We start from the raw sequence: 143123 nt of genomic DNA on the forward strand, positions 1-143123 counted from the left end.
AGAACCGGGTTTGATTCCCCACTCCTCCTCCACATGCAGCCAGCTAGGTGACCTTGGGCCAGACACTTCTTTCAGCCCCACCTGTCATGCATGGTAAAAGCTTAATGGTGATCTATGGTTTTAGGGCCCTCCATAAAGCTGGTCTGTGAAACATCATGGAGGGCCGGTGTAGTTTGGCTCTGTTATTCTTCCCCCCCCCATCCTGCTTTATTGCTTTGTGTAGTAGAATAGTGAGAAACAAAACTAGTAACGGGAGAAGAAGACTGAACACCTTCCCATGCATTCCTGCATGGGAGTGTAAGCCATCTGGGAAAGCAAGGACAAGACACTGATAACATTGTGGGAACGTAGACATTTATGATAGTTTATGTGTTAGCTTGCATTCCTTACCCCCTCCTTGGAGGATCCTTTGAAGTATGTCTTAAAAGAATTGTATCAATATATTTCTAGTATCACTCTCAAGGTCCTGAACCAAGAGAGCATCTCGATTTAGCAATAAACGCAGTTTTGTATCTACCTGACTCGTTCTTTTGAAAATCGCATGCTTGACACCACCTACCTCATAGGATGTCTGTTGCGGGGAGAGGAAAGGGAAGGAAACTCTAAGTGAAAGGCAGGGTATAAATCCAACTCTTCTTCTTTTTAAAATATTTTTGTATTTATGTGCGCATGTGTGTGCCTGCACCTGGAAGTCACGGCAACCTGTGGTGACTGACCCCTACTGCGGGAATCATGGAAGATACTCAGGGAGGTGGCTGAATAGAGTCTGCCCCTGCCCTCCCGACTGCTGGTATTCCAAGGACGTCTCTCATCTATGTACTTGCCAGAGAAGAACCTGGAAGTCATGACAACCTCTGGTGATTGTCCCCTACTTCTCATGCAAGCTATACTTTGCAATCACATGAACAGAGAAGAGAAGGCACACAATCACACACTTGAACACACACATCCACTAAACAGATTCAGGCGGGCAGCTGTGTTGGTTTGAAGCAGCAGAACAAAGTTGGAGTCCGATACCACCTTTAAGACCAACAAAGTTTTATTTCGTGCACGCGAAAGCTTACCCCCACAATAAAACTTTGTTGGTCTTAAAGGTGTCGCTGGCCCCAAACTTTGTTCTTTATCCACCAAATGACAACAGCCATGGCTTGTATTCCTGGTTTGGAGGAGAAGTCACAGTTTGGCAAATTCATCCTAATTCCCAAACAGTTTGCCCTACAGAAAAGAAGCATTAACTGACTGAAGATTATAGAATCATAGAGTTGGAAGGGGGCTCCGGGTTCATCTAGTCTAACCCCCTGTCCAACTCCAGGTGCCATCAGGAAACCCTCCCATTGTTGCCCCCCCCCGGCACCAAGAATACAAAGCATCAGAGCTCCAGACAGAGAATTCCATCTATACTCTGTGGCTAACAATCAATGCACCAACCCCAGAGCCCGACAAAACCCATTTAGCACCCCTCTGGACTTGAAGACTTGATAAAGGAGGGCAAACAATTCGATGAACCTGAGTGCAAGGCAAAAGTATCCTTTAGCACTCCTGCAGAAACAAGCAATTGTGTCAACAGAGAAGATATATATTGGTTGTTGTAGATTTTCCGGGCTGTGTGGCCGTGGTCTTGGCATTGTGAGACCTGACAATTCGCCAGCAACTATGACTGGTAGCCTCAGAAGTAAAACCCAGAAAACCAGGACTCAGATTCAGTGGGAGCTCACAGGAACTCAGCTCCTGAACTTTTCTGATGGTTCCCCCTCCTCCTCCCCACTGACCTGGTCCATTGAATAGTAAGTGCAGCTGCATAACAATCCCTGGATTAGGAGAGCAGGCAGCCTGCCAGCCACCAGGGGCTTTGCCACACTCCCAGCAGACCTCATTAACCCCTAGAGAAGCCCATGCCACCCTTTCTCCACTTCTTATATGATTTTGGGCAGTGGGTGACTTGATGGCCTTTTGACTGGGGGCGGGGCCCAGGAAAGCTCCAGGTGAGCGAGGCCTGCTTGGACTGGCTGGATCTCTAGCAAGCCCAAGCAGGCCTCGCTTGCCCAGGGCTCTCCTTCCTTGCATCAGGTTGCTTTTGGCTGGGGGGGGAGCAGCATATGCTAATGAGCTCCACCACCTATTTTACTACAAAATGACCCCTGCAGAAAGCTGAAGTTCTTTGACCCAAAAAGAACTCCAGTTTTCAGGGTTACACCTCTGAGGATTCCAGTCACAGTTGCTGGCGAAACGTCAGGTCTCATAATACCTAGGCCATGGCCACACAGCTCGGAAAATCTACAGCAACCAACGGACTCTGACTGTGAAAGCCTTCGACAACATATAGAGAAGATAATAGTCCAGGAGATAGGATTCCTTATTGCAAAGCAAACATTGAAAAAATAAATAAACACAACAGCCCTTGGCATGGAAACCTCCTTGATGATGATATTGGATTTATATCCCACCCTCCACTCGGAAGAGTCTCAGAGCAGCTCACAATCTCCTTTACCTTCCTCCCCCACAACAAACACCCTGTGAGGTGGGTGAGGCTGAGAGGGCTCTCACAGCAGCTGCCCTTTCAAGGACAGAGTCTCAGAGGGGCTCACAATCTCCTTTCCCTTCCTCCCCCACAACAGACACCCTGTGAGGTGGGTGGGGCTGAGAGGGCTCTCACAGCAGCTGCCCTTTCAAGGACAGAGTCTCAGAGCGGCCTACAATCTCCTTTCCCTTCCTCCCCCACAACAGGCACCCTGTGAGGTGGGTGGGGCTGAGACGGCTCTCACAGCAGCTGCGCATTCAAGGACAGTCTCAGAGCAGCTCACAATCTCCTTTACCTTCCTCCCCCCACAACAGACACCCTGTGAGGTGGGTGGAGATGAGAGGGCTCTCACAGCAGCTGCCCTTTCAAGGACAGAGCCTCATAATGGCTCACAATCTCCTTTACCTTCCTCCCCCACAACAGGCACCCTGTGAGGTGGGTAGGGCTGAAGAGGGCTCTCACAGCAGCTGCGCTTTCAAGGACAGTCTCAGAGCAGCTCACAATTTCCTTTACCTTCCTCCCCCCACAACAGACACCCTGTGAAGTGGGTGGGGCTGAGAGGGCTCTCACAGCAGCTGCCCTTTCAAGGACAGGTGCCCTTTCAAGGACAGCTGGGTGGGGCTGGAGAGGGCTCTCATAGCAACTGCCCTTTCAAGGACAGAGTCTCATAGCGTCTCACAATCTCCTTTACCTTCCTCCCCCACAACAGTCATCCTGTGAAGTGGGTGGGGCTGAGAGGGCTCTCACAGCAGCTCCCCATTCAAGGACAGTGTCTCAGAGAGGCTCACAATCTCATTTACCTTCCTCCTCCACAACAGACACCCTGTGAGGAGGGTGGGGCTGGAGAGGGTTGTCACAGCAGCTGCTCTTTCAAGGACAGAGTCTCAGAGCGGCTCACAATTTCCTTTACCTTCCTCCCCCACAACAGACACCCTGTAAGGTGGGCGGGGCTGGAGAGGGCTCTCACAGCAGCTGCCCTTTCAAGGACAGAGTCTCAGAATGGCCTACAATCTCCTTTCCCTTCCACCCCCCACAACAGACACCCTGTGAGGTGGGTGGGGCTGGAGAGGGCTCTCACAGCAGCTGCCTTTTCAAGGACAACCTCTGTGAGAGCTATGGCTGACCCAAGGCCATTCCAGCAGGTGCAAGTGGAGGAGGGGGGAATTGAACCCGATTCTCCCAGATAAGAGTCCGCACATTTTACCACTACACCAAACTGGCGCATTTAAATACCTCAAGCATGTTGGTAGCACTTACCACCACTAGCACTCTTTGGGAAAACTGGAGATAGGTCTGTGTCTTGATCCGATCTGATGAGAATGGAAACGGGAGAAGACGCCGTGATCTCCCGGAGGAGGCTGCTAACCCCTTGGGTAGATCCTTTCAACAGCGAGGTCATGTTTTGTGTGGATTCCTTGAGAAGGTGGGAGACCGCAGAAGTGCCTTTGCTTTGCCCATTTAAATCCTTGTTATCAATGTTGATAGCGAAAAGAATCGGGTTCAGACCTTCGGATAAAAGCAAGGGAGGTCCCTGATGCAGCGAAACTCCATACAGAGAACACGGCGGATTATGCCCAAGGATGTCATTTATTTTTATTTATTTAATTAGATTTTCTCCAACCACCCTCCCCTGGAGAACAGGGCTCAGGGTGGTGTAAAGCAAAATCATAAAAGCATCAAGAGAACAGGTTAAAAACCAATAAAATACAGTAATTTAACTGCGGTTTCAGTGTCTCAATAAACAACTCTTGATTCATCACGGAGTATGTTGTTAACTGGAAGTCTGGGGACTTGACAGAAGGAAGGAAAATAGATGGGAGGAGGGGGGAGAGGTGGAAAGAAAGCAGCTTTAACTTTAAATAAATTCTCTAAGCCACCTCCTGGCTTGGATTGAAGAAGGGATTTAAAGAGAGAAATGCCTTTTCGAGGTTAGCTGACGTGGTGGGGGTGGGGAGCTTCAAGAGCTACACAATATGTGTGAAAGAGCCACATGTGGCTTCCGAGCTGCAGTTTGGCCAACTCTGCTCTGGTTGAGGAAAGTGAGATGTCTCTTGGGCTGGGGGACCACCACTAGATTCCAATCCACAGAGCCCAATGCTCTTCTGGGGGTATACTGAACGTAACTACCACAGCACACACTCTACTTCACCCTTACTGGCCAAGAAAGCAGAAAACAGTCTTCCAAACAGCCATGTCATTTGCATCAATACTGCTGGGCAATGCTTACCAGCTGCCATGGTGGGGATCATACTGGAGCGTTCTTCATCCATCATGAATGACCAGTCTTCATAGAAGACACTGTGTGTTTAAAAAAAGAAGTAGTAGTAGTGAAACAACGAAGAAAGCTAAATCAAATTGCATCCAGCAATCTGTCAGCAAAGAGGCTGGCAGCTGCAGATCTTCTCTGCTTTCTCTCCCTCTTCCCCAGCAGCTTTTTTCTGACCCTGCAGGCTGAGAGGCTTTGGTTGGGAAGGGGATGAAACCTTTTCTGCCATCAAAGCCAACAGAAGCTTGACTTCTGGAGCAGCTGCCCAGCCAGTTTTGAAAAAAATAAACTCACAATACAACTCCACTCCAAATTATAAGTGCCCACCCATAGCAGGCCCCAGAGGTATAAGCCTGAATCCCAGACTAAAAAAAAAATCCATAGATGGGAACTTTCCTGCTGCCACCTTCAGGACTGGCACAGGGACAGATCAAGGCTATACAGCAGGCAGGAGGAATTGGCAGGAATTCCACCTCCCCTTCCATTTGTGGAAAATTTTGTCTAGATCCAACGCGGCAGTTCTGACTCCCATCTAGCCATACTTGGTCTTGAGCAATTTTTTTTTTTTGAACATCAAGGCACACTCAACTTATGGTGACTCCAGGGGATTTTCAAGCCTTATTCCAGAAATCTAACCATTGTAGACACCCAATCACTCTAAAGCACTATGCAGCAAGGAACCAGGAAAGTGGAGGTTTGTGGGTTCTCATGAACCAGTTTGCGAACCTCCATGAACTTTTCCATCACATGAACTGGTTCAGATTCATAGGGTTCATGAAGGGGGGGGCATTGTTAAACGCCTCCCCTTCCTTCTCCTAGTTGTACCACAGTGGTGGCACGCCTCCAGAAGTGAAGGGAATGCAATCTGCATTGCAGAGATGCAAACTGAAAGAATCACCGCAAAAACCATGGCGGTTCATGTATCACGAACCAGGCAGGCTCACATACCACAAACTGACTTAGTTCGGAATGAAACCTGGTTCATAATTCGATTCATGCCCATCCCTAGTAGTCATAGGGACTAGGAGCTGGAAAACTCTGGTCTTCCAACTCTACAGTCTGATTGTCATTTAAGGTGCCTAGAATCTTAAAAGCTTTTTTTTAAAAAGCTAAGCTCTTTACTACTGTATCTTGAACAAAAGATCTGCACGATTCCTCATTCACTTGTGCTACAAATGTTATTAGCTGAAAAGGAGTAATTTTAGTCTGTTGCTGCCCGTTCTATTGCCTCAATGGGCTCCTTCCTGCCAACGCTACCGCACCTATCAGGAAAAATATTAATGCAGGAACTACCTAAGCCGATCCTTATCCGCCAGTAGCATATGGAAGTATCTTTCCAAGGAATGCTCATTCAGAGCGCAACGCAGCCAGGCACGGCCTCTGCCAACATCTGTTGTAATGCTCTTCAGAGAGTAGAAGCGTTGAAGTTCGTGCCTGTTCAGAATTTCTTTCACGTAATACCAGAACACAGGATCTGGGAGAGAGGAAAAAAGAACATATATATTCACTTCCAGGCCTTGAATTCAGGAGGACCTCACAGGAGCACAGCTCCTGAAACTTTCTGGGGATTCCCCCTCTTCCTCCCCACCTACCTCGTCCATTGAATAGTAGGTGCAGCTGCATAACAATCCCTGGGTTAGGAGAGCAGGCAGCCAGCCAGCCACCAGGGGCTTTGCCACACCCCCCAGCAGCTCTCACTAACCCCTGGAGAAGACCACAACACCCTTCCTCCACCTCTTATGTGATTTTGGGTGGTGGTCGGCTTGCTGGCCTTTTGACTGGGTGTGTGTGTGGCCAGGGAGAGCCCCAGGTGAGCGAGGCCTGTTTGGGCTGGCTGGATCTCTAGCCAGCCCAAGCAGGCCTCACTCGCCCAGGGCTCTCCTTTTTTGTGTCGGGTTGCTTTTGGCTGATGAGGGGGTGGCATATGCTAATGAGTTATGCTTATGAGCCCCACCACCTATTTATCTACAAAACAACCCCTGTTCACTTCTAAAATTATCTAGAGTTTTTTTTTAAAGGAATAACAATGTCAAAGAACTGCCTTCATCAGATCTCTTCTCCTGCTCCCAGGCTCTACGACCATGCGCGCCACCCCCACCCTCCAGTTCTCTCGAGCTGGCCATTCAAGCAGCTACCTATGACAGTTTTATTTCAGAAAACTGTATAGCTGGCTTAAGCCCCTTAAAGCAAAATTATGTTACAGCTGGCTGAACTGCTAACCTGCCACTGGACCTCCTTGCACAGAACGGCTTTTAAACTGTTCACTATCATCCCTGAGAATCCACCTTTTATGGCCAAACCTAATGTCCTGTGTCTAAAGGTCATTTAGCTCCACATTTAATTGCCGTAGGTAGCCAAAGCTAAGAGAATAATGTTTCGGCCTGCTGCTTAGGGGATTATTATTTTTTAATTAACAGAGAGGCTTTAGGGGAAGAACTACCTCTTTGACCGAGCATTAAAAAACAGATGCCAAAAAACCCTCAAGAGCTTCAAAATGGGTTATAAAATTACAGAACTGTTTCACCTTCCAAGTCATGCACCCAGCAACCCCATGCGGCTCTTTCACACACACTGTGGCTCTTGAAGCCTCTAACGCCCCATCAGCCAGCTTGGAGAAGGAATCTTGCTCTCTTTAAATCACTTCTCTGAGCCAAGCCAGCCAGGAGCTTGGAAAATGCATTTAAAGTTAACGTTGCTTTCTTTCCACCTCTCCCTCCCCCACCTATTTGCCTCCCTCCCTTCTTTCATGTCTTGCTGCTCTCAAACGGCTGACGTTTGCATATTGCAGCACTGAAACATCTGACGTTCATGTCTTGTGGCTTTCAAACATCTGACATTTATCCTATGTAGCTCTTATGTTAAGCAAGTTTGGCCACCCCTGTTCCAGAGGAACCAGCCATGTCAGCTGGGGCAGAGCGAATGCAGAAAGAAAGGCCCCCAAATGTCCATATTGCCTAAAAGGAAATGCAAAATTGTACAAAGATGTTAACAAGCAATAGCAAAGTATTGAGAGCTAGAACGTATGTGTGAGACAAGCAAGGACTTACAAAGAGGGGGAGTTTCTTCCCGTGCCCTCTTCGAGCCCTCTGTGTACCCCTCCAGATCTTCCCCATCACCCTTTCCAGCTCCCACTTTTCCCCATTATTGTAAGTCTGTTCTCCTGCCACACTCAGTCTCTCTTTATATATTCTTTCTACACTCTTGCTTCCCCCTACTTCCAGTTTTGTGTTGCTTGTGTCCCATATGTTCCCCAGAGAGTCCTGCGATCTGGCTCCCAAAATCTGCTCGTAATCCCTGGGCCAAAGGAGGCCTGGTTGAAGTCAACCAGGGACAGGGCCTTCTCAATAACAGCCCCTTGCTGGTGGAACCAGTTACCGGAAGAGGTCAGGGCCCTGCAGGACATTGGACAATTCCGCAGGGCCTGTAAGACAGTCCTCTTCCGGTTGGCCTATAACTGACCGGCACCAAACCACCAAACTACCAAATACTGAAGGAAGTGTATAAATTGTACGTTGTTGGACTGATGCACTGTTTTTAATGTTTTTTAATGTTTTAATTTCTTAACTATGTAAATTGCTATTATATTTAAAATTTGAATTCTATGTTAGAATCTCTGTATTGTAAGCCTCCCTGAGCCCGCTTCGGTGGGGTAGGGCGGGCTATAAATCAAATAAATAAATATGAAAATCCCAAATGCCATTTGACTTTTTTTTTTCTCACATCATCTGGGCATATGCAGAGTGACATCAGCATCACGATAGTAGGAGGGGCATTAGCCCCCAAATTCTAAGCTTCTTATGCATTGTATATTTTTGTTATCTGCAGGGCTTTTTTTTTTGCAGCAGGAACTCCCTTGCATATTAGGCCAAATACCCCAATGGAGCCAATCCTCCAAGAGTTTACAGTAATCTTAGTACAGGGCCTACTGTAAGCTCTAGGAGGATTGGCTACATCAGGGGTATGTGGCTTAATATGCAAAGGAGATCCTGCTACAAAACAAGCCCTAGTTGTCTGCATGGGTGAGAAAGGATGCACACCACAGCTCACCAAAGCTTCAGGCTCGGTGGCGGGGGGAGGGGCATCGCAAAAAGGCAATTTCCTGCCCTGGATAGCCCATGCAAGCCCAATCTTGGAAGCTAAGCAGGGTCAACTCTGGCAAGTACTTGGATGGGAGACCTCCTTGGAATACCAGAGCTAGGAGGCAGGAGCAGGAGTCAGCAGGAGTCAGTCACCAAAGGTCAACATGACTTCCAGGCATGTGCATACACAAAAAACAAACAAACAAACCCCCCAAAAAGGCATTTCCCTGAAAGGTCCTCTGAAATCTATAAAAAAAAAATCACTGTGGCTGGTAACTCTAGGGACCTATATGACAGCTATACCTTTCTGACAGTAACTTCTTTTTTAGAACTTTCACTAGGGAAAAATTAACTCAAGAGTCACCCATCCTACCTTGCAACCAATACTGCTACACAAGCTAATGCAGGGTGTAGCCCAGAAAGAGGAAGGGAAGCTAGGAATGGGTGGGGCAGGAGCAGGGTTCCCCCCAGCCACACACATTTTGTGTAGGGTTGCTAAGTCCAATTCAAGAAATGTCTGGGGACTTTGGGGGTGGAGCCAGAAGCAAGGTTGTGACAAACATAATTGAACTCTAGAGGGAGTTCTGGCCATCACATTTAAAGGGACCACACACCTTTTAAATGCCTTCCCTCCACTGGAAATAATGAAGGATAGGCATCCTCTTTTGGAGCTCATAGAATTGGACCCCCCGGTCCAATACTTTTGAAATGTGGAGGGTGTTTTCAGGAGAGGCAGTGGATGCTAGCTGAAAATTTGGTGCCTCTACCTCAAAAACCAGGGGGGCCCAGAGCCCCAGATACCCACAGATCAATTCTCCATTATACTCCAAGGGAATTGTTCTCCATAGGGAATAACGGAGTGTCCAGCAGATTTTCCCTCCCCCCACCCTTGCTTTCTGATGACCCTGAAGCAGGGAGAAGGCCTCCAAACCAGGGAATCCTCTGCCTCCACCTGGGGATTGGCAACCCTAATTTTGTGCATCCCACAAAGAAAGAAAGCTTGCTGGAAGACACGGGCTTGGCCTTTCTACTGCTTGCTCATCCCTGCAAAGCAGAACTGGTTCAAACCAGTGTGCAAAAAATCATCTCCCTTCCACGTTGTACTTAGAAGAGTTCTGCAGAGGCAAAAAGCTCACCAGACAAGACTCGCTATAACATTAGTAATGGGAGGACAAGTTGAACCCAGCAGTCTTCATTTTAATGCACACCTTCAAAGCAGGGCAGTTCTCTTTCAGGTCCCGGCCACGTCCCTTTGGCACCTGCTTTGGCTTCCAAACCTCCCTTTGCTGGCAAGGTAGCCGGATCCTTACAAAATGGGGTAGGAAAGGTAGAAAGACAAGCTATACTAGGAGTGGCCAGCTTGCTTAATAAATAGAACAAACGTCAGATGTTTGAGAGCTGCAAGACATGAATGACAGTTGTGGGAGGGAGGGAGGGAGGGAGGGAGGGAGGAAGGAAGGAAGGAAGGAAGGAAGGAAGGAAGGAAGGAAGGAAGGAAGGAAGGAAGGAAGGAAGGAAGGAAGGAAGGAAGGAAGGAAGGAAGGAAGGAAGGAAGGAAGGAAGGAAGGAAGGAAGGAAGGAAATAGATGGGGAGATAGAGGTGGGAAGCAAGCAACTTTAACATCAAATGCATTCTCCAAGCGGCCGGCTGGCTTGGCTTGGATAAATGATTTAAAGAGAGAAATATATTTTCCAGTTCAGCTGACGGGGTAGTGGGGGCTTCAAGAGCCACACAATATGTTTGGCCACTCCTGAGATATACTATTTGTTATTGCCATGGCTGAAATTAGATCTATCACCAAGCATTCACATACAAGCAAAAAATATAGCATTTTAAAAATAAGCAGAGCACTTTGGAAACCCAAGTTACCCATTTCCGTTTTACTGGAGAAACCTGCCGCCTGTTTAATCGCTGCTGCAGTTAAGGCTAATCCCCGGGTCCGCTTCAAACCATGCTGGAGGACAGATTCGAACTGAGCACATAGGCAGGTAACTCTGCAAAAAAATGAACCAACACAATGAGAAATGCTGTGAGACATGGAAGCAAGACCAGGAACTACAGTTAGATGCTAAATTCCCCATTTACCTGGGGAATCATTTACATGGAACACTGCAGTCAAACAACAAACGGTAGTCCACCCACAAGTGATATAAGTATTTTGCCCACCCACAAGTGATATAAGTATTTTTGGCCAAGTCCAGAAAGGGCCAGCGTGCAACCATCACTCCACAAGAGGAAGCTAAAATGTCTGCAGGTGACTCCTCACCTTCTACCATCTTCCAGAAAAACCAAGGAAGGATGAGTTTCTCTGTATTGTTTTACCTACTTCATTTATACCCCAACCTTTTCTCTCCACTGCTTGCTGGTCCAAGGTTTATTTTATTATTTCAATTTAGATTCTACCCCTCTCCCACAAAGCAAGGCTCAGAGTGGTTCCCAGTAGTGTAGCTTTCCATCGTTTATCGGGCATATTGGAACATCATTGGTTCCAGCTCTGTTTGCACTATGGCCTGATTAGTTGTCTTCCACCTGAAATGGAGTGATTTTATTGTTTTAATTGTTTAATTGCTTTAATTGTTGATTTATTTCTAATTTAATTGTCTATTGCTAATATTTATTCTATAGCAATTTCCTTTATTGGCATTATAAAACTGTTAGTATAGAAAGGAAAGGTCCCCTGTGCAAGCACCAGCCGTTTCCGACTCTGGGGTGACATTGCTCTCACGTTTTCACAGCAGACTTTTTCCAGGGTGGTTTGCCATTGCCTTCCCCAGTCATCTACACTTCCCCCCTCCCCAGCAAGCTGGGTACTCATTTTACCGACCTCGGAAGGATAGAAGGCTGAGTCAACCTCGAGCCGGCTACCTGAAAACCCAGCTTCCGCCAGGGATCGAACTCAGGTCATGAGCAGAGCTTAGGACTGCAGTACTGCAGCTTTAACGCTCTGCGCCATGGGGCTCTATAGTATAGAAAAGGGTAGGATAAAAGAAAATGCAGAAATAAAACATACACATACACAAAAAGACATATTCCATTTTTCAGTTCCATTCTTAAAAAGTTATGAATTAAATCATTATAAAATAGCTCAGTTTACCATAGTACTAGGTATAAGTAGAGCTGCCTGGAGGAACTTTGTCACAGTTTCAGTAACATCATCATCAGTATTGTTTAGCAAAAAAAGCAACGGATCACAACAGACTTCAATTTTTTTCCTTAAAAAAAATATTTAAGTCTTTTGTGATCCGTCCTGAGACCGCTCGCGGGATAGGGCAGACTAGAAATTAACACAAATAAATGCATACATACATACAGAGAAAACAGATATAGTAAAACATTACAAAATATAGAGTATAAAAATGGGGACCAGTCAAGAAGCTGCACAGGCTGACCTGTGAGTTCCCTCAGGGTGTGAATATATAAGTAACCAAACCAAAGGTTTTTATTAAAAAAAATTGATGTAATTTATTCAATGATTAAACAAGTAAATAAGACTGTAGCCAACAGATTATATAAAGTCACACAGAAGACAAAACAGTAAAGCTAGCTGTTACTATCTAAGACAGGAGTGTCAAACATGCAGTTCAGGGACAGAATCAGGCCCCCAGAGGGCTCCTATCAGGCCCCTGAGCAACTGGCTGTCATTTGCTTCCTTCTCCCTCTTTCTTGCTTCCTTCTGCATAACACTTTGCTTTGCAAGGTTTGCTCAACTGCACAGGAGCTAGAGCAAAATCTCTATTTTCTCCATTGGCTGAGGCTCCTCCCTTGGGGAGGAAGTGGGGGGAGGCAGAGCTAGTTTTCCCAGGCTTTCTCAATCCACAGCAGAGCTACTGAACCAAGTCTCTCTTCCTTCTATTGGCTGAGGCTCCTCCCGCCCCTTGGGGAAGGAAATAAAGAGTCAGAGCTTCCTTTGCCCAGTTCCCTGGATCCCATGGAAGATACAAAGAAAGCACATTTAAGACCAACGAGTGGAAACGTTTTAAGCATGTTTTAAGGTGTTTTTTTAAAAAAAATCTTTAATTGTTTTTGTCTGTATCCTTTATATAGTTTATATCTCTGATGCCTAATCTTAAATAGGCACACACATGGCGCGGCCTGACATGGCCCAGCCCAACAAGGTCTCATTAATGTCAGATCCGACCCTCATAACAAATGAGTTCGACACCCCGATCTTTTTCCCCCCATATTTTTATTATTTCTTAATTAAAATATACAATTTTTCATTATCTTGTTGTTCCAATATACATTTTTTATCCCCATCCCTCCCCCCTCAGTCTAATCTTCTGTCATCCAGGGGCATAAGGCTTGAAGCTTCCACTGAACGTCTTCCTTCTGTTCCTCTTTCATCCAGTCCAGGTAGAGCGACCACTTTTCTTTGATCCTTGATGTTTTATCTTCCCATGGCAAATCTCGGTTTATTATGGCCATTATCTCTGATTGAACAAATTCAAACAAATAATCATACCAAGTTCTTTCTGTCCATTTGTTTTTATCTTTCCACCCTATTGCCATTACTGCTTTACTGGCTAGTATCATTGCTTTTAATAGATCTTGATTTTTTTTTCTACTATTGCATTGCCCAAAGTGCTCATCAACATCAACTCAAAATCTATATTTAGCTTTACATGAAAAAGCTTATTTATTGTTCTTACTATATTTTCCCAAACTTTTTTAACTTCATGGCACTCCCACCACATATGGGAGTACCATCATTTTGCTATTCTACAATGCCAGCAGTTTGGACTTAATCCTGGAAACAGACTGGCTAAGGTGGCAGGAGTTCTGTACCATTTGGTATAGAATTTTAGCTCCATTTCCCTAAATTTGTGTATTTTTATTCCCTTAATTCCTTCCCTTAATTTTTTAGCTTTTTGCTCTGTTATTTTAAATTCTGTACTCCATTTTCTTTGAAGGTGGGCTATTATTCCTTCTTTATCTGAGGTCATTTTCTTATAAATTACACCTACCAATCCTTTTTTAGTTTTTTCCATTAATTTATAAATCTCTTCTATTGGTTCTTCTGTATTTATGTTTATTTATTTATTTATTTATTTATTTAAGATTTATACCCCGCCCTTTATACAAGATTTATACCCCCGCCCTTCCCACAAGTGTCACTATTTTCAATTATTTTTTCAATTTTTGTGTATAAGCCTACAGCTTTTAACCAGTATTTTGGACCTACTGCTTCCCCAAGAACTTGAAATGGTTTTAAAATATTTGCAGATAGCAAGTCCTGTATTCTACTATATCCTTTTTGTTTAAGTAGTTCCCCCCATCTATAGTCTATGCCTTCCTCTTCCAAGGTTTCCAAAGGCGACCATCTGGATATTCGTTTTAACCATTTTGGCTGCCACTTTTTCCAGATCATTATTGTACTTTTCCTTGGTCCTGTATCCAATTTAAGACCTCTAGCCCATATATTTGTAAAAATACGAAATTTCCCTACCCCTTTGTTAGCTTCACTTTCAAACCTAACCCATTTCTGATTCCCCTCTTTCTATTTCTAATAATGCTTTAAGTTGAAAAGCTTCATAATAATTTATTATATCTGGTACTCCCCATCCTAGTTCAGAGTTATGATTATATACTACCTTTTTTGCAATTCTAAATTTCTGGTACCAAAAATCCATTCTCGTATTTTTGTGTTCCAGATGCTCATTTTGTATTGTTTGAAATAAATATAATAATGGTATTGTTTGAAATAAATATAATAATGTTGGTATCCAAAACATTTTAACACTATTTACTTTAGCAGTTATACTCATAGTCTTCCTCCTCCATCCCTTCATATCTCTTGTTATCTTTTCCCATACCTTTTTATAATTTTTTCCCACTATCTTATTAACATTTTTATAAATTTATATTCCCAAATATTTAAATTTCTTGACTCCCAATCCTATTTTGGTTAACCTATTAATTTCTTTCCTTTTCTTTGAGTTCACATTGTAATACATTATTTCTGATTTCCCCATATTAATTCTTAATCCTGATATCGCTTCAAAATCATCTAGTATAATTTTCGTTTCCTTAATTCCTCTTGGGGATTTGTTATAATCATTATTATATCATTTGCAAATAAATTAATTTTCATCTCCTCCTTGCCCATCCTGCATCCTTTTATCCTACCTGAATTCCTAATTCTTTCAGCCAGTTGTTCCATCGCCATTATAAATAAGGCTGGTGAAAGTGGACAACCTTGCCTTACTCCCCTTAAAATTGGAAATTGTTCCGTATGTTCGTTGTTCACTCTTACAACTGCTGTACCTTCTCTGTAAATTTCCTGAATTGTATTTATAAATGGCTGGCCTATTCCATATTTTGACATTATGGACCACAAAAATTCATTGGGCCGGTGTATCAAATGCTTTGTATACATCTAATTTAAGTAATCCTAGTTTCTTCCCCTGGTTATGGCATATTACATTTAATATATTCCTTATGGGGTGAGCTATACTTCTACCTTTCACAAACCCATACTGATCTTCTTTTATTATATGGGGTATTACGTTTCGCAATCTGTTTGCCATTATTTTAGCAAAAATTTTATAATCTTGATTTAATAAACTTATTGGTCTGTATGAACCCACTTCTTGAGGGTCCTTCTGAGGTTTCACTATTAAGGTTATTTCCGCTCTCCTTCAAGTATTAGGAGCCCTTCCTCCCTTTAGAATAGTGTTTTATGAATACTTCCCTTTTCTTATGAGGATGTCCTTTGCCGTTTGTCCTGATGTGTAGAGGATTCTCCTTCCTCTTGTTCTAATAATGGAGTCTCATCCATGGGCTGAGAACCTATGTCTACTGGGTCGATTCCAAACTTCTCAAGTAGTTTCACTGCTTCAGCTGGATTTCTTGCCATCAGTCTTTTCCCTTCACTGAAAATTACTATAGAAGCTGGATAAGTCCATGTAAACTGTATTTTATTCTGGAAGAGCCTCTCAGCATAAGGTTTCATTAAGCTCTCTCGTTGCAATGTTTCTTGACAAAAATCTTGCCTTACAAATGCCTTTTTACCTTTATATTCCAACTGTTGTTGTTTTTTTAGAGCTAGAAATACTTGCTGTTGTAATTTCTGCCTTGCAAATTTAATTATCACGGGGCGTGGTTCCCTCCTCTTCTCCTACTCCGCAATCTGTGAACTCATTCTATCTGCTGTTCATTTATTTTTATTCCTTGCTCTGAAATCCACTCCACCATACTTTTCTCTAAATGTTTGGCATCCACTTCTTCTGAAATTCCCTGTATAATTAGATTAGCCCTTCTATTTCTGTCTGAAAGCTCAGTAATTTGATTCTTCAACTGATTAATCGATTCCTTGTTTTCTTTTGTGGCTTTTTCAGCTCTTAATGCTGTTGCTTTAACTTCTTTTAGTTCTATATTTAATTGGGAGATTTCTTTTCTCACTCCTTCAATCTCTGCCCTTAACTTCTCATTAGACTCTTACCTTTGTATCTGATCTTTGTATCATTACCTTTGTATCTGATAAGCCCTATTAAAAGAACTTTAATAGGAGGGACGGTGGCTCAGTGGTAGAGCATCTGCTTGGTAAGCAGAAGGTCCCAGGTTCAATCCCTGGCATCTCCAAAAAGGGTCCAGGCAAGTAGGCATGAAAATCCTCAGCTTGAGACCCTGGAGAGCCGCTGCCAGTCTGAGAAGGCAATACTGACTTTGATGGACCAAGGGTCTGATAAGGCAGCTTCATATGTTCATATATGTTCATATGTAGACTCTAACATTAAGTTCTGAAATTGCATCATTTGCTCTGATAGCCCTTTCACAGTCGTCGCCATTTTAAACCATCAAACGCTATCAGTGCCGACTCCTTATCTTGAAAGTTAAATAAAAATTTCCTTACGGCTGGTAGAAGCTGAGTTTTCAGGTCAGACTGTTCTCTGTTTCTTAATCACACTCCTCTTTTATCTTTCACGCTGTAAAAGAGATGTTTACATTCCTTTAGGTCATAAATCTTTTTTCACTCTTGGAGGGGGAGGCTTCGGCTTCTACTCCTTAGAGCATGCGCGCACCTCTCCTCGACACCCCGATCTAAGACTTCCAAAGAACTGTCAGGTAGCACGTGTAAGAATAAGCACCAGTGTTTATGATAGCAGTGGTTCTGTACACCATAGATTCAGGCCTACCCATGAAAAATCTACAAAAGGAACCTTGTCTCTAAGGCAATACCATAATTAAAGTTTCTAACTCTGGTGATGGTAACCTCTAATCCAAACAGTCCTTCAGAAGAATATTCCAGACGCTTACATCACCACTCCAGGTTGTCCCCCGCCCAACTCTAGAAGATGTTCTCATTAGAAACTAACAATTTTGACCTTGGGCTGATAAGGGGCAGGCTAGGCCAGAGCCCTTAATTAAAGACACTTGAAAGAAAGAACCGGGCCCATTACTTTACACACGAACCTTTGAGGGAGGGCAAAGATGGTGGTTCGCCTCACAGGTTTACACCATTCACCTCTTCTCCATTTTATCTTCACAACAACCCTCTGAGGTAGGTTAAGTTGAGAGTTGTGTGACTGGACCAAGGTCACCCAGTGAACTTCTGAGGCAGAACAGGGATTCAAACATGGATCTCCCAGATCCTAGTCCGATACTAAGCATCACCACACACTAGCTCTGGTTCTTCTGCTGATAGACAACAAGCAGGAGCCTGTCTATCTAAATTACGTATTGGATGGTACGGATCCATTCCACTACCAATGGCTGAAAGGAGACGCTCTTCTGCCATGAAAGCTCCTTGTGCCAGTGGAATGGAGTCACACCTTTGTCTTTTTTTAAATTAAGCTTTGTAAGCTGCTTTACCACCATCATCCCTAAAAACTGGCACAACATTTAACAGCAACTGAGATGGCAGTGTAGGGGGTTGGTAGAAAAAAACCAATAGGAACTCATTTGCATATTGGGCCACACCCCCTGATGCCAAACCGGCCGGAACTGTGTTCCTGTGCATTCCTGCTCAAAAAAAGCCGTGGTTCTTATCAACCCAATGTTATCTAAACGCAAGACCTGACACTGACAAAGTCTGATGTCCACATTGGTTTAAGAGACATTGCCCCAGAATATTTCTATTAAAGAAAGCACACAAATCAGCTGTCTTTACAATGCCCGCTTTAGCCATTAGAACAAGCAAGGACAAAAACAACTGGACTATTGTAAACCCCGCTTGTCATTCAGAAAAACATCCTTTCTGTCTGAGAGTTACACAGAAACATTTAGCATAAAGTTGAACCAAAGCATCTATCAGGATGCTGAATCCATGACTAGAGCAGGGGTGCCCATGACTTGGGAGCCACATGTGGCTCTTTCACACAGAGTGTGTGGCTCTCAAAGCCCCCACTGTGTCTTTGGCCAGCTTAGAGAAGGCATTTCTCTCTTTAAATCGCTTCTCCAAACCAAGGAAACCAGCAGCTTGTAGGAGCAAAAGCTGCTTCCATTCCACCTCCCAGTCCCTCACACCCATCCATCTATTTTCCTTTCTTCCAACATCTGATGTTCATATCTGACAGCTCTCAAACATCTGAAGTCCATATTTTGCAGCTCTCAAGCATTTGATGTTTATTCTGTGTGGCAAGTTTGGCCACCCCTCAACTAGAACATAAGTCACTACTCCCTTACTAATGAATAGGAGTTACAATATTCTGATTCCAACCCTGAAGAACAAAGCCAGTGGTGTTTATTTAACACAAAGGAACTTGTTTATTGCTAGCACCTACCACATCAGTTTGTGTTAAACAGTTCCCCAGGAATATCTGAAGCCCATTAAGACTATAAATCACAGGTGCTGGTCAGAAATGCAGAAACCCCCTTTATTTATTTAATTCTATTTATATCCCGCCCTCCCTGCCGAAGTGGGCTTTACAAAAACCATCAGCCCAAATAAAAGAAGAGAAACTGCAAAATGCAGAAGTTTTGCAGTTTCTTCTTCCCTAAAATAAGCTTGAGAATTAACCATAGAACACGTTCTAAGAAAACAACCATAAATACTTCCTTGAGAAGCAAATGCACCCTGACCACAGCAACATCCAGAAAAGCCCAACCTACACACAAGAATCCCATTGGGAGTAAGTGGTACCCAGGTTTTGCGGGGGGGGGAGGGTTGGGGGGGAATAATGTAGATTCCCCATAATTTTATTCTGTCATGGTTGATGTTACGTTGATGTGTTGCTGTTCTGTTAATTTTTTAAACTTTTTTTTTAAAGAGTCCCACTTGGCACACACTAGACCCTATCTGCAACAAAGAACACCCAATTATGATTTAACATAAGTGACCAGAATTTAGGCATCAGCAGAGGAAAAACAAAAGGTCCCCTGTGCAAGCACCAGTCGTTTCCGACTCTGGGGTGACATTGCTCTCACGGCAGACTTTTTACAGGGTGGTTTGCCATTGCCTTCCCCAGTCATCTACACTTTCCCCCCAGCAAGTTGGGTACTCATTTTACCGACCTTGGAAGGATGGAAGGCTGAGTCAACCTCGAGCCAGCTACCTGAAAACCCAGCTTCCGCCGAGGATCGAACTCAGGTCGTGAGCAGAACTTAGAATTGCAGTACTGCAGCTTTAACACTCTGCACCACGGGGCTCTTTATCACTGGCAAACAACCAGAGTCCAAATGCCTTGGTCACCCAATCTAATAAAAGGCCTAGCTAAACAAAAGTGCCTCCACTTGCCACCAGGTCATGAGATTCAGTGCCAGCCAATTCTCTGGGGAGGAGGAAATTCCAAAGTTGGGGGAGCCACAACAGAAAAGGCTCATCTTCTCATCTACCTTTATTTATTTTGTAAATTTATAGTCTGCCCTTTCCCATAAAACAATTAACGCCAGCAATAAAACAATTAAACAGTTAAAACAATTACACCATTAGATCAAAGTTAATTTAGGGCAGCATGGATTGTGTGAGCCCATAAATTAAGACATGATTGTCGACTTGGATGTCCAAGGAATGTCAACAGTATCAGCCCGATTTTTAGCAATCAAGATGGCAATTAGTGCTGGGAGGCCAGTTGGATGGTGTACTGAAATGAGGACACGGGCTTGCCTCAACCACAGGCCTCTTGCACCTCATGGGAAATAAAGCAGCATGTGATGCAGCTGCTAATTGCTGGGAAGGAATATATGGGAGGAGGTGATCTTTCAGATATCCTGGTTTCCAGCTGTTGATTGTATTTGTGCGACAGGATTTCTCCTTTCATTTCAAAAAAGGCTGAGGGGGTGGGATCGCACTGAAGTCTTACATCCAATATTCCCAGCCAGTCCAAATTGAATTAAGGGTGCAAGGACACAAGCGTAGGGCTTTTCTCGATTTCCATTTTGGAGCACAACTCCCCGCACTGTGTCAAAGGCCACATTCAAGGACATGAAGTCAGAAACCAGGACCCCAACAACTCAGTTTCACCCTCAAAATCCTATGCATGCGCATTTTATTTCTGACATTCACATCCTACCTTTCTGCCCAGTCAGGGCCACTGAGGCAGCTAACAACTAAAACAGCATAATGCAGGGGTGTCAAACTCATTTGTTATGAGGGCCAAATCTGACATAAATGAAACCTTGTGGGGCTGGGCCATGTTGTGCCATAAAATGTAATGCCAGGTAGCATTCTTTATAAAGAAGACGACGACGACATTGGATTTATATCCCGCCCTGCACTCCAAATCTCAGAGTCTCAGAGCGGCTCACAATCTCTGAAGGAGAGACCCCTGAATAATTAATGAATAACCCTATAAAATAATAAATAAAAATATGCTCTTGTCTTTAGAAGCAAAAAGGGTGTCTGATGTAATGTTGAAGAAGCTGCGATATGATAAAACCAGACAGGCCTCCAATGGGTGTGAGTCACCAATGGGTATAGATAACAGGCAGGCTTCTTTAAGGAAACTCCTTGCTGAATCAGTTAGTAAAAACAATGATCCAGTGTTAGATGCCAATCCTGAAGACCCCTTGGCTAGTCCCCCGCCATATGTTTCAGTATACCCTCTTCTCCCAGTGCAGCCAGCAGGAGGTACTGGTGGCAAGGAGCAAGCACAGCTAGCTAAGGGCACTTTAAAATCCTTTGATGAAGAGAGCCAGGAAATAGAGATGAATGAAGGAGCTAGAGCTGGGAAAGGTCAAATGACACCCCTGCAAACTTTAAATTCGGTTCAGCAGTTGTTTTCAGAGCAACCTTTTTTGCAGCAGCTCCTTGTTATTCCACACCTGTGTTTAATAATCAGAGGTTGGCTGCAAGTTTTAATTCAGCTCGGGAGTCTCCCTTGCAGACAGAACTCTCATCAAGTACTGAGAAAACCTCCAGTTCTTCTCTGGCTTCACCTCCAACTTATCCAGGTTTTACATCTAGCACAGAAGGCTCACTGCTAGCTCCCCTTCGGGAAGTTCATATCCCTCAACAGCCTGGCCCAGGTATTGAGACCCGATACATGTATGTGCCTTTCACTTCAAGTGATCTAGTAAACTGGAAAACTCATACTGTTGCATTTTCTGATAATCCTGCCCCAATGACAAATCTGCTAACCAGTATTATGGCTACGCATCAGCCTACGTATGCAGATTGTCAGCAGCTTTTACTGGCCCTCTTCACAACTGAGGAGAGAAGCCATATCATGCATTATGCTCAAAAGCATGTGGAAGAAAAAGTTCCTCAGGGAACTGCAGACAAGGAGGAGTGGATAAAGGCCCATTTTCCTAAAACAGACCCAAACTGGGACCCCAAGTCTCAGATTTCCAAAGAGCGTCTACCAGAATACAGGCAGGCCATCTTAGAAGGGATGAAAAAAGCAGGCAAGAAGCCCATTAACGTCAAAAGTCAGTGAAGTACTCCAGAGAATAGATGAAAGCCCTGGAGCTTTTGCTGAACATTTAATGCAGTCTTTCAAAATGCTTACCCCATTCGAACCTAAGGCTGCAGAGAACTTGCGCATGGTAAATACAGCTTTTGTTGCCCAATCCCATGCTGACATTCGCAAGAAGCTACAGAAGCAAGATGGTTTTGCCGGCATGAACTTATCCCAACTGTTAAGAGATTGCCCAGGGTTTATGCTAATCAGGATGTAGACCAGAAGCAGGAGGAAGAAAGAAAGATGAGAAAAAAAGGCTGATTTATTGGCAGCAGCTTTGATTGGGCAGTCACCTAAAAGAGATAGAGGGGCTGCTCGAGGGCAAAGAATGAATGGCAGAAACCAAAGAACGGTGATGACCAATTTAGATCCAAACCAGTGTGCCTTTTGTTTGGATTTCAGGCACTGGAAAAATTCATGCCCTAATTGACCCCCTCTTCGCACACAAGAAATTCAAAACGCTCCTAGACAGACGACAGGACTGGAGTTTAAAGGCCGGGGGAACGGAGGAGCCAGTGTGAGGGGAAGAGGAAGAGGCCAAATCCAGAATGGCAGATATAGGAGAAACGAAGAAGAGCCCGTCCAGGGCTTGGTTGGGATGACTAGGACAGACCGGGCACCGACACTCCTGACCCTGCGGAGCCTATGGTCACAGTTGATGTTGAGGGTCAGGAGATCGCATTCCTTGTGGATACTGGGGCTGCGCGATCTGTTGGGCCTGATAAGATTGCCCCTTCAATTTGCAAGTATATTAATATAATTGGAGCTACAGGGCATAGACAATTCAGACCACTTCTAGCCAAACGAACTTGTACAGTAGGAGGCCATGTGGTCCATCACAATTTTGTCCATTTGCCTGAATGCCCAGTGCCACTAATGGGAAGAGATTGGCCTTCCAAGTTAAGAGCCCGATTGACTTTTGAATCAGGAAGTCAAATGAACTTTGAGCTGCCTTATATAACCTCAGAAGGCAAATTACATTATCAAGGTGTGTATGTTATAGAATGCCCCAGAGAAGAGGAGTGGAGGCTTCACCAATCAGCTCCTGCAATGGCCATGTCAGAAGCCTGGGTTCAACAATTTCCAGACGTATGGGCAGAAGAGAATCCGCCTGTGCTAGCAGTAAATCATGCGCCTATTAAAGTAGAATTAACCCCAGGGGCCGTTCCAGTCTGAGAACGCCAGTACCTGATTCCTAAGAAGGCAGTAACTGACATCCAGAAACACCTTGACAGGCTTCTTGAATATGGAATTCTTGTAGAATGTCAGTCTCCATGGAACAGTCCCCTTTTGCCAGTCCAGAAGCAGGGCACCAACGATTACAGACCAGTACAAGACCTCAGATCGCTAAATTCTTGCACACAAACCTTGCATTCTGTCGTTCCCAACCCATATGTCTTGCTGGGACTTATACCTGCCTCAGCCACTTACTTCTCAGTGGTAGATCTCAAGGATGCGTTCTTTTGTTTAAGACTGGCACCTGAAAGTCAGCCACTGTTTGCCTTCCAGTGGGAAGAAAAAAAGACGGGTAGAAAGCTACAATACAGATGCACCTGTTTACCTCAGGGGTTCAAAAATTCTCCCACCCTTTTTGGTAATGCTCTCAGTAAGGACTTGAGCCGGTTCCCAACTGTGCCAGGAGAAGTTGCGTGCCTTCAATATGTTGATGATATTCTGCTAGGGGCCAGAGACTTGCAGACATGCCAAAGTGCCACTGCTGCCCTGCTAACACTTCTGACTGGGGCTGGCTATAAAGTGTCTCAGAAGAAGGCTCAGCTATGCCAAGAGACAGTGAAATTTTTAGGCTTCCATATATCCCAGGGCAGATGGCAGCTAGGCAGGGAGCGAAAAGAGACTGTGTGTGCCATTCCTGTGCCCACTACCAGATGCAAGCTGAGAGAATTATTATTATTATTATTATTATTATTATTATTATTATTAAATTTTATTTGTATCCCGCCCTCCCCGCCTGGGCAGGCTCAGGGCGGCTAACAACATTCAATAAGACATGATATAAATACAGTAATTAAAACATATTAACATTATAAAACAGCATTAAAATTATACATAGTTAATAATATACTTAGTTAATACAATTTAAGAACTAATCCAACATATATAATCTATAACATATAATCTATAGCTTAACAGCAGCAGAGGTGTTCCAGGCGCTATTACATATTTAAATGGTGGCAAGAATCATTAAAGAATCACTTTGTTGGATCCTCCGTTCAGCCATCCTCTGTCAGCATTCTGAGAAAGCCTGCCTAAAGAGGATGGTCTTGCAGGCCCTGCGGAATTGATCTAAGTTCCGCAGGGCCCGCACCTCCTCCGGGAGTTGATTCCACAGGCACGGGGCTGCCACGGAGAAAGCCCGTGCCCGTGTGGTCTGTAATTTTGCCTCCCTTGGCCCAGGGACAGTCAGCTTGTTCTTCCCTGCTGACCTCAGTGCTCTTTGGGGCTCATATGGGGAGAGACGGTCCTTCAGGTAGGCAGGTCCTCGGCCATATAGGGCTTTAAAGGTAATGACCAGCACTTTGTAGCGAACACGGTATGTAACTGGCAGCCAGTGCAGTTCGTGCAGCCTCGGCTGTATGTGCTCCCATTTCGGGAGTCCTAGTAACAGCCTGGCCGCTGCGTTCTGCACTAGCTGTAGCTTCCGGGTTCGACACAAAGGCAGCCCCATGTAGAGGGCATTACAGTAGTCCAATCTTGAGGTGACCGTCACATGGATCACTGTTGCTAGGTCCCGGCGCTCTAGGAAAGGAGCCAACTGCCTTGCCCACTTCAGATGAAAAAATGCCGACTTGGCAGTGGCAGCTACCTGGGCCTCCATCGATAGTGAAGGCTCCAGTAGAACTCCCAGGCTCCCAGGCGCGCCATCAAAAACCGGGAGAGGTATTTCCCCTCCCAGAATTCTTAGGGTTCTGCAGAATTTGCCCCCCCCAATTTTGCCATAACAGTTAAGCCCTTATACAAAGCCACTAAGGGGGGAGAAAAAGCACCTTTTGAATGGACAGAGCAATGTCAAAATGCCTTTGAAAATTTAAAACATCAGCTCATGCAAGCCTCAACTCTGGAACTACCTGATTCTGACAAGCTTTTTACTCTATATGTGCATGAGCGAGAAGGAATAGCTGCAGGCGTTTTAACTCAATTGCTGGGATCCTGGTCCAGACCAGTGGCATATTTGTCTAAGCAATTAGACACTGTAGCAAAAGGGTGGCCCCCCTGTTTGCGTTCAGTAGCGGCTGTTGCGGAACTTGTAAAGGAGGCAGGCAAGTTTACCTTTGGAAGTCAACTTGAAGTAAGAGTTCCCCACTATGTGCAAGTTCTTCTGGAGCACAAAGGAAACTACTGGTTCACCAATGCCCATATGGTCAGATATCAGGCACTTATGTGTGAAAATCCAAGAGGAAAAATAGTGACTGTGTCAGCTCTGAACCCAGCCTCTTTGCTGCCAATTTCTGATGATGCATTGGAGCACGATTGCTTAGAGGTTATAGAATAAGTATTTTCCAGCCGGCCAGATCTGAAAGATGTCCCATTTTCAGATCCTGCTATTGAATATTTTACCGATGGGAGTAGCTTTATCCAGGATGGGAAGTGCAGAGCAGGATATTCCGTAGTTACTCTAGAAACCATTATAGAGGCAGAACCTCTGCCTGTTTCAACCTCTGCACAGAAAGCTGAGCTAACTGCCCTCATCAGAGCACTCTGGCTAGCAGAGGGACTTAAAGTAAATATTTACACAGACTCTAAATATGCTTTTATGACACTGCATGCTCATGGAGCCCTATATAAAGAGAGAGGCTTAATTACTGCAAATGGCAAAGGGATCAAAAACAGTAAAGAAATGTTGGAACTATTAAAAGCTGTCTGGGTACCCCGGCACATAGCTGTCATCCATTGTCAAGGCCATCAGAAGGCCCTAAGTCCGGTAGCAAGAGGAAATCGGAAGGCAGATTTAACAGCTAAGGAGGCAGCACTAAAGCCTTATCAGGGAAGCACAGAAATTCTGCCTGTTTTTCAAGTTTCCTTAGCCAAATGGAGCCCTCAGCATTCACAAACTGAGGAACAGTGGGTTCAAACTCAAGGGGCAGTAACTAAAAGAAGAGATGGCTGGTATGTTTTCCCCGATGGCAGAATTTATATTCCAGAAGCTGTCGCATGGCCATTAATTCAGAAACTGCATGAGGGAACACATTATGGGAAGACTGCACTAGAACACTCTGTGAGTCAGTGGGCATATATTAATCGTGTGAGTTCACTGACAGCTCAAGCTTCAGCACAATGTGTTATATGTGCAAAGAATAATCCAAGGTCGGGTCCCACTCAACTCCCTGGGAGTCAGCCAGTGGGAGCAACACCTTTCTCCTCCTTAGTTGTGGATTTCACCAAGATGCCCAAAGCTGGACATTACCGTTACGATGTACGATGTCTGGATGGATTGAAGCTTACCCCACACGTACTGAGAAAGCCAATAAGGTTGTAAAAGCCTTATTGAAAGACATTATGCCTAAATTTGGTTTACCTGTAATTATCGGGAGCGATAATGGACCATCGTTTATAGAGAAAACTGTACAGGGTGTGTCTACGTTGCTTGGTATTACCTGGAAATTGCATGCAGCCTACCGCCCACAGAGTTCAGCAAAAGTTGAAAGGGCTACTAGAACTTTGAAGAATGCCTTGTCTAAACTCTGTCAGGAAACCCATTTGCCATGGACTACAATGTTGCCAATTGCATTGTTTCGGTTGCACTGTTTGCCACACAAATGACTTCGTCTGTCGCCTTTCGAGATTGTTTATGAAAGACGCCCCCCCCCCCATAGTCCAAGGAGTTCAAGGTGACCTTTCACAGTTGGGGAGCCTTATAACTTCTGAGGAATTGCAAGCCTTGGGCAAAGCTGTGAAGGAGGTAAATAAGTATGTGTTTGAAACCTTGCCATATCAAATTTATTCTCCTGTACATTCTTACCAGCCGGGGGATAATGTGTGGGTAAAAAGTCTAGGTGGAAGGGCCCATTCACTGTCCCTTTAAGTTCCCCTACAGCCATCAAGGGGCAAGGCATAGCAGCGTGGATCCATTGGTCACATTTAAAGCGAGCTGCAGATTACTGGAAAGCTCAGCCAGTTCCAGGGAAACCATTAACTTTGAAACTTTATAAAGACCCTACCTGGCCTTATGCCATGCAGTGAGGACTGTTAAGTCAATAGCCCTGCTCCAGCCACACCTGGAAGCTGGCTGGTCTACGCACGGCCGAAGCTAAGGAGTCAGTAGCCCTGCCCCAGCCACACCTGGAAGCTGCAGGGTATGCACGGCTGAAGCCTGAAGAAGTCTTCTGGAGTCATACAGGGCTAGATATTCCTTTGTATTAGTTTGCTGAATTTCTTGAATTGTTTATTTTTCTGTATTGAATATATTACAATAGTGCTATTTCGCTATAAGCATTTGCTGTAGGACTTAAAGAATCATGCATGCTTCAAAGGCTTTTACTGCTGTGCTTTCTTGCTATATTTTTGCCAGTATGCTAATGTGCTGTACTCAAGCAGTGAGATGTACTAGATGCTGGGAAGGAAAGGATTCTAAACGTATGTTGCGTGTTCAATCTAGGGGAGTGCATGGAGTCTGCATAAAGTCTAACACTCAGATAGTTTGTGTAGAACGTGGAGTGTCTTATTATCAAGCAAAAATAGAATATCCTGGATCAAGCAGAACAATAACTTTTAGAGGAAGTTTCCGCTGCCCGACGTTACAGAGGGTATGCTGGCCAGTTAATTTAAAGTCTAACCAGGTTAAAAAGTCCAACCCTAAGCCTAAGCTACTTGTCCAGGAAAATAAGAAAATTTTGTATAAGACCGTGTTTAATGATGCTCAGGATGAAAAATTTGTCATTACAGAACCTAGGAGTAATCTTTTTATAGCCTTAGATGATCAAATAGCCTCCTCCCTAAATATTTCAAACTGTTGGGTGTGCGGAGGTCCACTAATGAGTGAAAGATGGCCTTGGGTTGGCATTGAGGTCTTGCCCTCTGACCTAGTCCAATGGAATAAACCTAGATCAGAGTCAATGCCAGAAGAGAGAAAGATCTGGGAATTGCAGACAGTGGTGAATGGAGAATTACGTATTTTTCGGGCTGTTCTGTGGACAAATAGAAAGCATGTTGGCACACTTTGTGCCACCGAACTTTGTTAGTTAACTCTACTAAGGAAAAACCAAAATGGGTAGAGGCAAAGGGCACTATTATAGAGGATTTCCAGCCATGGGAAAATATTAGCAGTATAAATAAATATTTCAATGCTGCTTCAGATTCCTCTGAGCAATGGGTGGCTCCTGAAGGGTTATATTGGATTTGTGGTAAAAGGGCTTATACACTCCTGCCCAGGAGATGGCATGGGACTTGCATTATTGGAACAATACATCCCAGTGTCACGGGCTGGGGCCAGGCCAGGCGAAGTCCAGGGGCAGTCCAAGGTCTGTAGCTGGGTAGCAAGGAGGGTTAAAGCGCCAAAACCGAATCACAGTCCAGGTATCGTAGGTCAGAGGTTCAGAAGCCGAAGTCAGGGGGTCCAGAAGTCAATGCCAGAGTCAGGGGGTCCAGAAGCCGAAGTCAGAAGCCGAAGTGGATGCTAGAACATCAGGTAAGTGACTAGTTGCTTCCACAAAGCCTTCTCTCAAAGACCACAGCTATATAGCCCTCTGCTGTCTGTTGCCCATTTGGGCTAATTGCTGACTCAGAGGGCAGCCAGGATCCTGCTGAGTCTCCAGCACCCTCACTCCTAGAAGGGCCAGAATCCTTTCAAAACTCAGGGCTCAGGGAGCGTCTTGCTCGTGAGCGTGCCGCCCTCCTCCAATCCCTGAGGTCCTGACGAAGGCAGTCACGCACACGAGCCACCCGGGAGGGCGAGGCAGTGGGGCTTGGATCTTCTCCAGCAGGAGGCAGGGGCACTGGTGCAGGTGGCAGGGGCACAGTTTCTTCTGCAGGCTTGGCTTCTTCTGCAGGGCCCCCAGCACCCATGACACCCAGCTTCTTTCTTTTGCCATTAAATGATGGTTCAGCTTTGGGGACTCCAGTGTTTGATGATTATGTTAGATCAAAACGTTTCTTAGACATCGGAGGTACACATTGGGGAGATGAATGGCCCCCACAGCGGATCATTGAATACTATGGCCCAGCTACGTGGGCACAAGATGGGTCTTGGGGATACAGAACACCTGTGTATATGCTTAACCGTATTATTAGATTGCAAGCTGTAGTAGAAATTATTACAAATCAAACAGCCATGGCTTTAGAACTGTTGGCTAGACAGCAGACCCAGATGCGTGCAGCCATATATCAGAACCGTTTGGCTCTGGATTATCTGCTGACTGAAGAAGGTGGTGTCTGTGGGAAATTTAACCTTTCAAATTGCTGTCTTAATATAGATAATAATGGAGAGGCTGAAATTCATAAAATTGCTCATGTACCAGTTCAAACATGGAAAAATTTGGATGCATCATGGTTTGGACAAATTCTGGGAGATTGGAAGCGGATTTTATTCTTAATTGGCATTTCCTTAGGAGGTTTAGGGTTATTGCCATGTTTAATTCCTGTTATAACGTACAGTATTAAGAATGCTGTAAAGGCACTCATTACCTTTGAAAAAAATGCCAGCATCTTGTACATGTCTCCAGAGAAAAGGAAACAATATTTCATTAATTTGTGTAATAATAGTCATACTCTTTCAGACTTAAATAAGCTGTCAGAGTTTGAAAGAGGGAAATGAAGGAGAGACCCCTGAATAATTAATGAATAACCCTATAAAATAATAAATAAAAATATGCTCTTGTCTTTAGAAGCAAAAAGGGTGTCTGATGTAATGTTGAAGAAGCTGCGATATGATAAAACTAGACAGGCCTTCAATGGGTGTGAGTCACCAATGTGTATAGATAACAGGCAGGCTTCTTTAAGGAAACTCCTTGCTGAATTGATAAGCAGACTCAGCGGAAAACTACTAGAAGAAAGAGGGTGGGGGGAGTTGAATCTGATAATTTTGTAAGGGCCTGCTTGCTGAGCTGGCTTTGTGCTTAAAAGGGATGGTCTGTGGACTGGAAAGGGAGGTTTCGATATTTTTGGGAGCCTTGCTGCTCAATTGGACCCTGCTATTGGTGCCAATAGTAAACCTCGTTTCAATCAGTCAGTGCGCGGCCTCATTATTCCACTGCTACATCTCCTTTATCTTCCTCCACCGGGGATGAGAGAGGTCTCACAGCAGCTACCCTTTCAAGGACAACCTCTGCCAGAGCTATGGCTGACCCAATGCCATTCCAGCAGCTGCAAGTGGAAGAGTGGAGAATCAAACCTGGTTCTTCCAGATAAGAGTTCGCACACTTAACCACTACACCAAATTGACCAATTGGTCTCAGACCAATTTCGTACTAGAGTTTTAATCCTGGTTTAACTCTGTCCCCAAACAGACTTTCTACACTAAAACCATAGAATCATAGTGTCGTAAAATTGTTTCTCTGATTCTAGTGTAGAAAGTCAGTTTGGGGACAGAGTTAAGCCAAGATTAAAGCTCCAGTGCGAAATTAGTCTGACTCTCACACCAAACTGACTCCAGGCACAAACACAATTAAAGATTTTTTAAAACTTAAACTAAAATATCCTTAAAGCATTAGCACTCTTGCAACATTTTGCTTATTTAACAATTTCTGATAACTGACACGACTTGCTCAGAATAATTGCATCAAAATCTGGAGGCAATGTCTATGCTGTAGCACTCTTGAGTATGCTGTTCAGGTGTCATTCTGGTGTGTGTCCGTAAGTTGCAAACCTACTTTTGATTCATTGACACTCATTAAAGAAATCTCATGGTCAGTGCTTTGAAACATGAAATGGTTGGGCACTGCGAGCTTTTGTATGTAAGTTGCTTCATGTGCCAGTCAGCCAATCTAGAAAATAGAGGTTTTGCTCTGTAGCTCCTGAGCAATTGAGCAAGCCTGGCAAAGCAGAAGGAAGCAAGAGAGAGGGAGAAGGAAGCAGATGACAGTGAGTAGCTCGTGGGCCTGATACGAGCCCTCTGGAGGCCTGATCCAGCCCCCGAACTGCACATTCGACACCCTGGTGTAATGCATACATCATAAAACCAAAGTTAAAAATACATCTATAAACAAAACACAACAAATGAAAACTTAAGGCAGAGATCACTGAGGGAATGCCAGACCAAAGAAATCTTTACTCACTGGAAGACAATGACAGAAAGGGTCACATGAATATCACTGGGAATGGAGTTCAATGATTTTGGTGCCATGTGACATACAGCTCACCCCCTCCCATCCCCCAGACTGGAACAAATGTGACCACCAAGTAACCAGCTGACTGTACAGATAAAGATGTATTCTGTGGCTGACACCTGATGGACAAATGTCCCCTAAGACTTACCTGCTATCTGAGTCCGAAGCAATCTCTTTCCTTCCTCCGAATCTGATCTGGCACTGTAAGAAGCACAACCACATCCATTAAATAAATCAGGGGAATCTATTTTTTAACAGAAAACACTACTCAAGAGTCAGATCTATTTTATTAAAACTTGTAAAGTAGCCCAAAGGCGCAAGGAGTTTCAGTTTCAAACAAGATCTGGCTGTATAGGGCCAAATGCCACACCGATTTCTCAAGAATCCACACATTTTGGCTCAGCTTACTAGCCAAGTAGTCAAAAGGTTGAGCATAGCTCAACTTTTGCCTCACAAAAAAGTTTCCAGCTCAACATTAGGAAGAACTTCCCAACAGTTAGAGTGGTTCCTCAGTGGAACAGGCTTCCTCAAGAGGTGGTGGGCTCTCCTTCCTTGGAGGTTTTTAAACAGAGGCTAGATGGCCATCTGGCAGCAATGAGGATCCTGTGAATTTAGGGGGAGGTATTTGTGAGTTTCTTGCATTGTGCAGGTGGTTGGACTAGATGGCCCTGGAGGTTCCTTCCAACTCTATGATTTTATGATTCTATTATCTACACAATTAGATGATGAAAACTCAGCCTGAGACAGATTAAATGATGAAAGAGATCATCTTTTTCAAGGGCTGATTCAGGCCTGTTTTTTATTTGCAGCCTCTCCTTATAGTGAATAATTTCAAACCTGCCTACCAACACCCTGACGCTCTATAAGCCCTGAAATTTTCACAAAGGGCAGAGGGAGGAGCACCAAAGGGAGAAGAAGACGATAATGCCACCGCCACTGGGTGATGTGGCAAAGTTCTGCTGCTGAATTACTTGCTGTAACGAAACATATTCCCACTCAAACAAAAAATCAATCAACAGAAAATGGTTTGCTAAAAAGATCTACAGAGTTAAAAGGGGGAATCAACTTACTACAGTCCAGCAGGGCCTGTAAAACAGAGTTGTTCCGCCAGGCCTTTGGTTAAGGCAGCAGAAGTCCAATTCATTTTGGCCTCCCCTCCCCTCACTGCCTGCATAGTCTATACCAGGGGTGTCAAACATTCAACCCAAGGGCCGAATCAGGCCTCCGGAGGGTTCCCATCAGTTCCCCGAGCAACTGGTTGTTGTCTGCTTCCTTCTCCCTCTCTCTTGCTTCCTTTTGCATCACAGCTTGCTTTGCAAGGCTTGCTCAATCGCACAGGAGCTACAGAGCAAAACCTCTATTTTCTCCATTGGCTGAGGCTCCTCCCCCTCCTGGTCCCCTGGGGGGGAGGGAAAGAGCCAGAGCTTCCTTTGCTAGTTCCCTGGATCCCATGGGAGAAATATAAGGAAAGCTCCTTTAAGACCAACAAGTGCTAATGTCTTAAGTATGCTTTATTTTAAGGTTGTTTAAAAAAAAAACAACCTTTAGTCATGTCTGTGTTCTTTAAAAAGTTTATATTTCTGCTACCTAATCTTAAATAAGTACACACATGGCCTGGCCCAACACGGCCCAGCTTGGCCAGGTCTCATGTCAGATCTGGCCCTCATAACAAATGAGTTCAACACCCCTGGTCTATAGTACTGCAGTGCTATAGCAGCCATGAAGGCCATCCCTGCTTATGAGATCTGCAAAGCATTATCAGGCAATAGGACAGCCTCCTCAGGAGGCACTAAAGGCCCAGAATAGCTGCCATGACTGGTCATTTATAGTTAGTTGTTAATCTGTCTCACTGTTGTTTTTAATGTCTTAATTCTATGTATTTTCTGTATTCTATTGACGTGTTGTGACCCACCCTGAGCCCGTTTGCAGGGGAGGGCCAGTTATAAATAAAATAATTGTTACTGCTTATGGGCAGGGGGTGGAAATAAATATGGCTAAAGATCAAGAATATTTAATTTGAGGGGGGGGAATGAATAGATGCTGTTGTGTATGTGGACTCTTTGTTTAACATTGGGTGGTAGTTCCTGCCTGGCTCATTGGAGCCTTTAGGACTGAGCTTGGGGACTGGGAACAACAGATAAAAAGGTTAAAAGGCAGAAAACGACATTGAAGAAGAAAACATCAGATTTATATTCCTCCCTCCACTCAGAGTCTCAGAGCAGCTCACAATCTCCTTTCTCTTCCTCCCCCACAACAGACACCCTGTGAGGTGGGTGGGGCTGAGAGGGCTCTCACAGAAGCTGCCCTTTCAAGGACAGAGTCTCACAGCGGCCTACAATCTCCTTTACCATCCTCCCCCACAACAGACACCCTGTGAGGTGGGTGGGGCTGAGAGGGCTCTCACAAAAGCTGCCCTTTCAAGGACAGAGTCTCAGAGCGGCCTACAATCTCCTTTCCCTTCCTCCCCCACAACAGACACCCTGTGAGGTGGGTGGGGCTGGAGAGGGCTCTCACAGCAGCTGCCCTTTCAAGGACAGAGTCTCAGAGCGGCTCACAATCTCCTTTACCTTCCTCCCCCACAACAGACACCCTGTGAGGTGGGTGGGGCTGAGAGGGCTCTCACAGCAGCTGCTCTTTCAAGGACAGTCTTAGAGCGGCTCACAATCTCCTTTACCTTCCTCCCCCACAACAGACACCCTGTGAGGTGGGTGGGGCTGAGAGGGCTCTCACAAAAGCTGCCCTTTCAAGGACAGAGTCTCAGAGCAGCCTACAATCTCCTTTCCCTTCCTCCCCCACAACAGACACCCTGTGAGGTGGGTGGGGCTGGAGAGGGCTCTCACAGCAGCTGCCCTTTCAAGGACAGAGTTTCAGAATGGCCTACAATCTCCTTTCCCTTCCTCCCCCACAACAGACACCCTGTGAGGTGGGTGGGGCTGGAGAGGGCTCTCACAGCAGCTGCCCTTTCAAGGACAGAGTCTCAGAGCGGCTCACAATCTCCTTTCCCTTCCTCCCCCACAACAGACACCCTGTGAGGTGGGTGGGGCTGGAGAGGGCTCTCACAGCAGCTGCCCTTTCAAGGACAGAGTCTCAGAGCGGCTCACAATCTCCTTTACCTTCCTCCCCCACAACAGACACCCTGTGAGGTGGGTGGGGCTGAGAGGGCTCTCACAGCAGCTGCTCTTTCAAGGACAGTCTTAGAGCGGCTCACAATCTCCTTTACCTTCCTCCCCCACAACAGACAACCTGTGAGGTGGGTGGGGCTGAGAGGGCTCTCACAGCAGCTGCCCTTTCAAGGACAACCTCTGCCAGAGCTATTGCTGACCAAAGGCCATTCCAGCAGGTGCAAGTGAAGGAGTGGGGAATCAAACCCAGTTCTCCCAGATAAGAGTCCACACACTTAACTACTTAAAGGTAGGCCCCTGTGCAAGCACCAGCCGTTTCCGACTCTGGGGTGACATCACATCACAACGTTTTCACGGCGGACTTTTTTACGGGGTGGTTTGCCATTGCCTTCCCCAGTCATCTACACTCCCCCCCCCAGCAATTTTATCGACCTCAGAAGGATGGAAGGCTGAGTCAACCTCGAGCCGGCTACCTGAACCCAGCTTCCGCCGGGATCGAACTCGGGTCATGAGCAGAGAGCTTAGACTGCAGTACTGCAGCTTTACCATTCTGCGCCATGGGGCTTCCTAACAATAGGTAGCAGGATCCAAATCTCTGCTTCCCTGGACCAATCGCCAGCCCCCTGCTGGTTCTAATGACCCAATGATGTTCTAGCGCGGAAACTTTGAAGGGTATATAGTTGGCCCCGTTGGTCCAGTGCAGTAGTCTTCGTTTAACCATTGCCTTGCTGTAACCTGAATAAAGAGCTTTGATCAAGCACAACCCAGCCCCCTCATGTATCAAACCTGCTATTTAACAGATGCACATATAAAACCAGCAAATAATGATTGCCCCTAATTACTCTCTGGCATAGGAGCACCAATTATTATTAGGAAGGTTTCCAAGACGTAAGGACTCTCACCCAGTCGGAGCTCCAGGTTCTTACCTGTTTCACCGCATCCAATAACCTCTCCAGAAGAAACTGTCTTCTGTCAACATTGTTCTGCGGCCCTAGAATTCAAGAAACCATAAATGATATTCTACATTAAGCAGGAAGCCCATGAGAAATCACAAAAACCAAGTTACAAAACCTCTGTTCCAACCTCTGTTGTGCCTGTCTCCTCAACCCTTAACAGCCCCCAACAGCATAAAGATAACAAGCATGCTCAGGGGTTTTTTTGAGCATGAACACACACGAACACAGTTCCAGCTGGCTTGGCATCGGGGTGTGTGGCCTAATATGCAAATGAGTTCCTGCTGGGCTTTTTCTACGAAAAAAGCCCTGAGCATCCTGCGTCTTTAGACTGCTGGGAGGGAGTGTCTTTCCCTCCTCATGCTATAGGAGCCCTCCGGGGGCCTAATTTGGCCCCCAGGCTACATGTTTGACACCCCTGGCTTAAGGCATCGTGTTATGTGCATGGGCGGGCATGATTAGTTAAGATCAGAAGTGACATTTTTCTTCCCCTTCTTAGTAACACCACCTGCCATTTAGCTTCAATGTGGTAATACAGCACTTGGCCTGATGGGGGTGAACAGCAATAAGGCATCTTATGTCATACATGCCCCAACCTTAATCTCTCACTCTAGAACATCTTAACTTCAGTCCATGGTTCAGTCCATGGTTCAAGGAGGGCAATAAGCATTGTCAGTTCTCATCAGGCAAATGGGAAGGCATCTTTATCAATTACTTATTGCATGCATACGGGCTTTACTTCCACCATGGAACTTAAAGAAGCATACAGAGGGGTTTGCAGTCTACCATCCAAGAACTAACCTGGCCCACACATGCTAAGCTTCATTTTGTTAGTCACTGATTGCCAATAGAAGGAGTGATCAGTGTTCCCTCTTCTCAGCTGAGTTAGTGTCAGCTAGCAGCTCACAGATTTTTAGCCTCCGGTTCACACATCTTTGTCTTAGCTCAGGAAAAATAGCCCCAAAGCACACTAATTTATGCAGGAGCTCACAACTTTAATGCCAGTAGCTCACAAGATATAAGTTTTGCTCACAAGACTCTGCAGCTTAAAGGGAACATTGGGAGTTGTTATTATTTTTCTCCCCAGTTGTGAAAATCTTTCCTTCCTCACCGAAGCACACAATTTACGCCACAGGAAGGGAGGGGAGGAGGGTACACCGAATGAGACAATAATAGGAATGCAATAGTGGGTTGGATTCAGACTACATTTCCCAGTGGCAGAGTTGAACTTCCCTGCCTGCCCCGCCCCAATAGCCCACAAATCTCCATTAAATGCTGATCCTGGAGTATGGGGGGAGGGGGGAGAGATCTGAACCAGAAAGAGAGATTTGGTGGAAATCGTCAGTCTAGTCTGGATTCAACCCACTATCCTAATGGGCCAATACAACTAACTGGGGTGTTTTGTTTTCTTTTGCCTATATAAAGTCACCAGAAGTTGAGATGTTCTCCTTGACATTTTGACAGACACATCTACAGGGAAATTGATAAGTTATAAAAGATACCACAGCGGCATCTGCGTAGGAGAGAGACCACTTGGTAGATGTTAACCAGCAAAGCCTATGTCAAAAATTTTAATGAAACTACATTTTTAAAAGCTACAATTCACAACATTTCCTCAGCCAGCTATGACCGCATCTCAGATTCACATATCCAACTTCTCACTCTCTGCATGTATACCTATGCAGGGCTTTTCTTGTAGCAGAAACTCCTTTGCATATTAGGGCCACACACCCCTGATACAGCCAATCCTTCAAGAGAAGAAGAAGAAGATACTGGATTTATATCCCGCCCTCCACTCCGAAGAGTCTCAGAGCGGCTCACAATCTCCTTTACCTTCCTCCCCCACAACAGACACCCTGTGAGGTGGGTGGGGCTGGAGAGGGCTCTCACAGAGCCTACTGTAAGCTCCAGAAGGATTGGCTACATCAGGGGGCATGGCCTAATAGGCAAAGGAGTTCCAGCTACAAAAAAAGCCCTGAGAGCCAGAGCACTGTGGTGGTTAATGTTGGACCAGGACATGCAAGACTGAACTTCAGACTGTGCCACCAAGTTCGCTGGGTGAACTCTCTCAGCCTGAGGTATGTTTTGCAGGATTGCTACGAGGATAAAACGGAGCAGTGGAAGGGGAAACTATCTCCATTGTCAAGGAGGAAGGATGGGATAAAAATGCTATACTAAATGAACAAGCTTTGGAGAGCCAGTCTGGTGTAGTGGTTAAGTGTGCGAACTCTTATCTGGAAGAACCTGGTTTGAAACACCACTCCTCCACTTGCACCTGCTAGCATGACCTTGGGTCAGCCATAGCTCTAGCAGAGGTTGTCCTTGAAAGGGCAGCTGCTGTGAGAGCCCTCTCAGCCCCACCCACCTCACAGGGTGTCTGTTGTGGGAGAGGAAGGGAAAGGAGATTGTGAGTCACTCTGAGACTCTTCGGAGTGGAGGGTGGGATATAAATCCAATATCATCTTCTTCTTCTAAGCAGAGTCAGCAAAGATGAAAATGCTTGCACAACAGCTGTTGCAGGGACCGTGTTCCCTAACATTGCAGACTCCAGACCTGAACTAAAAAAATCAAACCAATCTTCACACAGCTTACAAAGCAGCAAGATACCACCATGCTCTGCTAGAAAAATTCAGAAACAGCCATAGTGTAATCCATTTTATTAGGACCCAAGTAACGAGTAATTCTGTTACTACCGCATGTTAAGTTTGTTTTAATTGCTTTATTTTTTAATTTATTAGATTGTCTCAATTTTCGCACACCAGGCACCTTGGGGGCCATTCATGGAAAAGCTAAGTAATAAAACCTTAATAAAAATAGATAGATTAAAAAGAGGGCAGGAAGAAGTGAGAGAACACTTGCAGTTAAGGGGGGGAAACTACCTGTACCTCACTAAACCCAGCACTTCCCACCTATCCTTGCCAAACTATCCCCAGAAGATTCTGGTTTCTGGCTCTAAGGCAGCTTCTTCTCATTCAGCAAGAACAGAAAATAATAGTGCCACATTCCATAAAGGGAAGCCTGAAGGTGGATTCTCTCTTGCTGTGATCCAAAAGGCAAATGTTCCCTGGGGTACATTGTCTCCATATTCCTCCCATCTGCAGGCTCTTCGAGATTCTCAGAAGCCATGGGCCGAATGTTGATGTCTAACTGTGTCCTGTATCAATGTTATTTGGGATTTGGTGACAAAAAAAGCCTGATATGCCACTAAGGTTTTCAAAAGACGCTTGCATTTGACATGGAAACTCAAGAGTGGTGGTGGAAAGTACCATATAGTCACTGTCAACTTGTGACCCTGTCAGGTTTTTCAAGGCAAGAGACACACAGAAGTGGTTTGCTGTTGCCGGGGCTTTTTTGTAGCAGTAACTCCTTTGCATATTAGGCCACACACCCCCTGATGTAGCCAATCCTCCAAGAGCTTACAGTAGGCCCTGTAAGAAGAGTTCTATGAGCTCTTGAAGGATTGGGGGGGCACTACATGGGGGGGGCACTATTATACAAAGGAATTCCTGCTACAAAAAAAGCCTTGGCCGTTGCCTGCCTCTGCATGGCACCCATGGATTTCCTTAGTGGTCTCCCATCCAAGCACCAACCAAGGCCAACTTTGCTTAGCTAGCCTGGGCCATTCCAATTAAGTCAGCAATACATTTAAGACTTTATCTTTTGAAACCTGAAAGAGTCCCCATAATGTTATTGGATTCATTTGTAAAATACAGAACCCCTTCTTCAAGCAAGATCATCTCCTTTGCCGTGGGCTGTAAACCTCAAGTCAGTAGGAATGGGGGGAGGGAATCAGCAGCCCTGCATATCAGGAATCTGAGGCTACTCAGTAAATCTTTTGTTCTGGTATTCTCCGGGCTGATGGCTCTACATCCCCAACTAAGCTATCAACCAGACTGTTGACAGTTTGTCCAGGGTTGTGGGGGGATGGAGGGAAGGAGAAGGAGACTGCGGATTTATACCCCTTCTGAATCAGAGAGTCAGAGCAGCTGACAATCTCCTTTATCTTCTCCCCCCACAACAGACACCCTGTGAAGCGGGTGGGGCTGAGAGAGCTCTCACAGCAGCTGCCCTTTCAAGGACAACTCCTGCGATAGCTATGGCTAACCCAAGGCCATTCTAGAAGTTGTAAGCAGAGGAGCGGGGAATCAAACACAGTTCTCCCAGATAACAGCAGTTAATGGGACATTATCTTGATTAATTTTTCAGGCCAAAGAAGACCACTAAAGCAGAATCTTCCACACTTTCAAATCCAATCGATGGAGTGTCAGGCAAACCCAGTTAACAAAACACACAGATCCTGAGGTGATGTTTTTACTGACACATCCAGGTGGGCAGCCATGTTGGTCTGAAGTAGCAGAACAAAGTTTGAGTCCAAGGGCACTTTTAAGACCAACCAAGTTTTATTTCAGGTACCCTAAATAAAACTTTGTTGGTCTTAAAGGCACCACTGGACTCCAACTTTGTTTCACTGACACGTTCGTAGAAGAAAAAGGATCTGATATTTTCAAATACTGAAACACTGTGCTGTGTTTTAATATGGCCCCTGCTTGTGAGAGACCAAGACAGTTGCCCCCACTTTCCCTTTGGAAATTGGGGCTGCTCTATCCAACTCCGCCAATCTAAAACCAAATCACTGTACCATTATCATTAACTGCAGCAGAATAATTAACTCGTAAAGGTTAAAACCTTAGGACACAGCCTGGAGAAGATTAACTGTAGCTGACTTCACTGGGGCACAGACAAGCTAGCTCTCCTTAGGTCACAATCTTGCAGAGAAAGTCTTACTTAGGAATTAATTCCACTGAAACCCATGGGGCTTTTTCCTTCCAAAGCAAATATAAGGAGAAACAAGGTGTTAAAAGTAACCAGTCTCATCTAAATCTAAGTAAAAGCTCCTTCGTTTACCCCTTGACTAATAGCTTTCAGCGAAGAACTGGAAGGGAGGAGGGATATTTGAATTAGGTTGATGCTATAAACTAAATGGGAAAAATATGCATCAAGCACTCCACTAAAACAAATGTCAAAGTTACATTCAATTACTATTATATATGTCCTGGCAGCTTAAGCTATCGCAGATAGTATTATCAACTGATGGGAGTTATATATAGCACATGAAAAGAGATTACACCCATCCATCCAACTTATATTATATTTAGAACTGAAATGCTAAACAGCACTGGCCGTTACAGAACCTGGTGGGAAAGGTCGCATAAATGGAGTTAATAAAGCATCAGAAACGCAGCAGGAATACAAACTGTGAATCTGGACATTGCAACAATGATCGCTACAAAACATAGCTACCAACTTCGCTGCCCTAGACATAGCAACAAACCACTTTCTTGTGACACATACAAATGCCACCTCCAGCCACAATTATTATGAACTAATGGCTATAAAAGCTATCAAACGCATATTATTACAGTCATGCTGCTTGCAGTCCAGTCTTAAAAATGTGGCAAAAGTGTGTGTTCTAAAATTCACTTCACGAAACGCTTAAAGGGTATCCTTGGATACATACGGATTATCAACTGTGGGGTCCAAAGGGCATGTATTCAACATTCAGTGCTAAGCTCAAATGTATATAAGACACACACAGTGTCAACTTCCAACAACAATAACTGCAGTAAATAACATCCGAAGTGGGAGGGAAATTCCTGGTCTCCCCACCAACCATTTTCAATTAATTCCTATTATGTATTTTATCACAAGTGTCTTGAACCTTCTCCTAAATCAATGCCTATACTAAAACACTGCATAAGGGCTGTGATCACACACACTAAATAATTCACTTTCAATCCACATCCAATGCACTTTCCAGCGGGATTTTGCCAACTCAGACAGTAAAATCCAGTTAGACAGTGGATTGAAAGTGCATCATTTAATGTGTGTGATTGCAGCCAAGATGTAACTTTGTGTATAAGCAGGGGTCGTTTTGTAGGAAAAACAGGTGGTGGAGCTCATCCAGGGATTGTTATGCAGCCGCACCTACTATTCAATGGACAAGGAGGTGGAACTCTCAGAGGAGGAGGAACTCCCAGAAAGGTTCAGGAGCTGCACTCCTGTGAGCTCCTGCTGAATCCGAGGCCTGTGTATAAGCAGTGAGAAACTTAAAATCTATTTATTTTATATTCATATTCATAAAGAATTATTTCAACTATTTAACAACCAGGGTGCCAGAGCCAAGATTGTCAGATCCAGGCTGGGAAACTCCTGGAGATTTGGGGACGGAGCCTGGGAAGGAAAGGGACCTCAGTGGGGGACACGACCAAAGAGTCCCCCCTCCACTTTCTCCAGGGGAACTAATCTCTGCAGTTTGGAGACGAGCTGTAATTCCAGGGGAACCCCAGGTCCCACTTGGAGAATGGCAGCCCTAAGTTTGGTCCTGTTTGGCACTTTCCTGGCTGGTGGGGGAGAGACACTTCATACATGCATTACAGTTAGGGTTGCCAACTCCAGGTTGGAGGACACATGGAGATTTCAGAATGGAGCTTGGGGAGGACAGAGACCTTAGTGGGATACAATGCCATAGACTCCACCCTCCAAAACCTCCGTTTCTTCAGGGGAGCTGACCTCTGTATTCTGGAGACAAACTGTGATTCCAGAGGATCCCCCGGTTCCACTTGGAGGCTGGCATCCCTTGCATGTACCATCTGTTTCAAAGAACATACAAGCAGCCTTTTGAGATAACACAGGTGGGGCTGAGATGGGTGTCCATGCACTCACACAGAGAGGACACTTTCCCTTCGGAACCTGCACAAGTCACCTTCTCTACGGCAACAGAGCAGTTCTTCAGCAGAACTCGGGAGGTGGTCTGTCTTTCCTTGGGAGGTTTTTAAGCAGAGGCTAGATGGCCTTCTAACAGCAATGCTGATTCTGTGAACTTAGGCAGATCATGAAAAAGAGGGCAGGAAGGGTTGCATCAATGCTTAGTTCCTGCAGCCCCTTCTTACACGCCCAGAGAAATGCCAGTTGACACTTTGAGATCAGGAAATAATTTTCCTCCAGGCCAGTTTGGCCAGGGATCCTGAAGGGGTTTTACCATCTTCTGGGCATGGAAAAAGGGGTCACTGGAGGTGAGGAGAAAGTACTGGAGAATTTGGGGAGGGGCTGTGGCTCAGTGGTAGAGCATCTGCTTGGTAAGCAGGAGGTCCCAGGTTCAATCCCCGGCATCTCCAAGAAAGGGTCCAGGCAACCAGGCTGTGAAAAGCCTCAGCTTGAGACCCTGGAGAGCCGCTGCCAGTCTGAGTAGGCAATACTGACTTTGATGGACCGAGGGTCTGATTCAGTAGAAGGCAGCGTCATATGTTCAATTTCCTAAATTGGGCAGGGGGTTGAACTAGATAACCCTGGAGGTCCCTTCCAGCTCTAGGATTCTATTATTCTAACAGACTGAGAAGTGGGATCCTGAGCATGTGCAGAGTGTCTTTTCCCCCTCTACCTCGGTCGCTGCACGCAGGACCCACAAAGCAGCCTCCTGAGATGACAGGCGGGGCTGACTAAGGAAAAAGGGCTTCCACGACAGCTTGAGCCCCGACACCTCTCAGTCTGGGGAAGGGGCAGCCCCGGAACGCAACCCACTTACCGCTCATGGCGCCCCCCAGCAGCCCTGCTCAGCAGCAGCCCGGCGAAGCCTCCGGGAGCGACTCCCGCCCCGCTTTCCAAGAAACAGCCGCTGCACAGCCCAGCATCCCGGCCCCGGATGTGACCTCCCTCGGCCCGGAAGCAAAATATGCCAAACCCGGAAGTTCTCTTGGAGGAGCCTAGAAGACACGTGTACTTAAGCGGCCCCACCAGATAGTCTGAAGGCAATGTCTGGGAGAGGCTGTCTTCTCCCATCGTCCGCTGCCTGTGCAGTAAGGCGGAGGGAGGGTATTGCAGACTTGTCTGCATTCAGGCCTGTGGAAATCAATGAGGCTTACTTCAGAGTAGTCAAGGGCTGCAAGCTCTGGGTTGGGAGCTACCTGGAGATTTTTTGGGGGGGAGGGGTTTGAAGCCTTAGGGATGCCAGCCTCCAGGTGGGGCCTGGGGGTCCCCCATAATTACAGCTCATCTTTGGGTTGCCAAGTATGGGTTCGAAAATCCCTGGAGACTTTAGGGGTGGATCCAGGAGATGGTGGGGTTCAGGGAGGAGAAGGTCCTCCGCATAGGACAATGCCCTAGACTCCACCCTTCAGCGCAGCCATTTTCTTCAGGAGAGCTGGTCTCTGCCAGCTGGAGATCCGGTGTAAAAGTGGGAGATCTCCAGGGCCCACCTAGAGGCTGGCAACTCTGGCTCATCTAGTCCAGACTACAAAGTTCCCATGCAGAAAATGGAGGCTTTGGAGGGTGGACTGAAGGACATTATGTTCTACTGGAAGGAGGGGTGGCAGCCTTCAGGTGGAACCTGGGAACCCCCTGGAATTACAGCTCATCTCCAGACTACAAGGATCAGTTCCCCTGCAGAAAATTGAGGCTTTGAAGGGTGGATTCTGTGGCCTGTCACTAAATTCAGCAGCTGTATCAGAAGAGTGGAGAGTAACAAATGTTAAACCCATTTTTAAAAAGGGATCCAGAGGGGAAACAGGAAATTATAGGCCAGTCAGCCTGTCTCAGACAAATTAGTAGAAACTGTAATCAAAGAGAGGCATATAGAGGGCCAAAGCCTGCTGAGGGAAAATCAGTGTGACTTCTGCAATGGGAAGTCCTGCCTCACCAACCCTTTGGAATTCTCTGAGAAAGCAAACAGACATCAGTGATCTAGTAGACATTATTTACTTGGACTTTCAAAAGGCTTTTGAGAAGGTACCTCACCAAAGGCTCTTGAGTGAACTTAGCAGTTCTGGGATAAGAGGAGGAGTTCTATGTATTAAAAATTGGTAAAATTGACAGGAAGCAAAGAGTAGAAATCATGGACAGGTCTCACAATGGAGGGAAGTTAGCAGTAGGGTCCCACAAGGAACAGTATTGGATCCAGTACTACTTAATGCATAACTTACTTGGAACTAGGAGTGTGTGGTGTAGTAGCCAGGTTTGCAGATGACACAACATTATTCAGGATGGTGTAAACACTCATAGAAGCTCTCCACAAAGTGGGTGAGTGAGTGACAGTATAACGAAGTTCAGTGTTGGCAAAGTTTAAGGTGATGCACATTGAGACAAAAAATCCCAACTTCAAGTATAGCATGGGGTTTGAATTTGCTGAAACGGAGAGAGAAAAAGATCTTGAAGGTATAGTGGATATAGCTCAATGAAAGTGTCAACTCAGCGTGCTGCAGTGGTGAGAAAGGTAAACTCTATGTTCGGGATTATTAGGAAAGGGATTGAGAATAAAGTGACCAATATTATAACGCCCCTGTATAAATCTATGGTGTGGGTTCATTTGGAATACTGTGTACTGTCAAGAAGAGCACAGCAGAGCTGGAAAAGGAACAGAGGGCAACCAAGATTTGGGGGTTGAAGCATCTTTCCCATGAGGAAAGGCTGAAGAGTCTGGGAGTTTTCACTTTAGAAAAGAGACAACTAAGGAAGGACATGATAAAAGGTAAAGGTGCAAGCACCAGTTGTTTCCGACTCTGGGGTGACATTGCTTTCACAACATTTTCACGGCAGACTTTTTACGGGGTGGTTTGCCGTTACTTTCCCCCCAGCAAGCTGGGTACTCATTTTACCGACCTCGGAAGGATGGAAGACTGAGTCAGCCTGGAGCTGGCTACCTGAACCAGCTTTTGCTGGGATAGAACTCTGGTCATGAGCAGAGCGCTCTGACTGCAGTACTGCAGCTTTACCACTCTGCGCCATGGAGGTCTTCAAGGACATGATAGAGGTTTATAAAATTGTGCATAATTTGGAGAGAGTTGACAAAGATTTGTTCTTAAGGAAGTCATGCTGGCTTTTAGTAATGAGCCATCTTTTCTAAATACTCAAAGACTGACTTTTGATTCGTTCTAAAATTTTACCACATATGGACATAGAATCATAGAGCTGGAAGGGACTTCCAGGGTCACCTAGTCCAACCCCCTGCACAATGCAGGAAACTCACAAATACCTCCCGCTGAATTCACAGGATCCTCATTGCTGTCAGATGGCCATCTAGCCTCTGTTTAAAAATCTCCAATGAAGGAGAACCCACCACCTTCCGAGGAAGCCTGTTCCACTGAGGAACTTCTCTGACGGTCAGGAAGTTCTTCCTAATGTTGAGCCAGAAACTCTTGATTTAATTTCAGCCCCTTGGTTCTCAAGCTAACAGGTCTGTCATTACCTGGATCCTCCTTTTTCCCCTTTGGGAAAAGATGGGGAAAACATTTGCCTGCCTCCAATCTTCTGGAACCTCACCTGTTCTTCAAGAATTTTTTTTAATGATGAAGAGAGGCTCTGAAATTACATCAGCAAGTTCCCTTACTACCCTTGGATGCAGTTCATCTGGCCCTGAGCACTTGGTTTCATTTAAAGAAGCTAGATGTTTATGCACCATCCCTAAGCTTACCTTAGGCTGCAACTCCCTTCCTTCATCATGTGTTTTCTTTTTGCCAGATTGAGCACTATTTTCTTTGCAAGAGAAGACAGAGACAGCAGGAAGTGAGCAGTTCTGCCCTCTCTTCATCACCTATTAAAATTCCATCTCTGAGTGGGCCACTCAGTGGACCTACCACTTCCTTGTTCTATTTCTTGCTCCGAACAGAACTAAAGAACTCTTTTTTTTTGTTGTGTTTAGCCCAGGGGTGGCCAAACTGTTGCTCGGGAGCCACTTGGCTCTTTCACATATATTGAGTGGCTCTTGAAGCCTCCACTGCCTTGTCGGTTGGCTTGGACAAGGCATTTCTCTCTTTAAATCACTTTGCCAAGCCAGCCAGCAGATTGGAGAATGCATTTAAAGTTGCTTTCTTTCCACCTTTCCTTCCCTCCTCTCTCCCCCATTTATTTGCCTTCCTTCCTTCCTGTTCTCAAACATCCGATGTTCACTTCTTGCGGTTCTCAAACATCTGATGTTTATTTTATGTGGCTCTTAGCCAATCTTGCAAGCCTAAGTTCATACTGAGCTAGGGTTGCCAATCCCCAGGTGGGGGCAGGGGATCCCCCGGTTTGGAGACCCCACCCCCACTTCAGGGACGTCAGAAAGCGGGGGGGGGGGGAAATGTCTGCTGGGAACTCTATTATTCCCTATGGAGATTTATTCCCATAGAAAGCATGGAGAATTGATCCACGGGTATCTGGGGCTCTGGGGGGGCTGTTTTTTGGGGTAGAGGCACCAAATTTTCAGTATAGCATCTAGTGCCTCTCCCCAAAGTACCCCCCCAAGCTTCAAAACGATTGGACCAGAGGGCCCAATTCTATGAGCCCCAAAAGAAGGTGCCCCTATCCTTCATTATTTCCTATGGAAGAAAGGAATTGAAAAGGTGTGCCGTCCCTTTAAATGTGATGGCCAGAACTCCCTTGGAGTTCATTTATGCTTGTCACACCCTTGCTCCTGGCTCCGCCCCTAATGTTTCCTTGCTCCACCCCCAAAGTCTCCTTGCTCCACCCCCAAAGTCCCCAGATATTTCTTGAATTGGACTTGGCAACCCTATACTGAGCTTTAGCTTTTCCAACACTCCCTAAAGGCACTGTCTGCTTATATTCATCCTTGCTGCATGCAAATCTTAATAGGCACTCCCAATGCCTCTGATGCTTGGTTGAGTTTGTGACCCACCCAGTTTGGCGTTGCGGCTGGGACTTACCTCTCCCTAGACAAGATACAGTGGCTGCTGCTAAAAGCCGCAACCTGGAGACTGAGAAATTCTTTTCCTGTCTTTGAAAAGCAGTAAAGGCTTTTTCTGGTTTTGGTTGGTCTAAGAGATTTTCCCCTACGAAAGAACGTTTCATCTGGCTGTTTTGTTAGGTGCAATATTGTTTTGTTTGCTTTCATTTTTTTTTTTACATTTGTTTTTATGTTTGTGTCAGAACTTTTTGGGTAGAAAAAGCCCAGCAGGAACTCATTTGCATATTAGGCCACACACTCCTGGCACCAAGCTGCGTTCCTGTGCATTCCTGCTAAAAAAAAAGCTCTGTGTTTGTTGCTTTTGTTTTTCTGGTCTTGGCACATGAGCTCCAGTGATGGAAACAGCTGTTTCAAACACATAAGCAGGTGTCATTTTTTATAAGGCTTGAACATGCGTGTGGGCAAACTTGGGAGAAAACTTAGAAGCCAAGAAATGGAGATGAATGGCAATTTCCAGTATCCAGTGGAATTAATATTCAGCAACCTGTTGTTCAACTTATTAAAGAGAACTAATAAAAACAGACACCAGTATGTCTTAATTGTATTTAGACTTGTGGGGTTTGGTTTTTCTCAGCAATAAAGTTTTGTTTCCTTTTGGAATGTGCCCAGTTCATCCCAGTCTTTGAGCTTTACCTGCTGCAAGGCAAGCTTGTGCTTGTATTGCAAGATTCAGAAGAGAAGTTCTACATGAAAGAACAAGCTATTCCATACATTCTCATTCTGTATAACACTGTTTGATCTCCAGGAGTGTCATCGTTTCATTACTTCCTAATTTTGAGATTATGGATTTAATACGAGTTAAAAGTTACAGCTTCTAAATCCATCATCAGGGTAGCAAATCCTGGGGCAGTGGCTCTTAAGCTGGGGATCAGGACCCCAAAGATCATCGGGGCTCTCGCAGGTGGGTCACAGGTTCAGGAGGTAGTAGGAACAAGGCAAGCTGGGGGGGGGGGGAGACTCTAGGGCTGAGTATAGACAGACAGCTTCATGCACACTGGAGGCGTCCCAAACTGTGCTACCCCAAACTGGAATGGCCAAATCCTGATCAGACGCTCCCACGCGATATGCTCATATATCACACAGGGCACTATGGTGTGTTCACACGGTTGTTGCATGCCATCCCCTTAGGGCAGTTTGGGTTTCTTTTTGTGCCTTACATTTTTAGTAGCCATGCGCTCATGTGTACATACACTCATGCGCTCTGGGCAATTTAAAAAAAGAGAATACCGGTGAGCGCTTAAAGTAGATTTATGGGTTCACACCGCCAATCTGCCTTGCTTGCGCGCTCCCATATTCAGACTGCCATAAATACAGATGGAGTGTGGCAGAAAAATTTGCTACCACTTCCCTAGTGGTATTTGATTCATCTTGGAGATGTCAGAGGACAGGGTGAGTGCAGGAGCAGAATGGGTGGCAGCTGTGTCTGTCTGACTTTGCTTTTCTAATCCGCCTGGGCTGCTTGGTGTAGTGGTTAAGTGTGCAGACTCTTATCTGGGAGAACCGGGTTTGATTCCCCACTCCTCCACTTGCACCTGCTGGAATGGCCTTGGGTCAGCCATAGCTCTCGCAGAGGTTGTCCTTGAAAGGGCAGCTGCTGTGAGAGCCCTCTCAGCCCCGCCCACTTCACAGGGTGTCTACTGTGGGGGGAGAAGATATAGGAGATTGTAAGCTGCTCTGAATCTCTGATTCAAAGAGAAGAGCGGGGTATAAATATGCGGACTTCTGTGCCTATGTTAGCTCAAATTGGCCATCTGAATTCAGCCTAGAGTCAAGATGGCAGATTCAGGTTTGCCTCTGCGTAAGGCACAAAATGGCAATGAAATACAACCCATTGCTCAGTCATGCTATCTGTTTGTAGGCACTAAACATGGGGGAATGTAAACTTGACCAGTGTTAACCTACATCATATTCCAATCTGATGTAGGAAGGGGAAAGTAACATGGAGTTTCTTCTTAAGTGGACCTTGAACAGTGAAACCAATTTAGAAGAGGGGTTCACTCCGCTTTGCCCAGCAACTGAATCATGATAGTACCAGTTATGTTCCTGTTTTGAGTGGTAAGTGCATGGGCTCTTATCTGGGAGAACTGGGTTTGATTCCCCATTCCTCCACTTGCAGCTAATCAAATGGCCTTGGGTCAGCCATAGCTCTCATAGGAGTTGTCCTTGAAAGGGCAGCTGCTGAAAGATCTCTCTCAGCCCCATCCACCTCACAAGGTGTCTGTTGTGGGTGGGGGGCGGGGAGAGAAGGTAAAGGAGATTGTGACCGCTCTGAGACTCTTTAAGATTCAGAGTGTAGGGTGGGATATAAATTCAGTATTTTCTTCAATATCTTCTGTGCAACATTTAATACTGTCTGAGAACCACAACCACCATCCAGCCTTTTTCCTAACTAGCATCTTAACAAAGTAAGAAGCTTGTGGAACAAGTTTATATACCTTAGAATTCCGATTCAAGCCAAGTTTGCGAAAAGAATTATCCTATAGCTGTGTCATGCTTAGAGAACACAGGATCCAAACTCTGATTAAAACTTTCCACTGTTACCTAATAGAAGTTATAGTCAGAGCCCACACCCACACATCTCATAAAACAATTTACAGTGTGATGCTGTATTTCTAATTCCCAAATTCATACTATACTACTACTCAGGTTTAATAGAGTATGCCTGTGTCACTGAGTTCTTGAACTATCAGTATGCTTTCTGATTGTAATTATTCAGATGGCACAAAATGTCATTGTGAGACAGAGAATAGTGGTATCCATCTTGAAACCTTTAAATAAATTAGAAATGCTACACAAAATATTTTCAGTTAAGTAGCTCAGGTGTTGAGCTTTAATAACAAAAAAGCTTTCTTAAGGTTGCGTAATTGCGTAAAGTGGGACTTCTGAGTAAATAAGCACAGGGATCAAGATGGTTGCAAACTGTCCATGTGGCAACACCTCAGTAGTCTTCCATGTCCTGCTTATGGCACCGCCATCCCAATGGAAGACTTGTTGCATTAATAAATAAGCAAGCTTGTATTAATATCACCCATAAACCAATAGTGCACATATTACTTGTTTTGTCCCAAATCAGCATTGCTCATTTTGCCTCTCCCAAACTTCTCCTTTGCAGAAATAAGATGAAATCAGAGAGCACATCATGTAACGTCCTAAGTGCAAAGAACCAACCGAAGAATTCGGCCCTTGGTTCCGTTTAAAAGTGCAAATACTTTTATTTCCCACCTCCCTAGCAAAAGAGCAGTTGCCTCCCTGCACCTTAAGCAGCGACCTCCGCCCGCAATGGCCGCTGGGAGTTGTCGTTCGCGTCTCAGCCAAGGCGGGGAGGAGGAAGCCGCGTCTTCCCATCTTCCCCTGCCGCGTAGGCGCTTCGCTTTCTGGGAAACGTAGTTCCGCCTTGGGTTCCCTCCCATGCTTCCGAAGGGCCGCCGAGGAGGCTTCCGAACTACCAAGATGGCCGCCTGGACTTCGGGGCAGAGGTGGGGGGGAGAGGCGTACGGCAGCTGAAGGAGGCCATCCTGCGCAGCGGTGTCGGGGCGGCGGGGCGCACGCGGAGCGAGTGCTGAGTCGGCGCCGGTGCCGTCCCTTCGCAGGGAGGAAGGAAGTGCAGCCAGAGCCTTGCCGGGGGCCGGGCCTAAAATGGAGGCCAACGGCAGCGGGAGCAGCAGCGACTCGGCGCCCGACTGCTGGGACCAGGCGGACGTCGAGCCGGGCAGCGGCCCTGCTGCCGCCTCCTCCTCCTCCTCAGCCCCCGCCGAGGAAGAAGCCAGGCCGGCCTCGCTGGAGGCGGCCGAGGAGGAGCAGCAGGAGCTGCTGGGCGCGGCCTTCAGCCGGCACCTCAACGTCAACGCCAAGCCCTTCGTGCCCAACGTCCACGCCGCCGAGTTCGTGCCGGCCTTCCTCAGGGGCGGCCCCCCGGCGCCTGCCGCCCCCGCCCCGCCGCCCTCCTCCTCCTCGCCCCCGCCGCCCGCCCAGCCCCACGGTGAGACCCGCGTCCCCGGCCAGGAACCATGGCGTTGCCAACCCCCGGGTGCGGGCGGGGGATCCCCGGGTTGGAGGCCTTCCCCCCGCTCCAGGGTCATCAGAAAGCGGGAGGGAAGGGTCTGCTGGCGCTCCGTTCTTCCCTGTGGAGACCCATTCCCATAGGGCAGGGGTGGAAAACTTGCCCAATGTAAGAGCCGCATAGAATAAGTAGCAGATGTTTGAGAGCCACGGGACAGGAGGGAGGGCGGTGGGGGGAGAGGTGGAAAGAAAGCAACTTTAATTTTAAATTCATTCTCCAAGCTGCTGGCCAGGCAAGAAAAAGGAAATCGTTTTACAGGATTGTTTCATAAGATTGTACATGTCTTTGTAGTACTGGTTAATTTATCCTTAATAAGATATTTATTTATTTATTTATCTATGGATTGATTGGCAAACTGGACGTTATCTTAAATGTGAAATAAGATGTTCTACAATGTTACATATACCATAGTACAGTAGTGGCCAAACTTGCCTAATGTAAGAGCCGCATAGAATAAACAGCAGATGTTTGAGAGCCACGGGACAGGAGGGAGGGAGGAAAATAGACGGCGGCGGGGAGGTGGAAAGAAAGCAACTTTAATTTTAAATCCATTCTCCAAGCTGCTGGCCAGGCAAGAAAGGAAAAAGGAAATAGTTTCACAGGATTGTTTCATAGGATTGTGTGTGTATTTCTAGTACCAGTTAATCTATCCTTAATAAGATAGTTATTTATTTATTTATCTATTGATTGATTGATTGATTGGCGAACTGGACATTGTCTTAAATGTGAAATAAGATGTTCTACAATGTTATATATACCATAGTACAGGGGTGGCCAAACTTGCTTAACGTAAGAGCTACGTAAAATAAGCATCAGATGTTTGAGAGCTGAAAGTCATGAACATCAAACGTTTGAGAGTCGCAAGAAGGAAGGAAGGAATAATGGGAGAGGTGGAAAGAAAGCAACTTTAAATGCATTCTCCACGTTGCCTGCTGGCTCAACTTGGAGATGTGATTTCAAGAGGAAATGCCTTCTTCCAAGCTGGCCAATGTAGTGGCAGGGGCTTCAAGAGCCAAACAATATGTATAAAAAAGCCACATGTGGCTCCTGAGCCACAGTTTGGCCACCTCTGCCATAGTTCTTATATGCATAGTAGAATTTATTATAGATGGAATTAATCTGCCTGATACTACACCAAAGTTCTGTATAATTTGGAATTTTTAAGTAAACTTATCACATGCTTTTTTAAAAAAATGACAGTCCTCTCCATGTAAATGTGGTTTCAGTGGGACTGACTCTCCAATTAATTGGCAAGCTTAGGCTGAAAAGGTCCTGATAAAGAGATTCTGCTACTTTCCCTAAAATTGGAGCAGTGGGACATTAGCATAAGACAGCTGTGAGGACCACAGAAAGTCAGGGCCTTGGTGAGGTGGGAGTCATCTGCTGGTGGGAGGAGCCCACCCTAGGGTGGGAATGGGAGATGGGAGTTGCTGGTAACGTTGGAATGCGGGCACTTGTGTCTGGCATGTGCTAGTAGAAGGTGGTGTTGCGTTGGTTGGTTCCCTTTTTCTCATTTATGGGAATTCTCTGGGGTATTGGTGCTGGGGGGGGCAACAGGGTGAGGGCTTCTGGTGACCTGGCCCCACTGATGGACCTCCTGATGGCACCTGGGGGTTTTGGCCACTGTGTGACACAGAGTGTTGGACTGGATGGGCCATTGGCCTGATCCAACATGGCTTCTCTTATGCCTGGGGTAGTGTTGTTCTATATTCTTGATATTTGGGAGGGGCAACAGTGTGAGGACTTCTAGTGTCCTGGCCCCACTGATGGATCTCCTGATATCAGCTGTTTGTTTTTTTCCACTGTGTGAGACAGAATGTTGGACTGGATGGGCCACCAGCCTGATCCAACATGGCTTTTCTTATGTCTCTTTTGGAATAAAGTGGAGAAACATGCTGGCTGTGAATGTTCTGGCTTGGCTTGCGTGTCATCCTTGTTCAAATATTGTGTTTGTGTGTTTTAAAAAGAAAATAAGCCTTACTCCGTCTGAATGTTTGGTCTTGCCCAGGGGTGGCCAACCTTGCTTAAAGGAAGGGCCACATAGAATAAATGTCAGATGTTTGAGAGCCACAAAACTTAAACGTCAGATATGTGAGAGAAGGCAGGCAGGAAGGCAAATAAATGGGGGATAGGAGGAGGAAAGAAAGCAACTTTAACTTTAAATGCAATCTCCAAGCTGCCTGATGGAGCGGCGGGGGCTTCGAGAGCCACACAATGTGTGTGAAAGAGCCACATGTGGCCCTTGAGCCACAGTTTGGCCACCCCTAGTCTTGCCTCTGTCCAATCTTAATAGAGTGTAGATGTGTTTATTACACACTAGCTAGTAAAGAGTCCAGTATCACTTTTAAGACCAACAAATTTTGTTGTTGCATAAGAATTCGAGAAGCACAGCTCTCTTCTTCAATGCTTGTAGGCTATGTAGAAACTGACCAGTTTCTACATACCCTCCATGCATCTGACAAAGAGAGCTGTGCTTCTCTAAAGCTTATGCCACAACAAAATTTGTTAGTCTTAAAGGTGCTACTGGACTCTCTACTGTTTTTCAGCAAGAGTCACACAGCTCACTCCTCGTGGATCTACACACTAAATAATGCACTTTCAGCACTGCTCAACTGGATTTTGCCAGTTCACACAGTGAAATCTAGTGTGTGTGATCGCAGCCTATTAAAAGGAAATCCTCATGGTTGCTTTTGTTTAGACATTTACTGATGCTTTTTAAAAAGTAGCTCACTCTGTCTGGGCTTAAATCTAGCACGTGTCTTGCTCATGTTCTGATGTAAAGGGGAAGGCTTGCTCATTTATAATATTTGCATTATAGTGTTCAGAGTTTCAGAAGTATGACTGGACTTCCGTGCTGGTAAAGTTTCTCTTGGCTGTCAGCCTTGTCTGTCTCTCTTGATAATCCTCTGTTTAAATTCAAACACATATGAAGAGCCCTGCTGGGCCAGACCAGTGGTCCATCTAGGTTCGTGTTCTGCTTTATACGTTGACCGACAACAAACTGGGTATAAAGAATAAGGCCTCCCAGCTGATACTGCTGGGGGCTGGCTTCTGAATAAATCTGTTTAGTATTGGGGCGCTTGACTGAAAAAGAAATCACAATTCCGCCCCCGCCCCCCCAACTGCCCTTGAGAAATTTTTTGGGAGCTTATGTTTCTCCTGGCTAGAGTTTGAATTACATTTCTTATAGTACAGTCCTATCCATGTAAATGCGGTATCAATGGGACTGTCTCTCCCAATTCATTTGCAATTTTAGGCTGAAAAGGTCCTGATAAAGAGAGGCTGCTACTTTTCCTAAACTTGGGAGAAGTGGGAAATTAGCATAAGGCAGCTGGGAGGGCTACAGAAAATGGGGAAACAAGGTGAGAGAAATGTTAACAACCCCCTCCCCCCCAAACACACAGGGTCCATAAATTTTGCAAGTATAGGAGTAGCCGCCCTGGCATAGCATGGATAAGGGTGTTTGATAAGGGTGAGGATATGGGAGTTGTAAAGGGCAGGGGCGTGGTAAAGATAGCTGAAACCAGAAAACAGCCATTTTGGATGTGCTCCTAGGATGTTAAAGAGCCCCGTGGTGCAGAGTGGTAAAGCTGCAGCACTGCAATTGGAAGAAGAAGATGATATTGGATTTATATCCCGCCCTCCACTCCGAAGAGTCTCAGAGCGGCTCACAATCTCCTTTACCTTCCTCCCCCACGACAGTCATCCTGTGGGGTGGGTGGGGCTGGAGAGGGCTCTCACAGCAGCTGCCATTTCAAGGACAACTTCTGCCAGAGCTATGGCTGACCCAAGGCCATGCTAGCAGGTGCAAGTGGAGGAGTGGGGAATCAAAGCCGGTTCTCCCAGATAAGAGTCCGCACACTTAACCACTACACCAAACCGGAGCCCTCTGTTCATGCCTGAGTTAGATTCCAGAGGAAGCTGGGTTTTCAGGTAGCCGGCTCGAGGTTGACTCAGCCTTCCCTCCTTCCGAGGTCAGTAAAATGAGTACCCAGCTTGCTGGGGGGAAAGTGTAATGACCGGGGAAGGCAGTGGCAAACCACCCCGTAAAAAGGTCTGCCATGAAAACGTTGTGAAAGCAGCATCACCCCAGAGTCGAAAACGACTGATGCTTGCACAGGGGACCTTTCCTTTTCCTAGGATGTTAGATTTATATCCTGCCCTCCACTCCGAATCTGGCTCACAATCTCCTTTATCTTCCTCCCCCACAACAAACACCCTGTGAGGTGGGTGAGGCTGAGAAAGCTCCCCCAGAAAGCTGCCCTTTCAAGGACAACTCTGTGAGACCTATGGCTGTTCCCAGGCCATTCCAGCAGCTGCAAGTGGAGGAGTGGGGAATCAAACCCAGTTCTCCCAGATAAGAGTCCATGGACTTAACTGCTACGCCAAAGTGGCGATAGGTGCCTTGGGAAATGGAGGGTGTAAATATTTTTTGTTCTGGATAGCATAACAGAGGCATGCCCGCCGTGGGCTGAGGTGGTTGGACCCGATGGACATGGAGTGACTCAGAGGACATTAATAGTTGTGAAGCATGACTGAGAGGTGGCCATTTGGCTAAACTGGCAGCAGATGAAAAGTAAAGTTCCCAGTAGAGCAAGTTGCAGTGAAAAAGGATCATTAATAGGTGCCCTAAGCCATTGGTCCCCAACCTTTTTGGTACCAGGAACCGGTTTTGTGGAAGACAATTTGTCCATGGACCAGGGGGCGGGACAATGGTTTTGGGATGATACAATTGTGTACTTTATTTCTAAAGTGTTTGGTGTGGTGGTTAAGTGCGTGGACTTTTATCTGGGAGAGCCGGGTTTGATTCCCCACTCCTCCATTTGCAGCGGCTGGAATGGCCTTGGGTCAGCCATAACTCTCACAGAGTTGTCCTTGAAAGGGCAGCTTTCTGGGAGAGCTCTCTCAGCCCCACCCACCTCACAGGGTGTCTGCTGTGGGGGAGGAAAGTAAAGGAGATTGTGAGCTGCTCTGAGACTCTGAAATTCAAAGTGGAGGGCAGGATATAAATCCAAAGTCATCTTATTACTACTACATTGTAATATATAATGAAATAATTATACAACTCATGGCCTGGTTACAAACAGGCCACAGACCAGGGGTTGGGGACCCCTGCCCTAAGCCACCTATTAAGTCATGTTTTTAACGAAATTGTTGCATTTTCTTGTGCTCTTCATCCACGGAACTTGGGGTAGAATATGTGGTTTTTGCCACTTCTGTTTCATCCTTGCGGTGAGGGAAGCACAGAGAAATAAGGACAGGTCCACATCTTCCATTGAGCTTCTCAACTGAGTGGCTATTCAAATTCTGGACTCGCTGGTCTAAGCCTTGGCATTCTGTTGATTACATCAAACTGTGTTTCTTCCTCTTCACCTAGAAATCTTTTTGTGCAGGAGCTGTATTGAGAAAGTAACAGGATGTTATACATTCGAGAAGCAAGAGAAATTATGTACCTGAGGCACAGGCCATCTTGTTTCTTTACCTGTGTGCGTTCATTAATTTTAAACAGTTAGCTACATTTCTAAGGTGTCCAAGTAGGGCAGAAGGTCAGGCTAGCGGAGGTTTGATTAACATGCAGAATTCTAAACAGGTCTACTCAGACACCAAATGGTTCTGCAGGCTCTGCAAATGGTTCATATGTGCAGCTAATCCATATGTATTACCCAGTGGACAGTAAAAGCCCTGGTAGAGTTACTGGACTTCTGAAATTACTCATAGGACACCCTCCTAGCTACCGCTTGGCATTTGATTTAACTTAAGCTAACAGGTACCATGAACACACAAAGCTGCCTTATACCGAATCAGACCCTTGGTCCATCAAAGTCAGTGTTGTCTACTCAGATGTCAGCAGCTCTCCAGGGACTCAGACAGAGGTCTTCTGCTCATCTACTGCCAGATCTTTTATTCTGATGAAGCAAAGACTTTATTGATATTGAGATTCAAGAATCGAAAAGCCTTGCCTCTGGGCATTGTTCCCCAGTGCATTGGGAGCACTACCCTTCCTGTATACTTATCTTGTCTGACCAATCCTCACCTTCGCAGGGCATTTGCGTTAGCTCATTTTTAACGTTCTCCCTTCTATGGTGTTACATGGGAGATTTAAGAAAATTCCATAACTCAGGTAGGCTGTGCCCATGTGGGATGAATGAGACAGAGCAGGGGTGTCAAACTCATTTGTTATGAGGGCCGGATCTGACATAAATGAGACCTTGCCAGGCCGGGCTATATCGGCTTGGGCCATGTGTGTACCTGTTTAAGATTAGGTAGCAGAGATAAACTTTTAAAGGACACAGACAAACACGAGTAAAGGTTTTTAAAAAAAAAATATTACACGCTTAAAACATTAGCACTTGTTGGTCTTAAAGATGCTTTCTTTGTATTTCTCTGTCCAGGCTCAGCAGTTGGATTGTGTGCAGCTGGTCTAGCATTTGCCTCCTCTGTGGTACTTTAGCCCTTCTGCCACTGCTGTTCCAGTCATGCATAGTGGAAGTTTGATGGCTTCCCTGGGGGGCAAGTGGCAAGGTTTCTCTCGCAGGCCCTGACAGGGTGGTCTCTGGTTTTGGTGGTTCATTGTCAGCAAAACCTCTGCAGTGGTTGAGCCCTCTTCAGCTACTGGCCTCGGCTCCTCAGACTCTTCCCTTGAGGAGTCTAAATTGAAATCACTGTTTTGGTCGGAGGGAGACATGACGACGCTGGCCGAATAGCGGCTGCTGAATGTTGTGGTCATTCTTTCTTCATCTGTAAAAGTGGCTTGGTTCCATTTGCTAGCCCCAAATTTCTGTTAGCCAAAACTTGGCACACCTATAGCCACAGGTATCTTATCTAGGGGTGGCCAAACTTGCTTAATGTAAGAACCACACAGAAAAAATGTCAGATGTTTGAGAGTCACAAGACACGTACATCAGATGTTTGAGGAGAGGGATGGATGGAAGGGAGGAGAGAGAGGTAGAAAGAAAGCAACTTTAACTTTAAATGCGCTCTTCAAGCTGGCTTGCGGGGCAGTGGGGGATTTGAGAGCCACACAATATGTATGAAAGAGCCACATGTGGCTCCTGAGCTGAAGTTTGGCCACCCCTAATCTATGCCCCCCTCCAAAAAAAGAGCCTGGCATAAAATGATGTTCTTGTTATCATCCAGCAGACAGGCTGCTAAGCCGCACCTCTGATAGAACACTCACCCACTGGAAGGTTTCTCGGATTGGGAAATGCATTCGTAGTGGTAGAGGGACGGCACTGCACATGACAGAATGCAGAGTTATAGGAATTTCCCCTTCAGATCAACCTTTCCAGACTTGTGACCCATTTTTTAATTTAATTGTGTCTTTCATCATCTCTGCCTGCCTGTTTGTTTGTTTTTTTGATGCTGTCGCATTCTTCTTCCCCATGCCGTCTTGTTTCCCGCTCCTTCAAAAAATCCTGAACAAATGGTTCAGGATTTTTGTGACCTTCTTGCAGGTGATACTTTAAAGAATCCATGAGTTGTAGGTGCGGACTTCCGTCAGCAGATAAAGATGTCTTTGCGCACACTGAACGCAGGTTGTATTTAGTAGTATTTTACTGCGTGCCTGGTCATTGAATCAGATTTTAAGATATTTAACCTTGAAGTATTCAATATCAATACATGTTGCTGAAATGTTGTTGCAGGTTACAGGGCATGTTGTGTAGAAATAATGACGGATTTATTGCATTTAATATCTTTGTGGCTGAAAGCTAAAGACCTCAATTCAAGCATGGTTGGACCAATTTACAAACAATTCCTTAGCCGCAGTGTTACCTACAGCTGCCTCAGGTTGATTAATTCAACAAAAATCTGTACCGCAGTTATAGCAGTTCTTAACCAAGAAGAAAATCCCAATGTCCATAAAACCAGAAGGAACTGCTCAAAAATGGACATGTAGATAGATCCAAGTGGGCAGCCATGTTGGTCTGAAGCAATAGAACAAAGTTTGAGGCTATTAGCCCCCTTTAAGACCAACAGTGTTGTATTCAGAATGAATACTAAAATGCTTACAAAAGCTTACATTCTGAATAAAACTTTGTTGCTCTTAAAGGTGCTACTGGTCTCCTACTTTGTTCAAAAATAAACAGTTTTAACATTTTGTCTTATTAAACAAACTGAGTAAAGATCGGAGCTCAGTAAAAGAGGTCTTTATCTTCCCCAGGAAGTTGAAAAGATAGACTTAATCATTACAACATAGTTAAGATGACTTGCAGACTGATACTTGTATGGGTCACTGAATTAAATAGGCTTTGGTCACACACACTAAATAATGCACTTTCAACCCACTTTCAAACTGGATTTTGCCAGTTCACAAAGTAAAATCCAGTTGAAAAGTGCACTGAAAGTTGGTTGAAAGTGCATTATTTAGTCTGCGCGATCACAGCCTCAATTAAGTATATATAAGGAAAGGTCCGCCGTGCAAGCACCAGTCGTTTCCAACTCTGGGGTGATGTTGCTTTCACAACGTTTTCACGGCAGACTTTTTGCAGGGTGGTTTGCCATTGCCTTCCCCAGTCATCTACACTTTCTTCCCAGCAAGCTGGGTCCTCATTTCACTGACCTCGGAAGGATGGAAGGCTGAGTCAACCTCGAACCAGCTACCTGAAAACCCAGCTTCCACCAGGGATCAAATTCAGGTCGTGAGCAGAGCTTAGGACTGCAGTACTGCAGCTTTAACACTCTGCGCCACGGGTATCTTATTCAGTATATATAAGACTGTGGTCTTAATTTCTTGTCTCTGCTTGTTTCTCCTGAATGTTGCTTCATCTTAGAGCTGAAGATGTTACAGGTTGTCTTTCCCAATACAGGACAGGCGGTGCTAGTTGACATTGGTAACATCAAGCATTTATAGATTTATTCTTTTTTTCCCCCTCCAGTGTTGGACAAGTGGCATTTCGCCCCTCCCCAAGTAACCCAGATAATCAAAGGTCTGTTTCTGTTACATTCCAAGGGTTGTACCAGCCAGGCTGAGGAGGAGTTTGTCTTTTGCAAACTGCTTTAGAGCAATGGCTCTAAAGAGAACTGGGTATGCCTAATAGAGAACTGGGTATGCTGGGTAGAGAAGGCAAATTTCTAGGAGTGGCCATGATTGCTCCCCACACCCTTGGCTGTGACTAAGGGCTGGGCAGAAGCATTCAGCCTGCTCCCAGCCAGTAAAGTACTAGATGTGAGTAATGCTGCAGCTCGGGAGTTTCTCAGTTTATGTGCTGATGTGGGGGGGGGGGGGAGGCTTGTGTTTTGGGGCAGGTTTTCACATCCTCCCTCAGGGAACTGCAAGCTGAGGGCCTAGTCTCTTCTTTCCTACCCTTTCTCTAAGCAACACAAGCAATGCATTCTGGACTGAACCTTCTTGACTTTAGAGTCAGGAGTTGCATCAGCTGCCCTCTCTGTGTCCAGGTGACTTTGCTCTAGTACCTCTCTGTGTGACTGGTCTCCTCTCCCCACACCCACTGTGTGCAGTCTCTTCGGTTTTTCTTTCCAGTAAAGATTAGTTTTAGCTGCCTTTTGGGTCGGCCCCAGGGGTGGCCAGACTGCGGCTCAGGAGCCACATGTGGCTCTCAAAGCCCCCCCCCCCCAAGTCAGCCGGCTTGGAGAAGGCATTTCTCTCTTTAAATCACTTCGCCAAGCCAGCTGGCAGCTTCAAGAAGGCATTTAAACTTACAGGGGGACGCTTTTTTAGTGTTCCAACCATTTAAAAGGTGTTACATAGGATTGTGATACTTGTTAATTTAATTCTATCCAATACCACTTTCCAAAAATCCTTCCAACAATGGAGGTATGTCCCTTGTTTACAACCTTTCCAACAAATTGGATTGCCAGAAAGTAAGATATGGGCTAGTCTTTGTGGTGTGAGATACCAAAAAGATAGCGTTCTAAAGGCCTGTAGTTTTACATCTGCAATATCTGAATTAAAAGGCGGTGAGTTCCAAATTTAAGTTCCTTTCTTCGTCTGATAATACTCTTCCACAGAGTTTATGCCAGCGCAGTTGGTACATTAAAGCCTAAGACAATAGGAATGCAGCTCCACTAGTCAAAGTTTTAAGATTTTAAAAGATTTTCTACTCATAGCTATATGGAGACAGATCTGGCGGGAAAGGATTGCTCTTCCACACACCATGGAAATTACACCCTCATTGATTACATTTTAATTTCTTCTTTACTTAATAAGGTGTGTTCACCCCAAATAGGTTCAAAATACTGCCCTTACAAAATCAATTGCAAAATGACCACCTGAAAGAGGACAGCTCTATATTTCTTATGGAAGGAGAATAGCGTAGAGCAGCGGTCCCCAACCTTTTTGGCACCAGGGACCACTTTTGTGGAAGACAATTTTTCCATGGACCTGGGGCAGGGGGGAGATAGTTTCGGATGATGCAATTGTGCACTTTATTTCTGTTTGTTTGGTGTGGTGGTTAAGTGTGCATATTCTTATCTGGGAGAACGATGTTGCATTCCCCACTCCTCCACTTGCAGCTGCTGGGATGGCCTTGGGTCAGCCATAGCTCTCGCAGGAGTTGTCCTGGAAAGGGTAGCTTCTGGGAAGAGCTCTGTCAGCCCAACCCACCTCACAGGGTGTCTTTTGTGGGGGAGGAAGGTAAAGGAGATTGTGAGCCAGTCTGAGACTCTGAAATTCAGAGTGGAGGGCTGGATATAAATCCAATGTCTTATTATAATAATAATAATAATAATAATAATAATAATAATAATAATAATAATAATAATAATAATATTTTATTTTTATATCCCGCCCTCCCCGCTAGGCGGGCTCAGGGCGGCTAACAGACACGGGAGTCTCATGATTCACATTAAACAATAATAGACATGGGAGTCCCGTGATTCATAAAACATAACACTTAAACATTAATTACAATAAATTATTTAAAATACATAAAAACATATAAACATATAAGATATAAAAATAGGTGCTAAAATGATGTATTTAAGATGGCTAAGATGGTCTATTCATTCATTAATCAGGTTCTGTCTTAGTTGCCACATGGTGACTCAAATGCTAACTGAAAAAGAAATGTTTTGCAAGCCCTGCGGAATTGGTTCAGGTCCCGCAGGGCTCGCACCATCTCTGGGAGGTCATTCCACCAGCGAGGGGCTATCACCGAGAAGGCCTGCTCCCTAGTGGCCTTCAACCTAACTTCTCTTGGCCCAGGGATTGTTAATAAGTTCTGAGAACCAGACCTCAGTGCTCTCCGGGGTACATATGGGGAGAGGCGGTCCTTTAGGTAGGCAGGTCCTCGGCCATATAGGGCTTTAAAGGTAATAACCAGCACCTTATAGCGAACACGGTAGACAACCGGCAGCCAGTGCAGATTGCGCAGCCCAGGCCGTGCAGGCTCCCACCGTGGTAGTCCCTCCAGCAGCCTGGCCGCCGCGTTCTGGACTACCTGGAGTCTCCGTGTTCGGTACAAGGGCAGCCCCATGTAGAGGGCATTGCAGTAGTCTAACCTCGAAGTGACCGTTGCGTGGATCACAGTTGCCAGGTCGGTGCGTTCCAGGAAGGGGGCCAACTGCCTCGCCCTCTTGAGATAGAAGAAGGCGGATCTAGCAGTGGCAGCTACTTGGGCCTCCATTGATAGGGAGGACTCCAGTAGCACCCCCAGGCTCTTGACTTTGCGCACCGGTACCAGTGGCACACCGTCAAAGGCCGGTAAAGTAGTCTCCCCTCCCGGTCCGCCACGGCCCACGCAAAGGACCTCAGTCTTCGCCGGATTCAACTTCAGCCCGCTCAGCCTGAGCCAGTCAGCCACGGCTTGTAGTGCCCGGTCCAAATTTGCTGGGACATCACCAGCCCGGCCGTCCATCAATAGATAGAGCTGGGTGTCATCTGCATATTGATGGCAACCCAGCCCATACCTCCGTGCAATCTGGGCAAGGGGGCGCATAAAGATGTTAAACAGCATCGGGGAGAGGACTGCCCCCTGAGGCACTCCGCAATGGAGTGGATACCTCTGAGACAGTTCCCCCCCGATCGCCACCCTTTGTCCCCGACCCTCAAGAAAGGAGGAGAGCCACTGTAAGGCTAGCCCCCGAATTCCTGCGTCGGCGAGGCGGCGGGTCAGCAGCCGATGGTCAACCATATCGAACGCCGCCGATAGGTCTAACAACAGCAATACTGCCGAGCCGCCTCGATCCAGTTGCCGTCGGAGGTCATCCATGAGGGCGACCAGGACTGTTTCTGTCCCATGGCCCGGGCGAAAGCCGGACTGGCATGGGTCTAGGACGGAAGCGTCCTCCAGGAATTCCTGTAACTGCACCGCCACGGCCCTCTCGATTATTTTGCCTAAAAAGGGCAAGTTTGAGACCGGCCGGTAATGTGCCAATTCGGCCGGATCTGATGACGGTTTTTTCAGGAGAGGGCGGACCAGTGCCTCTTTCAGAGGTGTTGGAAAAACACCTTCTGAAAGGGATCGATTTATAATATCCCGTATAGGATATCTTAGTTCCTCCTGGCAGGCCTTAATTAGCCAGGAGGGGCAGGGGTCCAGATCGCAAGTCGTGGAACGTGCAGTGGCAAGAATTCTGTCGACTTCCTCCAAGCTGAGCGGGTCGAAGCAATCCAGAGTTGAATCAGAAGACACGCATTGGGCTTCGAGTCCACTTACTGCCTCCAAATTGGCGGGGCAGTCCTGGCGGAGCGATTGGACCTTATCCGCAAAGAATTTCGCGAAGGCCTCGCAGCCAATTTCCAATTCCTTAGCTTTAGAATTGCCCTGAGGCAATGTAGTCAGATTCCGAATTATTCTAAATAATTGGGCTGGGCGCGAATTTGCGGATGCAATCCTAGCCGCAAAGTATGTTTTCTTTGCGGCCTTGATTGCCATCTCATAGGACTTCATAGACTTCCTATAAGATGTTCTAGTCGCCTCGTCACGAGTGCGTCGCCATTGCCTCTCTAGCCGTCTAAGGCCTTGTTTCAGCTGGCGTAATTCCGGGGTATACCACGGGGCCAGCTTAATCCGAGGTCGCAGAGGGCGCCGAGGTGCGATCTCCTCGATGGCCCTAGAGAGCCGGCTATTCCAGGTCTCAATCAGGCCATCAAGGGAGCCGCCAGAGGGCCAGGAGTCCCGCAGAGTCATCTGGAACCGTTCCGGGTCCATTTGACTCCGTGGGCGAGCCATAATCGGCTCCTCGCCTAAACAGGTTCGGGGGGGCATATTCACACGGGCCTTGAGGGCGAAGTGATCCGACCATGGCACAACCTCTGTGGTTATATCGCTCACTACAATCCCGGCCGCAAAGATCAGGTCTAACATGTGTCCGGCCTGGTGGGTGGGGGTCACAACGAATTGAGAGAGTCCCAGTGTCGCCATGGAAGACACTAGGTCCGTCGCCTGACTGGAGGACGGGTCATCGGCATGGACGTTGAAGTCACCCAGGATTATCAGCCTTGGGTGCTCCAGCGCCCAGCCTGTCGCCGCCTCAAGCAGGGACGGTAAGGCGTTGGCCGGTGCGTTAGGCGTACGGTACACCAGCCAAATCGCCACTACTACTACAGTATTATTACTACTACTACACTGTAATATATAAAGAAATAATTATACAACTCATGGCCTGGTTGCTAACAGACCACGGACCAGTACTGGTCCACGGCCGCAGAGGTTGGGGACCCCTGGCATAGAGAACGCTGGAGCCCTTGCTGTGGCTGAACAGTCAACTTAAAGGGAGGGTTCATCCAGAAGGTGGTCCTAGGAGTAGTTGAGGTGCTGGGCAAGCTTATGACAAGTGAGCAATCTTCCAGAAAGCATAAAACATCACTCCAGGCAGGCAGCTTCTGTTTGCATCCGTACATTTATGATATGCAGATTTGGGGCATAGATTCAGCTAGGCCCTTGAGCATTATGGCCATCAGCCAACTCCTTAGTGCTGGGCTTGATTCCCCCCCCCCTCCCGCATGCTAGTTGGGTTATTTTTTTAAGTCCTGGGAGAGAAACCTGGGGTTTTTATTTTCAAAGCAGGGTGAGCAGTAGGAAACAATTCTTCCCCTCGTTGTTACAAATGAAGAAAAGGAGCTATCTAAAGAGCTGTGTGCCCCCTCAAGATTAGATCAACTTATTCATCATTGGTTTGCACAGCGATGTTGGTGAATGAGGGATTCAGAAGTTCTTTAATTTCAGCAAAGAGAAACTAGCGCCTGCCGTGAAGGCCTTCCATGACGTAGGTGCAAGGAGGAGCCAAATCAAGCATGAAATGACATGAGTGTTTTGACTGACACTTGGAGCAGGGTTTTGAGAGAATTACATAGAAATGGGGTGGGAAGAAAAAATTTTAAAAGTGCTCAGGGCCTTTTTTGTAGTAGGAACTCCTTTGCATGTTAGGCCTCCTTTGTGTATCAGGCTACCTGATGTAGCCAATCCTCCTGGAGCTTACAGAAGGCCCTGTACTAAGAGCCCTGTGAGCTCTTGGAGGATTGGCTACATCACGGGGGTGTGGCCTAATATACAAAGTGGTTCCTGCTACAAAAAAGGCCCTGCAAGTGCTGGTTTTTGCTTTGTAGCTCTCCAAGTAATGGTAAGTCTGGTGGGGGTGGAGAGCGATGGTTGAATAAGGGTGCCTTCCATTTTGGTTGTGGAGAACTGGCTGGTGTGGCCAACAAAAGTGGTTAGGGGTGAAGATGAACTGGGTGCCTTTATGAGTAGTTCACGTGGGTAGGCCAGCTGAGGTCTTCTTCCAAGATGTGGGGAGAGGGGGGTGTTGTTACCGTGCAGTTCTAGTTATTCCCAAACGTGCCTATTTCAAGATGCTTGCCCAGGCTGCCTTTGCAGTCTGAGCTATTCTGGCACTGAACGCACAAAGCTGCCTTTTATATTGAGTCAGACAGATGGCTGGATGGTCGGTCTCCCTCAGTATTTTGTACTCTGATTTGGCAGCAGCTCTCTGAAGTCTCAGGTAGCAATTTATCTGGGGTTTGAGCACAGATTCTTCTCCATGCAAAACAAGAGCATTCTGCTTATAGTCCGCCCTTTCCCATAAAGCCAGTTTGGTGTTGTGATTAAGTGCGTGGACTCTTACCTGGGAGAACCAGGTTTGATTCCCCACTCCTCCACTTGCACCTGCTGGAATGGCCTTGGGTCAGCCATAGCTCTCGTAGGAGTTGTCCTTGAAAGGGCACTGCTGTAAGAGCTCTCTCAGCCCCACCTACCTCACAGGATGTCTGTTGTGGGCGGGGGGGGGGAGGTAAAGGAGATTGTGACCACTCTGAGATTAAGAATATAAAGTGGGATATAAATCCAATATCATAATTTTCTTCTGAATGGGCTCAGGGTGGATCACAACGTAAACTGACAACAATAAAAACCTGCCATTCAGAGCTAAAACAATGCATTAAAATTGAACAGAACAATAAAGTGCATCACAGACAGGAAATGCACATTTTACAGAGTAAACAGTTATCGGCCCAAAAATGAAAGTATTGCTGAACTACTGATTATTTCTAAAAGGGCATGCTCTTCTCTTCCCCATCCTAAACTCATCCACGTCTTTGGCTTCAGAGAAGCTTCTCTTTGAAATCCCACTATCCTAGTCCTTTCTCCTTCAGTTCTCTTGGCCTGCAAGGTGCTGCTAAAATTCCTGTTCTACCACCGCTAGCATACCAAAATAATGCTTTTGGGCAAAAGCAGAGTTTTGTCTGTGTGTGTGTTCTCAGCTCATTTGCCTTGAGGGTAATTACATGTTTGGAGTTCTGTCCTTGTCTTCCCCTGAATCTGTGTGAGGTTTAATTATTGCTAATTATTTACTTGGCAAAGCGGTGCTTAGAGAGAAGAAGAAAGGGTTATGCCAGTCCACTGTAAGCAGCTGAATTCATTTAGGTGCTGGTGAAACACTTTTAGGGGATGTTGTTATAAACGAGGTTCCAGGGTACCATCGAAGAAGCACAAGCAGGATTTGGTGAGCCCTCCTGCCGTACAATACCCACAATCTCATCATGGCTATCCTCCGTTTAATTCTACAGGAGTCTCTTATTTTTGCTAAATGCTTTGCTTTCCCACCCAACGCGCTATCGGAATTCTTCAAGGACTTTCCACACTTCTGCTATCCAGTAAGCAGAGTTTCATTTGAATTAGGATCGTGCATGAGAGCCCCTGAGCTTCGTGGTTGCCTGAGCTTAGCTAGTTACCTGGGGTAAGTCTTTCTCAGAGCATGTGTAGAATGCACTCCCCAGAACTAGCCCCACGCTTCTGAGTGCATGGGAAGATCTTGGAGAGTTGCAAGGTCTGTGCTACATGCTAATCATGGATGCTGAAGGTTTAACAGTGTACAGGAAGGTCAGCGTGTGAGTCAGAATAGTAGGTAACTTGAAATGTCTGTACGCTTCCCAGGCTTGCTTTTCTGGTTTTCCTATCACTGTGATCTTAAAAGAGTTGGAAAATTTTTAGGCACACTTGGAAAAAAAAGTCTCAGGCTGGTGCTTTGGCATTTGAATTTTGTTTAACCCCTGAGGCAGAATTAGTTCCAAGGGACTGGGGGGTGGATTCTCTCAGTGCTCTTCAAAAAGGGATTTGTGTTGCACCTGAGATACAGGGTGAGTTTATGCTCTTTTTTAAAAGTCTGTTTCCAGTTTGAAGCTTGACTTCCATCAAGTTCACCACCTCTTTGACTTGGCTTTTAATCCCAGCAGTGTGACGTTCTTTAGAGCCAGTCTGGAATGATGTGTTCCCAGCAATCGCCATTCTACATTATTCTCTGTAAATGTGAGTTCAGCGCAGCATTGCAGGAGCCACTACAGAATGACATTAAAGTCGTATGCTTCACTAATTAGAATTATAAATTAAATGTTTCATGTTTTGGAATGTAGGTTCCAGAGTGCAGGTATAAGCCAACAGATCTTTTCAATCCCATTGCCATAAACATGCGAATTAGCTTTTTTAGATGCATTTTGGTTACATAATACTTGGGATTATGTAGAGCAGGGAGGCCAAACTTGCTTAATGTATGAGCCTCAAGACATGAATGTCAGATGTTTGAGAGCTGGAAGAAAGGAAGGAAGGCAAATAGATGGGGGAGGGGTGAAAAGAAAGCAACTTTAGCTTTGTGTTCTCCAAGCTGCCGGCTGGCTTGGCTTGGAGAAGTGATTTAAAGAAACAAGTGTCTTCTCCAAGCCAGCCAATGGGGCGGTGGGGGCTTTGAGAGCCACACAATATGTGTGAAAGAGCCACATTGGCTCTGAGGCACAGTTTGGCCACCCCGATGTCGAGTGGGTTTTTCCCCCTTTAATATCCTTGCTGAAGATGGGAGTGTGTATGTGTAGTATTGTTGCCACCAAATGCACAGAACAAAACTGGAGAGAAAGATGACTTTCTCTCATCCAGGACCTTGGATGTCACTACTGGAACAGCAACATTGCAGTCAAGAAAAGAAGCACTAGATTTCCTTGTTTTTTCCAGGTGCGTCTGTTGGAAATGGTGTTTCTTAATTTATTATTCAAATTGCACAGTAATTTCCTGTTGCGCAGTAACCATTTGTGTCTTAGTTTGCCCAGAGAGCTTTACGGTATTTGGTCACTTGCAGATCAACATGGAAATGATTTCATGTTTTTGTTTATGAGAAGACAGCCTCGGAAAAGGGTTCACGGCTAGTAAAGGTAGTCTCCTGTGCAAGCACCTGAGTCGTTACTGACCCATGGGGTCGTCCGCAATTGTGTCACTCGTTGGTCCACATTAGTCTGTTGCTTACTTGAGATACCCCAGCATACTGGAAGAGAAGAGAACCAGTTCTCTTCCACCTTTACTGAGAGCCGCATTCCTGTGCGCTCTTGCTCCTGCTGCCCACAGTGGGATAGGCTTCTGAGTAAATATGTATCAGCTTGCACTCAGCGGTTTCCTCACCATGAAGGAGTGTTTGCTTGCCACAGGCGACCAAGCTCAGATTTACAGGCTACTCACGTGCCAGTGCATGTGCCAGAGTTTTCCTCTCTCAGACAGAAGAGTGGAAAACTCTTGCACGTTGTTGTTTCTCTCGCAGGCATTAGAACTCATGGAGGTTGTGTGGTAGTCACAGATTTTGCACAACAGAATACTTTGGGTTGCTAATGGGTTTGTCCCCCCCCCCCAATCCGATTCAGCAAAGCTATAGTAACAGTTTGAAAATGAGGGACGATTCTGTTAAGCCTTTTGAGTGTGTACCAGTTCTGGGCTTGCGGTGCTTGTATTTTCAATGGCGTGTGTCATCTCTAGCTTATTACGATGAATGATGTATGGTGTATCCTTGTATCAGAATTGAGTTGCTTGTGCATTCTTATAAGGCAGGACATTTAAAGCTCATCGAGGTGGATACAATTCTGACAAAGGGCAGTGAACTCCCCCCCCCCCCCCAAAAAAATTTTTTTCTCTTGGTGCAGCTCAAGAAAACCAGAGTTAATCTCTGCTGGGTGCAAATCTGCTTGGAACTAGGAAGCGGTTATAGGAAGAGAAGCCCAGTGGGGAAGGGATCAGGTCCCCCTGCTCATGCTGCCTGTTACATGCTCTTTGGGAAGAAGCAGTGGCTCAGGGGTAAAGTGTTTTGCTTGTTGCACAGAAGGTCCCAGGTTCAGTCCCCAGCATGTACAGTTGAAAGGTTCAGGTAGTAGGTTATGTGAAGGAGAAGACCCTGAAGAGCTGCCGCCAGTGGGAACAGATCATCTTGACTTCAAATTTAGTATAAGGCAATTTCATGTCTTTCCCTCCCCCTACACACACACTCCATGTAAAATTGACATCGTTCGTACTTGAAGGGCTGTCATCTAGAGGATGGTGTGGAATAGGACCAGAACCAATGGGTTGAAATTAAATCATAAGAACATAAGAGAAGCCATGTTAGATCAGGCCAATGGCCCATCCAGTCCAACACTCTGTGTCACACAGTGGCCAAAAAAAAATTATATATATATATATATATATATATATATACACACATACACACACACATATACACACTGTGCCTAATAGCCACTGATGGACCTCTGCTCCATATTTTTATTTAACCCCTTCTTGAAGGTGGCTATGCTTGTGGCCGCCACCACCTCCTGTGGCAGTGAATTTCACATGTTAATCACCCTTTGGGTGAAGAAGTACCTCCTTTTATCCATTCTAACCTGACTGCTCAGCAATTTCATCGAATGCCCACGGGTTCTTGTATTGTGAGAAAGGGAGAAAAGTACTTCTTTCTCTACTTTCTCCATACCATGCATTATCTTGTAAACCTCTATCATGTCACCCCGCAGTCGACGTTTCTCCAAGCTGAAGAGCCCCAAGCGTTTCAACCTTTCTTCATAGGGAAAGTGTTCCAGCCCTTTAATCATTCTAGTTGCCCTTTTCTGGACTTTCTCCAATGCTATAATATCCTTTTAGAGGTGCTGCAACCAGAACTGCACACAGTACTCCAAATGAGACCGCACTATCGATTTATACTGGGGCATTATGATACTGGCTGATTTGTTTTTAATTCCCTTTCTAATAATTCCCAGCATGGCGTTGGCCTTTTTTATTGCAAACGCACACTGTCTTGACATTTTCAGTGAGTTATCTGCCACGACCCCAAGATCTCTCTCTTGGTCAGTCTCTGCCAGTTCACACCCCATCAACTTGTATTTGTAGCTGGGATTCTTGGCCCCAATGTGCATTACTTTGCACTTGGCCACATTGAACTGCATCTGCCACATTGACGCCCACTCACCCAGCCTCAACAGATCCCTTTGGAGTTCCTCACAATCCTCTCTGGTTCTCACCACCCTGAACAATTTAGTGTCATCCGCAAACTTGGCCACTTCACTGCTCACTCCCAACTCTAAATCATTTATGAACAAATTAAAGAGCATGGGACCCAGTACCGAGCCCTGCGGCACCCCACTGCTTACCGTCCTCCACTGCGAAGACTGCCCATTTATACTGACTCTCTGCTTCCTATTACTCAGCCAGTTTTTGATCCACAAGAGGACCTGTCCTCCATGACTCTCAAGCTTCCTAAGGAGCCTTTGATGAGGAACTTTATCAAAAGCTTTCAGGAAGTCAAGGTAAACAACATCTATCGGGTCTCCTTTGTCCACATGTTTGTTCACCCCCTGAAAGAAATGTAATCCAAAAAGTTTATGGCTCAACATTAGGAAGAACTTCCTGACCGTTGGAGCAGTTCCTCAGTGGAATAGCGTTCCTTGGGAGGGCTCTCCTTCTTTGGAGGTTTTTAAACAGAGGCTAGAGAGCCATCTGACAGCGATGAAGATCCTGTGAATGTAGGGGGGTGTTTGTGAGTTTCCTGCATTGTGCGAGGGGGTTGGAGTAGATGACCCTGGAGATCCCATCCAACTCTATGATTTTATGACATGACCCACATTGGGTTGGGTGGCTGTCAGGTCTGTTCTGGACAACACTGTAGTACTTCCAAATCTCAAAATGCAACAGCCTCGTACTGAGTGAGACCATTTGTCCCCTCTTGGTGAACAGGATCTATTTTGGACTGGCAGGGACTCTCCAAGAACCCAGCCCTGCTTCCTCTTAATTGAAGATACCAGGGGTTTAAATTGGGCTTTTCTGCTTGCAGATCACATGCTCTAATGCTGAGTGATGATTGTGTCCACAGTGTGCAGAATTTATTTCAGGGATAGCAGCTGGGCTGTCGTCTTCAGTCTCAGTACCTTCTTCTTAAACTTTTTACAAAAAAACCACGCTATAGCTACTGTAAATATTCCCCCTCTATGCTGCTTGTTTGCATTGTTAGCAGACTAACATAGCACATATAATGTTATGCTTGCATATTGTATACATCAGGGGTGGCCAAACTGGCTCGGAAGCCACATGTGGCACTCTCACACACATTGTGTGGCTTTTGAAACCCTCACCACCCCATTGGCCTGCTTGGAGAAGGCATTTGTCTTTTTTTTTTTACAATTTAAATTTTTATTGAATTTTTTATCATCTTTTCACACATTAGAATTGTGCAAAAAATATAGCCATTTCCTCTTTACAAACATAAAAGAAACATAAACAACATGCAAACAACCAACTTGACAAAGATCAGTGTCTTACAGGATACATACTGCAGTTATCCCATAGCAAGTGAGAGAAAAACTTTTACTATACAAAGAATTATCCCTTCCTTAGCTCCTAGGCTAAGTATTACATGAAATTCCATTGTAGAGTTAATAAATCATAATATTCAAATATTTAGAAGGTATTTTTCCAACATTCGTCTCATTATTTATATATTCAAGGAAAAGGAACCACTTTTCAAGGAACCAATCCTCAGCTTTAGCATTTTCTTGCAACAGTGTATTAGTAGCTAGCTTATAATGAATTAATATATCCCAAACTTTGTTGAAACAACAATTTAACTTAGGCACATTCAGTTTTTTCCAGCAACTGGCAATAACTATTTTTCCTGCTAACAATAACAGAGATAGTAGCTCTTTTTTCAACACAGACAAATCAGCATTTGGCCAAAAATTTAATAAAACAGTCAGGTGTAGATGGAATTGTAATCCCTGTTATTTCTGTTATTTTCTCCAGAACTTCTTTCCAGAAAACTTTGATCTCTGGGCACTCCCACCAACAATGAATAAATGTGCCCGATTGACCACAACCTTTCCAGCAATTTGGGGTTTCTTTCGCTTTTCCTTTAAAGAGCCTATAGGGAGTCATATACCATCTTGCGAAGATTTTGTAGTTTTGTAACTAAAAATAATAAGATTTGGATTTAAATAAAGGTGATACCCAAATTTGTTCCCATTAGTCCTCATTTATTGTGGTGTGACAATCTTTTTGCCAGGCATTTTGCTGGGTTGACGTACTTGACCACACTGATTGATTTAAAAGGGTATAGATAATGGAGATTACACCCCTAACCGAAGTACTGCTTTTGTTGAATAATTTTTCCAGAGGATTGAGAGCTCTATTGGCCATGTCTATTGGAATAATTTGATGCAAAGCATGGTGAACTTGGGTATATTGGTACCAAGGGATAGAAATTTTGAATTTGTCCTCCAACGGACTGTGGGTACTCAGTTTGCCATTAGTAGTGACATCTATCAGTTTGAAAATATTGTTATCCCTCCACACTTTAAAGTGATTTATATTCTGACCTGGGGGAAACCACGATTGTCCCAAGAATGCTATCAGTGGTGAGGAGGCAGGAGAGAGAGTATTTCTCCATTGATTCCATAGTTGCAGTGTGTGTTTAAGAAACGGATTAGACAAAACATACTCCCTTCTGTCAGATTTAGAGTTCCAAATAAATTCCTGTAATAATACATTAGGTAGATCATTTTTTTCAATTTGTACCCAAACTGGAGTTTCATAAGGGGAAGCGTATAGCACAATATGTCTTAGTTGTGCTGCTATAAAATATTTATCTATCATGGGGATGGCCAGTCCACCCATTTTTCAAGGTTTCACTAAAAATGAAAAGGCAATTCTTGGTCTCCGATTGTTCCATAAAAAGGAAGTCCAGAGTGATTGCCAATTTGCTAGATCTTTTTGTGGGACAGGTATAGGGAGATTTTGAAATAAAAAAGAAGACGAGGAAGAAGAAAGGATTTAATAAGATCTATTTTTTTCTAAGATATAGAAGTTCAATTTAGACCACTCCCCTAGTGTCTGAGTCATAGCTTTACTTACCGGTCCGTAATTAACCTTATACAAATCCAATAAATTCAGCGGAAATAATATACCTAGATGTCTCCACGTTTTTGCAACCCATTTAAAGGGTAATGCAGACTTAATAGTCTCTTGCATCTTCTGAGGAATATTGATCGGGTATATTTCTGATTTATTAAAGTTGATTGAAAAGCCTGAGTATTTACTAAATTCGTTTATTTTATCTTTAAGAGACATTAATGAATTAAAAGGGTTACTAAGATAAAACACCATATAATCTGCAAATAGACTGGCTTTATAAACAACATTATTAATTGAGATACCCGAGACTTCTGAAGTATTCCGGATTGCATAGGCGAAGGGTTCAATTGTTAGGGCAAATAATAGTGGGGATAGTGGACAGCCCTGACGGGTACCTCTACCAAGATGTAATTCATCTGATCTATAAAAATTAGTATTGATTTGTGTGGAAGGGGAACTATAAATGGCAAAAATAGACTTCAAAAAACGTTATCCAAAATTCATAAAACTGAGTAATTTTTTTTAAGTAATTTACTTCCACCTTGTCAAATGCCTTTTCCACGTCTAAAGACATAATTAATGATGGTACTTCTGAAGATTTTGCTAGGTGAATCAGATTCAGTGATTTTCAAATATTGTCTGTAATAGTACGACCTGGCATGAAGCCGGCCTGGTCTGGGTGTATATAATGGGTGATAATCTGTTTCAGTCGCTTTTCAAGTAAAGAAGAAAAAAATTTAAAATCATAATTCAAAATCGAAATAGGGCGGTAGGAGGCAGGATTAAGTTTGTCTTTTCCTTGTTTATGAATTACTATCATGATTCCAACCAGCTTGGGGGAAGGCACCCCTCTTCCATGACTGAATTACAGGTGTCCAATAGCGGTGTTAACAAAGAGGATTTAAAGTGTCTATAAAATTCTATCAGGAACCCATCCCTTTTCATAGCCTTATTCTTAATTTTTGAAATCACTGAGGTTAACTCAGTCAAAATAAAAGGTCTGTCCAAAAAAGATGCATTCTCTTCTGAAAGGATAACTTTAAAATCAATGGAATTTAAATAATTTTCAATTTGGTGTGGGTCTGGATTATTAGATTCATAAAGTTTTGTATAGAAATTAAAAAAGGTTTCAGAGATCTTTTTAGAAGATGAATGCACTACTCCCTGGGGTGTTCTAATTGTATGTACCATATTTTGGAGTCTTTTCTGGGTTGCACAATATTTCAAAAGTCTAATTGATTTAGAGGTTTTAGTTACATATCTTTGTTTGAGATATAAAAGGTTTTTTTGAATAGCAGAAGATTCTAACAATTCTAGTTGTTTTCTGACCTGATTTAATTTTCTCAGTTTTTTTACCACCGTACTTAGAATGTTTGGCCTGTAAGACGGCAATACGGTTATTTAGATCCTCTGTGGATTTCCTTTTGGCTTTATTACTGGCCGAGGCAACAGAGATGAGATTGCCTCGCATCACCGCTTTAAAGGCATCCCATACATAAGCCTGAGACACCCCACATTGAGCATTTAAAGAAAAGTATGATTGAATTTGTTCTTCTAACTTTTTGCTTATTGCCTCACTTGAAAATAGTAGTTTGTTGAGGGACCAATTCAGGCCTTTTCCATCTGGCTGTTGAGCAAGCAGGTCACATTGCACCAAGGAGTGATCTGAAATACTACGTACCTCAATTGTAGCATTTTCAATCAAATTGATCAATGATGGAGAAACTAGTAAATAATTGATTCTAGAATAAGAATTATGAACATTAGAAAAAAAGGTATAATCTTTGCTTTTAGGATTCAAAGTTCGCCTCACGTCAATCAGATTACAAGAGTTGAAAACTGAATTTAGTTCTGTAAGAGACGATGAGATTCCTTTTGGTATATTTTGATTTATCTAAAGTCAGATCTGCCACAAAATTTAGGTCTCCTCCCACAAGAACATTGCCCTGTTGGAAAGATTGCAATTCCATGAATGTTTCCCTAAGAAAATTTAGTTCTCCACTATTAGGTGCATAAATTGAGGCAATTGTGGTACTGACTCCATCAAGCTCTCCTTTTACAAATTAAAAATCTGCCCTTCAGGTCTTTTTTAGTTTGCTGACAGACAAAGGGAGTATGTTTTGAGATCAAAATGGCTACCCCCTAGCTTTGGAGGAGCCAGAGGCTTGGTACGATTGAGAGAACCAACGAGATTTAAGTATGTTTGGAACTGTAGCCTTTAGATGCTGTGGAGAAACGCCATCTTGGTTAATGTTGGTGCTTGGTTGGAGGGGAACATGAAACTACTAGGCGGGCTGTGTGGCCTAGCCTTCCCTTCACTCCCCCCCTCCCTTCCGGAGTTAAACCATCAACTCTAGGGGGGAAAGCCTCCTAGAGGGGCAGGAAGTTCTTTAGCCTTCCCCTCATTCCCTCCTCCCTTCTGGAGATAAACCAGCAACTCTACGGGGAAAGCCTCCTAGAGGGGCAGGAAGGTCTTTTGGGTTTTTTATTTGAATTAGGCAGGAAAAGGCCAGTTTGCAGCTGGCCCTCAAAGAGAGAGGTTGTGAGTCTGTGGGCTCCTGACTGTGGGAGAGGCCTACTCAAGAGGAGGAGGACCCCAGGCAGTCAGACCGAGTAAGTAATTCACAAGGTAGACCAAGTTTACACCAGGGACAAGAGGATGCGTTTAAATCCACCTTTTATTTGCCCTTCTTGTTGCTGATCAGGTGCTGTGCTAAACTGTTACATGTAACTGTTTTTGTTTTTATTTTTCTTTCTCTTCTTATTAAACATTTTTTTACTGTTTTGAATGCTGGTAGTCAAACTCTGTACCACATAGATCCCCAACCGCGTTAGACCATGTTGCTTTATGAAGGGGGCCCCGGGGAGGGGGGAAGGCATGCAGTTGGATAAGGTGCCAGTCCTCCAGGGGTTCCCCGAAGAAGTGCTGTGGTCTCTGTGATACCCAAGTACAGGGTGGCAGAGGACCTTGAGGCCTGGCCTCAGAGCCGGAGAGGGGGATTGGGAGTCCTGTTCCTCTCAATCTGAACCCCTAGACTGAGCAGGTGGTGGCAGCAAGCCCAAGTGGCCGGAGGAGAAATAGCTCCCTCCAGGAGTTGGTGACTCAATAGGGAGTTGGCGGGACCGGGTCTGAAGGCAGAATCGGGCCGGTTCCGTCACAGATGCGTTTCCTGAAGACACACTATATTGAGTTTACCTTTTTCAAGATAGTTGGCAATCCTTCTACGTTTGGGGTTTTTAAAACCTCTACAATTCCACGAGGCAAACTTTAGATTGCGTGACATAGTGTTATTGATGTTACTTTAAAGGTTTAGAAAGAGCTACGAAACTGGACAAACAAGTTGATTTACAATTTGTATCCCACTTCACTCTTCAGTTACCAGCACTTAAAACTAGTGGTGGTCTTAAAACCAAAACTAAGTAGAATACCTAACACAAACACCCCAATTGGGGAACCAGTATTACCAGTCCTCCTATCTCTAAGAGGAAAAGGGAGAAATATACTTGGTACTCCCTTGCAGTGAAACTTAACACACCTTTAGGGGAGCTATGTTGTTGCAAAACACAGTTAATAATTGAACAACCCAAACATTCCCCCCATAATTAAAGATAGAAAATATACCAGGCTCTTAGCAGAAAGACTTAATCCTGCTCAACTAGGAGATATAAAGTATTAACATGTTTAGTAGTTAAACGCATATCAAGCGTATTCTAGTAACCCCTATAATATATCTTAACAATATCCAATGTAATTAAAAACATATATAAAGAGATGTATACTATACTAACTGGGTTATTTCTTATAAGAATTCTTATTAACATTTGATTTCCCCATAGGCGATTAAAGCTCAAAAACTTAATCCATTCATTGTAATTAATATATTTACATGCACACTTAATTATTACATTTCATTACTAATAAGTCTAGCTATATTTAAAAATATAAGCATTCATACCAACAGTACTCTCTCTAATTTTCACTCATACATCCCTACCATTCATACCCCATTCACCATCACTATACAATCATTCAAAAACATTCATCAGCACTTACATTCCCCCTGTCAGACATATCTCATCAATTTTATTACTCTCATTCTTCTTCTAGATTAAAGTTACTTAGACCTTTCATTTATCACCTCAGTTATTTAAAATCACTCACTTACTAGACTTCAGTCATGCCTAATAACGAATCACATTCATTCAGTCACTCCTCTTCAGTTTCATATCAGTCACATCGTCACCCCCGCCCATACTTCCCGATTTAAAAGACAATTTAATATCAAGCATTTTCTATTCAACAGTTATGCTATCTAGTGATCAGTAATTCTACTAAACAGTTATACTAAACCATCTCTCTCTATCAGAGGCTGAGAAAAAACGAAGCTCCAGAACAAACAAGAAGCTTAAGAAATTTTGAATCACAGAAGCCCGCCAAAAGTTTTTCCAGTTGAAGCAACGGCTTGGGACTGGAAAAAAGTTTCAAAAGGACATCTAACAATGTTAATAGAACAACTTATTTAAACTCCTTTTTATTAGGCTGTAGAGTCTTCAGATGGTGGGTTAGCTTTAAGTATTTTTTCTTCTTCCGTGGGTGTTAATTCTAGCGATAGTGCCTTGAGTAAAGCTCTGCCTGAGTCAATGTCAGCCGCGTTATGCAGGTAGCCATTTTTATACACCAAGATGTCCAACGTAGGGCTCCATCTAAATCTAATGTTTGCAGCATGCAGTTTGGAAACAAAAGATCGTAGCTTCCTGCGCTTTTCTAGTATTTCAGGAGGTAGGTCTAAAAGAGCCAGAATTATTTTCCCTTTGTAGATCAGGGCCCCATTCATTCTCACTTCTTTTAAAATGAAATCCCGTGCTTTGGGGAGGACAAAATGAACTAGCACGTCTCTAGGTCTCCCTCTCCTTGCCGACCCCATTGCTCCCAGTCTTTGCGCCTTGGCTATAGACAACGTGCTTCCCGCTTCCTTCAGTGCTGATTTCAGCCAGTTTGATATAAAAGTGGCCAAATCAGTAGACTCCTCACCCTCTTCCAGGCCCCGAAATTTTAAGTTTGAGGTTCTAAAACGATTTTTTAGTATTAGAATTATATTTTCTAGAATAGCCTCCTTTCTTTTAAGAGATTTCACCTCGTCTTGCAGCACAATGGCCACTTCAGCCATTTGCTCCGCCACTTTTGTAGTAACAGTGAGCTCTTCTGACATCTCCTGTACTTTGGACTGGATGGGCTTAAGGAAAGAGTCTAAAGATTCATTAAAGAAGCGATGGAAGCAGAAGCAGACACTTTCAGGAGATTTAGATCTCTCTTAGTTAACGGAGCGTCCTCATCCTCTGCACTGGGGCTTGGAGGGTTAGTATTATTTGCCGCCGTATTTAGTACCGATCTGGTTATAGGCCTACTAACTTCTTCCAAAACATCCGCTTTGAAGAAGTCTAGAACAGACTTTTTTCCTTTCTGAGTAGTCTTCTTTTTAGTTCTGTTATGCTGTCCTATCGAAAGCAGAGTTTTCTAAGATGCCTGGTGACGTTATATTAGACGAAATAGGGGGAATTTTCAGGAGCTCGATCAGAATGCATCCCCCATGCTCAAGCGACGCTCCGCCCCCCGCATTTGTCTCTTTAAATCGCTTCACCCAGCCAGCTGGTGACGGGGAATGCATTTAAAGTTAAACTTGCTTTCTTTCCACCTCTCCCTCCCTCCCTCCTCCCTTCATCTATTTTCCTTCCTTCCTTCCTGTATTGTGGATCTCAAACATCTGACATCCATGCCTTGCGGCTCTCAAACATCTGATTTTATTCTGTGTGGCTCTTACATTAAGCAAGTTTGGCCACCCCGGTATACATAGAAAATCTCCAAAGTCTTGGTTCGAAAGTGGGAGTGTTTAATACAGAATAATTCCAACTCCTTTCAAATCTAGGTCAGACAGTGTAGGGGTTACTGAGTCAAAGGAGGAGATGGCGGGCAGGAAGGGTTGCATCAGTGCCTAGTTCTCCTGGCCCTTTCTTACACGCCCAGGGAAATGCTGATTGCTACTTTGAGGGCGGGAAGGGATTTCCTCCAGGTGAGTTTGGGCAGGGATCCTGGAGGGTTTTTTGCCATCTTCTGGGCATGGAGGAGGAGGAGGGAGTCACTGGGAGTGTGGGGAGGGGAAGGTATTTGTGAATTTCTGTGCAGGGGGTAGGATTCGATGACCCTGGAGGTCCCTTTCCAACTCTGTAATTCTAAGTAAATGATGATAGCAAAGTATGTCTGAAGTTACATAAGCAGTGAGAACAAGCGGGGCCAGTAAGAGCAAGACATAACTGGAGGGCTCGAGGAAGTTGAGCATGTGGCACTTTTGGAAGTATTCGGTTAGGTAAGGATGAGATTGGCTCTGTTGTGATTCATGCTGAAAGAATGACTGATGCAAATGGAAATGAGCACTTCAGAAACTGGAGTGAAGCTTAAAGTGCTTCTTGAATATCCAGGAAGCTAGATCATTTTTATTCGAGAACATGGAAGAAGTTAATGTGCAGAACTGCCAATCAAATAGGCCTCTCAGTTAACACACTTTGCTTGGAAGGTCAGCTGACAGTTATGTATCAAGGTATTTAAAAAACTTCTCAGGTCATTGCTGTATTTCATTACAATATGCAGTATGTGCTAGAACAGAAGGTGTAGGGGCCATGGGGGAATCTAAAGACTATACAGAATCAGAATTACTTTTATCCAGTAGGTGGTCAAACTTGCTTAATGTAAGAGCTACACAGAATAAACATTGAGAGCCACAAGGCATGAATGTCAGATGTTTGAAGGAAGGCTGGCAGGCAGGCAGATAGATGGGGTGGGGAAGAGATGGAAAGAAAGCAACTTTAACTTTAAATGCATTCTCCAAGCCAGGTGGAGTGGGGAGGGGGCTTTGAGAGCCACACAATATGTGTGAAAGAGCCACAGTTTGGCCACCCCTGACTTAGAGCATGTACAAACCTACAAAGCAAGCCTTTCCCCTCTCACTTCTCCAGCTTATTCCATCTCAGCAGTGGTCAGAGGGGCAGTTCTTTCCACCAAAGGGATAGCTCTGTGCATTTCCACCCTGTTCTCTTATGGTCATGCAGGCCATATTTTTACAATCTGTCAACTAATCTCAATGCTTGGGAGGGTTTGGCCTGTACATCAACGCCTTCCTGTTTGGTCCAGGTAGACACTGATGTGTTTGACCTGATTTGCTCTGCTGTCACCTGACATGTCTTATTACCACGCTGAAGCGGATGTTGTCTCCTCTCCGTGTCCAGCTCTGCCTGACCTGTATTCACCCTGCCTTACTTGCTTAGGATATTGGTGTCCTGCCAGTGTTGCTTGCAGGACTTTGTTTGAGCCCAAAATGCTAGCACAACTGGGGCAAACGACTGAGAGCCCAGTTCCTGAGGTACTTAAGGGCCAGCTGGAAGTTTATTTTACAAATATGCTGTATTGTCATCCAGTTAACTGGATGAGCAGGATACGCAGCCAAACATCTGTTGCCTCCAGCACCAAACCCAAACTAATATTTTTTTTCAATATAAGAAGCCAGCTTAAGAGCATTTGTATCAAAAGTATTTGCCATACAGAAACGGTTTTCTGGCATATGGAATTAGCTTTCCAGCTCAGGAGCCGAAGTCTACTATTAATTGTGCAGGGTTGTTTTCTGAGACTGTTTCTCAAAAGTGAAGGTTCTGAACCGAATAAATAAATGGAGAGTAAGATGTTGATCTTCTTTAATTAGTACATTGCAAGTATTCAGGTTGGAATGCAGAGGTTGGATAAAAGGTTTCAAATTCCTAGTTGCTGGGATGAATTTGCAGAGCCTCAGAAACCGTGTCTGCTAGAAGATTACCTTTTTGCTACTTGTGCACTAATATTTGTTAGTGACACTTGTGCACTAACACCTTTCATTGTACTTGACTGTCTTTAATTTGCATATTGATATAAATGTAGGGAATTTTGCATTGGACACTGCATACAAGGTTACTTTTTCACAGGTGATAAATAGGGCTACCTCTGCCTCCCCCCCTCAAAAACCCGCCTCAGTTGGTAAGGATTCCAGATACTGTAAAAGGTAAAGGTAGTCCCCTGTGTGCTTAAGCACCAGTCGTTTCCAACTCTGGGGTGACGTTGCTTTCACACGTTTTCACGGCAGACTTTTTACGGGGTGGTTTGCCATTGCCTTCCCCAGTCATCTACACTTTCCCCCCAGCAAGCTGGGTCCTCATTTTACCGACCTCAGAAGGATGGAAGACTGAGTCAACCTGGAGCCAGCTACCTGAACCCAGCTTCCGCTGGGATCAAACTCAGGTCATGAGCAGAGCGCTCCGACTGCAGTGCTGCAGCTTTACCACTCTGCACCACGGTGCTCTATTCTAGATACTGGCCCCACACCTAAACAGATGTTTTCAGAGTTTTTTTACAAATGGGATTTTGATATCTACAGTCTTCAAAAATTCAAGGAACAGAACAAGGAGGGTTCAGTCAAACCAAAGCTCTGAAACTCTTCCCCCCCCCCCCCCCCCCGTTCTGTTACAATCCTCAAACAATTCAAGACTTTTTTGTTTTGTTTGCGATTGACCAATTTCACACTCAGCACTTGCCTCTTTTCTGCACAGGGCCCCTCACGGTGGCTCTTTCCCTGGATCCTGCACCGGCATCTCTGGAGCTGGGCTGCTTGTTCCCTGCCCAGCACAAACTCGAGAGCCGAGAACAAGACCGGGACAAAGTTTAACGCAGTGATCCTTTCTTCGTGCCCATGTGTTTTAGCTCTGGTTTATGGGTGCTCTAAAAAGTACGGGAAATAAAATATTTTATCAAATGAGGAAAAAGCAAATAGCGTTGGCATGAGAAAAGTAATATAAAAATAGATGAGAGAGGAGTTAAAACAGAGAAAGGAATAGAGAAAGATTGATAAAGCTCTGGTTTTCATGGTGTGTTCCCCCCCCCCCTTGGTTTTAATACTTTTAAGATGTGGTTTTATTTATGTTTTTATTTGTTAGCTGCCCTGGTGGCTCTTATCAGGACAGAAAATCTTATTAAATAAAAATAAGTAAGCGATAAGGGGAGAACACCCCTAGAAACCTTTGCTCGTTTTTTACCTTCTGTATATGGATATTTCAGTTCTTGAATTTGCATCTCGGTCGTAAACGGTATTTGTTTCATTGTTGACTCTCTTAATTTGTTTTAAGGGGCAACTGCGGAATCTTCGCAAGAGGAACAGCCCTCATCTTGTGACGGTAATATATTTTGTTGGGGAAATCTGATGTTGTGCTAATTGTGTGAAACATGGCATTAGTAAAAGGGTGCTAAATGGGAGAGCCAGTTTGGTGTCATGGTGAAGCGTGCAGACTCTTATCTGGGAGAACCGGGTTTGATTCCCCACTCTTCCACTTGCAGCTGCTGGCATGGCCTTGGGTCAGCCATAGCTCTGGCAGAGGTTGTCCTTGAAAGGGCAGCTGCTGTGAGAGCTCTCTCAGCCCCACCCACCTCACAGGGTTTCTGTTGTGGGGGAGGAAGGTAAAGGAGATTGTGAGTCATTCTGAGATTAGGATTGGAGGGCAGGATATAAATCCAATATCATCTTCTCATCTTCTTCTAAACGTATCATCTGCTGTGAAGGACTGTTTAACTGGGACAACTGAATTCCTGTTAAATGTGTGATGTGTATACTGGCTATGCTTGATTTTATGTCTAACCTAAGTTCAATTCTGACTTACCTTGTCTATCCAGATCTTTTTCTGTGTTTTGTTCTACGCCATTGAAGGTTTGGAATTGAAATGCAATGTGCTTCTGTTTCTTTAGGACTGAACACTGCCGTCAGTATGGAAATCTCTGAACCAGTCGGTAAGAGAAATTAGGCAATGTGGCAAGAAATTTGTTTGGCTAGCCACTGGACATGTCCTAATATATGTGTAATCAAAAAGCTTCCTAATTGGGAGCTCCGCAGTTTTGTTTCGACAGAAGGACAAGCAGCTGTTTTGTACACAAGTAAAACACTTATTGACTGGACACTGAAGAATGTTTGCATGAAATTCTGTAACCCATTTCAGAATTCTCAGGAATGTTGTTGTTTTTAAATTGTAAGCAGCTCACCTCCTATCTAGAGAGGCTGGTTTCCACAGGCCATTGGAATCTGAATAACTAAATATTTGTCCTTCAAAAGAACAGCTGTTCAGTAGCTGTCAGAAAACAACTTGAGCTTTTTCTTGCATTTCTCCCTTTTCTGAAAGTCTACAATGTTGAGGGGGCTTTCCACACGTCTTTCCTTCCAACAACAGCAAAAATGCTGCTGGGCCGAAATAGCCTGCTAATACCCTTGAATCATAGTTGGATTGCTGCTTTGCAAACAGTACCCAAGTTAGAACACAACTTTAAATAGCAAAGTGCCTGAAGTCGAACAAAATCAGAAAAACTGGGAATTGCAGCATTTAAGTGTTGTAGAAGTAAAAACACCCCCAGTTTTCAGGTCCTGATGTATTTTTCAGGGGAGGGAACATAAAAGCTTTGCCTTTTCTTTAAACAAGTGCTTTTTAATATTGACTTCCAGTAGAAAATGGAGAGACCGAAATGTCCCCAGAAGATTCATGGGACCACAAAGAAGAAGCCCTTGAGCCTGAACTAGGAGGGGGACCTTCTGGAGATGCAGGACCTATTGAGGAGGGTACCCAGGAGATGATGGAAGAGGAGGAGGAGATACCGAAGCCCAAATCCATGGTAGCACCACCAGGTGCTCCCAAAAAAGAACATGTAAATGTAGTATTCATTGGACATGTAGGTAAGTCGGAGGTAGCTACAGGGAACGGAGTGGACATTCTGATCATGAAAGGAGGCTTCTTCAGCGCTTCCTTGGTGTCGTTATTACGAAACTAAAGGCACAACTCCATGAGAGAGTGAGTGTTGCACATGCAGAGTATTGGGAGCATCTTGACAGAGAGAGCAGGCACCTACCTCTTCCCCACCACCACTGCCATCATACAGACTGACTTATTTATTCAGCTTATATCCCGCCTTCCCCACCGAAGCTGGCTCAGGGCAGCTTACATTCAGAGTAATAAAGACCAGTATCGATATAAACTGTAGACATGAAAATATAAAAATACATAATGAATAAAAACATAAAACTATTATCAGGTGCTATTGCAATCTTAAAATACAATATATTAATGTGTTGGCAATGGTGACTGGCTGCCAATTCAGTCCATGTTAAGTGTTGTTATTTGGCTGTTACTACTGGATGTCCTATTGAGAGAAAGGTCCTAAGTTCACGATTGTGCGTTTGAGGTGGGCCAGATAGTATGAGGGGAGGAGAAGTTTAATCCTCCTCCAGACACTTATTTGCTGATCCCAAATAGCCCCGGGGAGCCATTATGTACCTCAGTGGCAAGCAAGCATGTGCCAACAGGCCAGACCACAGCTCCCCAGAGTCATTTTGTGTCAGGCGAGTGGCACATGAGAGAATACTCTTATGCCTTGTTCCTGACCCAAATTTGGTACCTCGTGTGGCCAGTTTTGAGATTACAGAAAACCTTCAGAGCTCCTGTTTTCGGAATTCCCATTGTCTCATGTAGTTGAGCCCAGATTAACCTGAGTCGCAAATGTTCTTTACCTACCGATTGGCAGAGGTTTGGGGAATCCAGTAAGCTCCTTAACCTCACTGGTTGCAGTGGATGTGCCTGCTTTGTAAGAGTGTGTGAATGAGATGGACTTTTTGCCGCTCAGCCGAAGGCTGCTGAGCCTGCCAGAAGCTTTCTCAGAAGCCCTTTGCTGTGAAGTTTTCTATCTTGGATGGCAATAAATCCCTGTAAACTATTTTTCTTTAAAAGGGTTTTTTACATGCTTTTAAGCAGTGTGTCTTGTGAGCCGCTTTGAAGCAAAGTAGGAAAAGTCGGGGTTTACTACTTTTACGCTGCTGAGCAATACCATCTGTAGGACCACAAACAGATAAACAGAAGAACGGAGACATCAATATAATCTGGTCTGCCTGTGTTAAAAAAAAAAATTCCATAGCACCAAATATCTAGCTTTAAATTGTTTGTATATGTTTTTATTGTTTTGAAACTGTAATCCAAATTGTTTTTACCATGACTGTTAGCCGCCCAGAGTCTGCTTGCGGAGTGGGTGGCAAATAAATCCAGAGTAAATAAATAAATATGCAAAGTAAGGAGGTTGGGGTGATAAGATGGGGCCTTCTTCTCTCTTCCAAGAGGCATACAGTTGTGCCGTTTGTGATCCTTGAGAGGCGAAGTGGGGTGGGCCATGGCTTTAGAGTAGTTCTGGCTGCCCAAGTTTGATTTTGTGTACTTGACATTTCATATTATTTAAGGTGATTTTTTAAAAAAATCTGGTTGCTGGTCACCTAGAGAGACAGAATATAGAATGTTTAAATAAATGCATATTGAGCTTTTGGATGTTTAAAACTTGAGCTCTTCCATTTGATGGTTTCCATGATATCATTATTGGCTGTGCCTGAAATTTGAAGACTGAAGATAACATAAGAGAAGCCATGATGGATCAGGCCAACGGCCCATCCAGTCCAACACTTTGTGTCACAGTGGCCAATATATATATATACACACACACACACACACTGTGGCTAATAGCCACTGATGGACCTCTGCTCCATATTTTTATCCAATCCCCTCTTGAAGCTGGCTATGCTTGTAGCCACCACCACCTCCTGTGGCAGTGAATTCCACATGTTAATCACCCTTTGGGTGAAGAAGTACTTCCTTTTAAGATGACCAAGTCTGCTATTTTACTTTCTGCTTCGAATTATAGGCCCCCATGCCATGCCTTGCAAAAGCTGTTTTCTTTCCAAAATTGTTTTTGCTACTCAACAGTACAGAGAGAAGCGGGGGGGGGGGGCAAAACTTTTGTGGGCATGCAGGACAAGAGGTGCATTCCTTTGGATCTCGTGCTTTGTCCTGGAACAAAATAACCACTGTGGTCTTATTAAAAGTGGACTGAACAAAAGAGCATTCTGGGCCCTCTTGATGGCAACAAAAAAAAATTAAGTTTAGGCGAGTCAGAATGCTCACATCCATCTGCATTTCCTTACCTGATCTATCTTTGTCCAATTGTTTTTATTTAGATGCTGGCAAATCAACAATTGGAGGACAAATAATGTAAGCAGCCCTCTTTTAAAAATTATTAAAATTGCTTATAGTTATGAATATAAAGAGATCCTTACATCTCCGCAAGTTCTTGATTGCAGTAGTGGATAAGTGTGCGTACGGCTTAGCTCCCAAGGCTCGCTGCTGCTGCTTCTCTTTTTTGTAGGTAACCTCTTTATTACAAATTAATGTAACATATCTCTCTTTTCTAGGTACTTGACAGGCATGGTTGATAAGAGGACACTTGAAAAATACGAAAGAGAAGCAAAAGAGAAAAACAGGGAAACCTGGTATGAAGCTTGCTGTGTTTACTCTGGGATTTAGAGGGGTTTTCACTGGACTATGTGATTTCCTGCTCTCTCGCCGGTTTCCCATCTGAGGATCTCTGGCATAACACACACGGCTCAAATTCAGAGACCTATGACTGACTGCGGCTCACTTTCCTCTCCGATTACACATTTGGTGCTGCGGGTTCTTGCAGATGTACCACTGGGGGGATTGGAAATACATAGCTTGGATTAAAATGGAGGTGCTGATGCTCCACGGGCACGTCACCCCCTGTGTGGGAATAGATCTCCAAACAGGAGCCACAATTTCATGTGCCCAACCAGGGCTACTAAAGGCTTTTGAACATGCTAGGGGGGTGGTGTTTTCTTTCCTTCCAGGTCTTCTGCCATTGTAGTGATTGAAGATCTCAAGTTGGGAGATGGGGGCGTGCATGAAGTTCTGTCAAGTCTCTTCTGATTAGGGATGGGCACCGTCCTGAACACTGAGCCAAAGTCTGGCCTGGACTTTGCCCAGTTTGGGGCTTGCAAACCTTGCACCTTCCCTGAGCACTAACCCCAAGCTTTTCAGGCAGGCACAGGATCAAGCTGGGCATGACATCGACCTGCCCCTTCCGGGTGGCAGTGGGCCCCGCCCCTGGTGTGCCTGCATTTTTAGGAAGTTACACACTTCATGAAAATGCTGGCACGCCAGAGGTAGGGCCCGATGCCACACGGAAGCAGCAGGTGCATGTTGCTTTGGGGTAACACAGGAACACCAGGGGCTGGGCCTCATACTGCCTAAACTGGTTCTGTTCGGTCTGGGGTTCAAGTCCAGGGCTTGCTTGGCTCACAACCCCTGGACCAAACCAGGATTGTCCATCCCTACTTCTGACTTACAGTGATCCTGTAAATTAATAACCTCCCAAATGAAGAAGACGACCGCAGATTTATGCTCCACCCTTCTCTCTGAATCTCAGAGCGGTTTACAATCTCCTTTATCTTCTCCTCCCACAACAGACACCCTGTGAGGTGGGTGGGGCTGAGAGGGCTCTCACAGCAGCTGTCCTTTGAAGGACAGAGTCTCAGAACAGCCTACAATCTCCTTTACCTTCCTCCCCCACAACAGGCACCCTGTGAGGTGGGTGGGGCTGGAGAGCTCTCTCACAGCAGCTGCCCTTTCAAGGACAACCTCTGCCAGCTATGGCTGACCCAAGGCCATTCCAGCAGGTGCAAGTGGAGGAGTGGGGAATCAAACCCAGTTCTCCCAGAAAAGAGTCCACGCACTTAACCGCTACACCAAACTGGCTCCAGAGTGGATTGCTGCTCACCACCCTCTCTCAAATTCCAAAGGTGCTGGAATGGCCTTGGGTTAGCCATAGCTTCTCACAGAGTTGTACTTGAAAGGGCAGCTTCTGGGAGAGCTCTCTCAGCCCCACCCACCTCACAGGGTGTCTGTTGTGTGGGAGGGTGGAATGTAAAGGATATTGTGAGCCGCCGTGAGACTCTGAAATTCAGAGTGGAGGGCAGGATATCCATCCAGTGTCTTATTACTACTACTACATTGTAATATAGTATAATGAAATAACTATACAATTCACGGCCTGGTACTGGTCCAGGGATTGGGGACCCCTGATCTACAATATTGCTGTCACAAAGCAAGGATGCAATTCTGCATTCTGCTCTTTTGATGCAGGTACCTCTCCTGGGCCTTAGACACAAACCAGGAAGAGCGTGACAAAGGCAAAACTGTGGAAGTGGGCCGCGCCTATTTTGAAACAGAGAAGAAACACTTCACAATCCTAGATGCTCCCGGGCACAAGAGCTTTGTTCCAAATATGATTGGTGGTGCTTCTCAAGCCGACTTAGCTGTGCTGGTAAGAAGTCATTGAGTCCCTCTTATTTGTACTGAATATCTGCACATCTTTGTGGTAGTCTACATTTAACCAAGGGTGGAATTCTAGCAGGATCTTATTTGCATATTAGGCCACACACCCCTGATATAGCCAATCCTCCAAGAGCTTACAAAAAAGAGCCTTGTAAGCTCCTTCTAGAATTCCAGCCCTGCATTTAACCATATATTTTTATCCTTTCCTTTCCCTAAGAAGCTCAGAATAGCATACGTGGTTTCCCCTCATTTCCCCTTTTGTCCTTGCAGGGATCCTGTAAGGTAGATTTAGTCTGTGACTGGCCTAAGGTCACCCAGCAGGCTTCCGTGGCAGAGACTGAAGATTTATACCTGAATCTCCCCATTCGTCAGGGTGGGCATCCGTGTTGGTCTGAAGCAGTAGAACAAAGTCAGAGTCCAGGGGCACCTTTAAGACCAACAAAGTTTTATTCAAGGAATAAGCTTTTGTGTGCAGCCGCACACATAGAGGGTGGGCAGCAAGTTGGGATGCAAAATAATTCACTCATTTGCTAGGTGTATGGCTGCTATTTCTAATTCCATTTCATAGTCTGATGAAGTGTGATTGCACTTGTAAGCTCCCCTTGAATAAAAAACTTCATTGGTGCCACTGGACTCTGACCCCCCCCCCCCTTCCTCAGTCAGTCATTCAAAGCACTAGGCCAAGGGTAGCCAAACTTGCTCAGTGTAAGAGCTACATAGAATAAACATTAGATGTTTGAGAGCTGCAAGATGAAAATGTTAAATGTAGGAAGTAAGGAAATAGATGGGGAGAGAGGTGGAAAGAAAGCAACTTTAACTGTAAATTACTTCTCCTAGCCAGCCAACAGGGCAGTGGGTAAATAAAAAAAAACGCTGAGAGGCACCATAAATTTTAAACAACAAAACAGTGTAATGTAGAGGTCAGTGGTGTCCTGACAAAGCTTGCACGTAGAACTTCAGATAGACCAGAGCATGTAGCAAAAAAACATTCACAGAAGACAGTTCAAAAACAGTCTTTCCAAGGAGTAACAATATTCCAGTATTTCGTTTGTGGAACTAAAAGGAGCCCTTCCAAAGACGTCTGTTCTAGATATCAATACACTTCGTCTGTCTTTCTTCAGTTTGGAGGCTTATTTATTACTGAGACCCAGTCTTTACAATACATTCACAGAAGACCAACAAGGTTCAGAACATGTCTGTTAGATTTCTATGTGAGGCTCCTGAGCCAGAGTTTGGCCACGCTTGCTCTAGGGTATACTGGTCTACTAGTAGTAATGAGATGTTCTGAAATAATTTTTTTTGTTTGCGTTTTGTACATGCTTAGGAAATAGCTTTTGTAAGGATAAGTGGCAGCTGCATTCATGGTAACTTTTTCGCCAATGGTGCATTTTATTTATTGGTTATTGTTTTTACTGTTTAATTTTAATGTGGTATTTTAACTCTGTTTTATAGGTGTACATTGTTACTATTGTATGCTATGATCCACCTTGAGCCCGGTTATGGGAGAAGGAGGAATAGAAACCTACAAAATAAAATAAGTAACTGTCTTGAGATTAGCTGCCTCTTCAGATGTTCAACCCTCAGCTGGTCATAAGGCCTGCAGTCCAGGCACTGTTGCAGCGCCGCTCTTCATTTAATCTAAAGAAGCAGAATACGATGCTATGTCTTTGTTCATAAGCCTTATCTGATTCCATTTCTCTTCATACTTAGGTCATTTCTGCAAGGAAAGGAGAATTTGAAACCGGTTTTGAGAAGGGAGGACAAACAAGAGAACATGCCATGTTGGCCAAAACAGCCGGGGTAAAACACTTAATAGTTCTTATTAATAAAATGGACGATCCTACTGTGAACTGGAGCAACGAAAGGTGAGCATGAGATATTTCAGAAACAAAATGATCCATAAACGTAGCAGGTCTTCGGGCTTTCTGTGTACTGTATGATTCTTGAGTTTTCGTTTTCATTAGGATTGAACTTCTCGTTGTTGCACATTTGTGTGCCCTGTTGTTGTTGTAGTATGTGGGGATTAGATGTAACCGGGCCTGTGATTTCCAGACTTGGAACATAATACATGGCTATGTGCATGACTAGGTGCCTTCAAAAGTGAAGAGTTTGGCAGTTCCTTCACTCCTGATAATATGCAAGGGCTGCTGGTGCACATGCTGTCAGGTTTTTCCATTAATGTAGCCCCCTGGCACAGAGTGGTAAAGCTGCAGTATTGCAGTCCAAGCTCTCTGCTCACGACCCGAGTTCGATCCCAGTGGAAGCTGGGTTTAGGGAGCCGGCGCAGGTTGACTCAGCCTTCCATCCTTCCAAGGTCGGTAAAATGAGGGCCCAGCTTGCTGGGGAAAGTGTAGATGACTGGGGAAGGCAATGGCAAACCATCCCATAAAAAGTCTGCCATGAAAATGTTATGATGCAATGTCACCTCAGAGTCGGAAACAACTGGTGCTTGCACCTTTACCTTTTATTCATAAAACATCCAAGCCCCAGATCACATACCACTTGTCTGGGTCAGTGGCAGCACTGTGCATATGCTATCAAACTGGAGAAAAGGCCATTTGAAACTACAGAAAATTTCAGGGGGAGGGTCATGAACATACTACAGGGGGATAGATCCAAGTGGGCATCTGTGTTGGTCTGAAGCAGTAGAACAAAGCAGGAGTCAAGTGCACCTTTAAGACCAAGCGATTTTTATTCAGAACCTAAGCTTTCGTGTGCTCTCTTAAGCACACTACAGGAAGCAAAGTCACCACGTGCAGCAAAGAACACGGGCACGTTGTCTTCAAAAGAAATTACTGGCAAATGTTCTTGAGACTAAAAGAAGAGGAGACTGGATTTATATCTGGCCTCTGTCTCAGAGCAGTTTATAATCTTCCACTTTTCTGTAAGTCTCTGCTGCAGTGGGATGAATGCAGACTGTCATGAGCTCAAAAGCACCCCCTTGTCCAAAAAAACCCCAAATCCAACCTTGTTTATGTATGGGAAACTTCCATATCGTCACGCAGGGTGGCTTGTTCATAGGGTTAATGTGACCATTTTTATCATTGCGCCTTTCCTTTCCTCCGGGAAGCTTAGCGTAGTGTACATGGACCTCCCCCCCCCCCGCCCTTTTTTCAGTTTTCAAGAGTTGTATTGGTTTCAGAAAAAGGTGGAGGGATAGGAGTAGGGGAAAGAAAAGAATAAAAGCACGATACATCCTGACCTTATTTTGTATAAAATACTTCCAAAAAAACACAGGTATGATTCTACAATATTTTCTTTACATAAATTGTCCCATATTATATTTTGTCTAAGGCTATATATAATCCATTTTAAAATTATATAATTTTTTTGTTATAATCTAATAGTTTTGACAATTCCTGTAAAGGTGGATTTTATAATATAAAATGCAGGAAAAAAGCAAAAATAAATCAGTTCACACCAGAGAATCTTAAGAGCCTTGAGTATCCAACCAGCATGCAATTTCACCCAATATTTTCTTGCTGCTTCTTTAGATTCCCCCCCCCCTTTTTTTTTACCCTTTCCTGTGAGTGTGGGTTAGGCTGGGAGACAGTGACTGGCCTAAAATCACTTGAAAGTTGGGGGGGCGGGGTCTGAACTCCAGTCTCCCTGACCTTAGTTTAGCATGCGGACTGCTGTTGAGAGAACCGTGTCGTGCAGATTGTGAATGGAGCGTAAAAGCCAATGAGAGCAGTTGCCTCGGCACGGGCTCCCAGCATCAATATGCAGCCTGCTGAAGTTTAAATGACACACGGGAATAGCCAGAATCGTGTTGCTGCACCTGGCGGATAAGCGGGCTGCTGCCTGAGAGGAAAGGGATGTGAATACAGGGCATTTCCTGCGAGCAAAAGTCACACTGGACAGCAGGTGTTGGTATCTCACAATGAAATTTGGCATCCAAGAATGGATTTTTTTGATTTTGTGTTATGAAATGGACTGTGAAGGATTCTGAAAAAACTTATAAAGACAGAAGTGACTGAAAGAAGAAAAAGGTTATATACATAAATGGTGTGATGAATACTTAAATCTCATTTGCACAGCTTTGGTTCTATGTGTTTAATTATCTGCAAGCTGAGGATTTATTTAGTGGCAGCTTCTGGCAGTGGAAAGGCACCTCCCTGGGGGAAATGGGAGACAGGGGCTGATTCCTGTTGATTCCCCCCTCATGTGGAAGAAGAGAGGTCCAGAGCCTTTTCTGGGTGCATCCCGAATCCTGGGTGTATGGTGGGTTGTTGGGCGGGAGGGGCAGGGTCAGAAAATTCCATTCCACGAGTGGAGCCAGATCTTTGAATGCACCCGACAGGTCCTAAGCGGTGTTCCCTCTAAGCCAAGTTAGTGTGAGCTAGCTCACGTATTTTTATCTCAGCTCAGGAAAAATGGCCCCAGAGCAAGCTGATTTATGCAGCGGCTCACAACTTTAACACCAGGAGCTCACGAACTAGATTTTTTGCTCACAAGACTCCACTGTTTAGAGGGAGTATAGGTCCTAAGCATGTTCCCATGTTTCAGGAATGTATTATTTCTTGTTGCACAAGCGCTAAAAGTGCCATGGGCAAGAGGCAGACATGATTCTTCCAAACAGGTGCCTGATCGCGCAGTAGTTGTGACCCTTGGCTTATTACTGCCTATGGTACTCCCGTCTTTCTTGTCTGCTGCCTGTGACCTCAACACCAGCGACAGCATAACCCTGCCCTTTTCCACCCGGTCAGATGATTCTGAGGTCACATGACATCTTGTCACAGATTTGCAGTTCAGGCAGGGCTCTGTCCTGGGAAACCTGAAGACGGCTGTTCCGGTGCACAGTCATCCAGGACCTTGTCACAAGCAGCAGCAGCAGCAGATCATTTGAGAAATGTTCTTGTCGTTGACTTAGGTATGAAGAATGTAAAGAGAAACTGGTGCCATTTTTGAAGAAGGTTGGCTTCAACCCCAAAAAAGACATTCACTTCATGCCCTGTTCGGGACTGACTGGAGCAAACCTCAAGGAGCAATCAGACTTTTGTCCCTGGTACATGTACGTATCTTCAAATCACACCCGAAACGTGATCGTCTTGCACACCTTTTTAAAGAAGAATGACCACCCTGGTGATGAGCTGGATGAGTAGAGTTCATAACCCTTTGCCACTGGGATGTTTTGTGCACTATCCACACAAGCAAGGTAGAAGAAGATGATGATACTGGATTTAGATCCCGCCCCTCACTCTGAATCACAGAGTCTCAGAGTAGTCACAATCTCCTTTACCTTCCTCCCCCACAACAGACAACCTGTGAGGTGGGTGGGGCAGAGAGAGCTCTGACAGAAGCTGCCCTTTCAAGGACAGCTCTGCGAGAGCTATGAAAAAGGAGCAGAGGTCAGTCAGTGGCTGTTAGCCACAGCATATTGTTAGAACTCTCTGGGGCAAGTGATGCTCTGTATTCTTAGTGCTTGAGAGAGGCAACAGTGTGAGGCTTCTAGTGTCCTGGCCCCATTGATGGACCTCCTCATGGCACCTGGGCTTTTTGGCTACTGTGTGACACAGAGTGTTGGACTAGATGGGCCATTGGCCTGATCCAACACGGCTTCTCTTATGTTCTTAAGAAGTTGTTATTGGATTTATATCCCACCCTATACTCTGTATTCCAGATTCTCAGAGTGGCTCACAATCTCCTTTACCTTCCTTCCCCACAACAGACACCCTGTGAGGTGGGTGGGACTGAGAGAGCTCTCCTGGAAGGTGCCCTTTCAAGGACAACTCTGCCAGAGCTATGGCTGACCCAAGGCCATTCCAGCAGGTGCAAGTGGAGGAGTGGGGAATCAAACCCGGTTCTCCCAGATAAGAGTCTGCGCACTTAACCACTACTCCAAACTGGCTTTCTTAGGGAGTTCTGCATACATGGAGGGACTCTTCAATATGCAGAAAATATTATGTTGCTGTCATAATGACTGCCTTGACCTGGGTAGCCCAGGTAGCCCAGGCAAGTCTGATCTTGTCAGATCTCAGAAGCTAAGCAGGATCGACTCTGGCAAGTCCTTGGATGAGAGACCTCCTTGGAATACTAGCAGTCAGGAGGGCAGAGGCAGGCTTTATTCACCTCCCTGAATATCCTCCAGGCTCCCAGTAGGGGTCAGTCACTAGAGGTTGCCAGGACTTCCAGGTTCTTCCCTGGCAAGTCCTTGGTTGGGAGACCTTGAAATACCAGCAGTCAGGAGGGCAGGGGCAGGCTTTATTCAGCCACCTCCCTGAATATCCTCCATGCTCCATGATAGTCACCAGAGGTTGCCATGAGTTCCAGGTGTGCACACACACATTCACATGCAAATATAAAAATAAAGAAATACAAAAAAAAAGTCATGATGACTGAAGGGTTCTTTTCTCAGCTGGATGCATATGGGGGTGGGGCTTCTGAATTGGTAGAGCTATAGTTTTACGATTTGCTGTGTTGTTAAAATTTGGAAGGGCACTACTTATACCAAAAACATGAAGCAAGTAAACTTATCACAGGGAGAGGCATGTTTTCATTGGGGAGTTACAAAAAAGACTGTAGACTTACATGATTGTCTTCCTTTCCCCACCCTTTTTCTCTTCTAGTGGGCTACCATTTATTCCATATCTGGATAATTTGCCAAATTTCAACAGATCAGTTGATGGACCAATCAGACTGCCAATTGTTGATAAATACAAGGTACAGATTAAACAGGTTCCAGCTCCTGTGATGTTGTGGCTCTTCACGAGCCAGTTTCTAGTTTTCATTCCAGGCTGTGTGTTTAATGGCTCACCATTGCCACCCCAAAGAAACTCTAAGGTCATCCAAATTCTGTCTGTATTGAGGCCTCACAAGAAATTAGCAGTGAATTCTTTGGCATTGGGAAGTATCACAACTAGGGGTGTGCATTCGGTATAAACCAAACTGAATAAATACTTGAAAAATACTACTGGTATTTTTCAGGTATTTATCCAGCCGGATGCAGTCTCTTTAAACGCCTTCTGAGGTCACTTGCCAAGTTGCACCACAGCGTGGAGAAGGCGTTTAAAGAGGTCTCTTTAAAAGCCTTCCGAGGTCACTTGCTGAGTCATGCCACTTGGTGGAAGCATTTAAAGGTCTCAGCAAATAAACTCAGATGGTATTTAAAGGGACTGTGGTCTCTTTAAATGCCTTTCCTCCTTCTCCACTGAAAGCAGTGGAGGATGGGGGCACCTTGTCTGGTGGCCCATAAAATGCACCCTGACAGTAAATCGCCACTTACCCTGATTGTGCCGTGACTGGGTCTCAGCAATGTTCTTTTGGGTCCACCCTGACTCAAAAGCTTTAGCCAGAACAGCCCAGTTAAAAACCAGCTAACTCTAGCTAAAATGGAACAGTGCTGAGAACCCTCCTCCCAAACTAGGGTAACATTTGGGCAGGAGTTTCAAAGAGGTATGCCAACCTCACCCTCCCCAAGGGTACATGCCTAGCTGAACATTCCCCTGGATGGTGGTATTTACTTGCTCTACTTTAACAGTATTGGTCATACAGCCAGTTTGGTTCTGAACAGTCACATTGATATTAAAAGAAAATTATTAATACATGACTCTGTGTGTACACACACACACACATAATGATTTAATAGTTTTTAATCTTAATTGACTGCGGAAAGAACTTGGCAACTGTCAATGTAATATTAAAATCCACCCCCGCTAAAAGAAGCCTCAAATTATCCAATTCACACCTAGAATCCTGGATATAAGAAACTCACAGGAATTCAGTTCTGGCTGACTTGGTGTCAGGGTGTGGCCTAACATGCAAATGATTTTGTTAGGCTTTTTCTAGTAAAAAAAAAAAAGCCCTATGTGAAACAATGGTAATGTCAGGGGTTATGACCTAATATGCAAAGGAGTTCCTGCTGGGCTTTTTCTACAAAAAAATAAAACACCTCCACAGCAGACACCCTGTGAGGTGGGTGGGGTTGGAGAGGGCTCTCACAGCAGCTGCCCTTTCAAGGACAGAGTCTCAGAACGGCCTACAATCTCCTTTACCTTCCTCCCCCACAACAGACACCCTGTGAGGTGGGTGGGGTTGGAGAGGGCTCTCACAGCAGCTGCCCTTTCAAGGACAGAGTCTCAGAACGGCCTACAATCTCCTTTACCTTCCTCCCCCACAACAGACACCCTGTGAGGTGGGTGGGGCTGGAGAGAGCTCTCTCAGAAGCTGCCCTTTCAAGGACCACTCCTGCGAGAGCTATGGCTGACCCAAGGCGATTCCAGCAGGTGCAAGTGGAGGAGTGGGGAATAAAATCCGGCTCTCCCAGATAAGAGTCCGCACACTTAACCACTACACCAAACTGGCTCTCAGGTTTTATAAGGTTTATCCAACTATCTCTTGCCACATTAAGCAGATCGCATTCCAATAGACAATGTTAAAGGGTGTCTGTTCGGCCAGAACTGCATTGACACACTTATTCAGAGTAAGGCACCTTATTTAAGTGTCCCATCAGCTTCTCTAGGATGGTGATATTAAGAATTGGCTGTTAACTGATTTTGAAGAGTGGCCAGGCACACAGCTCTCTCACTTTACTGGAGACATGCAGGGACACAACAGCGCTTTTACCTCCATGATGTAATTGTTTATACAAAAGTGTCCTGTCACTTTAGGCTGAAACCCAGAGATGTCTTTGAAAGGACAACTCACGGAGCCTAGTTGAACTCATGTGCATTTGTTTGTCTTGTCAAGGATATGGGCACGGTGGTTCTGGGGAAGCTGGAATCGGGCTCTATCTGCAAAGGCCAGCAGCTTGTGATGATGCCAAACAAGGTACAGCAATTCCCATTCCCCAGCTAAATCTCAGGCAGTTTTGTCTATGAAAGGAAATGCATTGGGAATCTTTATTCCCCACCTGGACTTGTGCTTGTGCTCTGGGTTTCTTGGTAGACTCAGGTCTGCATATAGAACTGTCCATGCGATCAACCTGGTTTTTATAGGGAGGAACTCTTGAGCAGTGGTCCCTCTGAGTTAGTGTGAGCTAGCTCACAGGTTTTTAGCCTCCAGCTCACAGGTTTTTGTCTTCACTCAGGAAGGATGGCCCCAGAGCAAAGTAATCTATTGTTAATCGATTTTATTGTTTTAATGGCTTGTCTTTATTAATTATTGTGATTTATTATTGTTGCCGCTGATACGCTGTACTCTGCCCTGAACCCATTCGCGGAAAAGGGAGGAATAGAAATCAGCTAAAGAAATAATTTATGCAGTAGCCAAATCGCTCATTCACAGTTTTAATGCCAGTGGCTCACAAAGTAGAATTTTTGCTCACAAGACTCTACAACTTAGAGAGGGAGTATTGCTCCTGAAAGCTGGGGTGTTTGGCATCTCAAAAAGCTGTAATAAGATGTCACAGTTTCACATACTCTCAGCATGTCCTGAATCTGAATAAATTTGCTGCTCTGGAACAAAATGCCCATAGGCTGCAAAGGCCACCCCCCCCCCCCAATATGGACCTCTTGGTGCTGCCTTTGCGTTGGATCCCCAGGGAAACTTCCACTGAACTGGGGGGGGGGAGAGAGAGATTTTCACCAATTACCCTCTATCACCGCAGACATAGGCAGCACCCAGAAATGGGTTTAAAGCAAAAGGTTGTACCAGGCCTAAGAACATAAGAGAAGCCATGTTGGATCAAGCCAATGGCCTGTCCAGTCCAACACTGTCACAGTGGCCAAAGAAACCAGGTGCCATCAGGGGGTTCATCAGTGGGGCCAGGGACAGTTCAGGTTCTTGGGAATAGCCTCAAGGAGAACAGAAACTGGGAACAGAGTTGAATGTTAGGGAACTGATGGATGGCTCACAACACAGGCCTTGCATTTTTCTAAGTCCTGGTTTTGTTGCAGAGTTGCAAGATCAGTGAACACCTTCCCCAGCCTGTGAAAAATGCCCAGCTAATCCCCTGCTTAGCAGAAATCTTTATGTGCTGCAGAACATTTCAGCTGACATGCAAATCCAACTCTGCGTTCTTTGTTTCCTGCCCATCCTATGCGACCGTCCCTTTCAAACCACTTTCCTCCTGTTCTAAATTCCTGTGCAGAGTTGCCCCCATCTGAACCCATTTGTTTTCTTTTTTAGCAGCAGTCTGTATAAAATTGTACTGTTAGCATCTTCCAATCTTGCACAGCTGCAGACAGTATTCCATCATTTTAACAAAATGCTAAGCAAAAATAGCATGTTAAAAATTCAAGTCAGTGTTGCCTGCTAAAGAATCATTATTGTTGTCTGGGTGGGATAGGAAACATCTCTACCTGGAGTGATGACTGGTTCTGGAATCTAGTTAGGCTAGGAATGTGTTTTTGAATATGTCTTGTAAATAAATGCAGCCTACAATCACTGCACGGTCTTAGAATGATTCTGCTTCTTTTAAAAGCACAACGTGGAAGTCCTTGGAATCCTTTCTGATGATGTAGAAACCGAGTCTGTAGCTCCAGGTGAAAATCTGAAAATCCGGCTGAAAGGAATTGAAGAGGAGGAGATCCTCCCGGGGTTTATACTCTGCGATAGTAACAACCTGTGTCATTCAGGACGTACTTTCGATGCTCAGGTATGTGTCTTGGAAGAGAACATTAGCCCTATATGGCCTGGGACCTGTCTACCTTTGGGACCTGCCTCTCCCCATATGTGTCCCAGAGAGCACTACATTCAGGGTCTCAAAATCTCCTTCAGATTCCCAGACTGAAAAAAGTTCAGTTGTCCACCGCTACAGCCAGAGCATTTTCAACAATAGCCCCAGCTCTGTGGAATGCCCTTCCCAAAAACAGCAGGGCCCCGCGGGACCTGCCACAGTTCTGCCGGGCCTCTAAGACCAAACTATTTAAGCTTGCCTTCAACAGTTAAGGGGAGGTAGCAAATGTCCTACAGCACTGACATTTCCACTGGACAAATATAGATATTCAGAAACATCGACACACATCTTGGATTTTATGGTTAAAATGTGTGGGATTGATTTTACTGTATATTGTTTTTAATATGTGGTTTTTAACTGTTGTTAGCCGCCCTGAGCCCATTAGGGGAGGGCAGGATATAAATTTGATAAAATAAAATAAGCATTAGGTCTCCTGTGCATAACAAGTTGAATTGAAGCGCAGTGGGCTTCGCTAACACCTGGATCATTGGAACCCAATTCTGATAGAGAATTCAGGGAGACCCTGCTGGATCAGACCAAAAGCCTACCTAGACTAATATTCTGTTTTCCCAGCCAGACCTCTCCCTGCCCCCTCCCACAAAAAAGAAGCCTGTAAAGCGGGCAGTGAGGCCATGGGCAATGAAGCCTGTTGGCCTCTCTGCGACAGAGACTATATCCTTGAACATGGAGCTGGTTCCTTTTAGCCATCTGGGTTAATAGCCATTGATGGGTCTGTTCTCCATGAATTTGTTGGGTCCCCTTTTATAGGTGCTTAGCTAGCAGAGCTGCATCTTGTGGCAGTGGGCTCTTATGGCGACATTAACAAATTAATCTTAATAAAATCTCCCATGCCATATTTGTTTCACCTAGAAAACCAGGAGTACAGAAGAATATTCTCCCTTATGAGGTGGGATGCCCTCCCTTCTGCAGTGACAGAGGGCAGATACAGGAAAATCCCCTATGAAGCTCGTATATGCCCTTGCTGTAATGGTTGCAAAGAGTCATCAGTTCATGTCTTTTATGCTTGCAAGGTGTACAGTAAGCCTAGGGGATCCCTCCTGCCTTCCATGATTACTCCCCCTACTAGCAGTCCAAAAATATGCCAATTTAAAGAACTCCTGGAGGGCAAATATCCTGCAGTTACTCTTAAAATAACTAAATTTGGTTGGTTCACCTTTAGGACAAGGACATTACTGGTAGCCTAAAATGCCAGAGTACATTTGTTTTAATGGCCATTTTTGTATATTTTTCAATTTTAATAATGTTATAATATTTTTATCATGTTTTACAGATAGTTCTTATGGATATGGATAGTTATCCCTTTTGTTTAAGATGTTGGCTTTTGCTGTAAATAAAATGTCTAATATTGAATCTTAATAAAAAGTGGTCTAAACAACACTTCTGTATGGCAGATTGCACAGACGCCTGCTGTGGTGATTAGCCCAGTTGTGGAGTGGTTAAGCACTAAGCCAGGACTGGATAGCCAGATCTCAGTGGGTCTTGGAAGCTAAGCAGTGCCAGCCCTGGATGGGAGAACTCCATTGAATATTTGGATGGGATAGTGAACTCCATTGAATACCAGGGCCGTGACCAGTGTTCCCTCTAAGCTGAATTAGCGTGAGCTAGCTCATAGCTTTTTCAGCCCCTGGCTCACACATTTTTGAAATTAGCTTAGGAAAAATGCCCCCCCAAAGCAAATTAAAATATGCAGGAGCTCACAACTTTAATGCCAGTAGCTCACAAAGTACAACTTTTGCTTACTAGACTCCACAGCTTACAGAGGGAGTATTGATCGTGACATGGAGGCAGGTAATGGCAAACCACCCCTGAACATTTATTTCATTAAAAACCCTACGGGGTTGCCATGTCAGATAAGGACATAAGAGAAGCCATGTTGGATCAGGCCAGTGGCCCATCCAATCCAACACTCTGGGTCACACGGTGGCCAAAAAAACCCAAGTGCCATCAAGAGGTCCACCAATGGGGCCAGAAGCCCTTCCACTGTGCCCCCCCCCTCAAGCACAAGAATGCAGAGCATCACTGCCCCAGACAGAGAGTTCCAACAATAAGCTGTGGCTAATAGCCACTGATGGACCTCTGCTCCATATGCTTATCCAATCCCCTCTTGAAGCTGTCTATGCTTTTAGCTGCCACCACTCCCTGTGACTTGATGCTATCAAGATGTGACTTGATAGCACTTTCTACCACCACCAGAACTGGGAAGGTCTAGATAGAAATCCCAAATCGTCCACAAAGCTGGGTAATCTTGGGCCAGTTTCTCAACCTAATTTACCTCCACGGAGTTATGAATGGGGAGGAGGAGAACTGTGTACCCTTGCCCCTTAGGAGGAAGCTAATGGAGAATCCCAGATAATGATTAAAGGAACAATCTTATTTGCTTACTGGTCAGCCCATACCAGTGTTTGCTCCTGGAGTAATTTGACCTTTGAGAGATTGTGGCAAGGGATTGGGTGCTACATGGTATCCAAAAGAAGGAGTTGATACTTTTTCTATGGCACTAAACAAATAAATCGTTCTTCCTTGCAGATAGTGATAATTGAGCACAAATCTATCATCTGCCCAGGTTACAATGCGGTGCTCCATATTCACACCTGTATTGAAGAAGTTGAGATCACAGTGAGTATTGAGTATGCAGGAGTGTTGCTTTCCTACTCCAAGGAGTTTAAAATGTCAAGCAACATTTATTTAACGTAGCCCCATGGTGCGGAGTGGTAAAGCTGCAGTCTGAGCTCTCTGCTCATGACCTGAGTTCAGTCCTGGCGGAAGCTGGGTTTGAGTAGCCAGCTCAAGGTTGACTCAGCCTTCCATCCTTCCGAGGTCGGTAAAATGAGTACCCAGCTTGCTGGGGGGAAAGTGTAGATCAGGGTGGCCAACAGCTCTCCAGATGTTTTTTTTGCCTACAACTCCCATCAGGCCCAGCCATTGGCCATGCTGGCTGGGGCTGATGGGAGTTTTGATTTTTCTCTATTTATACAAGTCCCGCCAACTCCCCATATTCTTGTATTTTTGCTAACAGCAAAGGTGTAACTTGTATGGGGTTTTCATTTATAAACATTATATCATCAGCAAAAGCTCTATATTTGTAAGTAAATACTTTTATTCTTAAACCTTCTATAACTTTTTCTTCTTGGATCTGTAATATTTCAAGAGTCATTATAACTTTTTCTTCTTGGATCTGTAATATTTCAAGAGTCATTATAAACAACAGTGGTGAAAGCGGACAGCCTTGTCTAGTACTTTTGCTAATTTTCATATCTTCTGTAAGATCTGCATTTATACACAACCTTGCCCTTTGTTCAGAATATATTGCTTTTATCCTTCTTATAAAACTTTCTCCCAGCTCCATTTTTTCCATTTCCGCAAACATAAAGTCCCAACTTAAATTGTCAAATGCTTTCTCTGCATCTGCAAAGAATAATGCTACTTCTTTTTCTGGATGTCTTTCATAGTATTCTACAATATTTACAACAGCTCTAATATTGCCTCTTATTTGTCTTTTGGGAAGAAACCCTGCTTGATCTTCCTTTATAAAGTTTATCAAATGTTGTTTATTTAAACCGTTCTGCCAAGATTCTTGTAAATATTTTATAGTCATTATTTAATAGCAAAATTGGTCTATAATTTTTTACATTCGTGACATCTCTATCTTCCTTTGGTATCAACGAAATGACAGCTTCTTTCCATGTGTTTGGTACATTCCCTTTTATTCTTATCATATTCATCAGCTTCTGCAATTTTGGTATTAATTCATCTTTAAAGGTTTTAAAATATTTAGCTGTATATCCATCTGGCCCAGGAGCTTTTCCATTTTTCATTGCGTTAATTGCTGCTTCAATTTCTATTTTTTCAATTGGATCATTCAAAACTTTTTGCATATTTTCAGTTAAGGCTCTATTTTTATCTTTTGTAAATACTCATCCATCTTCTCTTTCTTTATTTTAACACCTTTAAACAATTTGGCATAGTACTTAAAAAATTCTCTTTTTATCCCCTCTTGAATAACCACTTCTCTTCCATCTACCACAATTCTGTTAATAATTCTATTTTCTCTCTTTTTCTTCAATTGCCAAGCCAAATACTTTCCCGGTTTATTTGCTCCTTCAAAGGATTTCTGCTGAAGTCTTTTCAAACTCCATTCCATTTCTTTATTTAACAAATGTCTCAATTGAGTTTGTAATATTGTAATTTCCCTTAAAATTTTCTTTTTCCCAGGACTTTTTATCAACTGCCCTTCCTTTTTCTTTATTTCATTTTGAATATCCCAACAACTGTTTTTCTTTCATTCTCTTATCTTTATTATTCAAAGTAATCAACACTCCTCTCATTACTGCTTTATAAGCATCCCAGACCGTCTGAAAATCAATATCCTCTTTATCATTCACTTGGAAAAAAGCTTTAGTTTCATTTTCTAGGTATGTCACTGTTTCTAATCTTCATTCAATCTCCATCTTCTCAATTTCTTGGACAATTTTGTAATCCATATTATTGGGTTATGGTCAGCCCCAATTTTAGGTAAAATCTCTATCTTCCTTGTTATAAGACCTAAATCTTTGGCTCCCCACAGCATGTCAATTCTAGAAAAAGTTTTGTGTCTTGCTGAAAAAAAAGTATAGTCCCGCACTTCAGGGTTGAATTTCCTCCATATATCTTCCAAATTTTCTTATTTAACCAATTCAAAAAAAGACTTTGGCAATTTCCCTTCTTTACAATTATTTTTTTCCCCCTCCAGATCTATCCAATGAGTTCTTAACTGTTCCATTAAAATCTCCCATTAACAATACTTGGTCATAGGTCAGTTTATCAAGCTGTTGTGTAATGTCTTTTTTAAAAGCATCCTTTGCACCATTAAGCACATACAATCCCAATAACAACGTTTTTTTCCCATTTAATATTGTTTCTACTGCTACAAATCTTCCATCTTTATCTTTAAACACTAATTTTGGCTCCAATTCTTGTTTAATATACAAAACCACTCCCCTTTTCTTCTGTTCAGCTAATGAAAAAAATTCTACTCCCAATTGTTTGTTCCATAAAAATTTATAATCCTTTTGTTTAATATGCACTTCTTGCAAACAAATTATATTACAGTTTTGCTTCTTAATTCAATGACAGTTAACAGCCAATTCTTAATATCACATATCTGAGTCTCCATCAATTTGCAGTCATAGATTGTCATTTTTTCTTGCATTTTCAGCAAGGTGGAGTCATATACTTTCATTTTGCCTTCTACTTCCTGCACTTTCTTAGATGTTTCCTCAGTTTCCTTTCTGAAATCTTCCATATCTTTTTTAATTTCTGCAATAATTTCCTTTTTCGATTCATCTATCATCTCTCTCACCCCTCTCATCATTCTGGCCTCCATCGCCTCTAATTGGTCTTGCATTTTTTCCAATGAAGTAGCCCTTGTTCGGGGCTGCTTGTGTTCAGACATTTAAAAACACCAAAAATTTTAATCTCACAGATTTCGAATTTGACTGTCAGATTCAAAAGACTAGAACTTGCTTTTTATAATAAGCCTAATTTCGCCGTCCTCGGAGCTTCCTAGACCAAGATATTAATTTTTAAAACTTTTAAACCCTTCAAAAAACAACAAAATTTTGGACCTCACCAATTTTCAACTCAACTATCAGGTTCAAAAGAGTACGACTTGTCCTTTATAACAAGCCCAATTTCGCCGTCCTCAGAGCTCCCAAAGTCAAGATATTTATTTTTAAAGTTTTTAAATCTTCCAAGATGGCGGCAACAACTTTTTACTGCTCCTTACAATTTCTTTCCCCTTTTAAAAATTTCCAAGGACCACACAAATAATATGACCAATAGTATTTATCTTCTTACCCTCTTTTCAATTGATTCCAACAATTTTTAATGTCCCGAATTCTTTTAAAACATTGCTTTTATTTTGGCCTCCCAGCAATGGCCGCCGATGTTTCTCAATGGTATATATTCCTAGAGTAGGTTTTCTTTCCACTACTTCCTGTTTTTGTTGCCACGAAATCTCATTCACACTGGTAAGGAGATCTCACGATGCTTGATGTATTTCCTGTCTTGCTCAGATGTGCTGCAGTTCTGTTCCAATATGACAATGGTGCTTTTTCTTCCAAAACAAGTAGACAAAACAATAAATTCTTTCCCACTTTTTAGCAGTTTTTAACACTGTCCTTTATATGTATAAAGTCCACATTTCACCTCTTCCTTCCCTCTTCTTCCAGGCTCTCTAAATTTTCTTTTCCCACCTTTTAAATTTGTCTCTTTAAACTATAAATAGCTCCAGAATGAAAAAATAGTCTTCTGTACCTTTTCTTCCAATTATCCAAGTTTCCACTGGTCATGCAAAGCTTTAGATGTTTAGCAATGTCCAAGAAGGTTAGGATCCTGTCAAGCTTATGTCAAATAAATGACTCTGAGAGCTTCTGCAGATGATGAGAATGCAACTCTTCCCTGAGACCCCTCAAAGCCTCAAAAAAGCCCCCTCCGGGACTCCCTTTTAGCCAAGGTAAATCTCATCAAAGTTTCCTGTGCATATCTTGGACTAATCTCTAACTGAGAAAAAGTAGGCAGTAGGCAATTTGCCTTTCATTACCCCGAGCAGAAGTTCCAGCCTGCTCCCGTTATGAGAGGCAGCTCAGCTTGGCATTTTCCTCTCCTGGAAGTCCAGATTTGCCTAATTTGAGAATTTGACAGCCTGCCTTCTTTCTATTGTGACCTCCTTAGCAGAAAGGATGTCTTTACCGGATATTCCCAGTTCAAACGGCACCTCTGCCATAAACTCAGTTCACAGACAAGATGTTTTCTTGCCTCATTCCCCATAATCTTAGCCTCCCTTTCAGTGCTGTTGTCAGAATCATGGTAATAATGAACATGAAGCTGCCTTTTATGGAATCAGAGCCTCGGTCCATCAAAGTCAGTATTGTCTACTCAGACTGGCAGCGGCTCTCCTGAGTCTCAAGCTGAGGTTTTTCACGCCTACTTGCCTGGACCCTTTTAGTTGGAGATGCCGGGGGATTGAACCTGGGACCTTCTGCTTACCAAGCAGATGCTCTACCACTGAGCCACTGTCCCTCCCCAGTGTGAAGTGGTGTACAACAAAGGAGAAATTCCAAGTCTGTTAAAGGCATTGGAGCTTCTGCGGCAAGAGATTTGCAATCCTAGTACGGTTTTATCACCGCTGGTTTCTTTTTCTCACCTAGGCCTTAATCTGTCTGGTAGACAAAAAATCAGGAGAGAAAAGCAAGACCCGGCCCCGTTTCGTCAAGCAAGATCAAGTCTGCATTGCCCGTTTAAGGACAGCAGGAACCATCTGCCTTGAGACCTTCAAAGACTTCCCTCAGATGGGTCGTTTCACTTTAAGAGATGAGGGTAAGGACCACTCAGAACAGCTGCCTTTTGTTGGGGCCGCCAGCTTAGGTGTAGGTGGCAAAGCACACACAGGTCATGGCTGGTTGAAGAATGGTGCAACTAAGAAGAGGGGCCCAAGAACCAGCTGCTTCCCCAGAGCCAGGCTCCTCTATAGGCAGGGGTCGTTTTGTAGAAAGGTGGTGGAGCTCATTGGCATAATTCATTAGCATATGCCGCCCTCCCTCCAGCCAAAAGCAACCGATGCAAGAAAGAAGATCCCCGGGTGAGCGAGGCCTGCTTGGGCTGGCTAGAGATCCAGCCAGCCCAAGCAGACCTCACTTACCTGGGGCTCTCCTTGGCCACGCCCCCCCAGTCAAAAAGCCAGCAAGCCAAAAACCACATCAGAAGTGGAGAAAGGGGTGTGGGCTTCTCGGGGGTTAGAAAGCCAGTTTGGTGTAGTGGTTAAGTGTACAGACTCTTATCTGGGAGAACCGGGTTTGATTCCCCACTCCTCCACTTGCAACTGCCGGAATGGCCTTGGGTTAGCCATAGCTATTGCAGGAGTTGTCCTTGAAAGAGCAGCTGCTGTGAGAGCCCTCTCAGCCCCACCCACCTCAGAGGTTGTCTGTTGTGAGGGGAGAAGATATAGAAGATTGTAAGCCGCTCTGAGTCTCTGATTCAAAGAGGGCAGGGTATAAATCTGCAGTCTTCTAAAATCTACAGTCTTCTTAATGAGGGCTACTGGGGGCATGGCAAAGCCCCTGGTGACTGGCTGGCTGCCCACTCTCCAGGAACTGTTATGCAGCTGCACCTATTAGTCAATGGACAAGGTTGGTGGGGAGGAGGAAGGGGAACCCTCAGAAAGGTTCAGGAGCTGCGCTGCTGTGAGCTCCTGCTGGATTAGAGGCCTGTCTATAGGTATACAGCCAGAGAGGCATTGCTTTCGTTGCGAGGGATTTCCTTGAGGAGGACGGGTGGAAGCAGGGGCTTGCCTGAACCTCTCTGCCCACCCATCACCGAGAGCTTTCGAAGCTGCTTTGGCATCACGGGGAGCTGCTGCTGTGCAGTGCACAAAAGTAGTCAGAAATCGCCACAGAGGAGTCTGTGACAAACAGCTTCGGGGGGGTTTTTCCAGCCCCTCCATTTGATTCCAGGGTTTTTAATTCAATAGGGTGAGGAAAGGAGGTAGTTCCTGTACTCCAAAGGTAATGCTCTAAGAGGCACTGGGTTGTTGGTGACAGGAGTGCTTATTGTGCGAGCCCTTTGATTCTTGTAAATGCTAAGGCTTTCAGCCTTGAGCCCTGAACAAGCGGGGGGGGGGGGGGTCAGATGCAGGCTCCAGGTTAACACACACACCCCTCCACTGCAACCATCTCCCGCTAGAGCAACAGAACAAAGTTCGAGTCCAGTGCCACCTTGAAGACCAACAAAGTTTAATTCTGGGCAGAAGGTTTTGTGTGCAAGAACATTTCTTCAGATAAAGTCATGTGGGCAGCTGTGTTGGTCTGAAGCCGTCAAACAATGCCAGACTCTGGAGGTTTTACAACTAGGAAATAACAAGAAAAATACTCTCGGTGTAGCAGAACAATATCAAAATATAATTTCAATGGTTTCCCAGTGCAACAATATATCACAGTAACAACAATATAAATTTCAGTGACCAAAATACCATCCAAAGCACACAGCTTCACTACTGTCCATCAGATGATGCAATATTCGTTCAATACAGTCCAATGATGATACAAAACCGGTCCATTCTCCCTAAGAGGCGGAGGACATCTTGGGTGTTTCCCACCGTCCAATCAGGGAGGCAGGAATCTTAAAAAACCTTCCTCTTCCAATGGCTGTGGGAACCACCCCTCTCTCAGTTCCTTTCCTGCCTCGACAGGGAGAGCAAGGCTTAGGATAGGCTCCTATCCCTTTATGCTTTATTCCTCATTCATATCCCTTTCTATATATCCTTTAAAAAAATACCTTTCCCTCCTCTTTCTTGGTCCTGTCTTACCTCTATCTAACTTCTTCTTGGACTTCTTTCTTGCTGCCTTTCTCCTTTAACGAGGAGAACTGCAAACCCCCCCCCCCTCCTTCCTCCTTTAACAAGGAGAACGGCACCGCAGCGGCTCAGGCGCGAAGCCGCGGCGCGAGGAGTTGGACAGGCGCTTCAGGGATGTCTTCATGGGAGACGACGCTCCCACAAGCGGCTGGCGCAATGCCGAAGAGACGTCCTCTGGAGCCGGCATGACTTCAGGTCTTGCCTCGACTGCAGGCAACATGTCCTGTAGGGGCGGTCCGTAGAGGAGCGGCAGAAAGTGGCGCTGGTCTTCCCCGGCTGGGAAAGATGCGCATGTGGCTGGAGCTTCCCCCAAGGACGGCAGCCATGTTCCGGAGCACAAAAGGGCACGAAACGGAGCAGAGCGGTAAGGAAGTGCTGCGGGGCGGCAAGGATCCTCGGATGGCAACCTCCCGCCGGGAGACTTCGACCAGGAGGAGACCCAGCCTATTCCGGAGCCCTTCCAGCCCCAGAGGGGCTTGGGTAACGTACCCCACATGGGATCTTCATTTATTTCAGATTTTCTAGAATCTATTAAGCAGACCGTGGGGGCAGCAGTCTGGGCAGCCTCTCATAGCAGGCCAGGTCCCTCTAGCTCTTGTTCCTCCTCCAGATTCTCTCCCCCCAAGAGAACCGGAGAGCGTGCCGGGCTCCCTAAAACCCAGAAGAAGTCCCTAGTCAGTGACCTCATGGAGGAGAGATCCCTTGACGGAGACCAGTCTGAGAGCTCTTATGAGGGAGACCGGGAGGAGGGCGAATTCTTATCAGATGAGGAGATAAATGACATGCCTGTTCCAGAGCCACGGTTCTTCAAGGCAGAGGAATACCAGCCCCTCTTAGCTAAGGTGCTGTCTGCATTGGACCTCTACGTTCCTCCTGAGGAGCAAGAGACCAACAGCCCTTTAACTAATCCAAAAAATAAGCCCAAGGGGAACACCGAATTCTTTCCTCGCTATCGGTCTTCTGAAAAGGTTTTCCCCTTTCCAGAGTTTTTCGAGCGCCAATTAAAATCAGAATGGGCTAAACCAGGTGCTAACAAACAAGTACCAAATGCGGTTAAGAAGTTGTATGATTTACCCCCCTTTGCCAATGACATGTTACAGGTCCCTCTGGTTGATGCCCCAATCGCAGCTCTTCAATCTCATGGGCTGCTAGCTGAAGATGGTCATGGGTCAGTCCGAGATAACTGGGACAGAAAGATTGACCTGGCCTTGAAGAGGAGCCATGAGGCTATGGCCTTGGCCATCAAGGCATCCGCCACAAACTCCATAGTTTCTAGGGCAGCAATTGTTTGGTTAAGACGGCTAACCCAACTATTGCCAGACGCAGATAAAAGGATCCTGGAGGGCACCAACAGGCTTCTTAGGGCAGCTGAATTCTCTGCAGACGCTTCTCTGGATGCTCTTACATTCTCCGCCAGAGCGATGGCGTCAACCACCGTTGCAAGGAGGGGCTTGTGGCTCCGGGCCTGGCCAGCAGACATCCATTCAAAGTCAATAGTCTCAGCCTATCCTTTTCAAGGAGAAAAGCTCTTTGGAGACACCCTGGATAAGATCCTAGTGGAGACACGGGACAAGAAGAAGGCCACGCCCAAGTACCTGAGATATCCGGACAGAAGAGGTTTTGGGCCTAATTCCTTTCGTGCCTCCACCAGCACCTCCAGACCAAAACAGGAATACAGGAAATCAGCCTGGGGACCCCCCAAGCAGAACTTTCGCAAGAACTTCTCTAACCCACGGTTTCAAAGAAATCAGTCTGACAGGTCGGAGAAATTCGACAAGGGCCCCAAGCCCAATAAGGCATGACTGGGACCCCATCCCAGTAGGGGTCGCCTGCTACATTTTCACCAAGCCTGGAAGGTTTCGCAGGCCGACTCTTGGGCTCTGGAAATTGTATCCCGGGGCTACTCAATCGAGTTCAAAAGGACACCTCCGGACCGCTTCATCATATCTCCTCTTCGGTCAAACCCGGAGCGAAGAGACATTACATTCAGGGCGATACGCCACCTGCTAAATATTTCTGCAATAGAACAAGTTCCTTCCAAGCAGAGATGTCAAGGTGTTTACTCAATTTTTTTCACGGTTCCCAAAAAGAACGGGGACTGGAGGGCGATCTTGGATTTAAAATTTTTGAACAAGAATATCAAGCTACGCCATTTCAGAATGGAATCAATGAAGTCCATAACGGAGGCCCTCCATCATCAGGACTACATGTCATCCCTGGACTTAACAGAGGCCTACCTCCATATCCCGATTCTGCCTGCACATCGCAGGTTTCTTCATTTCTGCGTGAACGGGTCCCACTTCCAGTTCAGAGCTCTGCCATTTGATCTCGCAACAGCACCACGGGTGTTCACCAAGGTACTGGTGAATCTGATAGCATGCCTCAGGCAACAGGGGATACACGTGCATCCGACCTGTTAATAAGATCCTCGTCGAAAAAGAATGCAGAGCAGGACGTTCGTCACACTATCAATTGTCTGCAGCAGCATGGCTTCATAATCAATCTGTCCAAGAGCCATCTACATCCAACTCAGAGGCTGGAACACCTGGGCATGGTCATCGATATGACCATGAACTCTATCTTTCTCCCAGAAGACAAGATAACAAAGACCAAGAGGGCGGTGCAACAGGTGATACGGGAGTCGTCATTGACCCTCCAGTCGTTGGCAAGACTTATGGGCCTCCTGATCTGGAACCTCGAGGCGCTTCAGTGGGGGCGTATTCATACCAGACAGCTACAGATGTTTCTACACCCTTACCAGTTTCTACACCCTTACCAGTTACCCCATGTCTCTGACGGTACCCATGGTCGTCAAGGAAGTCTCATCTGGTGGACCAAGGACGCCAACCTACGCCAAGGAAGATCCTTCTGCGTGGAGAAGGAGATACAGTTGTTCTCGGACGCCAGCCTCTCGGGTTGGGGGGTGACCCTCAACGAGATACCTACGCAGGGTCAGTGGTCAACCAAGGAGTCGAGCCTTCTGATCAATCTCCTGGAACTTCGGGCCATTCGTCTAGCACTGCTGCATTTTCAAGACAAGGTGACAGGACAGCATGTGCTGGTGAGGACAGACAGTGTAGCAGCCAAAGCATATCTAAACAATCAAGGGGGGTCCAGGTCCGGTTCCCTCCACAAGGAGGCCATGAAGCTATTCGAATGGGCGGAGATCCATCTGAAATCAGTAAGGGCAGAGCACATAAAAGGGGCTTACAACGTCAAAGCAGATTGGCTCAGCCGAGAAAGCATACAATCCGGGGAGTGGTCCCTCAACAAGTCTCTTTTTCAACAAATAGTGGAACACTTCGGTCAGCCGATGGTGGATCTATTTGCCTCCTATCAGAACCACCAACTACCTCGGTTCTTCACGAGGTACTTCCACAGCCAGGCAGCGGCGACGGACGCCCTGACGTCTCCCTGGCCACGAGATCTTCTGTATACCTTTCCGCCGATCCCGGTCATCCCGAAGTTACTCAGAAGAATCAGTCTGTTGGGAGCAGATGTCATTCTGGTTGCGCCCTGGTGGCCTCGACGTCCCTGGTTCTCATCAATCCAGCAGATGTCAGTGATGGAGCCTCTTCACCTACCAATCTGGCCAGACATGCTATTGCAGGGTCCGGTGTGGCATCCACATCCAGAATGGCTGAGGTTGACCGCATGGAGATTGAGAGGAGATCGCTATTAGGTTTGGGCTACTCCGGTGAAGTGACGGATACCATCCTAGCGTCCAGAAAGGAATCCACTACACGGATCTACAACATGCCATGGAAGGCGTTTCACAGGTGGTGCCGGAGGAAGGAAGTGGATCCACTTCATCCCACAGTTCCTATGGTTCTCCAGTTCCTCCAGGACGGACTCCATTCTGGTTTGAAACCGGCTACGCTTAAGCGCCAGATCGCGGCCTTGTCTTCAGTACTTCAACAGATGGACGGCGTTAGTCTGACGTCACACCCTCATATTCGTCATTTTCTTAGAGGGGCCTCAATGAGCTCCCCGCCTCAAGCTCATCGCTTCCCTACCTGGCGTCTGAACCCAGTGCTTTCAGCCTTAACAAATCCACCATTTGAGCCCTTGATGTCAGTGCCTTTAAAGATGATGCGCATGAAAACTATCCTTTTGGTGATAATCACTTCGGCCAGAAGGGTTTCCAAGATCGGAGCCCTGTCGGTCAAGCGAGAGTAATGTGTGTTTCATAGGGACAAGGTGGTGCTCTATCCGGATCCTACCTTCCAACCTAAGGTCTCATCTAGGTTCCACAAGAACCAGGAAATCAATTTACCATCTTTTTGCCCGGATCCTAAGCACCCCCAGGAACACATATGGCACACTCTGGACGTACGCAGGGCGATCAAGATATTCTTGAACAGAACTGAGCCTTTTTGTAAGTCAGATTCCATGTTCATTAACATAGCAGCTCCCAGACTGGGCCAGAAGATGTCCAAGTCAGCCATTAGTTACGCCATTAAACAGTACATTGCAGAAGCGTACAAGGCGTTGCACCTCAAGGTGCCTACAGGGATCACTGCTCATTCGACCAGAAGTGCGGCCACCAATGCCGCCTTTAGCAAGAACGCCTCTGTCGAAGAAGTGTGTAAAGCAGCTACGTGGTCGTCTATTTCCACCTTTACTCGCCACTACAAATTGAATGGCTACGCATCGGCGGATGCAGCCTTTGGCCGGTGAATCCTACAACATGTACTTCTTGAGTAGGGCGATCCCTCCCTGACTAACATACTGCTCTGGGAGCACCCAAGATGTCCTCCGCCTCTTAGGGAGAACGACCCTTGGCACTTATCGTGAGGGGTCCTTCTCTAAGAGGACAGGAGGACATCTTGCCCTCCCTTCTATCGCCCTACCTTGGGCAGTACCTTATTTCTTTACCTCGTCTGCCAACTTGCTTCTGAGGGTTTTTTTTCTCTTCATGTTGATAACTGTTACCTGTTTTTTCATGTACCTTTTCCTATAAGGGCCCATTTGGTCGGTCTGTTGGGTTAACACCCCGTTTTTTCTGACCGATTGTTAATTATTCTGTTAGGAGTGTTTTTTTATTAGGTATAATCTTCCTTCTTACTGCTGCTCGGAGTCACCCAAACTGAGAGAGGGGTGGTTCCCACAGGAAGAGGAAGGTTTTTTAAGATTCCTGCCTCCCTGATTGGACGGTGGGAAACACCCAAGATGTCCTCCTGTCCTCTTAGGAAAAGGACCCCTCACGGTAAGTGCCAAGGGTCGTTCTCACTTCGGATCTGTGTGATCCTTTCTCTTGGACTGTCTTATTTATTTTTAGGTGCAGTAGCCTGATGGTGCCTTGTTTCATTACAATTCACTGTTTTCTGTAGACAATTATACATTACAATTGTAAACACAGACTGAGCTATTCTAAACCTCTCTCAAGGTTTTTTATTTTATTTATAGTTGCCAACTTACCCAGGCTTTCTCTAATTAATCTCCTTTTTCAGAACGCTGCCTCCATTTTCCATCTATCAGCATTTCATTGTGTTCAGTTTTCCTTTTCCTAAGCTCTAGGTAGATAAGCCCTAAATTGCCAATGACGCTCACCTGTTTCACTATACTGGCTTTAATTTAAACCCACCGAACCTAACTTCTAATAAAATACTTCACTACAATACATTCCATTCACAGTACATTTCATTACCATCTTTACAAAATTTTCAGACTTTCTTAATGTAAGAGCCACGTAGAATAAACGTCAGATGTTTGAGAGCTGCAAGGTATGAACATCAGATGTTGGAGAGCCGCAAGATAGGGAGGGAGGCAGGCAGGCAAATAAATGGAGGGGGGAGAGGTGGAAAGAAAGCAACTTTAACTTTAAATGCATTCTCCAAGCCACCAACTGGCTTGTCTTGGAGATGTTATTTAAAGAGAGAAATGCCTTCTCCATGCCAGTCAAGGGGGTAGGGGGGAGCTTTGAGAGTCACACAGTATATGTCAAAGAGCCACGTGTGGCTCCTGAACCACAGCTTGGCCACCCCCGTTCTAGGTCACGTGCAGTTTCTCGAGTACAAAGAGAACCCACAAATCCAGAGTCGGAAGCAAAATTTTAACACCGTTGGCTGAGAAAGCTGCGGACAAGAAGCAAACCTCTGCTTGCGGCCGAAACCATTTTGATTATTTCTTTACTTGGGAAGTTCAGTAAAAGGGTTGGATCCAGTCAACCGTGGCTGGGAATGAGCTTGTGGAACAGGTCCTTGTGCCCTTTGGAGGCTGAGGGACCCATAGGCTGCAGCAGCTGCCTTTCTCCCCCCTTCTGCGAGAGCAGGTGTAAGGAGGGATTTCAGCCAATCCCCTTCCTTGCTTCCTTCAGTCCTCCGGAGCAGCTCTTTTGATGCCCAAAGAGGGTTGAAGCGGGAGTGTTCCAGTGAGGGTTCAGTGGGCCCCATTCCTCTGCAAACCGTTAACATCCCTGAATTATTTCTAACACCCATTTATTCCTTTATTTCCTAGGTAAGACCATTGCGATTGGGAAAGTTCTGAAACTGGTTCCAGAGAAGGACTGAGCCTTGTTTTCAACCAGCCTGCACAAAATACTGTGAGGGGAGGGGGGAACTGACTCTGCAAAAGCCTACTTCACGTCGCCTTCTTTTCCTTCCCAGAGATAACCTCCTTCTTAGATTTTGCAATGACAGATTTCACAGCAAAGGTCCACATTATGTCAGCTTTCTCATATTGAGAGCTCTGCTATGCCACTGTTGAATTCCCCCCCCCCCCAAAAAAAAACCCAATTCCCCCTCCCCTCCTCCTCCTCCTAAATTCTGCTTCCTTGGAAAGATTTGGCAATAGCTTTGTAAGTGATGTGGACATAATTGCCTAGAATTATGAAAAATCTATAGGATTTATGTTTAATTTTTCCCCTCCTGTTCCCAGCATATTAAAACATTTTTTCAAAGCAGATCATTTGGAGTATGGGTGCGTGCACATGTTATTAAAGACAATTACCATGTTAATAAAACTATTCAATTTGAAATCCCTTTTTTTTTTCCCGGGTATCTTAATTGCTTTCGAATAATGTTTCTACCAGATGTAACACCATCGCATTTAGCTTTTAACCTGCCAAGTAATCTGAGCCATCAATTTACTTGGACTTTTCTAAATCCCCCTCCCTCAGTCTATCCCTTTGTGGATACACCACCACCACCCCTCCCCGCGAGTCAAGTTTTAAATGAAGCAATTAGACAATTGACAAAATTTGGGCTAAAGGAAAAAATGCCTCATTGTTTTGCCCTTTCCCTATGGTGGCTTTAAAAAGAAGACTTAAATACGTTCATGCAAGTACGGTACTATTTAATTAACACTGCATCATTTTATAGCTACAAAAAAAAATTTTCGTTGTTGACTGAGCAGGAGTGTTTAGACCCTGGAACCAAACTGCATTTGGCTGCTGTGTCTGCTTAAAGTCTAGCAACAAAGGCCTCCTGGCAGAAAATGCTAACCAATATGGACTGTTATGTGGTCACTCCAGCAATAATGCCGCAAAACTGAGCTCTCGAGCGCCAGGTTAAATTTGGTTCGTTCTGTCTAACGTGGACAACTTGTTAATCTTTTGCTTTTTAAAGAGAGATCGGAAATGAATGGCATAGGCAGGCAATCCCAGATGTTCGCTGTTCTCCCCCTTTTTAAATAAAATCCAAAAAAGATTTTGCTTTTAAAAAAAAAAAAAACAGAGAAAGTAGAATCAAGTATATTCTATCATTTTTTTGTTTGCACATCAAAGCAAATTTGCATTGGAGGAAAAAGCAATAGCGAGCCTAGAGTCTTGCGTGGTTACGGCTTGAAGGAACAAAGGTGGCAAACTTGTACTTAGCTGTAGGCTGGGTGTGGATTCTGTACCAGGGCTTTCAAAAAACGAGGTGGAAGGTTCACTGATGCTCATAACGCCAGTATGGAATGAACAACAGTCTCTACTCTTAGATTCAGTTAGAAGGCAGACTCTGCCAACATTGTTCAAAATGATTTTCCCCTAATTTAATAATTTTTTCACTGTTTTTGTATGTACAAAGTAATAATGTACCCTACCCCCTACCCCTGTAATTCTGCAGTCCCAGGACTGTTCCATTTCACAAAAACAACACCTTGAAATTTGAAAAAAAGTTTGCCCTTTTTGTTTCTTTGTAACTGTGGAACTCCCATCCATTTCACATTTAAGGCTACATTGTACGGACAGAGCAAAAGTTTGATTGTCCTTCAGTTTCATATGACTACACTTGTAGCTACCGTAATGCATGAAATTTAAATAAATTTTATTATGTCTGCAAATTTCTTGCGCTTTATTTTCTGCGGATCTGAACTTAACGTAAAAACAACTTTTTAAAAAGAGCAATACTGAAGATCTTAGATCTTCCAGTGAGTTCAATTGTACAGTGAATTTCATGCTACACTGGTTCCCTCTTTTTATGATTTGGAGAAGACTTTTCTGAAGTTACCATGCGAGATCCGTCTCTGCCTGATGCGTGAACCAAGATGGAAGAGGCCACCAGTCAATAAACTAGATCTTTCTCTCAAGTATAGATAACAGGATTTTTTTTTTAAAAGGCTACTGCATCAGACTGATATTCTGCTATCATTGCAATACTAAACTCTGAGGACCATCCCAATGGAATTGAAAATAGGTTTTGTTCAGGAGAGCCAGTGTGATGGAATGGTTAAGTGCTGGAGACCCAGGTTCGAATCCCGACTCGTGTCATGGAAGCTGGCTGGATGACTATGGACCAGTCACACTTTCTTGGTCTAACCTACCTCACAGGGTTGTTGTGAGGATAAAATGAAGAACAAAATGACATAAACTGGGGGTGGGGGTATAAATGAATTTAATAGTAACAATGAGCAAAAGGGACTAGGCCCTTGCCTTTAACTGTAATAGTGCTACTGAACTGCAATTCAAGAGGTACCAGATTGTCAATTACGGTACTCTGTTTGGTTACATTAAATCATCAATACTTGGCAATTGCAACATGAAGCATTTTAGAAGAGAAGGCTACAATTTGCAGAACACGATCAAGGCCAGGGCTGGCCCTGGACTGTCTGGCACTCTCTCCCCGAGTCACATGGGGGGCCCCCCGGAAGGCCAGTGCCGTAGGCAATTGCCTAGTGGCAGGGCTGGCCCTGATTAAGGCTGACCAGTAACTGCTTGATCCTTCCTTAGATTTTTTCTGTAGAAATCTTCGTAAACCACACCAACAACCAAATTCAGTGGTGGAATTGAGGCACTTCTCCCTGTACGAGAGATGGCTGCTGAATCTCAGAAACACTCTTGTTCCCAAAGCCCCTGCATGGAATGTGGACTTTGTAATCATTTCAGCGGTGGTGGTAATTCTACACATTAGACCAGGGGGGAGCTTGAGTTTGTGCAATCCTCAAGGGGTGGAATTCTAGCAGGAATTCCTTTGCATATTAGGCCACACACCCCTGATGTAGCCAATCCTCCTGGAGCTTACAGTAGGCCTTGTAAGAAGAGCCCTGTAAGCTCTAGGAGCATTGGCTACATCAGGGGGTGTGGCCTAATATGCAAAGGAGCTCCTGCTAGAATTCCACCCCTGGCTATCCTAATGCCTAAAATGTGTGAAACAACATAGAGTCCACATTCTAGTAGTTCTGTTTCCTCCCCCTCCTATATTGTATTTGTAGCCTTAGGCACGGGTGGATCATGAGGAGCAAATTCAGCACCTTCCACCCAAAATACAGAACACCTCCCTGAATTTTTGGGTCCAAGCTGTGTTTGGAATTGCAGTCGTGATGCTGCTTTTTCACACATGGTGACAAAAACGTTTTCCACCTTTTTTTGCCATCTTTGTCCTTTGGAAAAAAGCCACCCCCTTTTTTTCTTTGTGAAAGTCATCCTTTACTAGCAGAAAGAAGCTAGTTTGACTTGAGTTTGGAAGAGCTGGACTGAGTTCAAATCATCACAGCCATAACTCGAAATGATTATTTTGATTCTTAATATGAATACACAGTGTCAAGAGTCACTCCATCTTGTTCCTCTTGTCATGTGTATTCAATTGTACTATGCTAGACTGTGCTTTAATGCTATGCTGCGCTTGCTATGCCTTTGATATAACTAACTTGTTGCTTATCGGGAGGGAGGATGGCATGTCTGGGAATTGGCTAGCTGCTAGGTAACCAAGGACAGAGCTTGAGGAGAAGCGAACCATGAACTGACAACGAGCACCTTCAGTGATGAGAGCTTTGCAAAAACCCCGCGCAAAAACCCGCTTTTGCTTGGCGCGCTTTGGCTTGAATTATAACGGTCAGAGCAAAGGTTTATAAATTGGGGGAACTGACAGGTTAGTTCCGACAACGCATGTGTATGCCCATGAAGCTGGAATAAAGATCTTGAACTTCAACTGTCTTTTCCTTGACTCCGGGTCTGACACACAGTGTCGTGTCCTTGAACGGAGTGTTTTGATCTACAAAATTATTAAATGTCCACCAAAAGACATACCCCTGATTTTGCTGTAATGGAGGGGGAGGCAATTGACCTTACTTTCTATTTTTTCCGCCAAGGGACTAAGTCCAGCTTTTCCAATCAATAGCCAGCACAAAAGGATATAGAAAATTCATAGATCTTTACAAAAAAAAAGATTTCGAGTAGAAGGCAGCTTTGTATGTCTATACAGATTATATGATTTTAACAGATAGTTGGTCTTGGAGGCGCTACTGGGCTCAGACTTTCCCTTTGTTTGCCATGCTCTCTAAAACAATCAGGGAGAGTGACAAATACCCTGAATAAATTAAAGCAAGCCCCTCCCCCAACCTTTTTGGAGCCTGCAAACACCTGTGAAATTCTGACAAGAATGCCTGCCAGCAACAGGTAGAAAGGCCAGCTCCAACATGGCTGCTGCAGCTACGCAATGAAAATCCTTGTGCTGTGCTGGCAGCTGCTGCCAAGGCAATGTTTTTAAAAACCGCACAGCTATTTGAAACTTCAGCAACCAATCACAAGGCTTGTTGAGCAAAAGCTCCACATCCTTTCTACAAACACTTGGGTGCCAAGAAAGGTGTTGGTAGGTGGGTGGGGACCCCTAAACTGTGACATGTTGTGAATGAACAAGTCCTCACTAATCCACCTTTCACGTCTCTTTTGGACCCTCAGCCCACTTGCTCTTCATTTCACTTCCAGTGTGTAGAATATTAGGTGACCTCACAACACTGGAGGAGGGAGGGGGGCAGGCAAGAGCATAGCTTTTCATACAAAAGCACCAACCACCAGCTTTTATTTAGATGATGACGATATTGGATTGATATCCCGCCCTCCACTCCGAATTTCAGAGTCTCAGAGCGGCTCATAATCTCCTTTATCTTCCTCCCCCACAACAGACACCCTGTGAGGTAAGTGAGGCTGAGAGAGCTCTCCCAGAAGCTGCCCTTTCAAGGACAACCTCTGCCAGGACTATGGCTGACCCAAGGCCATGCTAGCAGGTGCAAGTGGAGAAGTGGGGGATCAAACCTGGTTCTCCCGGATAAAGAGTCCAAACAATTAACCACTACACCAAACTGGCTCTTTCTACCTGTCCTTCCTGCAGACTAGCCAGCCAGCGCCACCAAAAAGTGTTCAAGAACACAGGCTACAATGTGTGTTAATGGCTTCGAAAACATATTGGAGTCATAAAAAATGCCAAGTGTGTTATTCTTTGTGAAGGGTTGCATTCTGGAGCAGGGTAACCTTGCTTTTTAATTACAGCAAAGAATTCAAAGCGGGGGTGGCCAAACTGCGGCTTGGGAGCCACATGTGGCTCTTTCACACACATTGTGTGGCTCTTGAAGCCCCCACCACCCCATTGGCCAACATGGAGAAAGCATTTTTCTCTTTAAATCACTTTTCCAAGCCAGTCTGCAGTTTGGAGAATACATTTAAAGTTAAAGTTGCTTTCTACCTCTCCCCATCTATTTGCTTTCCTTCCTTCCTTCTGGCTCTCAAACATCTGACATTCATGTCTTGTGGCTCTCAGACATCTGACCTTTATTCTACGTGGCTCTTACCTTAAGCAAGTTTGGCCACCCCTGGTTCAAAGGAAAAGTTGGACGCATGAAGTTGCTTTATACTGAATCAGACCATCAAGGTCATTATTGTCTACTCAGACTGCAGTAGCTTTCTGGGGTATCAAGAGGAGTTCTTTCACACCACACCTTCCAATGCCAGCGACTGAACCTGAAACTTCCTGCGTGCAAGGAGGATGCTATACCACGGGAGCCACTGCCCCCCCCCCTTTTGGCGCCAGTTTGGTGTAGTGGTTAAGTGCGCGGACTCTTATCTGGGAGAACCAGGTTTGATTCCTCACTCCTCCACTTGCACCTGCTGGAATGGCCTTGGGTCAGCCATAGCTATCAGAGTTGTCCCTGAAAGGGCAGCTTCTGGGAGAGTTCTCTCAGCCCCACTCACCTCACAGGGTGTCTGTTGGTGTAGTGGTTAAGTGTTCATACTCTTATCTGGGAGAACCAGGTTTGATTCCCCACACCTCCTCTACATGCAGCTGCTGGAATGGCCTTGGGTAAGCCATAGCTATCACAGAAGTTGTCCTTGAAAGGGCAGCTGCTGTGAGAGAACGGGGTTTGATTCCCCGCTCCTCCACTTACAGCTGCTGGAATGGCCTTGGGTTAGCCATAGCTATCACAGAAGTTGTCCTTGAAAGGGCAGCTGCTGTGAGAGCCTTCTCAGCCCCACCCACCTCACAGGGTGTCGGTCATGGGGGAAGAAGATATAGGAGATTGTAAGCCACTCTGAGTCTCCGACTGAGAGAGAAGGGCAGGGTATAAATCTGCAGTCTTCGTCTTCTTTCGTTTGTATGAATTTTTTAATAGGCTGCATTGAGCTTAAACAAAAAAACAACTGACTACTGACCTTAAAATCGTTCTGCACTCTTTAAAGGAAGAGCAGGATCTAAATGGGATGAATAAATGAAAACCTAGATGAGAGCAAGAAAGATTTTACTATCAAATATTACCACCGCCTTTATTTTCCCATGGGGGGGGGGGCAGAACTGAATTAGATACTCTTTAGAAAGGGATACTAAGAGCCCCATGGAGCAGAGTGGTAAAGCTGCAGTACTGCAGTCGGAGCCCTATGCTCACTACCCGAGTTCGATCCCAGCGGAAGCTGGTTCAAGTAGCTGGCTCCAGGTCAACTCAGCCTTCCGTCCTTCCGAGGTTGGTAAAATGAGTCCCCAGCATGCTGGGGGGGGGGGGAGTGTAGACGACTGGGGAAGGCAATGGCAAACCACACCATAAAAAGTCTGCTGCAAAAACGTTGTGAAAGCAACGTCACCCCAGAATCAGAAAAGACTGGTGCTTGCACAGGAGACTACCTTTACCTTTTCCTTTAGAAAGGGATAAAGCAGGGCTGTGGAGGAGAGGGCCATCAGTAGCTGTGAGTTGACATGGGCAAATGGAACCTTGTAGGTAGAGAGAGAGTACCCGAAGGAACACCAAACACCACAAAACCTAAGAAAACATACAGAACATTGCAGCCGTATCGCTTGGCCCTAGCTCAGTTTACTAAGTGGGACTTACTTCTGAGTAAACATGCCCACTGCCTGGAAGAGAACATAGATCCAGGTGCAGCAGAGTTCTTGGTCTGTAGCAATAGCCTTGTTGGTCTGTAGCGAATTGCTACTAACAAGAGAACAAAGTTACAGTCCGGTGGCACTTTTCAGACCAACAAAGTTTTAGTCAAGATAAGAGCTTTCGAATGCAATCAAGCACACTTCCTCAGATACAATGAAATGGGAGGTAACAGTTTAAACCTATAGACTAGGGATGGCGAAACTGTGGCTCGGGAGCCACATGTGGCTCTTTCACACATATTGCGTGGCTCTCAAAGCCCCCAGTGTCCTGTCGGCCAGCTTGGAGAAGACTTGGAGAAGAAAGAAAGTTGCTTTCTTTCCACCTCTCTCCCCCTCCCTTTCGGCTCTCAAACATCTGACGTCTATTTGCATTTAATTAACGTTTGCATTTAATTAAGAGAGGACGACTTGCATATTGAATCTGCAAACTGAATTGAATGAATGAATAAATACCACGCGGCAACCCAACCCAATCCCGCTAACCCTTCCGCTTTCCGACTCTAGCGCCGCGGCAGAGGGCGCTGTGGCACTCGCCAGAAGCGATTCGCGCAGTCGCCGCTCTAGGAAAGCTAGAGGCTCACGGGCCCTGTGAGCGAGAAGTGCCCAAGCTGTGGAATCGCGGGGGTGGAGCTTGGATTCTGAAAACGTCATCAAAGCGCCACGCGCACGAGACGAGGACGCGTTGAAGAGGAAGGGGGAAGCATGGCGGCGTCTGGTGCAATTCTGCCTCTGGATGGAGCGCAGGTAAGGGGGGCAGTGTTAATGGGGAGGATGTGCTAGTTTCAAAAGTGCCATGGATCCCATTGATGCAAGCATAGGCAGCTTCAAGAGGGGATTAGATCAACATCTGGAGCAGAGGTCCATCAGTGGCTATTAGCCACAGTATATTGATGGAACTCTCTGTCTGGGGCAGTGATGCTCTGTATTCTTGGTGCTTGGGGGGTGGCACAGTGGGAGGACTTCTAGTGTCCTGGCCCCACTGGTGAACCTCCTGTTGGCACCTTTTTTTGCCACCGTGTGACACAAAGTGTTGGACTGGATGGCCATTGGCCTGATCCAACATGGCTTCTCCTATGTTCCTTAATTTACTGTATGGTTGTCCTGTTGTTTTTTTCCACAGGAGATCAAGGGTGGCCTACACTCGTCTCCACTCCTCCATTTTATTCTCACATGAGCTCTTGAGCAGTGTTCCCTCTAAGCTGAGTTAGTGTGAGCTAGCTTGTGTGCAAGTAGCTCACAAAGTAGAATTCTTCCTCCACAGCTTAGAGCGAACAGAGCTCTTGAGGTAGAGTACAGTGAGACAGACATTGGCCAAGGATCACCCAGTGAGATAGTGGGCATTGGGGATTCTGGGTTTTCTGGCTCCTGTGCTAACCACTACCCCACACTGCTTGTAGAGTTAACTGCAGTGTTCCCTTTAAGCTGAGTTAGTGTGAACCAGCTCAGTTCTTTAGCCTCCGGCTCACACATTGTTTGTCTTAACTCAGGAACGATGCGGTAGCTCAGAACTTTAATGCCAGTAGCTCACAAAGTAGACTTTTTGCTCACAAGACAAAGTTGGAGTCCAGAAGCACCTTTTAAGTCCAACAAGTTTTATACACGATGTTTCTTGTGCTAAAAGCACACTTCATCAGACAACAGTATGGGATTGAATTAGCAGCGCTGCACATATAGAGAGTGGGCAATGAACTAGTATGCAAAGTAGTGAAAATTGTTTTAGCAGATTAAAAGAATAGCAAGCTGGAATCTGGCAGTCATCACCCTGGGTTGACTGGGCAGAAAAAATAGCAAAGGCAATTAATGTCAGAATTGGAGATTGATGTCCATGTCCTACATGGGAAAAATAATCAGCTAGAGTCTGTTGTGATGCTCCATTGGTCTCCTCTAAAGCATGGGTTAAAATAACTTTTTTCTGTAGAATGAAGCCGGAATCTGCTGTGCTCTGTTCAAATGCTAATACAAAAATACATTAGAATCAATGTTCCCTCTAAGCTGTAGAGGGAACAAAAATACATTAGAATCAATGTTCCCTCTAAGCTGTAGAGACTTGAGCAAAAATTCTACCTTGTGAGCTACTGGCATTAAAGTTGTGAGCTACTACATAAATTAGTGTGCCCTGGGGCCATTTTTCCTGAGCTAACACAAAAATGTGTGAGCTGGAGGCTAAAAATTGGTGAGCTAGCTCACGCTAACTCAGCTTAGAGGGAACACTGATTAGAATACAATGGATATCTGCCTCTCGAGTGTGGATTATAAATTATTTCCATCTATGAAAAGCTGGAGAATGAAAGCGAAGCCATTGGCAGGTGATACAAATGTGTGTGATGCTAGTTGTACTTGCCTGCTTCGACCCTTTAGTGTCTTGGTAATGAGTGTTTATTTAGGGCTTCCAGGCTCTCAATATATGGAAAATTGAAGTTCATATCCAGTCAGTCAGCTAATTGGGTAGGTTTGAAAAAAAATACTGTCGTGTCTACCTAAGTTAGCTTCCGGAGTTATCATGAACCTAAAATGTCTTTGTGACATTTTTGAAGAATGGAAATGAAGAATTAATAATTTTATTGTATCTTTGTTCTTTGAGATTAAAAAGGCAGCTCATGCCCTGCTTGCTTACAACAAGACCAGGGAGAAGACGGCTGAGAAGCTGCTGCTGAACGAAAACCAGAATGTCTTTTTGATGGTCACAGTATGGAAAGTCCCACGACATGAACACGTAGTCAAAATGTAAGGAGGTGTACAGGAGGGGGGAGTAGCTTGGTGGCAGAGCATCTGCTGTGCGTGCAGAAGGCCCTGAGTTCAATTCCTGGCATTTCCTATTCAAAGGATTATATTGGGGTAGACACCTCCAGCAAATGTGTCAGAGGTTGAACAACAGCCTGTAGCCAGTGGTGCGGGAGAATGCAACAGGTGCAGCTTGTGGAAGGTTTTGCCCAGGTTCAATCATGAGGCCTCTTATGTGGGCTCAGACATTAATAGCATGCATTGCAAGACCAGGTCTTGCCAGACTGAAGTAAATCGAAAGTTACCAGGCAATTATAGATTGCGGAATGACGGCTCCCCTCTTTCCCGCAAAAATTTTGAATTAGTGTGACGGAACCGGCCCGATTCTGCCTTCAGATCCGGCTCCGTCAACTCCCTTTTGAGTTGCCAGCTCCTGAAGGGAACTTATCTTCTTCCCACCACTAGGGCACGCTGCCACCACCTGCGCAATTTAGCGGTTCCTGACTGAGAGGAACAGAACTTCCAATCCCCCTTCCTGCCAGTTCTGAGGCCTGGCCTCAGGATCCTCTGCCAACCCAGCACCTGGTTATGACAGAGACCAAAGTCCTTTGGGAGACCCCTGGAGGATTGGCACCCTTGCCAACTGCATGCCTTCCCCCTTTCCTGGACTCCCCTCTTGCAGTAGCTGGTCTAAGGCGCTTGGGGACCCATGTGGTACAGAGGGACTACCTTTTTAAACAGACAAAATATTTATTTAAAATGTATAACTATATACAGGCATTTTAAATACAGGATGAACAGAAGTAATAAATGAAAGTAGGGATAAACGCTCCTTCTTTCCTTAATATATAACTGGCCCTGTCCATACCATCCAGAACAGACTCAAATCAAACTCAACTGACTGTCAGCTTCCCCTGACAACTTTTAACTCCCCATTTCCCTCCAAAAATCTCTAATATAAAACCCAGTTCCCGCCCAGGGTTTTCCCTCCTGCAGCCTTTTGGGAGAGCAGCCTGAAAGACTTCCTGTCTCTCTAGGAGGCCTCCTCAGAAGTGCTGCTTCCAGACAGGAGGGGAGGGGGAAGGAGGAATAGACTAGGCCAAAGCCTTGCCTAGAGTTTTATAGACTCCTCTAGCCAACTCCCAGGCAAGCACAGGCCTAAAATGGTGTTTTTCCACAATTAATATAAAGTCCATTCCCAGGCCTCAGTGTTACATCCCGTCAAGGTCATATTCCAAGTAAGTACTCTGCCATCCTCAGTTGGCAAGTATCAGCGTTGCCCAGGGAGACTAGATTAGAGTTCTCTGCTCCCCACAGCTTTTCTCCATCTGCAGGTTTCAAGCATTCCACATACTCATAAAGCACTAAATACATGTGTCAAACTTGTGACCTGGGGGCCCCTGGAGGGCTTTTATCAGGCCCCCCAAGCAACTGGCTGTCATAGTCTCCATTGGCTGAGGCTTCTCTCTTGGGGGGGGAGGGAGAGCTTGCTTTGCCAGGCTCTCTCAATCACACAGCAGAGCAACCGAGCCAAGCCTCCTCTTCCTTCTATTTGCTAAGGCTTCTCCCCCTCCTTGTCCCCAGGGAAAGGAAGGAAAGAGCCAGAGCTTCTTTTACCCAGTTTCCTGGACCCCACTGGAAAGATACAAAGAAAGCACCTTTAAGATTTGTCTGTGTTCTTTATAAAGTTTATATTTCCGCCACCTAAAAAAGTACACACACAGCCCAGCCCAAAATGGCTTGGCCCAACAAGGTCTCTTTGATATCAAATCCAGCCCTCATAACAAATGAGTTCAACACCCCTGACATAAGTAATGACACTTGGATGTTAGTAACCATGATTAATATTAAAATATGGGATTAGTATATTATAAAATCTTGAATGCAATAACATAATAAAAAGATAAAGGTAGTCCCCTGTGGAAGCACCGAGTCGTTACCAACCCATGGGGTGACATCACATCAGGACATTTTCCTGGCAGACTTTTTATGGGGTGGTTTGCCCTTGCCTTCGCCAGTCATCTGTACCTTCCCCCCAGCAAGCTGGGTCCTCATTTGACTGACCTCGGAAGGATGGAAGGCTGAGTCAACCTTGAGACGGCTACCTGAACCCAGCTTCCGCCAGGATCAAACTCAGGTCGTGAGCAGGGGGTTCCGACTGCAGCTTTACCACTCTGCGCCAGCCACTAATAAGCAAGGATAATGATACCAACAATCCAAACAGCAGTTGAGCAACAGGAGTCATGAAGCAACTAACTGTCAGGGACTTGGCATCCCAGAAAACAGTCATCATCCAAGTCCAAGACAAAACCCTTCGCATCTGGCTAGTTTTGAGTGTGTCTAGCCGAGTGTCACATACACATCCCTCTGGTTTGCCAGCACACCAGCATCTTTGCACTCAGTCTGCAACACTCACCTGCCTCTAATCAATATATGGTTAAAATCTTGTCTGTCTCTGTCTTTTGCAGACTGCTCCCTCATGGTATTCTGCCTCTGACGTCCGACGTCTGCTTGTTTACCAAGGATGAGCCTGGCTTAACAGCTGAGCAGACTGAGAACCTATACAGGAAACTCTTGAGCCAGCACGGGATCACGAATGTCACGGAGGTATCAAGGACGCTCAGAAGATAGCCGCCCTCTTTTTCTAAGTGTGCTGCGTAGTCTGGGAAGGAACACAGGCCATGAAGCCCACAACGGACAAGGCTAGGGAAAGGGTTTTGTTTTTCAGATGTATTTGGGGGGGAGGGGCTAAGGTGGTCTGATTGGGCCAGTTTGGACTCAGGGGCTGCCAGTTCCTAACTCTTCCTGGTAGCTTTTTTTGCAGTGTGGGGAGGGGGAAAGCCTGAATGATCCTTCTTGCCTCATAAATGCTATGAGGTAATTTGCATGCCCAGTATCTCTGTTCTTTCATGGACTTTCAGCCGATTTGTATGAATTTATGCCTGTTATGGCCTCCCAGATACCAGCGCCTGCTTCTAGCAAGCACAGGAGCTGAAAGGGGGGGGGGGACCTGCGCCAACATCTTCCCACTCTTACCTCAGTCCAGAAGTTCTGGCATCAGATTCATAGGTACAAATTGATAGGTTGATCTGGTGAGCAGGATTTGATTTGATTTATTAGATTAATATCCCGCCCTCCCTGCCGAAGCAGGCTCAGGGCAGCTCACAAGAATAAAATCACAATAAACATTAATTATGCATTTAAAAATAATACAATATGTAATAATATAGCAGTTTAAAAAGTTTGGTTCTAAGATTATTAATTTCCGATGGCGCAGAGTGTTAAAACTGCAGTACTGCAGTCCTAAGCTCTGTTCACAACCTGAGTTTGACCTCCAGTGGAAGCTGGGTTTTCAGGTAGCCAGCTCCAGGTTGACTCAGCCTTCCATCCTTCCGAGGTTGGTAAAATGAGTCCCCAGCTTGCTGGGGGGGGGGGGAGTGTAGATGACAGGGGAAGGCAATGGCAAACCACCCCGTAAAAAGTCTGACATGAAAACATTGTGAAAGCAACATCACCCCAAAGTCAGAAGCGACTGGTGCTTGCACAGGGGACTACCTTTACCTTTTTAAAAGTCACTCCCAAGTGTTTAAAAGAGCTGCATTGTTCAATGGGAATACCATGGATGCTCCAAGAGTGTTTTTAGGCTGTTTTTTAAACACCATAGCATTTGTTTTTTTGGGTAGTTTATATTAAGAGCCTCCTCTTTACAGTATTTATCTAGTTGGAACAGCAGCCTTTTCAGTCCTATCTTAGTAGAGATATTAGGACCATGCCTACATATAAAAGAATTGAGATTTTCTGATGACCAAGCATAGGAGCGATTTTGTGTTCCAGATCTGAGTACTCTCTGGGGAACATGTAGGGAGAGACAGTCCCTTAAGGTAGGCAGATCCTCAGCCATATAGGATGGTTTACTTTGAGCCCTCACTGAAGTGTGTTGGCTTTCTTTTCTTCTCTCTCTCCCTTTGCCTCAAAACTTGTTTAACCAATCTGAGGTCAGCGCTGTGACAGCCAATGCTCTCAACTTTTATTTTCTGTTTTTGAAGATCATCTCTTACAAAACCCTGACCAAAGAATACAAGTCATTTGAATCAAAGCGTCGCCTCCTGAGCAGATTTTCGCTCTTCCTGTCCGATGCCCGCATCAGAAGGCTTTTGCCGTCTCACATAGGGAAGCACTTCTATAATAGTAAAAAGTAAGTGGTTTTTTGCTTTTGCGAGCTCTGCTGCGTAAGACTCTCTTGGGGAACAGAACCGCTTTCACTGAAAACTTGTGTTTTTAAAATACCAGGGCTCCTCTCTCCGTGGACTTGAAAGCCAAGAATCTGGCCAAGGAAATAAACAACCATATCCAAGGAACGGTCCTTCGAGTCACCAACAAGGGTTGCTGTTAGTGAGTATTAATTTCTTCCCTTTTATATTCATTAGAAGAGAGAATGTGCAGGAACATGCGGTCTAAATCGGAGAGAGTCGGCTTGCACCTTTGGAATTTGAGAGAGGGTGGTGAGCAGCACTCCACTCCGAGAGCCAGTTTGGTGTAGTGGTTAAGTGTGCGGACTCTTATCTGAGAGAACCGGGTTTGATTCCCCACTCCTCCACTTGCAGCTGCTGGAAGGGCCTTGGGTCAGCCATCGCTCTCTCAGGAGTTGTCCTTGAAAGGGCAGCCGCTGTGAGTGCCCTCTGAGCCCCACCCACCTCACAGGGTGTCTGTGGTGGGGGAAGGAGATAAAGGCGATTGTAAGCCACTCTGAGTCTCTGATTCAGAGAGAAGGGTGGAGTATAAACCATAGCTCACAGGAGTTGTCCTTGAAAGGGCAGCTGCTGTGAGCGCCCTCTCAGCCCCACCCACCTCACAGGGTGTCTGGTGTGGGGGAAGGAGATAAAGGAGATTGTGAGCCGCTCTGAGTCTCTGATTCAGAGAGAAGGGCAGGGTATAAATCTGCAATTCTTCTTCTTCAAAATGGCTTTTATAGGAAGGGAAAAAAATCAATATTTCATTCAACAACCAGAACAGCAATAAAGGAAGACAATAAGACAGCTCATAAGAGGCTCTTGTAGGAGGTGGAACAAAACCAAAAATGGCTGCTTCAGGAGGTGTCGCCAAAGATATTCTCTCTCTTTTCCTTTTGCAAAGGAATCCCAGAAGGGGAATGAAAAGAAATAAAGGGAACCCCAGCAGGGAGGAAGGGAGAAAGAATAAAAAGGAAAGCCTAAAGCGGAGAATGCAACCACAAGCGCAGGCCCAGTCTTTCTGATTCTCCAGCAACTGCTGTTGCTGTCCTGAAAAACCCTTTCATTTGAACAAAGGCAGCTGATAATAGGGCCTTCTTTGCAGTGGCCCCACCCATGTTCTGAAAAGCTCAGCAGGCACTGAATGCCTATAGGCACCACATTGGGGTACTGCAGGTTAAAGGGACTGTGGCCTGGGAAGTTTTCAGTTCATATCTTAAGTTCAGTTCACATCTTATCTACAACAAGGTGGCTGTTTGTAAAAACTGCTGTGGTAATATTCCTGAAGCACTGAGGAAGACACTGAGCGACACACATTAAATAGCATTTAGTGGTGGAGGAATGCCCCCGGGCTAAAGGGCTCATGGGGGAATATACTTAGGTTTGCCCTGCATCATAGAATCATGGAAGGGACCTCCAAGGTTATTTAGTCCAAACCCCTGCACAATGCAGGAAATTCACAAATACCTGCCCCTAAGTTCACAGGATCCTCATTGCTGTCAGATGGCCATCTAGCCTCTTTTTAAAAACCTCCAAGGAAGGAGAGCCCACCACCTCCCGAGGAAGCCTGTTCCGCTGAGGAACCGCTCTAATGGTCAGGAAGTTCTTCCTCCTGCATCATAGAATCATGGAAGGGACCTCCAAGGTCATCTAGTCCAACCCCCTGCACAATGCAGGAAATTCACAAATACCTGCCCCTAAGTTCACAGAATCCTCATTGCTGTCAGATGGCCATCTAGCCTTTTTTTAAAAATCTCCAAGGAAGGAGAGTTCACCATCTCCTGAGGAAGCCTGTTCCACTGAGGAACCGCTCTAATGGTCAGGAAGTTCTTCCTAATGTTGAGCTGGAAACTCTCTTGATTTAATTTCAACCCATTGGTTCTGGTCCTGCCTTCTGGGGCCACAGAAAACAATTCCACACCATCCTCTATAGGACAGCCCATCAAGGACTTGAAGATGGGGATCATATCACCTCTCAGCCGCCTCCTCTCCAGGCTAAACATCCCCAGCTCCTTCAACCTTTCCTCATAGGACTTGGTCTTTAATCCCCTCACCATCTTCATCGCCCTCCTCTGGACCCATTTCAGCTTGTCTATATCCTTAAAATGTGGTGCCCAAAACTGAACACAATACTCCAGGTGAGGTCTTATCAGAGCAGAGTAAAGCAGCACCATCACAGTAAATCCTTCCAGAATAGCCCTAGAATGCAGGGCAATTGCACCAAGGCAGATAGACAAAGTGATACTCAGAGGAAGGTGATGAGATGAGCTTCCCAGCTGTTCCTACTTCCCAGACTGTAAGCGCCAGGCAGGTTCCCCTCTGTCGACCACTGAAGACGTGCGCGGGAGCAAGGACAGAGATCCACGCCAGACTGAAGGGGAGGATCACACAGGCTCTTACTTTGAAGTGTCATCTTATGTTTTTTTTAAAAATGCAGCTGTTCTGCTAGTTCCGGGGTGGCCAAACTTGCTTAATATAAGAGCTACACAAAATAAACATCAGATTCTCAAGTACTAGATGACTCTGGAGGTCCCTTCCAGTGGTATGATTCTTGAATGACCTAGTGCAGGGGTGTCAAACTCATTTGTTATGAGAGGCGGATCTGAGATAAATGAGACTTTGTTGGGCCAGGCCATATGTATCATAAAATGTAATGCCAGGTAGTGGAGATATAAACTTTATAAAGAACACAGATAATTACAATTAAAGGTTTGTATCTCTTCCGAGTAAAGGAAGCTCTGGCTCTTTCCCTCCCTCCCCAGGGGATGAGGAAGGGGTGGAGTCTCAGCCAATAGAAGGAAGAGAGGCTTTGCTCAGTAGCTCTGCTGCATGGCTGAGAGAGCCCGGCAAAGCAAGCTCCCCTTCCTCCCCAAGGGAGGAGCCACAGCCAATGGAGAAAATAGAGGCTTTGCTCTGTAGCTCCTGTGTGATTGAGCAAGCCTGCCAAAGCAAGCTGTGATGCAGAAGGAAGCCAGAAAGAAGGAGAAGGAAGCAGACTTGCTTGCGAGCCTAATAAGAACCCTATGGGGGCCTGATCCGGCCCCCTGGCCTATTGGATTCAAGTTGTTGGGTCAAACAGGTGGCCGAGTTGAGAGAGCTGAAGTCCAATGAAGTCAGCAGGATACTGAAGCCCTTGGATGTTGCTTTGTTTCCAGTGCAGTGCGTGTTGGACATGCCGGGATGACTGCGGAGGAGATAGCAAGGAACGTTGTTGCAGTTGTGACAGTGCTTGCCTCTAAAGCTCCTAAGGTAATGCTACCTGATGTGTGGGTGCTGTGCTCCTTTGCCCAGGACTCCGCCTCATTCTCTCACTGAGGTTTACTTGTGAGTTGTGCGGCTGGAAGTGCTCACTTGGAGTATTGTCTGCCTGACTTTGGTTATCCTCTTATATTCCTGTAGATCTCTCGGAGCATTAAAATCCTTCACCTCAAAATGGATAGATCCGTTGCTCTTCCCATCTTTAACTCGAGTTATCCGGGCTCAGACAGCATTCAGAAACAGACAGGGGCTAAAGAGAAGGTACGAGCCTACCCTGAGTGTAGCAAGTGGATGCTTTTCTCAGCATTTCCATATGCTTAATCTTCAAATGTGCATGTTTGGCTGCAGCTGCATATGTTTTTGTTGTTGATGATGTCTGGCAGGGCTTTTTTTGACCAGGAATGCAGTTTGGGCTGGCTTGGTGTCAGGGGTGTGGCGTAATAGGCAAAGGAGTTCCTGCTGGGCTTTTTCTACAAAAAATGCCATGCAAAACAATGGTGACATCAGGGGGTGTGGCCTTATATGCAGATATGTTCCTGCTGGGCTTTTTCTACAAAAAATAGCCCTGGTGTCTGGAATTATTTGCACTTGTATTCCAAACAGGCCATAAGGCTTGTGGTCAATAATATCATTTGAGGTAAAGCAATCAGCAAAGCTTGAGCAATGCTGTTACTGAAACTCAGGCCATAGCAGACAAAAGCGAAATGGGCTTCTTGCGGCTGCAGAACTTCTTAGACTTCAGGGTTGTCAGCAGGGCTGGAGGAAAATACTCTCTCCCTTTCAATAGAGGCTTTATGGCATGGAAATAGCATTCCATTAAGTTATTCTTTCCCCCACTCCCCAAGGCCACTCGCATCTAGGGAGGACTCAGCAAACCAGGCACCAGGTCTTCCTCTCTGTGGCAACAAGATAAGCCAAGAATTGCAGGCACCGGATGCAGGCTATAAAATGCAAAGGTTTGCACTACAAAGCAATGAGCATCCTCCACCCCTTCTTTACAGCATAAACAGTACAGCAGGAATGCATCAACAGGCCAGCAAAGAGAATAACCTTTTGACAGGATACAGGCCTGACAATGACTTAAACTTGAGGTTTGGGAGGGTGTGAGTATTTAAAAAACAGGAATTGGTCTTTGTCTTGAGTATGCCTGGTCCATCTGCACGCTGACCCATGTGCTATTGGCGATTCCACCTCAAGGGCCTTGAAGTCTGTCTGAGCACTTGCAGCTCCCTTTCTGTTTCAGTAACTTGGGGGCTCCATTTCGGCCCCATTCATATCCCTGGGGGAACGAGATCGTAGAAGAGCTTCTGCTTGGGGTGGAGTGTAATGTAGAGGATCCTGAGCGAATCACCATTTAGAATGCTTTCCTGTGTTTTAAAAAAAGGTCTCCTTGCCAATAAGAAAACCTCACTTTAAAACGCAAAAAAAGGAGGAACAAAGCTGGAATCTAACCACTACGGTCAGGATGGACTGCGCCATTTCAGTTGCTTTCTTAATCCTGTATGTGTGAATCAATTCATGTCAGTCTGCTTGTCGTACCAATGAGTGTGCTTTTTGCTCAGCCTCAAGGCGTTAGTGCACCAGGGAGGGACAGTGGCTCAGTGGTAGAGCATCTGCTTGGTAAGCAGAAGGTCCCAGGTTTAGTCCCCGGCATCTCCAACTAAAAAGGGTCCAGGCAAGTAGGCGTGAAAAACCTCAGCTGAGACCCTGGAGAGCTGCTGCCAGTCTGAGTAGACAATACTGACTTCGATGGACCGAGGGTCTGATTCAGTAGAAGGCAGATTCATATGTTAATATTTCTGTGATTACATAAATCAGCGGTCTTTTGATGAAGCGGCTGGCTTCTCAACACACTTCCTAACTTGTTTTGTTTTTGTTGAAGAAAAATGAGAAGAAAAAGAATCTGAAGAATAAAAACAAAGGGCAGACGCCAGTCAAATCTGGAGAGCTGGTTGAAGGAAGCGACGTCCCTGCTCCTGGGAGCCTGAAGGGAGAAGAGGAGCAGAAGACAGTGGAAATCTCGAATGTGGAACCAGAACAGGAAGACGATGAAGGGATTCCGCAGCTGGTGCCCATTGAAATGGTAGCCTGCATGCCAGAAGAGAAGGTAGCTCTCAGTTCTTGGCCCAACTAAACCTAGCTCAGGATTTTCTTTTTTGAGAATTTGAACTGCAAGGGTTAAAATCCTGGCTATACCAATATGCTTGCTGGGAGGGGACAGTGTTGCTTGCTGAGGACTGTGTGTGATTTTGATCCCTTCCCAGCTGTTCTGCCAGTTATCAGGAGAGTCTTAACTTTCTTGCTTAGAGAGGGGTAGGGCATAGCCAGGCTATGAAGGCACTTCTAGGAAGTCAGATGTATTGCCCAGATCAGGGGTGGCCAAACTGCAGATCAGAGCCACATGTGGCTCTTTCACACACATTGTGTGGCTCTCAAAGCCCCCGCTGCCCTATCAGCTGGTCTGGAGAAGGCATTTCTCTCTTTAAATCACTTATCTTAGCCAAGCCAGTCAGTGGCTTGGGAAATAAATTTAAAATTAAAGTTGCTTTCTTTCTACCTCTCCCTTCTATTTATTTTCCTTCCTTCCAACATCTGGTGTTCATGTCTTGTGGCTCTTAAACATCTGATGCTTCCTCTATGTGGCTCTTACGTTAAGCAAGTTTGGCCACCCCAACCCAGACCGTCAGGGGGGTGGGTGCAGAGCTTTGTACTGGTGGTAAAAGCTGCCTCTTTTACAGATAACTGTTTTGATTATTACAATCCAAGATCAGAGAGTACATTAATATATCACATATACATTAATTACATAAACACAACTAACAATACAGTCAAGAATTTAGTTGGATAAAATGGATTAAAATTATTTAAAATTTCTTTTAAAAGGCAGCAATCTTCTGTCTGATTCAGCAGGCCATTGCACAAAATCTTGCTATCTTGGCAGTAATTTCATTTCAGGAATCAGCTAAAAGGAGAGTGGGATAAAATCAGTTAGATCTTCCTTGGAGTAAAGTATTTTGTCTGACTCTCATGATAGAACTGATGGAATAAAGGCACATGCTCCATTGTCTCAACCAGCCCAGATTTACAAGGAGAGTGACGTTTTACAGATAACTGGAAACTGAGCATCTTGGTTGATTTCAGGATTTTTCTTGTCCCTCTCCACCTCGTTTTGAGAGACTCGGGTTATCTGTGTCAGAGTGGATTAAAATCTGAAGGCTTGTGCTTGTGAATTGAGATGCTAAAGAGAGCCAGTTTGATGTAGTGATTAAGTGTGCAGACTCTTAACTGGGAGAACAGGATTTAATTCCCCTCTCCTCCACTTGCAGGTGTTGGAATGGCCTTGGGTCAGCCAGAGCTCTCGTAAGAGTTGTCCTTGAAAGGGCAGCTGCTGTGAGAGCTCTCTCAGCCCCACCTACCTCACATGGTGTCTGTTGTTGGGGGTAGAAGATAAAGGAAACTGTGAGCCACTCTGAGACTCAGAGATTCAGAGTGGAGGGCGGAATATAAATCTAGTGTCTTCAATATAAATCCAGTGTCTTCAATCTTAGTGAGTGTCAGGCTCCCCCCTTGAATACCCAATAAACAGTCCATTCGCTTCCATTTATTCAGAAGTTCGGGTAAGCTTAGCCTCAGATTGGGTCTGAGTCAGAGCTGCAGTACAATACTAGATCAAGCAATAATATACAGTAGTTTCAACAAAAGGCATAGCAAGCAACAGAGGCGTCACTAGGGTGGGTTGCACCCTGGGGTGTAACTGATTCAAGTCCGTCCCCCCCATTGGGTATCACCCCTTTTGGAGGGCTGCGTCACCCCCTCCGCACACAACCCCGCCCACTTCACATGGCCCCTCCCTCATCCACCCTCTGGTCACATGACCAGCCCCCGTAATCCAAGATACCAGTTTGGCAGCATTTTAAGTTTCCCCCACTCACCCACACGCTTTTAGCTGAGCCGGCGGCAGCGCGGCCCCGGTTTCAGAATCCCGGACAGCCCACACACAGCAGCAGCGTTCTAGTCCCAGGGCCAGCCCCTTCCTGTTGGGGGGGGGGGTCATGGGTCAGTGCTTGGGGCCAATGAGAATGCTCTGGGGGAGGGCCGATGGCCCCCTTGCCCCCCCCCCCCCCAGGTGACGCTGCTGGCAAGCAAGGATAACCTCACACACACTTTTTCCCATAGCATTTCTTTGGAACTTTGGTTCTCTTCCCACCAGTCCTAAGGTTGCGGTTTGGATACAATGTGTTACCAAGCAATAGCCCTTAGACATAACATCCTGGCCAACTAGCAGGTGTGCAAAAAGCCTGGGAAGCAGCTAGAGATAATAACTCAAAAGTTTGTAGTGTACAGACAAGTACAATAGAGCAGTAACCCTTTCATGGCAAGACCCTTGTCAGTGAACTTTGGAAGAAAGACATCCGGTTTGGTTGGTGACTCAGGGAGCCTTGTTGGAGGAAACAGTCACCTTTAGGAATATATTGTAGGCTACTAGTGGGGAAGAGGCTGGTATAAATCCTTTTTTGCAAGTTTGTAAGAGAGGCTCAAGAGCTGGGGAGCTGCTGTATCAAACCAGCGTAGGATGGTTTGACAACTGCTTTCTTCACCAGAGCTGAAGATCTTGATTCTTCCTTTTCCTCCAAAATATAGGTGGCAGAGCCTAACCCTTCTGCAAAGGAAGGGGGGGGGACAGACCCCAAAGGTCACCTCCATGGCAAGAGAAAGCCCTCCTCGTCTTCAGAGGCTTCCGTAACGGGACTGGAAGGTGGCTCAAGCCCAAAGACCCCAAAGCTGCTCAAAGAGGACAAGGAGGCCGAGACTCCAAAACAAGCAGCCATGGAAGAGGAGTTGGCAGAGACTCCCCTGAAGCCAAAACCAGAGTCTCCAGTGAACCTCCAAAGGAAGAAAGCTATAATGTCTGCCAAGAAGGCCCCCAGAACACCAAAACAGACCATGGGGAAAAGGGAACTGTTACAGTCAGTGTGACCAGTGCTGGATCACAGAATTGTTAGCTTTTTAAACAAAACTTTAAGGTTGAACACCGAAGATGGCTTGAGTTGTGTTTCTCAGTTTCCTCTTTCAAATGTATAATTTGGTTGTCATTGTCTTCAGCTGTTGTTGGCAACTCTGGAGGCCAAACCCTTTTCATAATAATCTATAAAGTCAGACGTTATCTCCAAAACATGGGCTGCATCGTAACTTTGTTCCGCTGCTTAATTCACTTTTGACCCCCATAGGAATGAATGCTACAAACCTACCACACTGCACTTTGCCCAGGGGTGCAGAAACTCTGTGAGAGCCAGTTTGGTGTAGTGGTTAAGTGCGCAGACTCTTATCTGGGAGAATCGGGTTTGATTCCCCACTCCTCTACTTGCAGCTGCTGGAATGGCCTTGGGTCAGCCATAGCTCTCGCAGAGGTTGTCCTTGAAAGGGCAGTTTCTGGGAGAGCTTTCTCAGCCCCACCTATCTCACAGAGTGTCTGTTGGCGGGGGGGGGGGGTATGCAAAGGAGATTGTGACCACTCTGAGATTCAGAGTATAGGGCGGGATATAAATCCAGTATCTTCTTAAAAACTGTTTCTCACAAAGCTCTCAGGGCCGCAGCAGAGAGAGATATGTTGGTCTGCAGGAGAAGAGCTAGAGACAAGTCCCGCAGCACCTTGGAGCCCAACAAAATTTTTAGGGGATCAGTTTTTGAGATTCAGAGTTCCCTTTGCCAGACACAGATGGGAAAGGCGTAAGTGTTGCCCTGCCTCCATAGTCAATAGTCTTCCCAAGTACAGTATTTTGTTTTGCAAAGGACTGAAGGGCTGCTTAGGAGCACGTAAACTGGAATGTTTGTATCATTTATGCCCTAATCTTCCCTTCAGTGACTCAAAATCGAATGCTTCTAGTTGGCCTTTCTCTCCTGTCCCAACGAAAGAAATTCATACATTTAAACACAGACAACAAAGCTGCTTCTCAGGGTTGAACTAGACAATACTGTAGCCACAGTGTTTTGTTTTTAAGCAAGCCAACTCCCTTGAAGGACTAAGAACTGCAAGGTTTGGTTTCATCATGCAAGCAAGTATGTAGTCCTCGTGTTTCTGGGGAAGACTTATGATGGATACCAGCTCTCCACTGTGTACTTTCAGATTACAAAATGTGTGTGTTTAAATAGTTCTCCCTGGGAATTCAGCCTTAAGAGCAAAGTCAGCCCATGTGAAAATATCTGCACAAAAGCCATGACATCTGTCTGCACAGTGCACAAGGCTATATATTGCCATTGGTTGGACCACAGCAGCTTCGAAAGGTATGAGTATAAATTCTAGGTTCAAAAGCAGCTCTGCCAAGCTGGCGCCTGTCTTTACTCCAAGGGTGTATCTCTGAAGAGGCTGTAAATACCTGGGATGGTTTTTAACAGTCATATTTAAGATCTTCACTTTGAAAGCATTTTGTTATTGTTTGCTTTTCAGTTCTATTTTTAGCTTGGCATATTCTGCTTGGATGTTTTCTTATTCTTGAAAATAAATCGTAACTTTCTGCTTTTTCAGTAAGCTTTCTTCAGTTTTACTTAGTTCCATAGTTTTGTCAACCTGAAATTTACGCCAAATCCATAAATGCAGGATGCGGCAGTGAGTTAGTGCTTATTAAGGCACCTTCGTAAGCTAGAGAAGAGTAACTTTTTAAAAAAAAAGTTTGTAAAATATATCATCTGCAGGCTTGGAAAGGACCAGTCAAACTGTCCTAGGCAGCTGCAAAAAAAAATTAAGTATGTTGGGGAAAATACTTAAAAGCTTCTTTAACAATTGAATATCTCTTAATGGTTAGTGGCTATACATAAAAGGTGCAAAAGGTTTTATCTCATACTTCCTGGACCATCCTTGGAGTCTCATGAAAACGGGGCTGTCACTTCTCAGACCACAAAGTACTGCTGCTACTGCAAAGTTTTGCCTCATTCACTGTTTCAGAGACCCTTTACATCCAATCCTGTTCACAGTGCTGAACATATGTTTCTACTTGCCTTATTAAAAAAGGCCTCCTTGCCAACTTTTCTGCCCAAAGGAAGTTTGTATCCTAAGATCCTTTTTAAAAAGGTAAAGGTTGTCCCCTGTGCAAGCACCAGTCGTTTTCGACTCTGGAGTGATGTCACATCATGACATTTTCACAGCAGACTTTTTACGGGGTGATTTGCCACTGCCTTCCCCAGTTATCTACACCTTCCTCCCAGCAAGCTGGGTACTCATTTACCAACCTCAGAAGGATGGAAGGCTGAGCCAGCTACGTGAACCCAGCTTCTGCCAGGATCGAACTCAGGTTGTGAGCAGAGAGCTCGGACTGCAGTACTGCAGCTTTACCACTCTGCATCACGGGGCTGCTAAGATGCTGTACAGATTTTCAAAAATCAACAGGGATCTTGTGGCACACTAAGCCTAAAAAGATTTTATTATTTCATAAATTTGCATGGTCTAGAGCTGAAAAAAACAGCAAGATCACAGGGCTATGAAACAGAGGAAATACAAGATGAGGTGTAATTATGTAAAACTGGTTGTAGTCCACAAACCTGAACTCTCAAGACTCCCTTTTGCACTGTTTTTGCTGCAACAGACTAACAGCTACTTTTCTGGAACTGCACAGGCTTGCAAAAATGGGAATCCATATTTAAAGCAAGGCAAAATTCTGTTCCTCTGAGATGTGCCCATTTGAAGCAAAGTCCCTTAAATGATGAGAAAACCACCCAAAAAGGAAAGGTCCCCTATGCAAGCACCAGTCGTTTCTGACTTGGGTGACGTTGCTTTCACGTTTTCACAGCAGACTTTTTACGGGGTGGTTTGCCATTGCCTTCCCCAGTAATCTACACTTTCATTACAAGCATCTATTTAATGCTGAACATTTTTCAACAGTGGTAGTCTGCAATCATGGGTTCTGGCTCCAACCCTCTTTCTACATCCCTCCTGCATCCAGGCCTCCAGAATATTAGAAATCATGAGTTTTTGCTAAGTAATACCCTTCCCTTTTAAAAACTAAATTGTTTCTATTGTTCCCCTTTGTAGGGAGGAAAAGCAAACCCAGGCCTCATCGGGTCTTGTAAAGGGTGGTATGCGTGGGAGTTCATTTTAAAAAAGTATTATCTCTAGTGTCTCCCAGATGTGCAGAAATTGCTGCCTTGTCTGGGTGTGGCCCTGGTTTACTGCTACACAGCCATGAAAACTCAAGGCTCAAACATAAGCTGTAGTTGGATTTCCAGGAGTGAGTCTTCAATCCTGAGAGCTGCTTACTGTGTTCTTTATTGTGAGCAGTTGATCTGTAGACATGGATATCTTCTGCATCATATATACCTGCTCTTTTTATGCATAAAAATACATTAGTTTTCATTTTATTTATTCAATTTATAACCCACCCTACCCCAGAAATGGGCTCAGGGCAGCTTATAACAAAACCAACAAGATAAAACAGTAAAACAATGATACTTAGGATACTGAAATTATCTTTGCCTAGGAAATTATGAAAATTCAAATACTGCTCAGTGTGAAGTATAGTCACTTCAGCAGAATTTGTGTCTTAACATACAGTTTACACGATGCAATGCAATAAGAAAGTTGCAATGGTTATTCTCAGGCTCCAGTTTGGTGTAATGGTAAAGAGTGGCAGACTCTAATCTGGAGAACTGGGTTTGATTCCCCACTCTTCCAGATGAAGCCAGCTGGGTGACCTTGGGTCAGTCAGTTTCTCTCAGAGCAGAACTAATGATAAGACAAATGAAGGAGTGGCACAAGGAAAACCTTTTTGATTTTGGTGCCATTTGCAGAAGTTATGTCCTTTACTTCCTAGATCCTTAGTTCTTTGGAAAATACCCTAGAGATTGTAGCATGTCTTTGACAAAACCACTCAGCACTCAAGATTGTAAGCCACTCTGAGGGTGCATTCACACTACATTAAATAATGTGTTTTGCAACTGGATTTTTACTGTGTAATGGCAAAAATCCAGTTGCAAAATGCATTAGTTAGTGTACTGTGAAGAGTGGAATATAAAGAGCCACATGTGGCTCTTTCACACATATTGTGTGGTTCTTGAAGCCCCCACTGCCCCATCAGCCAGCTTGGAGAAGGCATTTAAATACAATCTGAAAAGTAAGAATAAACATAGCTGATGATGGATACACGTTGGTTAGTGGGTGAGAAGTAAACAGGGAAAGGTGTGGATATGGGAGATTTCCTGAGGGGAAGAGGAGACAGCCTGGGAAAGGGCACACGGGGGAAAGTGAAATGGCCCCTGCAAATTCTTGAGAGTTCTGCACAGCACAACTCGTCCTGAATCAGTGGGTGGCACCATGGAACCAGGTAGGATTGCCAGGTGCTCCCTGGCCACCAGGGGGGGATGGAGGAGGGTAGCATTGCCAGTTCCAGGTTGGGAATCCCATGGAGATTTGGGGCTGGAGCCTGGGGAAGACAGGGACAGCAGTGAGGTGCAATGCCATAGGGCCCAGTCTCCAAAGCACCCACTTTCTCCAGGGGAATTGATCTCTACAGTCTAGAGATAAACTGTAATTCTGTGGGATCTATAGGGTCCATTTGGAGGCTGGCATCCCTACGATTGGGCCAGATTTTTCCAGGTGAGGTTTTCAGGGGGAGGGAATCAGAGAAAGTTGACGTTAAAGGAAGGTTGGCTGGTGGGTGGGGAGGAGAGAAGGCAGCAGGAAAAGCAGAGAAGCTATGGAGCAAAGGTGTCCAAACTGTGGCTCAGGGAGTCACATGTGGCTCTTTCACACACATTGTGTGGTTCTTGAAGCCCCCACTGCCCCATCAGCCAGCTTGGATAAGACATTTAAATCACTTCGCCAAGCCAGCTGGCAGTGTAAAGAAAGTATTTAAAGTTGCTTTCTTTCCACCTCTTCCTCCTCCATCTATTTGCTTTCCTTCCTTCTGATGTTCATGTCTTATAGCTCTCAAGCATCTGACGTTCATGTTTTGCAAATCTCAAAACATCTGATGTTCATGTCTTGCAGCTTACAAACATCTGATGTTTATTTCTTTTGGCTCCCAAGCATCTGATGTTCATGTCTTGCAGCTCCCAAGCATCTGATGTTCATGACTTGCAGATCTCAAGCATCTGATGCTTATTCCATGTGGCTCTTATGTCAAGCAAGTTTGGACACCCCTGCTATGGAGGCTTTCAAGAAAGGGAAGAATTTAATAGTGAGGGAAAGGAAAATAAGATCTCCCCCCCCCCCCCAAAGTCCATGCTGGTCCCCTGCCTTCCTGTGTGTTAACTTGTCAGACCAGCACTGTGTGTGTGTGTGAGAGAGAGAGGGAGAGATTAGTTGAACAAATTTTGAGCCTGGGACCCTTTTAAAACCAGCAAAACTTTACAAACTTCTGTTGGCCTTAAAGGTGCCAATGGACTCAAAATTTGTTGTCCTGCTTCAGACCAACACAGCTGCCACCAGGACCTCTGAAAGTGTGCATGCACATGAAACCTTATACCCAGAATTAAACTCTGTTGGTCTTTAAGGTGCCACTGTTGGACTCAACATTTGTCATCCTGCTTCAGACCAATGGGGCTCCCACCCAACCTGGATCAGTGTAATTAGCCATTTTGGTTCCTTAATTTTCACATCTGTGTAGATGAGAG

The 143123-nt window shown here is 45.2% G+C and overlaps 3 protein-coding genes across 5 annotated transcripts in view; 2 read left to right on the plus strand and 1 right to left on the minus strand.

The window, feature by feature from the left end:
* Positions 1–42733, minus strand: part of SNX29 (sorting nexin 29) — a 370785-nt gene extending 328052 nt beyond the window's left edge. For both annotated transcript variants that reach the window (XM_060260506.1, XM_060260507.1), the window contains exons 1-7: positions 42639–42733; positions 35030–35094; positions 31130–31182; positions 10734–10858; positions 6078–6258; positions 4746–4816; positions 3776–4024 (exon numbers count right to left, since the gene is read on the minus strand). In XM_060260506.1, the coding sequence (XP_060116489.1) occupies positions 3776–4024; positions 4746–4816; positions 6078–6258; positions 10734–10858; positions 31130–31182; positions 35030–35094; positions 42639–42645 (751 nt within the window). In that variant the 5' untranslated portion in view covers positions 42646–42733. The remainder of the gene's footprint in view (positions 1–3775; positions 4025–4745; positions 4817–6077; positions 6259–10733; positions 10859–31129; positions 31183–35029; positions 35095–42638) is intronic.
* A 7660-nt stretch (positions 42734–50393) lies between these two features.
* Positions 50394–117013, plus strand: GSPT1 (G1 to S phase transition 1). Of its 2 annotated transcripts, none has more exons than XM_060260525.1 (15): positions 50394–50769; positions 82644–82691; positions 83257–83298; positions 84002–84229; positions 86546–86579; positions 86780–86857; positions 88527–88707; positions 90429–90583; positions 93592–93732; positions 95288–95381; positions 97407–97487; positions 99082–99255; positions 101884–101973; positions 106545–106713; positions 115205–117013. In XM_060260525.1, exons 1-15 carry the CDS (start codon positions 50427–50429, stop codon positions 115255–115257), a joined length of 1911 nt encoding a protein of 636 aa, XP_060116508.1. In that variant the 5' UTR covers positions 50394–50426; the 3' UTR covers positions 115258–117013. The 2 variants fall into 2 exon arrangements, with proteins under 2 accessions (XP_060116508.1, XP_060116509.1); XM_060260526.1 differs by having other exon boundaries at positions 84005–84229.
* Positions 117014–122787: 5774 nt separating this feature from the next.
* On the plus strand, positions 122788–137694 carry RSL1D1 (ribosomal L1 domain containing 1). The gene is made up of 9 exons (XM_060260508.1): positions 122788–123057; positions 124895–125037; positions 127503–127641; positions 129081–129229; positions 129325–129426; positions 132419–132512; positions 132663–132782; positions 134404–134628; positions 137163–137694. Exons 1-9 carry the CDS (start codon positions 123016–123018, stop codon positions 137496–137498), a joined length of 1350 nt encoding a protein of 449 aa, XP_060116491.1. The 5' UTR covers positions 122788–123015; the 3' UTR covers positions 137499–137694.
* The last annotated feature ends 5429 nt before the right edge of the window (positions 137695–143123 follow it).

Source organism: Heteronotia binoei, chromosome 20, assembly GCF_032191835.1.
Source record: "Heteronotia binoei isolate CCM8104 ecotype False Entrance Well chromosome 20, APGP_CSIRO_Hbin_v1, whole genome shotgun sequence".
Taxonomy (NCBI): domain Eukaryota; kingdom Metazoa; phylum Chordata; class Lepidosauria; order Squamata; family Gekkonidae; genus Heteronotia; species Heteronotia binoei.

Bases quoted from the DNA above. Each gene is read 5' to 3' on its own strand.
- RSL1D1 (XM_060260508.1), top strand. From the start codon at position 123,016: ATGGCGGCGTCTGGTGCAATTCTGCCTCTGGATGGAGCGCAG. The intron at 123,058-124,894 runs GTAAGGGGGGCA...TTGTTCTTTGAG, and splicing joins TGCCTCTGGATGGAGCGCAG to ATTAAAAAGGCAGCTCATGC. The intron at 132,513-132,662 runs GTAATGCTACCT...ATATTCCTGTAG, and splicing joins TTGCCTCTAAAGCTCCTAAG to ATCTCTCGGAGCATTAAAAT.
- GSPT1 (XM_060260525.1), top strand. From the start codon at position 50,427: ATGGAGGCCAACGGCAGCGGGAGCAGCAGCGACTCGGCGCCCGACTGC. The intron at 99,256-101,883 runs GTATGTGTCTTG...TCTTCCTTGCAG, and splicing joins GACGTACTTTCGATGCTCAG to ATAGTGATAATTGAGCACAA. The intron at 101,974-106,544 runs GTGAGTATTGAG...TTTCTCACCTAG, and splicing joins TTGAAGAAGTTGAGATCACA to GCCTTAATCTGTCTGGTAGA.